The sequence below is a fragment of the Erpetoichthys calabaricus genome, chromosome 2, assembly GCF_900747795.2.
Source record: "Erpetoichthys calabaricus chromosome 2, fErpCal1.3, whole genome shotgun sequence".
In the NCBI taxonomy this organism is placed as follows: domain Eukaryota; kingdom Metazoa; phylum Chordata; class Cladistia; order Polypteriformes; family Polypteridae; genus Erpetoichthys; species Erpetoichthys calabaricus.
The window spans coordinates 164,010,359-164,140,612 of record NC_041395.2 but is presented as its reverse complement, the minus strand read 5'-3'; the positions used below and the strand labels follow the sequence as shown (position 1 = coordinate 164,140,612).

Genomic DNA, 130,254 nt, shown 5'->3' with positions numbered 1-130,254 from the left:
CAGTTCGCTCGCTCCTGTGTGGCTGTGCTGAAGCAGGGGCCATGTCATGCATGCCCATTATAGGGTCACCTTCCAAGTTCCTTGTAAGTAGGTAATATCAGCCTAAGTTGAGAGGGGTGCTGCCTCTGTTAACTACCTTGTCTTCTCTTTATTTTGCAGCATAGAATGTCCACCCAGTGAGGGCAACTAATTCTGCCCCTTCTGCTCCCTGGGCTATAAATTGAAAATTGTCCTGAGGAAAATGTCACTTATGGAGTAAGAGACCAAGGAGAGGAGCTACACCAGCTGACCGACAAGAGCCTTGAGGGAAGCCTTAATTAACTGATCATTGTGGGACAACCTTATTTTGTTTATACACTAGGGGGCTTTGCCCCCTGCTCGCTTTACTCGCCAAACCCCGGCCTGCAGTACACGCCAGCCACTTCGCATCTCTGCCACTCGCGTGTGTGGATTTCACTTTCACTAAACAACAAATCTTTTAATTCTCGCAGATACACCTCTTTATTGGGAAGAAACACTACTTTTCCCTGATGGCACAATGAATTAGATGATCTACAAGTCTCCAATTTAAAGTTTAAATCTGAACAATATATTTGATCTCTTTTTGCTGTTCCTTTATTTTACTGAGTAATAATTTCCATTTGTTTGCGCTAATGCTATTTTACTATCATTTTTTGAGACTTTCATATTTTATTACTTTCATTATCTCTAACCTGCTCTGCATGTGTATCGCGCTAACATTTTTGATTTCTTTACAACGTTCTACTTTGTCATCTACTCTATGTCATTTATTTCCAGCCCCGGGCATGGTTAAATCTCTTGGCACAAAGTCTCGTCTCGCGGGATGTGTATATCTATGATAAAGTCACGTCTCGTCCCAGGATTGTTTTATATAATAGAGAGATGTGTTAAATGCAATTGAGCATTGTTTTATTTTGTATAATTTTGACAAGTAAATGGGGACAGCCAGCTTGACACCCAAAAGAGCTGTGAATTGTAATTCCTTGGATCCCCACACTTTCTATCTGGTAAGTAGCTGAGGTCTATCAAGACTGGGCCTGCCAGGATTTGTAATAGTAAAAATCTACAGGCTGTGAACATCTTGACATTAAAGTTTCTTGCTCACTCTCTCACACTATTTAATTAATATGTTGTTTGCTTTGTTAAGTTTACTATTTGTGGGCGTTTGGAAAATGATGATTGCTATTCTTTTAAGTTCGTATTTCTTTAATCAGTTTATTCAAATGAGTGTCACCAGATAAAGTTAAAATTCAAATGTTGTTGCTATGGCAAAAAACTGTTATGTTTTCATTCTATTTTTCTATTTGAATTTACAATGAAATGCTGTAATTGATGTTTAGGAATAAGATTGTAAATCTCTCATTTTTAGTCAAAAATATATTAAAGTAAGCAGACCCCCGTGACCCTGTGTTCGGATTCAGCGGGTTGGAAAATGGATGGATGGATGGATATTAAAGTAATGATTCAGCAAAGTGTTCCTTGTTACTTTTGCTTTCAAATGGTGCTACGTTATATCAGGAAGAGAATCCATTTTCTAGAGGCTTTTAGATCATACTGTTTCGAGTCTTTCCTTAATATCAATATCATAGGTTTATGGCATTAATATTAGCATATGCACAGTACAGTGAAATGTTTAATTGCATGTGCTAATCAGAATGCAACATTTTGCCACAATTAATGAGTAAAATTACCTTTACTTGAAACATTTGTCTTCTTTACCTCATTTGATCAATTCTCCTCATAATATGGAAAAATATTAGTTTATGATTGCTTGGTGTTTAAATTTATTCTTTACAAGAAAATATTTTATTGCTGAATTAGTGCAGAACTTTCACTAGCATTTTGCGTCCATGTATTAATTGATCTTGTATTTCACAGTGGTAACAAAAAGTATGTGAACCCTTTGGAATTACTTGTGTTTTTGCATTAACTGGTTCTTTCAATGTAATCTGTGCCCATATTTGTCAATCAACTTAGAGTAGGAAAATGGCCCTAACTCATTCATAAATCTCAAACTGATGCAAATATGATGAAAAGTGATGAAAATGGTCAATATTCCTAATTTAGGAAACTATTCCTAACTTCACTAGTATTTGGAAGAGCTTGTGAGCTGTTCAAACTCGCTAGAAGCTGCTAGAAGATGGCGTTCAGGCAGAGATCATTGAAATGTTTTGGAAATGCTGAACAATGAACTCATAAAAATGTATTGATTTGATAAAGATGGAATACAATTCATAACTAATCTTGTACATTACATGATCGCTCCATCTAAACAAAGAAACCATGCACTGTCAGCAGAAATTAAAATGTCGGTAACTTTAAAATTTTTAGCCACCTGGAAATTGCATTAGCAATGATTTGGGTATGTCACAACCTACCATCTCTCGAATTTGACACCAAACTTTAAATGCCTCTTCATTACGTAGATTACCATGTGAGGTTATTTTAAAACAAGCTGCTTCGTGCAAATCAATGGATTTCCTGCAGCTGCTGGTGCCATTGATTTCATGTACATAAAGATCATTATTCCAAGCATGGATGAACATGTGCATATGTGAATTGTCAAGAGATATCAGAGTATCAACACACAGGTAGTCATGGATGCAAACTGTATTATAGCAGCCAGCATATTACCCTGAAGACAAGTAGGACAGGATGGGTGAATGACAGTGAAATGTCACACAGGTACACTAACCCTTTGCATTCCATTAACCTCTGGAGCATTAGATATACACTTTACAAGCCTGGAAGGGCTCAAGAAGGCAGGCAGAGACTTCTGGGTCATTAGATAAATACAACCTCACAGAAGATAAGGAAGGGGGGGATCATGGAGAGAAAGACACAACACCCCACTCTGGAAGATGATGGGGAACACAGTTAAGAGTGAACACGACACTCCTCTAATTCAGTGTGTGTCTCAATCTTTTCATCTCAGTGCTCATTACAATATTATTGGCATGTAATCACATCTCTCTATTATAATAAAAAAATCTTAGGAGACAAGACTTTTTATCCTGTGACAAGACGTGATCTTTTGAAGAGAGACACTTTCACATCCTGCGAGACGAGACTTTGTGCCAAGAGATTTCACCATGCCCGGGACCGGAAATAAAAGACAAAGAGTAGATGACAAACTTGAACATCGTAAAGAATTCAAAAATGTTGGTGCGATACACATGCAGAGCAAGTTAGAGATACGAAAATTCGAAAGTCTCCAAAAAACGATAGTAAAGATCGCATTAGCGCAAATAAATAGAAATTATTACTCGGTGAAATAATGGAACAGCAAAAAGAGATCGAATGTATTGTTCAGATTTAAACTTCAAGTCGGAGACTTGTAGATCATCTAATTTGTGTTGCCATCAGGGAAAAGTAGTGTTACTTCCCAATGAAGAATTAAAAGATTGATTGTTTGTTGAAAGTGAAATCCTGCAAGACAAGACTTTATGCAAAGAGATTTGGAAAAGTCCTGCCCACATCTAAAACATTTACAGCCATGCACACTGTTCAATCATTTCTCATTTGTGTGAATGCTATTGTCAGACACAGTTCATGTAGAGAGAAAGAAACGATATTCATTCACGGGCAGTTATACGTTGTCACGATGCAATTCCAAAACACGGAATCAAAATTCAATGTGATATTGACGAAAAGGTAAAAGCGAAAAGAGATCGAATATATGGACATAGGTGATATGACAGAAGTATGTAGATATTGTTTGGCTTTAAACTTTAAGATGGAGACTTGTAGATTGTCTAATTCGTGTTGCCATCAGGGAAAAGTAGTGTTTCTTCCCAATGAAGAGGCCTATCTGCGAGAATTAAAAGTTGTGTTGTTTGCTAGCGGCAGAGACGCGAAGTTGGTAGTGCGTAGTGCAGGCAGGGGAGCTGGCAAACGAAGTGGAAAGGGGTGAAGCCCCTTAGTCTTTTTGAATATTATTATTACTTTCATCTTTGTGGTGAAGCCTTAATGTTAGTATCAGGAAATTACAAGATGTCATCATGATTTCCAAGGAAACTATTCCATTTTGCAGCTCAGGTGTTAGAAAATCATGGGATCATTTACTCTCAAATGTGAACTCCTGTTCCTCACTGTGAATAGGGGTGGAACAAATTCTTATTCTAGTCAGACTTTTAATAGTAGGAGTTACATTTAGGAGTAATTCTGAGATGCCTGATGATTAGACCCTGACCTTTGTCTAAATCACATGAATAGACAAACACAACATGCTCACATTGATAATACACAATTATAATCTTGTATGTCTTTGTTGAACACACTTATCAAATATTCACAGTTTGCTGTAGAATAATCAAGTTTTAATAACTGCTTCAATCGTCTTTGGCAGCAATCACCTCAAACAAGCACTTCCAGTAGCTGTGGAGCAGACCTGCACATTGTTCATGAGGGGCTGCAGCTCAGCCATATTCTCTAGAATGACCAGCTCATTTGAGGTAATTCCACAGCTTCATTATTAGGTTAAGGTCTGGTCTTTGACTGGGCCACTCCAAAAGGTGGGAGTTTCTTTTTTTAAAACAATTTAGTAGTAGATTTACTTTGATGATTACAGTCATTGTCCTGTTGCTTCACCCAACTTCTATTGAGCTTCACTCGGCAGACAGGCACCCTGGCAAGTAATCCAGGTCCTGAATTATCAAAGCAGCCCCAAATCATGATGCTCCTTCCACTATACTTCATTGTTGAGATGATATTTTCATGTAGGTTTGTGGTGCCCTTTTTACTCCATATGTACTGCTGCATATTCTTCCTGAACAATTCAACCTTAGTCTCATCAGTCAAAAAGACATTTTTCAAATGGGATTGTGGAGTGTCCAGGTGGCCTTTCTCAAACTTTAGTTATGCGGCAATATTCCTCCTTGATGTCCTGTCATGAACACCATGATTGTTCAATGTTTTGTGTATGGTAGACTCATGAACAGAGACGTTAACCTGCTCCAGTGATTCCTTCAAGCCTTTAACTGTTTCTCTAGGGTTCTTTTTTTTATCTCACTAAGCATTCTGTGGTGTGCCTTTCAAGTCTTTTTGGCTGGGTGCTCACTTTTAGGGACATCTCCACTTATACACAGTTTATCAGACTGTGGACTAATGAATATCTAAACCCTTTGAAATTACTTTGTAATCCTTTTCAGCCTTATGCAATTCAACAATTCTTGATAGTAGATCTTTGGAAAACTGTTTTTTGAGAGGAATGCTTCACATCAATTGATGTTTCTTGTGAATAGAAAACTCAAAAAGTTTGGGTCTTTTTTTATTGGTCAAAGGAGCTCTAAACCACACCTCCAATCTTGTTTCATTGATTGGACTCCTGACTCCAATCAGCTTTTGTTGAAGTCATCAGCCAAGGGGATCACATACTTTTTCGAAATTAACACTGTGAATGTTTGAATGATGTATTCAGTATGTATAAGAATACTTTAAGAGTTACTAGTTAATTACAGATTGTATTTGTTCTTTATTGTAACTTTCATGAAGATCAGACACATTTTTATCTAAATGTAGTAATTTCCAAAGGGTTTACATGCTTCTTCTTGTCATTCTTAATTATATTCTTTGCAAAGTATCATGTGATGGTGTCCTATGTGAACACCATGGTGCAAAGACTTGGCACCAAAAGAACAACCCAAGTCATAAATCTGGGGCAACATATCAATGCAAACATTATTCAGTTCCTAATATCCTTGTACAACTTGCGCTACAGAAATGGTTCCCAAACTCGGTCCTGGTGCAGGGCCATAAGAACAGCATCATAGGCCCCTTAGCAAAGTAGCGTATTGGGGCCCCTATTTTGATAGCAAAATAGAAACATCATGGGCCCCTGTGCTTCTGGGGCCTCCGCCCAGTGCCCATTGTGTGAAATGTTAAGACGGCCCTGCGTTACACTGCCAGATAGTGAAACGGATTCATCACTTTTGAGAACACTTTTTCACTGCTCCAGAGTCCAATGGTGATGTGAGTTACACAACTCTAGCTGATGCTCGGCATTACATGTAGCGATCTTAGGCTTGTGTGCAGTGGCTCAGCCATGAAAATCCATTCCAGGAAGCTCCCACTACACAGTTCTTGTAATGATGTTACTTACAGAGGCAGTATGGAACCCCTGTTGTGAATGATGCAATAGAGGGGACCCCCTGTAGCTGCAGGTTTTTGTTCCAACCAACTTCTGTTTGTAATTGGACTCCTAACCTAATTAAGGGAGCTGTTATTTCCCAGTTTCTGTGTTTTGGCAATTAAGAAATTACAAAAGTAAGTGTGTTAATACATTTTAAGAAACATTAGGCAGTTTTATGTAGATTTTTTTACTTTCTATTTATGTTCATTCTAATTTCCATTCTGCCTTTCCATTATTGACTAATTTAGGGGGTCTAACGCTGAAGCAGTTGCAGCCTTTCGTGATTTAGTGTTGTTCTTCCCAGGTATCTCCTTTGCTTGTTTTTAATTATCACTATTAGGATACAGTGAAGGGAGCAGACTATACCAAATTAAGGGAAAAAGGAAAGCAACAAAAAAAAAAAAAGTTAAGCATTTAAAACTATTGCAAAAAATAGAAATAATTCTAAATGTCTTATAATGGAAAATTCATACTGCTGTGCTTTTCTGAATGCAAAAAACAGGTAACTACATGACATCAATTATCATCAATTATTATCACTTTTTTTTTAATTAGGTTGGAACAAAAACCTGCAGCCACAGGGGGTCCCCAGGGAAAGATTGGGAGCCACTGCACTACAGCAATCAAAAAAAAGACTCTCTTCAGACCAAATAACATTTTGGTAGAATAGCTGAAGCTGTTTCAGGGTAGCTGTGGACGATCTCTGTAGTGCATTTTAAATTTCTCTTTTTATATTCAGTTTTGCTCTTTCACTTGGCCTCGATGGAACATTCATGTTCTTTTTCACTGAGCTACACTGTTGTTCATTTGTTTTTGGGCCTAAGATCATTATCTTTCTTCCTCGTCCTGTACACTTGGCAGACAGCTGCAAGTTTGTACTTCACACCATTAATGTTTTATTTTGTCTTTTCAAGTATTCTTGCCCCTGCGGTGCTATTGCAGCTGTACTTTACCATCAGGATGGTTTTAGCAATTACACATATTTTTTTAATGTTACTAATATCGGTTTTCATGGCTATCCAAAATGATTATTTTACTTTTTCCTGACTGCAGTTTTCCCCAACATGTTTGTCCTACAAAAGCTATGCAGCATAATACATGGATTTTCCTTAGCAAAAAAACTTAATTCTCGCCACTGTCCCATACCAAACGTGATTATGGATTAATCCTCATATTTTTCACAATCTGCAGCAGTGACCTTAATAAATCTTTAAAGGAAGCAGCCTCCAGGGTAACCTCCTCTCAGCAATTTCTAAAAATGTATGCGGACAAACTTTCAGGGAAACCGCAGTTTCACTTTGGCAGTTACACTCCTCACAATGCCCCAAAGGAAAACTTAAAGATAATATCAACTTTTGCTTCAAATTCACTTCATTCCATGGATTATCTATCCAGATATGTTGACATTTGAGTAGCTAATGTGATTACACACCGGTGAGTTCCCGTTTAACCTGTCATGCGCCTTGTTAAAGAAATCTGCACTATCTGCACTTATTTGTATTTCCGTATCTATTGGTCTTAGTCTTAGTAACTTTAAGAAAGGAATGAATTTTCGTTTATTTCAGCAACTGGATGGCATGGTGGGTAATGTTCCTACCTCACATCTGCAGCAAAATGGGTTTCATAGCCTGGCCTGCCAGTGTGTGGAGTGTCTTTGTAAAATTTTCTCTGGTAACTAGGCCTTCCCTTCACATCTCAAAGATATGTGAGTTAGGTTAAATAGCCATGTATTAGGGAATTTGGGTATGCCCTGTAATAGAGTGGCATTCTATCCAATGTTGGTTATGGCGTCATGCATGTTGCAGCCAGCATAACAGACTCGGCAAATGGAGTGACAAGGTAGTAGAATGGTTAGTGCTACTCCCTCATAATTTGAGAGTCCTGGATTTAAATCCTGGTCCCCAAAGCCCCCTGCTAAAAAGAGGTGCATGTTGGGCAATCCTTAATTGGCCTGATATCAATGATTGCACCCTGTGGTATTCCGGCACCCCATCTGGAGATGATTCTTGCTTTTTGCCTCGTGGGATAGGCTACAGCTCTCTGCAAATCCGAACTGGATTAAGCAGGTATGATGTTGAATGTTTGGATATTTTAATAATTGCTCTTTTCCTTTAAAAAAACAGATCAGTGAAAGGAAACCATGAACTCTGGATTTTACTTTTAGGCAAGAGAATGTAAAAAATGTGCAAGGGTGTGAACACTTTGACAAGGTACTGCATGGTATGATAAATACTTGTGGGGTCGAATACAGCAGGCCCCATGAAGAAGGAATTCAGCAGGAACAACTGTGCAACATGTCAAGACTCCTTGAAGTCAGCATTGAGATCTGGATCTCACCAAGAAAGTTAAGCTGGTGCAATCTTAATTTAGCACTCTCAGCTACATGCGACTAGAAGCTGACTGCTCACAAAGTCTGCTAAATTTTAGTGAAGCACCTCAAACCCAAGGTGGGCTGCTTCGTGTAGGGAGTGTGAGGAGAAGTAGACGATGCAGTGGTTCTCAAACTAAGCCCTGGGACCTCCTGTGGCTGCAGGTTTTTGTTCCAACCAGATTTGAATTAAACTCCTGCTTTAACTAAGAAACAAGGTATTACCCAGTTTCTACGTTTTAGTGTCAATCCAAAAATAGACACTATTTAACAAGCATTAATACACTTATTTTACATTGGAATAATTTTTGGGTTTTTAACTTGGATTTACTGATTTTCATCATTACTATGATATTTCATTTCACTTTTTTAAGTGTTCTGGTTATTTAATTCTTCAGTTTCTAATGACCTTGTTAGTGGGACTGGCGCTAAAATAGTTGTAACCTTTCATATTCAGTGACTCTTACCCAGTGTCCTCCACTATTATCACTGGAATACAATTAAGGCAACAAATTCCACAGAAAAAAATGAATTAATAGCAAAAGCAACCAAATAGAGTTATGCATTTAAAGTGAGGGCACAAATGCAAACATTTCTAAGTTTCTTGAAAATGCAAAACTGAAAATACTGTGCTTCTCTGAATCTACTCTCTATATATAAAATCCTAAGCCTAAAAGTGAAATGGTGATGTTTTTATGTCACATTTTAAATCCGGCTTATTTTAAAACCTACACATATATGTTTGGAATCATTCTTTTCAGAATTTATTGAAATTTAATGCAATGTTGTTAGATTTTCAGATTCTTATTCCGTTTTTTAAATTATAAACTAAAAAATATCAAGAACTCACGTCTTGGGAGACAGGACTTTGTGTCAAAAGATGTAACCACGCCCAGGGCCGGAAATAAAACACAAAGAGCAGGACAGCTGCTGTACAGGCTTTTAAATGTTCGAAGGGCCGTGCAAGATGCAGATTATGCAGCACAGCAGCAGCAGCAAGCCAGCAGCTGATCGAGCAAAGAGGAGGTAAAAAAAGTCTATTTGTTTCCCATTGTATCACCATTTTAAGAGGGGGTTTTGGAGGAGCAACCGCATCTCCTTGGGGTGCGTTCAGCCCCCCTCTTCACAACGAGAGTGTCAGAGACGCAAAGTGGCTGGTGAGCGAAGCGAGTTGGGGGAACCCCCTAGTATAAATTAAATAAATAACAACTAATTAAATAATGAGATCAAATAACTCAATTATTGTGAAACTGACTGGAACAGAAACAAAAATCTGCAGCTACTGGGGCAAGAAAAATACATTTAGAGACAGTTATCTGGTATTTATTTGCTCATAAAAGCACCAGTAGAATAAACACAAAGACTGATAAAATGTTACAGAATTATATTCTGAGAATTAGCTAAAATAACACAAGTCTGGCTCCTAAACCTCCACCCAACACTTCCAGCCATTCCATATCTTTGCACCGGCAGCTCTCCAGTTCAGATGAACGAGTCAGTGATTAGCTGAACGGGCTGTGCTAGTGGTGCAATTTAACAGATAAATTGCTTTCTTGGAAGGTAACCACAAACACTTGAGGAGAGGTTTGGCAAAGCTGACTAACACTGACAGACATAAAATGAGTTTTGTCATCACCAAGGCTACAGTTGGAGAGCAGTAGTACACCAAAATGGATTTTCAAAATGTGGGTGTTCAAGCTGTCTTAGCTTTAGGCAAGTCAGACATTTTCTTCTTTTTTTTGCAATCCTTTGTGTGTATATGAGAGGGATTGGTGGGGTTTATTTGTTATATTATTTTTTGAGCTTGTGTGAAAAGGTAAATTTCCCAATATGACAAATAAACTGTAATTTTCACCTCCTTTAAGGACAGAAATTAATCCAGTTAAGTGCCTACTTGAAATCTGGCCAACATATATGCTTCAACCATATGAAGAAGCCTTGAAAGAAATGATCCCTTTTTAAGTGTTTTGAAACATACTTGCAGAAAGACAACCTGAAAAGATCACAGAACATGAAAGACCATAAAGCATGGAGAGAGAACCTGTCTTTTAAAACAATCAATCCAAATTTGCTTCTCAAAGATGCCAGTACGTCAGAAGAGGAGTTGGTGCGGAGTACGGCGATTCCTGTCTACAGCATTCTGAGAAGCATAGTGGTAACTCTGTCATGGCTTGGGTGTGTATCTCAGCCAACAGAGTATATAATCTAGTCACAATGAACGGAATGATAACTACCGAGAAACATGAAAAGATTTTGATTCATCATGCTGTGCCTTCAGGAAAATTACTTATTGGCCAAAAAGATAACACCATCAAACTGTGAACACAATTAAGACCAACTTGGAGTGTAAAGCTGAACTCGGAAGACTAGAAATTTTAGACTGGCTACATCAGAGACCTGACCTCAACATATCTAAAGCTGCGTATGTTCACTTGGACAGGGAAAATAAAAAGCAGAGTTATGAATGAAGAATTATAACAAATCCTACAAGTGTTATGTTTGTTATGAACGAGAGAGTCCAAAGGTAGAACAATGACTCAAATAACTCATTTGAGGAGAAAACAGTCAACCCCATTTAGTCACGCAGAAAAGGCAACTGTCATGGCTGGGTTTCAAGTTCATGTTTTATGTCTCTTTTTTTCATTTTGATTTTGATTTATGTGCATCATTCTTTATTTATGGTTTTGTCTATGTATATAAGCTGCCTTTGTTCTATTCCATGTGTTTTGTGAGTGGTCCTCCATGAGGTGGGGCCACCTGCTAATTGCCACTGGTAATTGCCCTCTGTCCTATCTATCCAAATGGTCTTCCACAGTTCCTGGTGGTACACTGTGAATTCACAAGAGGGTTGAGAAGTGTACATGTGATTACTGCAATTTTTGTGAATTATTGGATGTCTGATTCTTTAAATTTCTGTTCTGTTTTCTTGACCTTGCTTTTGGAATCTGTATTGGGACTTGTTTGGCTTGGATTGTTTTCATGTTACAGGCAATTCCAGTTTGCCTTTATGCTCCATGGTGCTTTATTGTGACTGGAAATCATTTTGTGAAGAATAAATCTTTTATTTTATAAAGATTCCCTTATTACTAGCTGGTGTTTGATGGTGTTATTGGCCTCTAGTGGGCATTACTGGAAGTGCTTTGGAACTCTAGTGCTTGGGACTCCTAGTTCAAAACCGCATCGAAGAATCTTCATAAATAAAACATTAATTTGAGAAAAAGGCTTTTTAAATGGTAAAGCTCAAAAAAGACACAGAGGCACAGCAGGAAATGCCTGAAAAGGCAAAGGCAATCCAGAACAAGCAAGTCCCAATTACAAATACAGAATACAAAGCATACAAAATTCTGTATTGACAAAATAACAAACATCCAAAAAGGGAGAGGAAGTAGAGTGAAGGCTTTAAGATTTGGTTAGTTTGAGCATACATCTCTACTGGCAAAAGAGGAAGTGTATGCAGGTTGAGCTAGGCTAAGTGAGATAAGGTATTTATACTTCATACCGCTCCCTGTGTTCATCCCTCCATCATGAAATTTTCTTCAGTATTTATTGGGTATATAGTTTTTCCTGACTAGAATGAACTGAATCCCACACCCAGTTTTTGTCTGTGTGGAGTTTGTATGGTCCCTGGGTATTCCAGTCTTCCTCTCACATCTTCAAAGTCATACAATATACACATGCTCTGTGGGCATCTTGGTCAGGTTTGGTTCCTGCCTTATGCCTAATATTGCTGGGAAAGTCTTTGGCAGCCATGAACCAGATTAAGTTGATATATTACTGTTCTCCAGAGACCTGCATATTGGCCTGATTGGCAGTTCCTGTGCTAGTGGGCCATGTAATGAACTGGTGTCATGACCAGAGTTGGTTCTGCTGGGATAGCATCAAGTCTCCCATGACTCTGAATTGGATTATGTGAGTTTGGGAATAGCAAATATTTATTGGATAACAAATACTGTCAGATAGGGCAGCTTAAAGAAATGCTCTCATACTCCAGTTAGTGCTTGTGGACAAAATTTGCTGGTACCCCTTCACAAAAAAAGAACGCACAATTGTCACCAAAATAACCTGAAACTGACAAAAGTAATTGGCTTTTATCATTGCTTATTTTCTGTTTAAGAAAAATCAGACTTTGATTTAGAGTTTTGATTCAACAGAATATTTCAAATAATAACACAAATGAAAGACAAAAATGATGGGCCCCTTAACCTAATATTTTGCTACACAATGTTGAGAGCAATCAGTGCAAACAAGCGATTCCTGGAGCTCTCACTGAGATTTCTGCAGCTGTCAGCAGGTAGTCTGGCCCACTCTTCCTCAGCAAACTGCTCCAGCTGTGTCAGGATTGAAGGGGACCTTCTCCAGACTGCATGTTTCAGTTCTTTCCATAGATGTTTCAGGAAAATTCAAATCAGGGCTCATAAAAGGCCACTTCAAAATATTTCAATGTTTTGTTCTTAGCCATTCTTGGGTGCTTTTAGCAATGTGTTCTGGGTTAATATCCTGTCGGAGCCTCCATGACCTGCAACTAAGGCAGAGCTTCCCGACACTGGGCAGTACATTTGCACTTCTGAATGTCTTGATCGTCAAGATTTCACTGTTCCCTAAGCAGACTCAAGGCAACTCGATGCCAGACACCACAAAACATAACCAAGCCTCCTCCATGTTTCACAGCAGGTATGGTGCGGTTTTCTTTCAAAGCTTCACTTTTTTTCGTCTGTGGACATAGAGATGATGTACCATGTCAAAAAGCTCCAGTTCTGTCTCATCTGTCCAAAGGACATTCTCTCAGCAGCACCATGGCTTGTCAATATACATATTGCAAAGTCCAGTCTGGCTTTTTTATATGGAGTCCTCCTGGATCTTCTTCATTTGAGCTCACTGTCACTCACAAAGTGATGGATAGTGCGATCTGACACTGATGGACCTTGACCTTGGAGTTCAGCTTGTATTTCTTTCGAATTTGTCCTTGGCATTTTGTCTACCATTCTCACTATCCTTCTGCTCATTCTGGGGTCGATGTTCCTCTTGCGGCTGCATCCAGGAAGGATGGCTACAGTCCCATGGACCTTAAATTTCTTCATAATATTTGGAACTGTTGTTACAGAAACATCAAGCTGCTTGTAGATGGTTTTATAGCCTTGGCCTTTAACATTCTTGTTATAAATTTCTTTCCTATCTTTTAAGACAACACTCTCCTTTGCTTTCTTTGGTCCATGTTCAGTGTGGGACACATAATGATACCAAAGAGCTGAGTAACTACTTTACTCCATTTTAATAGGCTGAATGATTGATTTTGGAGACATTTGTGATACTAATTAAAGAAAACAGCTAGTTTGAAAAGTCACTCTAATCCAGTTATTTGAGCATTTTTAGGGGTACCAACAATGTGTCCATTTTAAAATATCTCTGTAGAATAAGCAATACTTGATCTCTTTCCATACTTGCTTTGCTTTACTCGATGACATATCAAAGGCAGGCATGGGTCTTTTCATTAAATCACTTTTTCAATGAGCTGTAAGGGTATGAATAAATCAGTCCACTTCTGCATTTTACAAAAAGTGCGGATGTCTCCAGTATTACTGAAAGTTGTATACATTTGTTTTGGTTGGTCCAAGTTAAACAAAACAATACTAGATACAAAATATTAATATTAAATCAAGACATATATGAAAGGGCACTTTAATGCATAATATGCTGATACATCCAGCAGAGGACTTAGCCTTTCACTTTTGTTTTCAGCCTGGTAAGAAACACAGCAACGAAAAGTGCCAGACATCTCAAACTGTTTCCTATAAAAGTAATGAATGGGTAATATGCCAGTGCCCATGAACAAGAAGAACAAAGCTTACTCCCCCTTGTCAAAAACTTTGCAACTCCCTTAGAATTTTGTAATGCTGTACTTACTTAAAAATGTTTTTTTTTTTTTTTTTTTTACATGAAAGCGGAAAAAAGATTGATGCAGAAACAGCATTACACCACAGTTCGATGTAACTTTTCATTATTGCGCCATTGGGTGTGCAATGTGTGTGTACCTGAAAGTCTGAGGTTATGACACTACTCTGAAGAATTATAAGCTTGTTCTCTTTCAGGTGTGCTGAAAACAATTTAACTTGGCAGAGACTCAAGGACTAGGAGGTTCTGTTCTCAAGCAAGGATGACAAGCCAGATGACATAACATAGACGTGACTCTGCAGTGATTTGCAGGAGAAAAGGAGCCGTTACCTTTCTGGACAAAATTCTGTCTCATGTACTGTATGGCCCTTTTCTAACAAGACAGAAGATACAATCACATACACAAACAGACGGTATAAGTAGCACTGGTGCTCGCAAACTGCTGAAGTTGTGGCAAATCGTCAAGGCAATCTTGACATATAAAATGAAAAAGAGGATGACAATCCAATATTTGGAACAGGAAATGACAGAATTTAGGAAGTACACATGAGGGGTTTAAGTAGGGGGTCAGCATCATGATTAGCACTGCTGTCTCACAACTCACTACAAGAACATAGTGACATAGTTGGAAACTTGGAAAAATACAGAACGTCTTCTTTAACAAGTCTATTTTTTCTTCACTTACTTTTATACAGTGGTGTGAAAAACTATTTGCCCCCTTCCTGATTTCTTATTCTTTTGCATGTTTGTCACACAAAATGTTTCTGATCATCAAACACATTTAACCATTAGTCAAATATAACACAAGTAAACACAAAATGCAGTTTTTAAATGATGGTTTTTATTATTTAGGGAGAAAAAAAATCCAAACCTACATGGCCCTGTGTGAAAAAGTAATTGCCCCCTTGTTAAAAAATAACCTAACTGTGGTGTATCACACCTGAGTTCAATTTCCGTAGCCACCCCCAGGCCTGATTACTGCCACACCTGTTTCAATCAAGAAACCACTTAAATAGGAGCTGCCTGACACAGAGAAGTAGACCAAAAGCACCTCAAAAGCTAGACATCATGCCAAGATCCAAAGAAATTCAGGAACAAATGAGAACAGAAGTAATTGAGATCTATCAGTCTGGTAAAGGTTATAAAGCCATTGCTAAAGCTTTGGGACTCCAGCGAACCACAGTGAGAGCCATTATCCACAAATGGCAAAAACATGGAACAGTGGTGAACCTTCCCAGGAGTGGCCGGCCGACCAAAATTACCCCAAGAGCGCAGAGACGACTCATCCGAGAGGTCACAAAAGACCCCAGGACAACGTCTAAAGAACTGCAGGCCTCACTTGCCTCAATTAAGGTCAGTGTTCACGACTCCACCATAAGAAAGAGACTGGGCAAAAACGGCCTGCATGGCAGATTTCCAAAACGCAAACCACTGTTAAGCAAAAAGAACATTAGGGCTCGTCTCAATTTTGCTAAGAAACATCTCAATAATTGCCACGACTTTTGCGAAAATACCTTGTGGACTGATGAGTCAAAAGTTGAACTTTTTGGAAGGCAAATGTCCCGTTACATCTGGCGTAAAAGGAACACAGCATTTCAGAAAAAGAACATCATACCAACATCAAAATATGGTGGTGGTAGTGTGATGGTCTGGGGTTGTTTTGCTGCTTCAGGACCTGGAAGGCTTGCTGTGATAGATGGAACCATGAATTCTACTGTCTACCAAAAAATCCTGAAGGAGAATGTCCGGCCATCTGTTCGTCAACTCAAGCTGAAGCGATCTTGGGTGCTGCAACAGGACAATGACCCAAAACACACCAGCAAATCCACCTCTGAATGGCTGAAGAAAAACAAAATGAAGACTTTGGAGTGGCCTAGTCAAAGTCCTGACCTGAATCCAATTGAGATGCTATGGCATGACCTTAAAAAGGCGGTTCATGCTAGAAAACCCTCAAATAAAGCTGAATTACAACAATTTTGCAAAGATGAGTGGGTCAAAATTCCTCCAGAGCGCTGTAAAAGACTCATTGCAAGTTATCGCAAACGCTTGATTGCAGTTATTGCTGCTAAGGGTGGCCCAACCAGTTATTAGGTTCAGGGGGCAATTACTTTTTCACACAGGGCCATGTAGGTTTGGATTTTTTTTCTCCCTAAATAATAAAAACCACCATTTACAAACTGCATTTTGTGTTTACTTGTGTTATATTTGACTAATGGTTAAATGTGTTTGATGATCAGAAACATTTTGTGTGACAAACATGCAAAAGAATAAAAAATCAGGAAGGGGGCAAATAGTTTTTCACACCACTGTATATGTATTTGCCACACAACATTGTGTTAACAGCTTTCTATAAATTTAAAAATATGTGTGTCTTTCTTACATTAAAGTATGAGGGGCACAGAGAAAAAGCTTAAAAACTTACTAAACCGTCTATTTTTTTTTTTTGAACCAAGACAATTGATGAATATTGAGCCGCATGTTGCGATTACATACACATTGTAAAATAGTTTCATACATATCATTTTTGAAGAAAGAAAAAAAAACCCCACCAATATATTTGGCCATTTTAGAAGAAGACCTGTTGTGTGTGATAACTCAGCCCTTACCCTTAGTCTCAAAGCACGACAATCTTTTACATTCCCCGGTGGGTGGTTTTCTCCAGACACACCAAATCACAGTAAACCTTTCATGTCATGTGGTTGGTATTGCTTGGATTTACTTCCATACTTATGAGAGAATGTGCACAAGTAAATAGAAAAGGTATCCTTACCACAAGAAAAACAGTACCAGGAATATGAGATAAAATGATTATTTCCATGCGTCGGAAAAACAGGGGCATGGATCAATACTTGACAGTTGTCTTAGCTTGAAAAGGGGACACATTCAGCAAGTTTTAAGCTCTTCCTCCATTCCCCATAACCTTTACTGTAAACTTCCCAAAGATATCCATGTTAACAGGCAGCACCGACTGTCCCGCCATGAGTGAGTTTGCCCAGAAATGGCATGGAACATAATGCTGGCCGCGTGATCCTAAACTGGGTAAGCAGGTTTGAAATGAATGCACAAGTTGAAAAACTACATACACAAGTCATGTTAATAATCTTCTCAGCAGTCGTAGAACCAGTAAGAGCTACTGATTCTTACCAATCTGCTAACAAATGTGGGTTTTTTTTACCCCCAACGATGGCATTTTTCACTTAGGTTTTAGTCTATATTTTCATTTTTAATAACAAGAATGTTTGTGCTCAACAGTCTATGGCACAATGACCATAAACTTTAACCTTGCATACAATTACAGAAAAAGCAGATACCAAATGACTGTCTATGGCTCATGCCTCCTTAACCTGCCTGGTTGTGAATGTTTAGTTTTGACATTTGGAGAGAAAGCATACCTTCATTTCAAATAGTTGACCACAGCTGTTTTTTTTAGACTGCTAAATGAAGATAGAAACATCTGGCTGGATCAAATAAGGTTTGCTTCATGTGCTCAGTAGTTGCCATTTGCTTTCTTAGTCCGGGGAAGAAAGTTGACTAAATATGCTGTAGTGACTCAGAATGTGCATCAATCTGTGAATTTCTCTAGCTTGCTTTGTTTGTACTCTGCCACTGGAGACATGGTTGGCTTATAAGGTCATTCCTGTCATGTGTTCAACTACAGTGAAATTCTTACTTGAATGTGCTAATCAACATGGAACACGTCACTAATCTCCAGTGCCATAATTAATGAGTAGAATAGCCTTAGCTCAAAACTTCCGTCTTCCTTACCTGAAATATCTAAGGCCTCATAATTCCTTGTGGATCTTTTTTGAATTTTCATCAACAGTCAGGAGGATCCAGCATCTGGATTGTATCAGATAAAAACATCCAAGTTACTACTGAAGAACTGATGAATAACTTACATTATTAACACACTGAGTCATGGATAGCTCGGGGACATAGTTAGCATGCTAGCATCTACAACAGTTTCAGAGGCCAGGGTTTGAATCCAGACCTAATCATTGCCTGCCTATGGTCTGAATATTTGTCCAATGACTGTCTAGGTTAGGCTAATCAACAACTCACATTCAGCACTGTATACGTGACTGTGGGTGTTTGTGCAAGGCTTACTTAATCCAGGACAGATTCCTGTTTATTGGGGCCAAAACTACTAGTTGCAGCTACAGTCTAGCCACCCTGAAATGGATGAAGTGGCTTTAATTGATGTATTTTAAGAAGGTTGTATAGCAGAGTAGATAAGCAAGTTGTTGGCTGGGATTGGCTCCAGCAGAACGACCCCCCCCCCCAACCTGTGTTATGATATAGCGGGTTGGAAAATGACTGACTGACTGACAAACTTTTGTAAACGAGTCCATGCTGTACTCTTATTCTCTCCAATTCTCCATTACTTCTTTTTAAATATAGCTGACTTTAGTAAGGGCAATCCCTAGCAAGAATTTCACTGTCCCTCTAAAATAAAGCAAATAAATGAAACTAAGTAAATTCACCGCTCAAACCCTTACAGTGTGAGCAGTGGCAGTGTTCTCTTACTGATATACTGATAAAATGTTTTGAGCATTTTGGGACCAGGCTACTAGGAAGAGACATAATGTCATAAAACATAGTTTGATTACAACTCTTGGTTCTTACAAAAGAAAATCTTTTATCTGTAATCCCCCTGGGTGTAGTAACATGAAAACAAATCAACAAAATATTGACTGAGATTTCACCCCTTCTTCAAGTATGCACTTTCAAAACCAAACCAGTATATATTACTAGCTACATTAAAGACATTAACAGAATAAGATTAAAATATTTCATCTCTCTTACCATAGATGTACTGTCAGCAATTGTCCCACAACTACCACCAATGGTAGATGGGCCCCCATTACCTGCTGTGAAAACATCATGTGTATATTCTTGCAAATACTTTGAAGGCAACTCTCAGCATTCCTCCTAGTCTTTTCTTTGCTGTTCTTGGTGTCAACCTCTTTCCTGGCGCTTCCTGTCTCAATTACACTTAACTGAGCATCCAAAGTGAAGCTGACAAATCCCAGTACTTGGAGGGACTAAACACACATTGACACAAACATTGGTGTTTTATTATATAGTATATACTGTATAGAGACAGTACAAGATTAATTAGCATCTACTGCAAAGGAGTAGATAAATAGCTAACCTTAGGAGGCCAGAATATCACAGAAGCAGTTAAGAAACCCAATGATATCTCATGGAAAACCATTCATAGAATGCAAGAGAACAGAATGGACTCTTCAGCTTGTGTTTCATTGAAGAAAGTAAACTGCTGAAGACAGACAATTTCAAGGATTTTTAAGTGAACAGAAGAATCCTGCAGAAAACTTCAAAAACTTTCTGGAGTATGTCAATACTTTTTACAAGTATACAACCAAGAAGGCAACTAGTAATTCAGCAGTATAGATAATTTCTGCAGGTTTAGCTGCTGCTAAAATGAAACTATTATTTACAAACAATTCCAGGGAAAAGAAAAAACAAAAACATTAAATCACTTTATTAAATTTATTGACAAAGAAAGCTTATTTGTGCATCAAAGTGCAGTTGTTATGAAAATAATGTTTACAAAGGCGTCAACCACATGTCAAGGTTGCCTTATTGTTTTATTTTCGTTTCTACTGATTGACCCTCTGAACAAAATGCAATGCTGTGACATAAAATTAATGTTCATTCAGGATTCACTCCTTTCTCATTAATATTATGTATCACAATTGTCTTTGGGTGGAAACAATACACAATAAGCAGGATAAGATGTAGTGTATTCAGACATTTCCACTTTGACAGCAGTACAGTATATTAAAGTTTAAGTACCTGTTAAGTTGCAATCAACCTAAAATTAAAATATGCTAAGTAGTGTTACAGTATTTGACTCCACTTGTAAAAAAATAAGTCGTGTCTGAATGCAACAATAAAAAAGTGTAAAAAATAAAATACAGCAGTAAATAAACAAAGACTTATTTTTCTCTACTTTGTGCTCCATATTTAACGTTCATGTAAAATAAAATTATAGCTAAAATTAAGAATACATAAAATCAGTTCTCAGGAATGATTGAAAACACTTGCATATTTTGTGTGCACATATTTAGCCACAAATCTTTATATTATAAACACATATACAGTCACACATTGAGGACACATTTATTGAGAAACAAATCTTATATTACTTATTTGCATCTTATTCTAAAGCACAAACCTCAATATGAAGAGTAAATCTTATGGGCATTTTTATAGTGAACAGGAAGACATTGTGAGCAAAAGAAGTCAAAGAATGAAGCCCAGCATCCCAGCTGCCTTTTGCCTCATACAGTTCTGTTCTTTTGTATCTGCAGATAATGATGCCACTTAAGGCTTCCAGTAATAAATACAAAACAAATAAAAGCAACTAATATTATTGGGCAAATTTTATGTTAAAGTGGCAATGCTCTCCTACCGACACACCACCTGATGCCATCTGAGCTTCTTGTGCGCAATGACCTTATATGGGGCACAGACCATTAGGAGGGCATATCTAGTAAAACAGTAGGTGTGACTGAACCTTTTCATTCAGCATGTATACAGTATAGTCTTTTTTTGACAATAATCCACGCATGACGCCTAAATCGTTAATGCATCACACCTTCCTTTACTCTATAAGAACACTGTAAAATTAAGAATTTAATGTTTACATCTGATCTGCTGTCTGTGTGCATCTGCCCAAGTAATATAATATTTGAAAAGGAAAAAATTTACACCTGATACTTCCGATACTCTACTTATAGTTTTCCAAGTAGGCAACTGATTAAAAGCCAGGAAAATAAAAATATATCAGCAAAATTTAAAACATGTTGACTCTTAGGTTTGAGATATCAGAGAAATGTTTGATATATTATCAGTTAATATTTTAAAATTGTGATTCATTTTCTCAAAATTAATTTGGTGTGGTGTGCAAGAGACCATCCAATAAAAAAGTATTCTGAATATGTTAATGCGAATAAAATTATAGTGATTACTAGCGCAGGGAATTAGATGGCAATCCTGTTTTTTTTTTCCTCAAGAAGAACAGTACTTCTGACTGCACTGGTCAATTCCTTTGATGGTATATTTGGGTAGGTGTTACCTGTACATTTTCATAGTGTGTATACTTGTGAATGTGAATATTTTTAATGGATTAATTATTAATAAAAACAGTCTGCAATATACTGTATGTGTAGTCTGTTGCAAAAAGAAATTCACCTTCATATCATTTTATATAACAAACCTTAATGGTAAATCTCAAACCAATGTGCAACATTTAAAGCATCAATCACATCCATTGCCTTATCAAGTTTTTGCAAAAAGCCTCACAATTAATAACTTGTCCAACTTTAAAATAATTTTAATGAATCAAAAGGAGGAGTAGTGTACCTTGTGATCTAAGGTAGAGAATATATTTGAAATGATGGTACCTGCATCAAAGCATTGGTCTCATGGCACAAACTGCAGAAATGTTGTGTATGCTTCACTCATCACTGGTCTTGAAAGTCACAGCACACTTCTTCATGTACCTGCACTCTGATTTCCTTGCATATTTGCATCATTTCTCTAGAACTTAGTACAACCTCTCTATCCATAAAAACAATACAAGGATTTTAACTAAGAGTGACCTTAGTAAACAGCAGCTTAGTATTTGATTTCTACAGGCTACTGCATGGAATGGAATGCTGACCACAGCACATATGTAATGCAAAACTAGATCAAAGCTATTTTACCAGTAAAAAATGAGGGCGAAACAAACAACAGATACAAATTGCGTAAGGAAACCTTTGAGGAACTATGCTGCATTTTGCCAGAGTTCTTCCAAATGTTCAATTGTTGAAAGAAAATGTTTTTCAGACATGATATGAAGTAAGATGGTGTCACACACAGGATCTTTATCATGCAGACCTGCCGAGATAACAGCAGCAGAAATACATTTCTCTGCTAGACACATTCTTCTGCTGACATCAGGAGAGGATTGATGTATTCAAAACCTTCAAATTCTGACTGATCAATCTTTTTCACAGCGTCACTATAAAATTAAAGGCAGAATATGCATATTAGAGAAAATGTTGCAGAAACACATCACATGTTATTCTAATATACAAATTAAAAAGCACAAGACTATCCAATTGTGGCATCGTTCACACCAGTAATTATGCCAAAGTGGCAAAAAGTTCACAAAAACAGTGCATTTATTAAAAAAAAGATTAGATTATTAACACAAAAAATGCAATGAATCAAGGAAAAGGCAAAGCATTAGACCTTACTAGACATCAGCTTTCTGGTCTACAATAGGGGGTGAGGTGCTCTTTCACTTGACCCCCATAAATTACCACCCAGCATTTCTTTTCTCACCTCTCATGACCCTGGTCTCTTCACATCCCACCAGGGAGCCTTTTCATCCAGATTCAATTCTGCTTATGGCTTGAGGTGACTTTAAACTCCCTAAAAGGGTAATTACTAACCAGGCCCTATAATTATTTCCAGCATAAGGGACAGACCCTTCTTGGCATCAGAAAAACCAGGTCCAGAACTAACTTTAGCAGCTCCTTTACGTTTCTGCCACCCTAAGCCTTTATCACCTCTATCAGCAATCTAAATATAACAGCTTATTCTTAAATTTACCCTATTTTTATTTTGACAAACTATAACAATCACAGAAAAAAATAAAATTGTTAATTCTACCATATAAATAAAAAACAAAAATCAAGCTGTGTATATTCACACCCACCAAGAAATGTGTTCAATCCCAAAGCTACTTGCAAGTACAACATGGTGGCACAGAAACTCTCTAGTTTCAAATACCAGAAATGAAAGGAAAAAAAGGCACAGCAAAGACTTATTGGCCTGCACCTTTTAATTTCAACTAAAAGTCAAGAAATCAAGGGTGAAATATTTATTTAATAAAAATACAAAAATAAACAAAACTATGAACAAAATATGCATGCAAGAGTTTGCAAATTAATCACAAAAAATACTTAGTGGAAAAATATAACTGAACTATTCTCAAAAATATATTAAAAAGGCACACCCCAAAGAATGAGTGCCATGTTAACTGAAGACATGATGAGATTTCACATTATTGCAAGTTGCCCTGTATATTTGACCATAAACTTGTATTTAAAACACCTGACATGAGTGTACCCTGGTAAGGTTCTTGTCTTGACCCAGATGCTGTTGGGATAGGATTTATTGGGTCCTAAACTGGATGGATGAATTTTGACCCATTGGTTTACACACAAAATAACAGTGGGTGTAAATAATAGGGAGATGTATCAAAGATCATACATTCATTTTTTAATCCTAAGCATGAAGAAAGAAATATTCTTAAACTAAACACACTATCCTAATAAATGGTAGCAGCATTAAAAACAGCATCCAAAAGAATCACATTTTATTTTCCTGTGATTTATTTCACTGTACTTATTTATTTATTTTTTTAACTATTTCACACATTAAACAAAACAATTTTTTTAAACAGTCTCCTTCATTAAAACTAAATATATGTCAAGATGTGATAAAAGAGGAAACCACTGGATGGAAAACACTGCAGACATTTATGGGACTTTGAAAAAGGGCAGGAATACTGCTACAGCTAGAAATCCTGGCATATGAAAGGGAATGCCACTGGCAGCTGACAAGGAAATGCCACTGGCAGCTGACAAAAATTCTCTCCTTTAGTGGAAAACATTAGGTCACACGAATTAGACGCAATTTTGACAACTCACAAAGGACTAAATGAGCTTCCCAGGAAATCATGAATAATCTGGAAGTAAAACAAATGTCTATAAAGCCTAAAATACACCTACAGCTAAAATGGTGTATAGATACGAATAACAAGGACTTGAAAACAAATTTTAAAAATTGTGCCTGCACTTTCTATTCAGTGCTCTTTAATAACTGCAATACTATTTATTACTGTACTATTTCAATATACTGTGGAATGTGCTGTAAGAATTTCAGAGCCTCTACTGCAAAATTTTATATCTATCATGCCACACCGTAACAGGTAAGAAATCATTCTGCAGCTAAATAGTGTGACAAAAACATAAATAAGTACTCTGATAAAGCTGTCAATTTGGTTCTTTCAAGGCACCAATTAATTCTTGAAACTTATTTTGCACAAACTGAAAAAAATTTTCAGAAGTACATGGATGGTGATGGCTGACAACCCACCTCACCAATAGCACAAATTATGTACTGCAAGGCAAACTCCCTACATCACTCTTAGTGACATTATTGGATATTCCTAACGTCTAGTACCAATTACCAGTCATTTTGAGCATCACAGCAGCTACACACTAGAAATGAACCACTGGTTTGTTTCTGTAATTCCAACACTCTCTTGTAGCTCTTCTTCATTAGTGCATTCTGGCTCATATGGATAAGGTCTGAGAGACTCAAAGATTCATCTCCATTACTTTCACATTTGGATATAGTGGTAGAACAGCTTGTAGGCTATTAAAGTGCAACACCAGCTAACAGTAACTATGGTCCTGGGTTGATTTATTCATGAGCAGAAGGAAATAGGTGATAAGGAAATTTGGACTTCTTTCAATAACAACACAATGTCATAAAAATGAAAGTTATTATTGTAAAAATAAAAAACATATATTGAAAGTCATGCCATGATTTACTACATAGAGACATTCATTTCTCTGAGGTGTACATATTCTGCAATTGTTAGGCCTTCTGTCATAATTATAAAACATGAAAATAACTTCCAAAATCACAAAACATATTTATACAATAATGTAACTGAAGCCGGAATATTGGAATCTCAATTTTTACCTAGTAGCTTTGATGATATCAAAGGACCTGGAAATATGCAGCTCTTCTTTTGCTTTTAATGTCATTTTACCTTTCATCTTGGAAAATGCTTATCTATATATTGATTTATGCATTCTATTTCAAAAACTAACTCTTAAGATAAACAATATTTCAGGCATGATTAAAAAATAAAATCAAGTATGCATAACAAGTATAATATGGAACTTCCCGAACAACTACAGACACTCATTAGTGTTACTTAACTGTTACAGGAAACAACGTGTGAAAAGTAAGCTAAACTTAATTTCATCAAACTTTTTAATAGACCTTGGCTATCAAACCTGTAAACTAACTTACTGAATTAATGGAAATGAATAACTGTACTGCAATATTACTTTTTAATAAAGTAATATTTTCTTCCTTTTATTTTTTTTTTTCAAAAAATCAAAGAAAATCCCCAAAGCATTGTGCATTATTAAGTAAGATATTTTGCTGCAAAGTGAAATTATGGTCTTTTCTGCACTTCCCTGTACCTTCCTGTCACTTTTATGTAATTATTATAAGTATTTAATTACTTGCATAATGGAACTATTTTTATTTTATTTTTCCTTTCACTTGACTCACATTACTTCACACTTTGTAGCCATTATTATTTCACCAGTTTACTTTTCCTACCACAATAAGCTTTAACAAAAACAGAAAAAAATATACAAAACAACATATAAGTTAAATAAGTTGCTAACACTTACTCATCATCAGGGGTAAGTTGTATTGGTTCATTAGTAAACTGTGCATCAAAGTTATCCAATCCATACTCTCCAGAAATATTTGGCTTGAATGGAGGAACAACTTGCTTTTGCTCCAACTACAAAAAAAGAAAGATAATCAGATCTTAATTTAATTTTACACTCAGATATGATGTAGTGGGAAAAGTGAATGACAAATAAGGCACTCTGTTAAAAATCCAGCGGTACACTGAACCTCTTTAGTGTCGCTGAGACTACATCCACACTATTATATTACATTTAAAAACTGCGTTTTTACACACACAAAAAAAAAGATCTATATCCACACTAGTATTTTCAAATTGTGCACGAAAGTATTTTCATCCCTATTAAAACAACGGAAAATGTATGACTTAATCATCTGCCTACACAGGGAATGTGTGCAGCACAGACATCCTTAACTGGGCATATTTTTGCACAATTTTAAATTCAATTTGAAGTCACTACCTGATTTTCTGAAATGACTTGAATTACAACTTCAGTGGCCATCATTTCACATGCAGTATGTGGCTGACTATAATGATCGAATCCAACATACAATTAGGCTGTTGCAAGCTCAGAAGCAGCCGTCTGTAGTGTGAGCAGTCTCATAAGCCGATTTTCTGATGTCATCATCAAATTTCCTAAAATTCATTGCACAGCAACTGCAGTGAGCATGCATCGTACCTGTATAGTTGGGGCACCCCCGTCGCGGCATGTCAATTGAACCAAAAATGATTGTTCAGTTTGAACACATATATAACTGCCGAATATACAGTACAGTGGAACTAGTTGCTGGACCATGATTTCTTAAAATCTCACAAAACTCAATTTAGATATATTCAGGTAAACAACACAAAAAGTGGCATTAAAGCAACTCTCTTATGCCCACTATGTCGTAATACGTGTTTCATTGTACAATGTGAGGATGCAAATTTACATCCCAGGCAATCAGTGGGTATAGGTCATGGCACATACTGTATGTAACTAGACTCTCTCTACATGGCTGACACTCCTGTTGCAAGCTGTTCCCACTGGAAACCCCTACTGTAACCCACCACCAGAATGTGAATTTCAGTCCTCACCCTAGACAGTCAGTGGAAAGTAACCATTTTAGTCACCGCAGACAAAGAAGAAGTCTGACGACTGAGGTGACTAATCAGGCTTTTGACTGCAAGGATATCTTTTGTCTGCAGTAGGCTACACATTATAGTTATAATGGAATGAAAAGATCATAACAGGGGGAAAAAACATTTAATGGGGTTGTGTTAAAAACCTTTTAAAAATGATTTTTCTTTGTTCATTACTTACATATGTGCATTTTTTGATATAGGCAGTAAAGTACCCATTCATACATGGTGGTTTATTTCTGATGGACTCATCAATTCTTAATCCTAAACTGTTCAAAATTCATAACAAGAGATTTGGGAGCAAAGCCTTAATCCTCAACGGGATATTTGGTTTAAAGCAGAGGTAAAGGTGACATGAATATTATAAAGAGACAACAGAAAGCAAGCATCAATCATCTGCAAAATGCCCGAACTTACTCAAAAAAAAAAGCTTGTAACAGAATTTATCTTCCCATTTATTCAAAGAAATGAGATAATTGCCCAGTTGAGTACACCTGTCAGCACAAGTTGTTATATTTTATTTTTCCCCGTTTGGTCTTAAGCTGGCTATAATGAAAGGCTGCGTCTTCACTTTTTTCAGCCCTGTTGCAACTTTTATCAATATAAAATAGGTTTACTGAATCATGTTCTGCAGAAATACTTACAAGGTCCCAGTCTACATTTCGGAAGAATGCATGACCCATGATGTCAGCAAAACCAGTCTGAGGATGACAACCTAGACGTTCTTTAGGATCCTTCACATAAAAAAGAAGAAATTTCCATTAAGTTAACTTTTTATAGCTTTAACTATCAAATTTACATTTAGTTGCTTTTATTCAAAGTGACTTACAAAAGAGGTAAACATAATCAAGTAGCATTAGACTAGGGCCTGCTTGCTCAACAAGTGTAGTAGGACAGGTAACAAAAAGTTGGTTGAAGTGAAAAAGACAAATATACAATCATGGATTACAAATCAATAAAGCAATTAAACTTTGTTTAACAACAAATTAACCATTAATGATTAACTTATTAATGATAACTTCCTTGTAAACTTCTCAAGTAATCATGTCACACATTTAACTACTATTTAAAGCTCACACTACGACCTTATTGTACATCATTTAGTTTCACGGGAAGGGTAATTTGTATTTTATAATTTATATTGCAGTTTATTACACGGCTATGTCATATTCTGGGCTGCACTGTACACATCTGAAGAAGCATCTTTTATTTATGTATTTTTTTAACATAACTTTAATTAAAAGCAAATAACAAGCAAAGAAGAAGAATCTTTAAGTTGAATTATTTACAGGTATGCCATTCAAACGGTGTTCATATACACTATGGTACAAAGTAGAAACATGTATTTAGTGAAATATTTTTATATCTCTCTATTATAAAAGGAAATCCTGGGACGAGATAATTTCAGGTCCCACGAGACAAGACTTCTTGCCAAGAAATTTTGACAAGTTCTGCTCTCCTCTCAAAAATTTACAACCACGCCCACAGTCCAATCACTTATCATTCATATGAATGCTATTTATTGTCAGACACAGTTCCTGCGCTCTCAGCTCCAAGCGGGGTCGGAAATAAAAGACAGAGTAGAAGACAAAGTAGAACATCATAAAGAGGTTCAAAAACATTGGTGCAATACACATGCAGAGCAGGTTAGAGATTATGAAAGTACTAAAATTTGAAAGTCTCAAAAAACTGATAGTAAAGATCACATTAGCGCTAACAAATGGAAATTATTACTTGGTGAAATAACAGAACAGCAAAAAGAGATAGAATATATGGAAATAGGTGATATGACAGAAGTATGTGGACTTGTAGATACTGTAGTCTAATTTGTGTTGTCATCAGGGAAAAGTAGTGTTTCTTCCCAAAGAAAAGGACTATCTGCGAGAATTAAAAGATTTGTTGTTTGGTGAAAGTGAAATCCACATACGCGAGTGGCAGAGATGTAAAGTGGCTGGCTCGTAGTGCAAGCCGGGGGGTTGGCGAGCGAAGCCCCCTAGTATTATTTAATGTTTTAAAAACCTAATGGCAGACATTAAATTATTTTAAGAGTGACACTGGGGGACTAGTTTAGTAATAAATCTAAAGAATATTGTATAACAAACTTTAAAAAATGTTTATTGGTAAAACATACATAAAAATGTGATTTGATGGTGTTAACCTAGAAAATAAAAATCGATCTACTTAGCTCATAAAAGGTTAATTTTAAAGCAGGAAAAAGTTCTAGATTGTTTGATGTACACAACAGTTTGTTTAAACAAATAAAGAAATGCAAATCATGAAATGTTTTAATTAAAAAAATTCCTACATATGGAACTATCAATAATAAAATTATGCATATATTTGCAACTTTCTCGTCCAATAGTTGTTCTAAGTTCAAACAAGACAAAAAGAAAATGTTACCTTGTTTAGAAATCCTTTTAAAACACTAGCAGCTTTCACAGACAAAGATCGTGGGATTCGTATTTGTTTTTCCAAGATCACTGAAAAAACACAATATGTGAGAGAATGAATAACTGGTAAAACAATTATGAATATTTAAAATAAAAAAAACAATGCTATCTATTCAGTACATGATGAAAACTCAAATGAAGTATTTTAAAAACTGAAATCCTAAATGCCTTGACCAATTTACGAATTCTCATTCAGTGTTTCTTAAGTAAATATGCTCACAGGTAGATCCTAAGCCTGAACTGTTCAAAAGTTTCAATTTGATATCATAGTTACAACTGGAAAGCCATTTGGCTCTTTATAGTAGTTTTCTGTTTGTGCATTAGAGCTGTTTGCAAATCTAAACATTAAAACTTCTGTCATAAAGCTGCTTTAGTTCAGAAGATACTTGTGTATAAATAGTGTGCAGCAGGGCAGAGCAGGTCACTAACTCAACACACCTTGTAGTGCTGCTTATTAAAAAAAAAAAAAAAAAAATCTCCATAACCAATGTTAACACAAACCACAAGAATTTTTGAACATATTTTTAAATTAAGCTTTGTTTCCTCATTTACAAAGCACTCTTCATTAATGACACTTAAATAAAATACACAATTACGTTGTACAAGGAGCCAAAAGTAATTGCCTTCATCAGTCTTTTTACTTTAAAACATAGCAACTACTCCTCAGTTTGTGCTTAGAAATATAGTTGGGAACACTTTAATTATCCATTATAAAGAACCATTAACAGTATGCATATTGTACAGACACTCTCTTAACAGCACGTTTAGCCATAGGCTCATTCCACCACAGTGTGCTAAGAAATGCCAATGGGGGCCTTTTATGCCCGCTGCTACCAGGCAATTCAATGCTTCCACCTGGTATACTTAAGTTTATTTTATATTGGGTGTGGATTGAATTCTGTTTTGTTAAGTATGACTTGATTGTATATAATGTTAACCTTTCTTCATTGTGTAGACCTGATCGCATGGAATGTTATTTTTTTGAATAAAATTTATAAAAAGTTTTTCAAATTTTTATTTATTGATTGATTGGATGTATTATTTGTCCTGTGAGTCTGTATTCTTGTTTTTTATGTTTCTTCTGCTATATGAATTTCATTTTTCACATGGGATTAATAAAATGTATGAAATCTAATCTAATAAAACATATTACAAGCTTTTTTTAACATGGCAATGATATGTTATTTTTAATGTCATACTTAAAAAAATGTTAAAAGTCTGTTAAATGATTTACAATAGATATGTAAACTAAACTGTGACCATAGAACTTTTTTGGAAGAGTAAAGGATGTGCAGCATACAACTCTATTATAAACATTCTAAAATAAATACTGTACAGTAGGAAAATGACTGCATTTTATTAACAATGTAACAACTTCGATATCAGTACTCATGGACCTTTTAAGCAATTTCCAGGACACTTTTTCTCTTGTGTCTTTGTAAATGTGAAGGAGTGAATCCCCATAAGTTTGCAAGATATTTAATTCATTAATTTATCAAGCTCTATTTCAGTATCAGATTAAGAATTTGCTACAGGCTGCTGAAATGAAAACATATTGAAGAATGCTTTTTTAAAAAAACCAGAACAAAACAAAAATAAAATAACTGCTTTCTTTACATATAATTCCTACAAACTCACCAATAAGCTTTTGTTTGGAATGTTGTACCAACTATCTTCTTGACTGAACTTAGTTTTACTTATTGGAATTTGAACTACAGGATGGGCCAAAAGTAAGTATGCAGTATTTATTCATTATTTCTGTTTATTTTACAAGTATTAAATAGGTAAACAGCACTGATCGGGTCATGTTTAGTCTCTCAGGTGCTCAAAATGTCGTCCCATCAACATTGCAACATTCTTAGAACCTGTCCCTGACACCATGACACTTAGTAAAACACAAATTTCAGTTATCATCAATGCCCATAAATACTTTCTAGATGAACGCCTTCAATTTGTCTATTGTGTAGAGCTTCCTCTCAAAAGCCTTTTCCTTTACTACAGCCCAAAAAAAAAAACAAAAAAAAAAAAAACAACAAAAGTTTATAGTTAAGTATGACTAAACATAATATATAAGCTGAATACAACATATTGAAAAAAAAATCACTATTAAGTAATAACACTTTCAGGTTTTGTTTTCCTCATTACATAATAAAGCAAAAATCAATCAAAAATAACTAAGCAGGAAAAGGACTTAATAGTATTATTATTACTGGCAAGCTTTTTCAAATTACTTTTCAGTAAAAGCAGGAGCCTTAAATAGACACATACCCTGAAAGAGATAGTCCTCAGTGTTCTGATCAGGATTGTCTGAACTACCAACAATATCAAAAGGAGATCGTCCAGCCATCATCTCAAACATTAGTACTCCTAGTGCCCACCAGTCCACACTGAAACCTTTCCAAAAAAGCAAAATCACTCATGGATAACAATAATTTAAACAAATAAGTTTTTAAAACAGTGACAAAATTACATACTTGCATATTTCTTCATACACCCATACTTAATTTACAGAAAAAGGTCTCACTTGACAGACAATTATATTTATATATTGTGGATATGTGTGAATAAAGAAATGTTTACACATTTTTCACATTTATATATTTACCATAATCTTCCCCTCGTAAAATTTCTGGAGCTATATAGTTAGGAGTACCACAGAAGGTGCTAGTTGTATCGCCAGGTCGTAGGCCTTCCTACAAGATAAAAAAAACACTTGTATCTGTTGACTGTTTTCCCCTTATCGAGTATGTTACATATAAAAGAAAGAGGTTTTAGTCTTAAATAGAAATTCGCAATTAGTATACATACATAAAAAACTTCTATTACAAAGCTAATTTTGTGGTTGACTTTATTAAAATGATAATGTTTATTGCAAATATAAATAATACATAAATCTCAAGACATTAATTTGGAAAGGAAATCCTAATTAATAATCCTATAAAACTTACTAAAATGTAATCCCGAAGTTCATGTGCACGCTACATAAAAATTATATCAATCTTTATAAGTGTTTCTGGAAATTGTGGGGTGGTTGTTGGGAAGGAAAGTATTTACCTAAAGCCTTGGCACCTGAAAATAAACCAGGAGTGTCTAACCCAATTTTATTGAAGGACAAAAATAACACTTTATATACTTGACATAAGCAAGAATGTATAAACAAACAGCTCCCACCAGATTTTCTTATAAACAAGACATACAGGTACCTCTCTGTTCATCACAATCATATACTCTACCTCATATTTGTCTCTATCAGTTTTTCTTTTCTTGGTGATTGCAGCAGGTTAGGAAAGATGCAAGTGGCCATTGAAGCAAAATCAGTGCTGAGTGGAAAAAGTGACATAAGCTCCAGGGCCGACTTTAGTATTTTTGCTGCCATAGACGAAGCTGTAAATACAGTGCATCCGGAAAGTATTCACAGCGCATCACTTTTTCCACATTTTGTTATGTTAAAGCCTTATTCCAAAATGGATTAAATTAATTTTTTTCCTCAGAATTCTACACACAACACCCCATAATGACAACGTGAAAAAAACTTTACTTGAGATTTTTGCAAATTTATTAAAAATAATGTATATGTACATAAGTATTCACAGCCTTTGCCATGAAGCTCAAAATTGAGCTCAGGTGCATCCTGTTTCCCCTGATCATCCTTGAGATGTTTCTGCAGCTTAATTGGAGTCCACCTGTGGTAAATTCAGTTGATTGGACATGATTTGGAAAGGCACACACCTGTCTATATAAGGTCCCACAGTTGACAGTTCATGTCAGAGCACAAACCAAGCATGAAGTCAAAGGAATTGTCTGTAGACCTCCGAGTCAGGATTGTCTCGAGGCACAAATCTGCGGAAGGTTACAGAAACATTTCTGCTGCGTTGAAGGTCCCAATGAGCACAGTGGCCTCCATCATCCGTAAGTGGAAGAAGTTCGAAACCACCAGGACTCTTCCTAGAGCCGGCCGGCCATCTAAACTGAGCGATCGGGGGAGAAGGGCCTTAGTCAGGGAGGTGACCAAGAACCTGATGGTCACTCTGTCAGAGCTCCAGAGGTCGTCTGTGGAGAGAGGAGAACCTTCCAGAAGCACAACCATCTCTGCAGCAATCCACCAATCAGGCCTGTATGGTAGAGTGGCCAGAAGGAAGCCGCTCCTTAGTAAAAGGCACATGGCAGCCCGCCTGGAGTTTGCCAAAAGGCACCTGAAGGAATCTCAGACCATGAGAAAGAAAATTCTCTGGTCTGATGAGACAAAGATTGAACTCTTTGGTGTGAATGCCTGGCGTCACGTTTGGAGGAAACCGGGCACTGCTCATCATGGGATGTTTTTTAGCGTCAGGGACTGGGAGACTAGTCAGGATAAAGGGAAAGATGACTGCAGCAATGTACAGAGACATCCTGGATGAAAACCTGCTCCAGAGCACTCTTGACCTCAGACTGGGGCGACAGTTCATCTTTCAGCAGGACAGCGACCCTAAGCACACAGCCAAGATATCAAAGGAGTGGCTTCAGGACAACTCTGTGAAATGTCCTTGAGTGGCCCAGCCAGAGCCCAGACTTGAATCCGATTGAACATCATTGTTTGGAGAGATCTTAAAATGGCTGTGCACCAATGCTTCCCATCCAACCTGATGGAGCTTGAGAGGTGCTGCAAAGAGGAATGGGCACAACTGGCCAAGGATAGGTGTGCCAAACTTGTGGCATCATATTCAAAAAGACTTGAGGCTGTAATTGCTGCCAAAGGTGCATCAACAAAGTTTGGAGCAAAGGCTGTGAATACTTATGTACATATGATTTCTCAGTTTTTTTATTTTTAATAAATTTGCAAAAACCTCAAGAAAACGTTTTTCACGTTGTCATTATGGGGTGTTGTGTGTAGAATTCTGAGGGAAAAAAATGAATTTAATCCATTTTGGAATAAGGATGTAACATAACAAAATGTGGAAAAAGTGATGCACTGTGAATACTTTCCGGATGCACTGTACCTCTGTCCCATCTCTTCCCCCTTTCTAAATAAATGATGCCAAGGAAAACTAACAATTTACTGCAGATATTAAGCAAATGAACACAAATTTAACTTAGCATTTTATAAACTGAGTATATTTTATTTACAAAGTGAGTAAATACAAGTAATATGCAAATATATCAATACTGTATAACATAATATTTAGGTTAATTTATTGATGATAGTTCCATTTTAGAAACAGAACACCAGATTAAAATGTAAATAATATATTTAATTAAAAAGGCTGTGTTTAACAATCAGGGGTTTTATATAATTTTCACCTATTTCAAAAACTGTTCACATTACAACTAAGATATAATAATAATAAAAAAATAATAAGATATAATAACAACAATAACAATAATAATGACATAATATACATATATTAAATTCTCAATTCAAGAAATGCAAAGGATGTAAAGTGTATGCTGCCCAGTTCAGCGATCAGGCAGAACTCCGGCCTTGGAGCATTTTGATTCCTCATATTGTGAGGATTTATAATGAGTACATAAATGATCCAAAAACCACTCCAAACCACTTCTAAGGGCAATCTACTGTGTTTAAAAAATAAAGGAAGAAACAGAAAAATCTATGGAATCTATAGATACTGAATATATCCAAAATCTGCAACAGTCCAATAACAAAATAAGGGTGAATGAGAAGAACACAGTACTACAACAGAAATAAAACTACAAACTTGCACATGGTGAAAATAAAGAAAGAGGGACATTCAGCTAAAGAGTGTCACGGTGAAGCCTAATGCACTGCATCCTGGGATTTGGAAAACCATCTGTAAAGGGTGCCTTTGTCAGTACATAAATAAGAGCAGCAGCAGACCAGACACAGGTGAGAATTTGTTGCTAAAGCAAAGTACATTTGTTTAAACTGGCATTACTCCGTGCATCACAATTGATGGCACCTGACCACCTCATTAAATTAAGGGAACACTTAAATCACACATCGGATCTCAAGCGAAATATTCAAGTTGAATATCTTTACATTTACATTTATTTGCTTAGCAGACGCTTTTATCCGAAGTGACTTACAAAAGAGGTAAACTATCAAGTAACATTAGGCTAGGACCTGTTTGTCCAGCAAGTGTAATAGGACAAGAAGCAAAAGTTGATTGCGACAAGTGAAAATATGTAATAACTCATACATTTACAATCAATAAAGCAATTACACTTAAATAGCCAAGAATACAAATTATTGCAGTGCAAAGTTGCCAACACCATCCCCCCCCCCCAAAAATAAGACATATATTCAATAAACAGATGGGTCTTCAATTACTTCTTTAATACATTGAGGGAGTCAACAGTATGGATGGAGGTGGGCAGCCCACTTCACCAGCTCGGTGTCTGGATTGAGACTTTATGCCACGTAGATGTGGCTTCACCAGATTCTGTTCCCTGGCAGTCTTGAATGGGCAAGAAGGAGCATAGCACTTCACCAGTGCCTCCATATATTCAGGTGTTGACCCAATGACTACTCTGTAGGCAAGCATAGGGATTTCAACTTGATGAGTGCTGCTACAGGGAGCCAATCTACTGACGACCTGAAGTGAAGTGTGATATATGCCAGTCTCGGCTGGTTAAATACTAGATTGAGTGCTGCATTCTGGACCATCTGGCTTGATAGCACATGCAGATACTCCTACCAGAAGTGAGTTGCAGTAGTATAAACGTGATAAGACCAGTCATTACTCAGTAATACTGTGTAATTCATTGAGAATAAAATGATGTAACAACAGTCATTTGAAACCAAAATCACCAACCTATTGCGGGTTGGACTCAACATCACACCGAAAATCACAATTTGATATCACAGGCTGATCCAATTTGCATGAATTTCATTATGGCAACTCATAATGTGACTCAGTAGTGTCTCTGGGCATGATCCTAAAGAGACGGCGGATGGCGTCCCTCGCAGACCTGAATGAGAGCATCTGTAAGCTCCTGGACAGTCTGTAGCACTACTTGGTAGTGTTGGATGCACTGATACATAATGTCCCAAAGGTTCTCAGTTGGATGCAGGTCTGGGAAATGTGTACGCCAGTCAATGGCATCAACACCTTCGTCATCCAAGAACTGCTTACACACTCTGGCCACATGAGGTCAGGCATTCTCCTGCACCAAGAAGTACCCAGGGCCAACTGCACCAGTGTAAGGTGTGACAATGCTTCTGAGAATTTCATTGCGGCAGCCAACAGAAGTCAGCCTAGTGTTACTTAGTACATGGAGGTCTGTGCGACCCTCCAAGGACATGCCTCCTCAGACCATCACTGACCCACCACCAAACCAGTCATGCTTGATGTTGTTTTAGGCTACAAAACATTCAACACGGTATCTCAAAACTATATCAAGTCGGTTACATGTGCACAGTGTGAGCCTGCTCTCAGCTGTGAAAAGTACAGAGTGCCAGTGGCGGAACTGCCAATTGTGGTATTCCTCTGGCGAATGCCAATTGTACTACATGGTGATAGGCTGTGAGCACAGGTCCCACAGGAGGACGACGGTCCCTTAGAATCATGCACACCAGCAGCCAGCTGGATGTCATTTTGTAGGGCTCTGACAGTACTCCTTCAGTTCCTCCTCACACAAAGGAGCAGTTACCAGACCTGCTACTGGGCTGATGCCCTTCTACGGCCCTGCCCAGCTCTTCTCGTGTAAAGGCCTGTCTCCTGGTATCTCCTCCATGTTCTTGAGACTGTGCTAGGAGACATAGCAACCCTTCTAGCAGCAGCACATATGGATGTGCCATCCTGGAGAAGCTGGACTACCTGTGCAATCTCATGCTACCAGTAGTGACAAGTACAATAGCAAAACGCAAAACTAGAGTATCAGTCAAGAAGGATAAGGAGAGAGCAATTGCCTGTGGCCACCACCTGCAAAAACATTCCCTTTTTGGGTGTTGTCTTGCTGTTACCTCTCCAGTACACCAGTTGTCATTTTCATTTGCACCAAAGCAGGTGAATTTGATTCACAATTGCTAATGCTTCCTAACCAGACAGACTGATATACCTGAAAGTCTAAGGTCCAGAACATGGCCCTTGAGTTTGACACTCCCGAAACAGGCTATACAGTCATGCACTGACTTATGCCACCATTTGGGACTGGTCATTTGACCATATGTTGGGCACAAAGTGTAGAGGTCATGCAACTGAAGGTTTGGTGTGGGTCACTGGTACACATACTTGTGAAGCATGTAATCTAGAATTTGCAATATTTATTTCCAGGACAGATTTTTTTCCTTTCCCAAAAGAGCATCCCAATCTGACAAACATTGCTTGCCAATTCCTAATCTCCTATTAGAACCTAACATAGACCTGTAAACATCCTAATCCTCTTGTTCCAAAACAACATGTGCCACATCCTTTGTCAAAAATTAGCTAATGTTGACAATTTTTGGTAAATATTGCACTTTACTAGTCACAGTGTTGAAACGTGAAACATACCTTACACATGCCATAGTCAGTAAGTTTAATGTGCCCTTCTAATTAGCTAATGTTGACAATTTTTGGTAAATATTGCACTTTACTAGTCACAGTGTTGAAACGTGAAACATACCTTACACATGCCATAGTCAGTAAGTTTAATGTGTCCCTCTGAATCCAGAAGCACGTTGTCCAATTTAAGATCTCTATAAATGATTCCCCGTTCATGAAGATAATTTAATGCCAAGCTAATTTCAGCAGAATAAAATCTGAAAATGCAAAAACAATTTAAAAAAAAAAACTTCACTAGATCTAAAGGGCTATTAGTGGCTCAAAATATTGTATGCATTGAAGCTAGTAACCAAATGTTAAACTAAGACCAACAATAATTACAAAATGATATGGAATAAAACTAACCTATGTGAAGGAACATGTATATATTTAGTATTAAATTAGATTTATGTTACATCATTAGAAATGAAAAATAAGCTGCTCTTAGAAATGTTGAATAAAGAAAGATTTGTTAATTTTCCACATTCTTTTGCATCTTTATTTTTTACAAATCTTGATTGGCATTAGGAGGTTTGTAACACTGTACACAACATTATACATTCAATAGTGGAATTAATCAGAAATAGGGTTAAGGCAGCACATTTTGAATAAAGAGTACTCAATGTAATAATACTAAAACATTAAAGCATCACTATGGAAAGTAAAAACATAACTGGCATTCCATTGGGAGTTGCACCTTAAAATAAAATTATGCAATTAGAATTGCATCACTGCTTTTTGCAGATGACATGGTCCATTTAGCTTCATTGGACTGTGAGCTCCAACATGCACTGGGGAAGTTTGTGATGAAGTCTGAAGAGGCAGGGACGAGGATCAGACACCTCCAAATCAGAGGCAATGATCCTCTGTAAGAAAAAGAAGGGATGTGCTCTCCGAGTGGGAGGTGAGTTGCTGGTTTGGGGTTGTGAGTGCATTTATGCGGTTGCTATACCGAAGTAGTGTTGAACTAGGAGCTGAGCCAGAAGCCAACGCTCTCGATTTATCAGTCAATCTATGTTCCTGCTCTCAACTATGGTAATTAGCTTTGGGTAATGACCAAAAGGATGAGATTGTGGGTACAATGGCCAAAATGAACTTTCTTAATATGGTGGCTGGGCTCTCCCTAAGAGATGAAACAAGCGGACATCAGGAGAGTCTAGGAGTTGAGCCGCTGACCCTTGACATCAAGAGGTGCCAAATGAGATGGTTTTGGCATCAGAAACAGATGCCAACCAGATGCTTCCCTGTGGAGGTTTTACATTCACGACTAGTTGGAAGGAGACCCCATGGAAGACCTGTGCTCACTTTGAGGATTATATCACCCTTAAGTTAGTAAGTGTGGCTGGGGACAGGGACGAATGGGTATCACTGCTAAGACTGTTGAACTTGTGACACAGTCCTGGGATAAGATACGGAAAATGAATGAATGAATGAAACTAAGCAAACAACAAAAAAAGAACAAAAAAAATGCAGTGAGCCCATGTTCTTGAATATATGGAAAATGAATAAGTAAATATATGAAAAGTAGAGTTTTACAAATGCAAATAATAAACATAAGGCTGTATTTGACTTCTTTGTATCACAAAGATAGCCAATCTCTAAAGGAAACAAATTATTAATGTAAGCATCTAACAATATAAAAAGTGATCAGATTTTAAATGACGTCTCCTGCAATGTCAGAAACACAAATACTGGAACATTAAATTAAGCTCAATAAAAAAAAAACGTACAGAAACAAAAATGTACTACCTGGCATGTTCTTCAGGAAGTTTCCGCTGCCGTTGCATATGGAACATTAAGTCTCCCCCATTCACATATTCTATAACGAAAAAAAGCCTATAGGAAAGAAAAATAAATAACCTGATTCCATTAAGTAATGAGACCTATTGACAGTTATATATACTAAGATTCTTTTCTCAAAATTTGTCCAGCTTCAAGCTCAATATCAACAAGATATGTGTCAAGGATGACTTATTCAAATATGATAAATACTCTTTCCAGTATTTTCTGAATTGACCAGTTTTACTAGAAGAATCAGTGCCTTCATTTTGGCTCTATTAAGATTATTTACAATTCAATTTAAGTGATTGTTGTCAAATAATCAATCACATATTGATTACAGAACGTACAGTATGTAGTTTCAAAACCAGCAGCAAAGGAAATAAAAAAGAATAGCTTAGCATGCTTGTGAAAATACCTACTGCAGAGAGTATTACACCAATATTATTTTTTATTCTGTTAAAGTCCTTAATGGCAAATACTTGAAGTGGTGAGCTTCATCTGGGTATCACAACACCATAACATAAATTACACTTAATAAGAAAAAAGGCAACCTTTTGCTTTGCTGGGTCTCTCACTTTCTACTACAATGTCATCTATTTGCCTGTTATATCTGTAGAAAGTCCCACCTGCTCTCTGTTTGGAAACAGGAATGCAATCCCACGAGGAAGGGGTGATTTGATGCCTGCTCAAAGACGTGCTTTTCTGTCTGAACCCAGTCAATGTCCTGAGGAAATGACAAACAAGAAAGGTTAATTAAACTGGTTAAACAACAAAAGGCAAACACCTAATCATGAATTTCAGGAGAAATGTTTTACACACACACACGCACGCACGCACGCACGCACACACACACACACACACAAAAACAGGTAATGCAGACCAAAGTGAGCATGCCCTGCTGATTTCAGATGCTAGAGATGATATTAGTATTTAATTAATTTTAAAATAAATTATATGAGTAAAATAAAAGGAATGAGTGTTTTTTGTTTATTTTGCAGTGGCATAAAACATAGATATGCAAATATAAAGCAAATGGTTATGTATGCATCTTTTCTGTCTTAAAACAGAGAAATGATCATTTATATTAGTTATTGTAAACTAAGTTATTATAAACATGCATACCATAAACTTGTGAAGCATAAACTCACACAAATGAAAGGAAAACAGTATAGTGAGTTACCTCATCATCATTCACCAGTTCCTTTTTCACCACTTTCATTGCATAGATTCTTTCAGTTTTTTTCAGTCGTACCAATAAAACCTTAGCATAGCTGCCTCGACCAATAACTCGAATTAAGTCAAAATCAGCCAGCCCTAAACTGCTAGGAGCTTTGCCACTTTCTCTGCTGCTCATAGCCTAAAAAAGGAGAGGGAAAAAAATGATTATAATGCAGGCTGTTTTTATTTAATATTTACAGTATATGCGAATGTATGCAGTTATGCATGCAGTAATGCAATTGCTCTCAACATTTTTTGTCAAAAATCCCTTTACTGAATTTTTCCACAAATTGTATATTCCATTTTTTTCCTTCTGCAATACATACTGTAAATGAAATGAGGACCTGATTAATCCTTTACATAGTGTTAATAATAAATCAAACTGACACACAGAAAAAAAATAATATAACTGACACTGGTATTTACAATTTTGTTACTCTGGTAAGCTGTGATGTACTGCTTGTATTTGATTTTAATTTATCTCTAGTCCATTTCTCCACTTTGTCTTGTAGATCCATTACAGCAAATAATGTCTCACAAGGGGAAATGTGTCCAAAGGGTATTAAATGTTTTAATCTTTTTTTGCTATTTCAAAGTGCTCCATTTTCACATAGCACCAAACCTTTAATGCTACGTTTTGAAATTAGATTTTAAATTTCCTAACCAGAATCATTAGCGGATTAGCAGCATCACTTTATCAACACTGGTACTCCGCAGGTTAGTGTGATGAGTTCTTTCTGTAGTTATTGTTCAACTGTGACCGTGTGACCAGACACAGCCATAATAACTAATCTCCAATATGTTGGTGTGGCGCTTGCTCAGCTCAGGACACATTCATGCAGAAAAATCTAGAGAGCTTAAGACTCTTACATTTACTTCTTTAGCAGATGCTAAATCGACTTATGAAAGAGTTCTACAAAAGTAAACATCAGTTCGGGAGACAGTTTAAGGTCAAGAGTTACAGGACAAGGTTACACAATTGATCATTACAAGTGAAGAGCTCATTTTGTACATTACTATATTTATGTTACCATTGGCCTACCTATCTGTATCTGTTTTATTTAATGTAAAGTGATGGAAAACATACATACTACATGCCTACTCATACTACATACTCTTTCCAAACTGTAAGCATTTCTCTGTAAGATCTCACTAAAAACACGTTTAAAGTTAGACCCTCATGAAACGTGACAGTGTGCTGCATATTGTTCAAACAGGCAAGTAGGAATTTCACTTCACTATGTAAATGTGACAGTACACCCAATTTCAATTATGCACATATCTTACAAATATTATAAGCCATGACTGACCAATTTTTATTCTTGAATTTGCCAAGCTGAAATGGGGGGTGGGGGAATCAACAAATTCCATATCTATATTATTTGCTCCATGGGAAAAGGAAATGGTTTTGGGGGGAGACCAAAACAAAAAAACAAAAAAAAGGTTGGGCTGCAATTATGTCTATGTCATTATAACATCTTTAAAATGCATTTTAGGTTTACCTATAAACACAGACACAGATGGCTTTTCTCATTGCTTCTTGAGATGTTTCTATTAAAAGATTTAAAATAGTAATTCAATGTTTTGTATCAAAAAGCTCTTTGAGATGAGCATACTTTGATGATTACTACTAACTAATGTTTAAACTCCAAAACAGATGAATAAAAACTAAACACAAAAATCCAAGATAATGGATTTAAATGTGAAAAGAGCATAATTATCCAAAAACTGACAATATGTTGGTGTACTCTCTCTTTTTTTGCTCAAAGCTCCTTTAGGTTCAGTCCAGCACCTCATCCTCCTCAATTTTAGGCCTAATTTTAATAAGTATGCTTAGAAAGACACATGTTACAAAGTCACTGCTCTGGAAAATATTTAACAAGGTTTGGGGAAAGTTAATTAGCTATCTGGGGAAAGTTAATTAGTTATCAAACTTGGACAAATGGTGAACTTACATATTTTAATAACAATTGTATTTGTAATATATTACTAGCTCAAATGTTTGTAATTCTAAATTTTTAGACATCTTTATGTACACCCCGTGAAAACATGACACACACAGTACGCCCAAAACATTCCTGATAAAGACATTTTGACTAATGAATTGTGACTTTATCTATCTATTCCCATATTGACACTGCCACTAAATAAAACTCAGCAACAATAACTCCTGAAGTTCAGCAGCAATGTTTATATTTGTCCTTTGCCTGATTTGTTTACTCCATCCAATTGGGTGGCGTTTCATGATACAGATGGACAATGACCCAAAACATACAGCCAAAGCAACCCAGGAGTTTATTAAAGTAAAGAAGTCACCTGATCTTAACCCAATTGAGCATGCATTTCACTTGTTGAAGACTAAACTTCAGACAGAAAGGCCCACAAACAAACAGCAACTGAAAGCCGCTGCAGTAAAGGCCTGGCAGAGCATTAAAAAGGAGGAAACACACACACACACAGTATATACACTGCCTGGCCAAAAAAAAAGTCGCCACCAAAAAAAAAGGTCACACACTCTAATATTTCGTTCGACAGCCTTTAGCTTTGATTACGGCACGCATTCGCTGTGGCATTGTTTAGATAAGCTTCTGCAATGTCACAAGATTTAGTTCCATCCAGTGTTGCATTCATTTTTCACCAAGATCTTGCATGATGGGTGCATCACTTCATCTGCCTCTCTTCTTACCCTGATGCCCATCACTCTGGAACAGGGTAAATCTGGACTCATCAGACCACATGATGTTCTTCCATTGCTCCAGAGTCCAATGTTTATGCTCCCAAGCAAATTGAAGCCTATTTTTCCGGTTTGCCTCACTGATTAGTGGTTTTCATACGGCTACACAGCTGTTCAGTCCCAATCCCTCGAGTTCCCTTCGCATTGTGTGTGTGGAAATGCTCTTACTTTCACTATTAAACATAGACCCGGGTTCTACTGTTGTTTTTCTTCGATTTGATTTCACCAAACGTTTAAGTGATTGCCGATCACGATCATTTAGGATTTTTTTCTGGCCACATTTCTTCCTCGAAGACGATGGGTCCCCACTATCCTTCCAGTTTTTAATAATGCGTTGGACAGTTCCTAACCCAATTTCAGTAGTTTCTGCAATCTCCTTAGATGTATTCCCTGCTTGATGCATGCCAATGATTTGACCCTTTTCAAACAGACGAACATCTTTTCCATGACCACGAGATGTGTCTTTCGACATGGTTGTTTAAGAAATGAGAAGCAACTCATTGCACCAGTTGGGGTTAAATAACTTGTTGCCAGCTGAAAGATAATCGCCCATGCAGTAATTATCCAATAGGAGGCTCGTACCTATTTGCTTAGTTAAATCCAGGTGGCGACTTTTTTTTGGCCAGGCAGTGTATATACTGAAATGATATGTTTTAAACATCTAATCTCTTGGCTGACAGCCCTACCAGAAACAAAATAGGATACAGCAGACAATGCCGAGACTAATAAAATACACTTCCAGGGTATTTATTAAAAACGGATTTAGTATGTTGTATTGATGAGGTTAAGGTTTTTTAAGAGACCAACGTATATTTGTTCATACAGATTTGGAATAAACCTTAATTTGAGTCAAATTAAAAACAATAATTAGCATTATATTTCAAAAGTGAATCACAATAAATATACACGCTAACACACATAAAAATTATTTTTGATAATATCGAAAATTTTTATTCTGATAATTCCCAGGCAGATGATGATTTATTTATAACTATCCAAACAACCATCAGACCTGCTGTTTAGTGATGTTTGATTGCAGTATAATCATAAAATACAATTAAAGCTGACATGAAAGGAAATACATTCCTAAAACAATAGATGAAAGTTTCCTGCAAACTCTATTCTAAAAGCTTTATTTTATATTTCTCTAAATGTTCTTTTTAATGGAATTAAGATATTTGCATGAGGTCAAATGAATAAAAATAAACTCGAACATTATCAAAACTAAATGAGATTGGCATCTCCGGTGCCTGGCTCCTTAAAAAAAAATTACCATAGCAACTGTGTTAGTGCAATGAATGTGTAACTCATAATAACTACAGCAGCAATCACTAGTAGTTAAGCTTCCGTTAATAAAATAGGCAGGCAGGAACAATGGTTAAGACCTTGGACTTCAAACCATGAGGTTGTGGGTTCAAATCCCACCACTGACACTGTGTGACCCTGAGCAAGTCATTTCCCTAGCATATGTCTTAATTGGAAAAACAAAAAGAAATGTAACCAATTGTATCTCAAATGTTGTTAAGTCACTTTGGATAAAAGCGTAAGCTAAATAAATAAATGTAAATGTAAAATTGCCTAATACACTAATACCTGAGGTTTGGTATTGGCTACTTATTTAACCAAGGAGCTTAGTGACAGATAAATGATAAAGAGAAATTAATTTCTGACTGTACCAGTTTTTTTTTAAAATGCATCCATTAAGGCATTCCTTAACCTGCATTTTCTTAAGACAAGAAGATTCTCCTCATTCAGTATCCATTTTTATCTTTAGACTAAGTACTGGGGGGTAAGATACTATTACATCCTTTTTGTGATATAAACAGCACAACCTCACTCAGTACTTAAAAAAAGGGCTTTTAACAGTATACTGTATTACATAATCTAACAAATAACTCTTTGGGGATGTGAGAAAACCCAAAACAACAAAAAAGGACATGCTAACTCTATACAGACACAGTGACCACATAAAACTGCTTGAACATCTCTCATTTCTTCCATAAATCTGAAAAATGTAGTTCAACATAATCATTTATTACCTCTTTTTCTTCTCCAACATGATCTAGATGTTCATGACTTGATTTATAAGGAATAACTGCAAAATAAAAATGTTAAATCAAAAACTACACGGTAACAGATTATTATTAATAATTAGATACACATACATATTGCAGCACTTTTCATGAACGGTAAAAATGTTTAGAGAAAACATTTATTACCATAAATCTAACAAATCAATTCAATTTAACAATCCAAAAATAGCTATAACTTTAAAGGATCTTAAAAACAAATTTAGAAAAGTGTTGAAAAAGTTATACTTTAAAGCACAAATAATTAAATCAGTAATTGTTTTTAAATTTTTAACTGTAATGAAAATAATGAATTATGTAGGAGCAAAACAAAAATGAAGGAAAAGCCCATATGCCATATATATTATTTCTAAGTTTCTGATAATCAAAAAATATTCTCCTTTATCTAATATGCATACAGCTTTGAGCTGGGGCAGAGGGATATTTCTTCTAAATGGATCAAACGTCATGATTGCTTTAAGATTGGTGTAAAACAAACTATGTGACTTTATCCTATACAGTCATTGGCATTTTTATAGAACAATGTTTTTGCTTTACTGATTTTTTTTACATTTAAAAGAAAAAAAAATACATTGCAGTTTCAAATTTTCCAATTCAATTTTGCATAAAAATATACCTTACCAGGTTCAAGTGGATCATGATGAGCTGGAGGTACAGGCATTATAGGTTCCTGAAACAGAAAGTCAGGAGTTTAAAAACAAGTACATTAGTACATAGAAACTCATAATTAGATTTAAAGTATAATATAAATGAAATGGTTTTGTCTCTTCTAAGAAGATCTGACTTACTCTATATAGCTGAATGTCACTCTGTCAAAGAACAGATGATAAAAAAAAAAATGTAAACAAAGAATTTGACTGGCCAGGTATAATATGCATGTTCTTTCCCACATGGCTAGCATGAGCTTTTGGCATTACTTTTCCTGAGGGTTTGACATTCAAGCAACTGAATTTTATAAATATATATGAAATTATAATACAGCTAAACTAGAAATTTGAATGAAGAGCCTTGCACTTTAAGGTATTAATTACTCATTAAATATATAAAGTGCAATGAACCAATATTAAATTATTAAAATGGGGCAATTAATACAGAACCTTCTAAACCTCTCTTAACCTTCACGGACGGGGCAAGAGCCACAACTTGTGCCGGACTGTTTAAAAAAACCAGATAGATAGCCAATTTCACTAAAAGTAGGTCACTGGTTCTGGAACCAAGATTTTTACTGTGGTACAATCTTCCTACTACTCTGTAATGCATCATGGAGATACCCTGGGCAGGAAGTGGGATACTGGCAAGTCCCTGGCTAGGTACTGCATGAATGAATTCAGTTTACATGGACAAAAGTATATGTAAGATTACTTCAAGCAGCAGACAGTAAAATGTTGACTGCTGTTTCTGTTCATATTCCTAATAAATATTACAAGTATTCAGCATTCTAAAAGTTGATAGATATTGAATCCAAAATGATACCATTTGTTGCCTGTGTAGTCCATTTGTAAAATGCCAGTGCTTACAAGGGTAATAAAGAAAACATCCGTAGGAACATGAAAATGTAGTTAAGATATTGTGACTGTAGGACACTGAATAACAATCTGATCTTTCAGAACAGAAAAAAATCTTGTCGTTTGGTAACATTTTAAGTAAGAGGTACACTGGCTAATATATATATATATATATATATATATATATATATATATATATATATACACACACACATACACACACACAGTGGGGCAAAAAAGTATTTAGTCAGCCACCAATTGTGCAAGTTCTCCCACTTAAAAAGATGAGAGAGGCCTATAATTTTCATCATAGGTATACCTCAACTACGAGAGACAAAATGAGAAAAAAAAATCCAGAAAATCACATTGTCTAATTTTTAATTATGGTGGAAAATAAGTATTTGGTCACCTACAAACAAGCAAGATTTCTGGCTCTCACAGACCTGTAACTTCTTCTGTAAGAGGTTCCTCTGTCCTCCACTCGTTACCTGTATTAATAGCACCTGTTTGAACTCATTATCAATATAAAAGACACCTGTCCACAACCTCAAACAATCACACTCCAAACTCCACTATGGCCAAGACCAAAGAGCTGTCAAAAGACACCAGAAACAAAATTGTAGACCTGCACCAGGCTGGGAAGACTGAATCTGCAATAGGTAAGCAGCTTGGTGTGAAGAAATCAACTGAGGGAGCAATTATTAGAAAATGGAAGACATATAAGACCACTGATAATCTCCCTCGATCTGGGGCTCCACGCAAAATCTCACCCAGTGTGGTCAAAATGATCACAAGTACGGTGAGCAAAAATCCCAGAACCACACGGGGGGACCTAGTGAATGACCTGCAGAGAGCTGGGACCAAAGTAACAAAGGCTACCATCAGTAACACACTACGCCGCCAGGGACTCAAATCCTGCAGTGCCAGACGTGTCCCCCTGCTTAAGCCAGTACATGTGCAGGCCCGTCTGAAGTTTGCTAGAGAGCATTTGGATGATCCAGAAGAGGATTGGGAGAATGTCATATGGTCAGATGAAAAAACTCTACTCGTTGTGTTTGGAGGAGAAAGAATGCTGAGTTGCATCCAAAGAACACCATACCTACTATGAAGCATGGGTGTGGAAACATCATGCTTTGGGGCTGTTTTTCTACAAAGGGACCAGGACGACTGATCCGTGTAAAGGAAAGAATGAATGGGGCCATGTATCGTCAGATTTTGAGTGAAAACCTCCTTCTATCAGCAAGGGCATTGAAGATGAAATGTGGCTGTGTCTTTCAGCATGACAATGATCCCAAACACACCGCCCGGGTAACGAAGGAGTGGCTTTGTAAGAAGTATTTCAAGGTCCTGGAGTGGCCTAGCCAGTCTCCAGATCTCAACCCCATAGAAAATATTTGGAGGGAGTTGAAAATCCGTGTTGCCCAGCGACAGCCCCAAAACATCACTGCTCTAGAGGAGATCTGCATGGAGGAATGGGCCAAAATACCAGCAACAGTGTGTGAAATCCTTGTGAAGACTTACAGAAAATGTCTGACCTCTGTCATTGCCAACAAAGGGTATATAACAAAGTATTGAGATGAACTTTTGTTATTGACCAAATACTTTTTTCCACCATAATCTATATATATATTTCAGCATGTCTGTCTGTTGGTTGGTTGGTTGGTACGTTTACATCAGTGTTTTGATTGGCTGATTTGTTTTCTGTGCCCCTGTTAGGTTCCATGTGTTTTGTGGGTGGTCCCCCAGAGGCGGAGCCACCTGCCAATCACCAGGTGCCGGTTTAACCATTGCGCCAAAGCAGTCATATGTTTATGCAAAGAAAACAAGCAACTCTGCTTACAAAATAGTGTATGAGAAATGCTGCATTTCTACCTAATGGACAAATTGGGGAGTAGCTACATATGCCACGACCCCGTCAAAGAAGCAGCTTATCCTTACAAAAGGTACGATGCGTACTTTTGACATTTGGAAATAGCCCATATTATGCTTTAAGATTTTTCTCTTTTAAGTGTATTAACTTTATGTTGGCATGCTTTGGCTGCCGTCGCGAAGTCTTATGAGCACTGGTGGCGGCAAACTAAAAGCTGGATAGCCTAAACAGCTGTCCAAGAGACCTGCGTGTCACACGCTATTGTTTGGGCTTACACTATTTCCAAAAATAATGTTTTTGGTGGACAAATGTCTCATTCACTTTATGATTAGGTAATCATTGACAAAACCTCTGAACAACATATATTGCCAAATATAATATCTCAAAACCAAACCTCTGCGAATTCGATGCCATTGAATATCGATTTTGAAAACCAAACCTCTGTCGAACTGATATCCTGCCTGGCGAAGAGCAAGAATACTTATCGATTGATTCTGTTGAAGATTCTGAAGGATGCATCTCTATATCCTGTTGAATTTCTCAACACACTTGCTATTTCTGGGATGCCACCTCATAAATTGCGTTTCAAAGTTGGCTCTCCAATTATTCTGCTGCGTAATATCAATGGACATGAAAGACTTTGCAATGGCACACGACTTCAAGTCCGACAACTCAAGCGAAATTGCTTGCTGGCTTCGATCCTCACTGGAGCCCACAAAGGCAAACTTATTGCCATTCCACGCATTCCTTTGGTTACGAAAGATTGTGGACTGCCATTTCAACTTCGACGACGCCAATTTCCAGAACAATTGGCCTTTGCAATGACCATTAACAAGGCTCAAGGTCAAACAGTTCAAGAGCTTGGTGTTTACTTACCCCAACCAGTATTTGCTCATGGTCAATTGTATGTTGCCTTATCTCGAGCAACTTCAAGAAAGAAGATCAAGCTCTTAGTTGGAAAAGATTGCCACGAGGATCAAGATGGTCTTTGCATCAATAATGTAGTGTACCAAGGGATATCCACTTAAATACTTGAATAAACATAGTTTACGTATTCGTTAAGTATGCACTGATTGTGTTAATGATTCATAATTTTATTTTGATAAAGATAAGTCGTTCATTTTATGGCATGTAACACTTTCATACATGACTTAAACTAGAAACAACTTTCATTATGTTTATTATTGCCTTGGAACTAAGATCCATACAGCTCAGGTGGTAGAGTGCACACTACCCTTGGTCGGTGGTTCGATCCCGGATGCCGGAACAAAGTTAGGACCTAACACCACCTACTGTCCACCTGGGTTCGAATCCCGATTCGTCGTGTGGCACAAATAACAAAAAAACATTTTATTACTAAATTTAATCATGGTACAAATAATTTTGCACTTAATGACTTTTACCCTGCAACACTGATAAAAGTCGCCTGCAGCCCGTCCTTGACAGGCACGACTACCTCGTTTGCAAATAAATTCTTCAAAAATCAGACAATGTGATTTTCTGGATTTTTTTTTCTCATTTTGTCTCTCATAGTTGAGGTATACCTATGATGAAAATTACAGGCCTCTCTCATCTTTTTAAGTGGGAGAACTTGCACAATTGGTGGCTGACTAAATACTTTTTTGCCCCACTCATATACATACACATATATATATATATATATATATATATATATATATATATATATATATATATATATATATATATACACATACATATTGCCCACACCTGCCCTGCCTTTGAGTCAATTGTCCAATTACTTTTGAGCCCCTGAAATGAAGGGACTGTGTTAAAAAATGCTTTAGTTGCCTCACATTTTTATGCAATCATTTTGTTCACCCCACTGAATTAAAGCTGAAAGTCTACACTTCAACTGCATCTAAGTTTTTTCATTTAAAATTCATTGTGGTAATGTACAGAACCAAAATTAGAAAAAAGTTGTCTTTGTCCAAATATTTATGGACCTGTGTATATATATATATATATATATACATATACATATATATATACACACATATATACAGTACTGTGCAAAAGTTTTAGGCAGGTGTGAAAAAATGCTATAAACAAAGAATGCTTTCAGAAATATAAATAATGATTGTTTATTGTGATCAATTTACAAAATGCAAAGTGAGTGAACAAAAGAAAAATCTAAATCAAATCAATATTTGGTGTACTACCTTTTGCCTTCAAACCAGCATCAATTCTTATAGGTACACTTGCACAAAGTCAGGGATTTTGTAGGATTATAGTCAGGTGTATGGTCAACCAATTATACCAAACAGGTGCTAATGATCATCAATGTCACATGCAGGTTGAAACACAGTCATTAACTGAAACAGAAACAGCTGTGTAGGAGGCTTAAAACTGGGTGAGGAACAGCCAAACTCTGCTACCAAGGTGAGGTTGTGGAAAACAGTTTCATGTCACGGCAAGATTGAGCACAGCAACAAGACACAAGGTAGTTATACTGCATCAGCAAGGTCTCTCCCAGGCAAAGATTTCAAAGCAGACTGTGGTTTCAAGATATGCAGTTCAAGCTCTTTTGAAGAAGCACAAAGAAATGGGCAACATTGAGGATTGTAGACGCAGTGGTCGGCCAAGGAAACTTAGTGCAGCAGATGAAAGACACATCAAGCTTTTTACACATCGAAATCAGAAGATGTCCAGCAGTGCCATCAGCTCAGAACTGGCAGAAACCAGAGGGACCCAGGTACACCCATCTACTGTCCGGAGTAGTCTGGCCTGAAGTGGTCTTCATGGAAGAGTTGCAGCCAAAACGCCATACCTCCGACGTGGAAACAAGACCAAGCGACTCAAGTATGGTGCTCTGGACTGATGAGTCAAAATCTGAAATATTTGGCTGTAGCAGAAGGCAGTTTGTTCGTTGAAGGGCTGGAGAGCGGTACAATAATGAGTATCTGCAGGCAACAGTGAAGCATGGTGGAGGTTCCTTGAACGTTTGGGGCAAATGGAGTTGGAGATTTGGTCAGGATTAATGGTGTTCTCAATGTTGAGAAATACAGGCAGATACTTATCCATCATGCAATACCATCAGGGAGGCGTATGATTGGCCCGAAATTTATTCTGCAGTGGGTAAACAACCCCAAACATACAAAGTCATTAAGAACTATCTTCAGCGTAAAGCAGAACAAGAAGTCCTGGAAGTGATGGTATGGCCCCCACAGAGCCCTGATCTCATCATCATCGAGTGTGCCTGGTATAACATGAAGAGACAGAAGGATGTGAGGAAGCCTACATCCACAGATGATCTGTGGTTAGTTCTCCAAATGTTTGGAACAACCTACCAGCCGAGTTCCTTCAAAAACTGTGTGCAAGTGTACCTAGAAGAATTTATGCTGTTTTGAAGGCAAAGGGTGATCACACCAAATATTGATTTGATTTAAATTTCTCTTTTGTTCATTCACTGCATTTTGTTGATTGATGTAAATAAATGATTAACACTTCCATATTTGAAAGCATTCTTTGTTTACAGCATTTTTTCACACCTGCCTAAAACATTTGCACAGTACTGTATACATACACACACATATACACATACATATATATATATATACACACACATATACACATACATATATATATATATACACACACATATACACATACATACATATATACACACACATATACACATACATACATACATACACACACATATACACATACATACATACATACATATATATATATACACACACACACACACACACACACACACACACACACACACACATATATATACACAAATGCATACTCACACACACACACACACACACACACACACAATGTCTGTATACATACCGGTATAACATGCCTTCCGCATTCAATGCTGACCAACTTGTGACATTTTTTGTGAACCAGAAGCTTGCAGTTAATGCACTTGTAGCCCTGACGTCCCAGACCCCAGATACGATCAGTACAAATAGCACAGTGTGCTCGCTTTTATAAAAACACAAAAAAAAAAGTTGACAGAATTGACAGAAAATACTCTGAGAAAAGAAAAAAGAAATGAGCTGAACATATTCATATTTATCTAAAAAATCAGATTCCTAAATTCTAAATAAAATATGCAATGACTTAACATTTTATTTGCATTATTTACTTTGCAACCATGTTTAGGAACATGGGGTGTTCTAGTAGACTGTGCATATTATCAAGCACATTAAAGCATGTCTGTTCATTATGACTATCCACTTTTAAGATTTCTATTGCCATTACATTATAAAACTACTGAGCATTCTACATACACTCATTTTTACTTTTGCATTCAATTCAATTTTTTTGTATAGCACTCTTTACTAAGTGCAAGCACAGGGTGCTGTGACACGTTCTCAGATACTGTTATAACGCAAATACAAACTTACACTTTTATATTAAAAACTGCTTACTAATGTCCTGTGTAACTATAAATACTGTAGGTGACACACATAAAAAGCACATCTAAATCTTTTCATAAATAGAAAGGCAAATACATTTTTATGGTACTAAGTGAAAAAATTTGACTCCATAATATAATGAAATACATTCTAGTTAAAACAAGTATAAAAGAATTAAGGTACACTTAAAAGCAACAGAAACGTGTGCAACACAGAAATAAAGGCAATTCAGCACTGATGTTTATACTCCTGAAAAGCCCATGCATCCTTTAACTTTCTCTTCATTTACCAAACCAGGGTAATCCAGATCAGAGCTGCAGAAGAAACATATCACATCCTACCAAAAACTAACACAGGACAGGCAATTCTACATGAAGCAGCTCATGCAACAAAACATCCACAATCACTGACAAATACCTGGCCAATTTAGTGTGGCCATTCAGACTAAACTAATTTATTAATAGTGTTGGCTCTTCTCTCAGCTTCAGTTTTAGTTCTTATAGTTGTTCAAGAAAACATGAATACCAATATTAGAAGCTTTGGGAAGACTTTTCAAATTTGGGTAACAATCATAGATCTAATTAAATTACGATACCCGATTAAATCGTTTTGCTTGGAATGTGTGTCCATTTGCACAGTACAACTTTCTCCAGCGTCGGGCTCCCCTGCGGTAAATTGACTCTACAGAAAAACAAAAGACATTTTCACAATTATCAACAGCAATTATTGTTTAAACTCAAAGACTAAACAAGAACAACCATAAGCAGTCATAACAAAAAAGAAAATCATACCTGCTTGCTTGACTGAGAGGTAGGTACAAAATCAATACCCTTTAAAAAACAATGCAGCAGCCTGCATTATTTCAAGCTACAGCGTAAGGTGCTGGGGAATTTGCTTTGTTTGGCATGCATAATGGAAATTTCTTTCTATTCATACAGAATTAAAAGTAATCTTTTCAATACACACACACATTTATATAGCATGTGTAACCAGCAGGATCTATGGCTTGCTATTCTGTGGTACTCATGGAGACAAGCAAACGAATCAGTTAAACACTCACCCACTGATGCTATTACAAGTGAGTGAACCATTCCTGTCATTTATTTAGTAGACATACCAGAAATACCAGAGTGTGCTTATGTTTTAATTGGGGCAGAAGTTTCATATATACCTTCTGCCAATTGTTGCACCAATACAGAAGATGCATAGTGTGTTCTCACCAGATAAAATCTTTCTGTAATATATATCGATGAGTGCATCTTAGATTTTAACTGTTGTCGACATGATTCTCAATTGTCACAAACAGTATGTGGCAAGGATTTCCAAATGTGATGCAAAGTATAAAAAGGGTGGTGGTGATTTTTTTTTTTTTAAAAGTGTGAAGATAATAGAAGAAGTGCATGTACGGAGTAAAGAGCTACACGCTTTAGAATTCATGGTATATAGGCATGCGGGAATGTGCACACAAGAAAAATTCAAAAATAAAAAAATCAACATGCAGCAATATAAATACGAGAGAAACCAGGCAACACAAAAATAAGTTTAGAGACACAATTCAGATACAGAAATCCCTCGCTATATCGTGCTTCGACTTTCACGGCTTCACTCTATCGCGGATTTTATATGTAAGCATATCTAAATATATAATGCAGATTTATCGCTGCTTCGCGGGTTTCTGCGGACAACGGATCTTTTTACTTCTGGTACATGCTTCCTCAGTTGGTTTGCCTAGTTGATTTCATACAAGGGATGCTACTGGGGGATGGCTGAGAAGCTACCCAATCAGAGCACGCAGTTAAGTTCCTGTGTGCTGATTGGCTTAGCGACGGAACGCCAAATTCGATTCCGCTGCGTTAACCAGGAAGTCTCGTCTCGCTCATTCAGCATCAACACGTTTCGCTGTGTAAAGAGTTAACTTTTGTGCTCTTTTGTGTTTATCTTTGTGCATAGTCAAGCCCTTTGTTATGGCTCCAAAACGATACTGCTCCTGCTACTACTTCAGGGGCCGTGCCCAACTGCAAACGGAAGATGATAACGATTGCCGAAAAGGTAAAAGTTTTGGATATGTTGAAGGCAGGGAACAGCTACACCGCTGTAGGACGCCATTACGGCATCAATGAGTCCACAATTCTTTTTATTTAAAAAGGAGTAAAAGCATATAAGATCTACGGCCAGAGTGTCCTTTAACCAGGGCGCAAAACGAGTTGTAAGTGGATGTAATAAGGTGGAAGTCCGGATGGAATCTGCTTTAGGGATTTGGATTGAAGACTGCCGGAAGAACAACAATGGCGGTGCTACACAGTTGCCTGAAGAGGCTCCTTTAGAAAAGCTGTAACGCTCTCCTTTGTGGGGAAGTAAAATTAAACTCATCGTTATCAGACAAGTCGTCGTGTCATTGTTGGGTGAGTAACCATAATTAATTTTCTACATACAGTAGTTATTACATGTACATAGTTTAGTGTCACTGTACACACATTTTACTGTATACAATTTTTCTTGCATTGTACATATTTGTTGCTGGTGGCCTGTCTGTCGTAATGGCTGTAACACATGTGATATTGGAGACGCTCGATATCTTTAAAATAATATTTAGGTTTTACTGTATATAAACTGTATTTACATACGTACATAATTTCAACGAATCTTACCTAATATCTAAGAGAATACAAAGGGTTTATGCTGTATAATTGTGCGGGAAATGTTTATAATAGTGTGGGAGAGTTTATAAGGGCTTAAAATATATAAAAATAGCCATATGATCATATGGTTTTTACTTGGCGGATTTTCACCTTTCGCGGGGGGTTCTGAAACGCAACCCCCGCGATCGAGGAGGAATTACTGTATATAAATATTCAGATGGTGGTAGAAAGTTACTTAAAGAGAGAGGAAAGAGATTCACAAGGACAGCATGCAAATGAGACAAATAAGCAAAGAGCAACATGTGCATATATACAGTGTTCAAATGAGATGAAATGCTTTGAAATTACAGAAGTTGTGTTCATATAATAACCTGATCCACTACTACAATTTATTTCAATACTTTACTTTTTAGAACTGTAAAAGAGAATACCAACTGCATAAAAACACACAAAAACAAACAAGATTCAGCCTGACCAAAAAAAAAAAAAACCTTACTTAAACCAGATCACATACTGTACGTAAGTCCTAGTGTGTAAAACTGATTCAACAAAAAAATCAAGAAATATAATTCACAGGAGCTTAAGATTTTTTTTAACAACTGAAGAGTATTTAGGATTTTAAATCCAGGTGATTGATTTAAAAAAGTGTAAGGTGAAACAAACTAAAAAAAAATAGAGTCCAAAAGATGGAAGAAATACATAATTGTAAAATAATACTGTATGTCTTTGCAAAATCATAAGCTTGCATGTATACTAAGTAACATAATCAGTAATGCTATCAATCCATGAAGATACATACACTGCCTGGCCAAAAAAAAAAAAGGTCACACACTCTAATATTTCGTTGGACCGCCTTTAGCTTTGATTACGGCATGCATTCGCTGTGGCATTGTTTTGATAAGCTTCTGCAATGTCACAAGATTTAGTTCCATCCAGTGTTGCATTCATTTTTCACCAAGATCTTGCATGATGGGTGCATCACTTCATCTGCCTCTCTTCTTACCCTGATGCGCCCATCACTCTGGAACAGGGTAAATCTGGACTCATCAGACCACATGACCTTCTTCCATTGCTCCAGAGTCCAATCTTTATGCTCCCTAGCAAATTGAAGCCTTTTTTTTCTGGTTTGCCTCACTGATTAGTGGTTTTCTTACGGCTACACAGCTGTTCACTCCCAATCCCTTGAGTTCCCTTTGCATTGTGCGTGTGGAAATGCTCTTACTTTCACTATTAAACATAGACCTGAGTTCTACTGTTGTTTTTCTTCGATTTGATTTCACCAAATGTTTAAGTGATTGCCGATCACGATCATTCAGGATTTTTTTCTGGCCACATTTCTTCCTCGAAGACGATGGGTCCCCACTATCCTTCCAGTTTTTAATAATGCGTTGGACAGTTCTTAACCCAATTTTAGTAGTTTCTGCAATCTTCTAAGATGTTTTCTCTGCTTGATGCATGCCAATGATTTGACCCTTCTCAAACAGACGAACATCTTTTCCACGACCACGAGATGTGTCTTTCAACATGTGTGTTTAAGAAATGAGAAGCAACTCATTGCACCAGTTGGGGTTAAATAACTTGTTGCCAGCTGAAAGATAATCGCCCATGCAGTAATTATCCAATAGGAGGCTCGTACCTATTTGCTCAGTTAAATCCAGGTGGCGACTTTTTTTTTTGGGCCAGGCAGTGTATTTAGAGTTGGACTGACATAATTGTGAACTCAGTAAATACGTTTTTCTGTGAAAAAACCTTATGTTACCTAGGAAGATATGTTTAAGCCATCATTTAAAATCTTTCTGTGCACTACTAAAGGAATACTCCTTCCAAAAATAATTTGTTTTTACAAGTTACTACGTGTTGTTTGTAGTGATGACAGAAAACGCTTTAAATATCATATTTTTACAGAGAAGGGAGAATGGATTCAAATGGAAACTCTCCTTGAACAACTGCAAACAATATCAAAACTTTCATTAAAAAAATTAATTACTTGGGTCACATAATCCAAATGTCAGGAAACCTGTCATATGCTCAAAACAATCCAAACACATGTATCTTGGCTAAAATACTATTAAATACATCACTTTCAGAAAATCACTTCATGAATGACTGGGAAGCTGGCTCAAAAGGGAGCAAGCTTTTAAATTGAAGACCCTCTTCTCCCCTTATTCAGGAATTTTGTGATCTCCATTCTCTGCGAAAATATGAGATTAAAAGCTTTTCTTGACCATCAAAACTTAAAAAAAGGATAAGTAATATTTAAAAAAATTAAATGTATATATATATATATATTCATATGAAAAAGTTTGGGAACCCCTCTCAGTCTGCATAACAATTTACTCTACTTTCAACAAAAAATGTAACAGTGGAATGTATTTTCATTTCCTAAGAACATCTGAGTACTGTGGTGATTTCCGAACAAAGATTTTTAGTGAAGCAGTATTTAGTTGTATGAAATTAAATCAAATGTGAAAATCTGGCTGTGCAAAAATTTGGGTCCCCTTGTAATTTGGCTGATTTGAATGCATGTAACTACTTGATACTGATTACTTGCAACACCAAATTGGTTGGATTAGCTCGTTAAGTCTTGAACTTCATAGACAGGTGTGCCCAATCACAAGAAAACGTATTTAAGGTGGTCAATTGCAATCTGTGCTTCCCTTTGACTCTCCTCTGAAGAGGGACAGCATGGGATCCTCAAACCAACTCTCAAAAGAATCTGAAAACAAAGATTGTTCAGTATCAAGGTTTAGAGGAAGGCTAGAAAAAGCTATCTCAGAGCTTTAAACTGTCAGTTTCAACTGTAAGGAATGTAAACAGGAAACGGAAGGCCACAGGCACAGTTGCTGTTAAACCCAGGTCTGGCAGGCCAAGAAAAATACAGGAGTGGCATATGCGCAGGATTGTGAGAATGGTTACAGACAACCCACAGATCACCTCCAAAGACCTGCAAGAACATCTTACTGCAGATGATGTATCTGTACATTGTTCTACAATTTAGTGCAATTTGCACAAAGAACATCTGTATGGCAGGGTGATGAGAAAGAAGCCCTTTCTGTACTCACGCCACAAGGGGAGTCGCTTGTTGTATGCAAATGCTCATTTAGACAAGCCAGATTCATTTTGGAACAAAGTGCTTTGGACTGATGGGACAAAAATGGAGTTATCTGGTCATAACAAAAAGTGCTTGCATGGCGGAAGAAGAACACTGCATTCCAAGAAAAACACCTGCTACCTACTATTAAATTTGGTGGAGGTTCCATCATGCTGTGGGGCTGTGTGGCTAGTTCAGGGACTGGGGGGGTTAAAGTCGAGGGTCGGATGAATTCAACCCAATATCAACAAGTTCTTCAGGATAATGTTCAAGCATCAGTCACAAAGTTGAAGTTACGAAGGGGTTAGATATTCCAACAAGACGATGACCCAAAACACAGTTCGAAATCTACAAAGGCATTCATGTAGAGTAATGTTCTGGAATGGCCGTCACAGTCCCCTGACTTAAATATCTCGAAAATCTATGGGATGATTTGAAGCACGCTGTCCATGCTTGGCAGCCATCAAATTTAACTGAACTGGAGAGATTTTGCATGGAAGAATGGTCAAAAATACCTCCATCCAGAATCCAGACACTCATCAAAGGCTATAGAAGATGTCTAGAGGCTGTTATATTTGCAAAAGGAGGTTCAACTAAGTATTGATGTAATATCTCTGTGGCGGTGCCCAATTTTGCACCTGTCTAATTTTGTTATGATGCATATTGCATATTTTCTGTTAATCCAATAAACGTAATGTCACTACTGAAATACTACTGTTTCCATAAGTCATGTCATATATTAAAAGGAAGTTGCTACTTTGAAAGCTCAGCCAATGATAAGCAAAAATCCAAAGATGTTAAAGATGCTATATTAAATATAGTGACTGTTGACAGGAGAAGATTTAAAGCTCTGTATGTAGGGTGAAGCACAGAATTGAAAGATAAAACCTTCTCCATACTGAATTCAGTTTGGCAAACAAATTGAAAATGGCAGTGGATTTCACAATAAATTTGCAGTTAACTGCAGTGATATCTTTTTTTTGTTAGTTTCAAGGCTTTTCTAATAGTTGAAACGCAAATACTTAACAAACATTCCAACCTGTGTTGTTGCTGCACTTTTGCTTCCACACTCTGTTAGGTATGTGGTGCAATAAAAGACCAAACTCCTTTAAAGGGATCCACAACCTCTAAACTGTTCTTCCATTTACATGGCCACCTGACCAGCATTCAACTAGTCATGTTAAAATTCTCCCCACATATTTTTTTGTAGCCACTGCATCTACAACAGCAAACAGAGCTGCATTTTATCCAAAAAAGATGTTCAGGAAAAAAAAAAATCAGCACATAAACAAAAGTGTAATACATTACTAATTAAATTACATAAAGTGGTATTCAAAATGCTGCTGAAGGAGGAAAACAGGTATCCCATCCAGAATGGACACATTAACCGGATGGGATGCCAGTGCGATTACACAAGCAAACTGGCTAGAGAGACAAGGAAATAAATTTGTACCCAGCTGGTATACTATAGAAGACAAACTGAGAAAAACTGAGGATTTGGAGTGGTGCCATCCTCCTTACACCAGGTGGCAGTGGTCCTCATTATGGGAACTCAGTTGGGACACCCACAGGGGTGCTTGGGAGATGAAGTTTGGAAGTGCAGCCCTGTCGTGGTCCCTGGGGATCAAGAAGGGGTGCTGGCGGGGGAAGACCTCCCTACTTTCTTCTTGGCCCGGAAGTGCTCCCAAGAAGCTACAGCATGAAACCAGGAGCACACCTGGGTTGGACTTAAAAAGTAGCTGCTGCCACATAAGGATTGGGTCAGTGTCAAGAGGTAGTGGGAAACACTCAACAGAGGATGGAAGAAGGAAGAATTGTTTATTTGTTATGTAATTGTGGCTATATTTGGAGAGGTGATCATTGGAAAGATAACAGGTATTTATTAACACTAATTATTTTATTCATATAATGTCTGGTGTTATCCTGTGTCTTGGGTTTGGTGCTCTCTGGCACCCCTTGTGGTCACAGCTACACAGGCTTCTTTGTATTGCAAAGTACAGTGATCCCTCGCTATATCGCGCTTCGTCTTTCGCGGCTTCACTCCATCGCGGATTTTAAATGTAAGCATATGTGAATATATATCGCGGATTTTTCACTGCTTCGCGGATGTCTGCGGTCTACAGTACGTGTGCTTCCTCAGTTGATTTGCCCATTTGAATTCAAACAAGGGACGCATTTGAATTCAAACAAGGGACGCTATTGGCGGATGGCTGAGAAGCTACCCAATCAGAGCACGCGGTTAAGTTCCTGTGTGCTGCTGATTGGCTCAGCAACGGAGTGCTGCATTAACCAGGAAGTCTAATCTCACTCATTCAGCATTAATGCACGTTACTGCTAATGCTTCAGGATTGCAGAAAAGGTAAAAGTTTTGGATATGTTGAAGGAATGAAACAGCTACACCGCTGCAGGACACAATTACAGCATCAATGAGTCCACGATTCTTTTTATTTAAAAAGGAGGAAAAGCATATAAGATCTACGGCCGCAGTGTCCTTTAATCAGGGCGCAAAACGAGTTGCAAGTGGACGTGATAAGGCAGTAGTCTGGATGGAATCTGCTTTAGGGATTTGGATTGAAGAGTGATGGAAGAAGAACAATGACGGTGCTGAACAGTCGCCTGAAGAGGCTCCTTTAGAAGAGCTGTAACGCTATCCTTTGTTGTGCAGTAAAATTAAACTCATCGTTATCAGACAAGTCGTCGTGTCATTGTTGGTGAGTAACCATAATTAATTATTTACGTACAGTACTTATTACATGTACATAGTTTAGTGTCGCTGTACACACATTTTACTGTATACAATTTTTCTTGCATTGCACGTATTTATTGCTGGTGGCCTGTCTGTTGTAATGGCTGTAACGTATTGATATCGGAGACGCTCGATATCTTTAAAATAATATTTAGGTTTTACTGTATGTAAACTGTGTTTACATAATCGCGCATAATTTCAACGAATCTTACCTAATATGTAAGAGAATACAAAGGGTTTATGCTATATAACTGTGCGTGAAATGTTTATAATAGTGTGGGAGAGTTTATAAGGGCTTAAAATATATAAAAATAACCATATAAACATATGGTTTCTACTTCATGGATTTTCTTATTTCGCGGGTGGCTCTGGAACGCAACCCCTGTGATGGAGGAGGGATTACTGTATTGCAAGGGCTATAAAAAATGCGTATGTAACCCCCTCTGATAAAATAGAGACGAAATATGAACATATGTGTAGTTTATGTAGTAGTTTCCCTGAACTATAAATGCATATCTATTGATGCCACGTGCTATGTACTACCATCAGAAAGAGATCAAAAATGGAAAAGAATGGTTAAAGTGGAAAAGGCTTACAAGTATTTGTGATAAATAAAATCAGTTCTACATACTATAGGAAATCTTTGCTTTATTTAAAGCTGTCCAATTCTAATAATATGCCTTTTTTACATGGAAACAAAAAAACCAAAAAAAAAAACAAACAAAATGGAGTTTACCATACAAGATGAGGTATGATTTGGTAGACAGATTATACTCCTTTCTGAGAAGGAGAGAATGCAACTACAACAGACCGTCATGGGTTTATTCCACTGCTCAAAACAGTATATTCTAATTCAGATGAAAAGTATTTAGAATATAATAATTTCTTGATTTGTTGTAAAATGCTTAGCACTAAGGTGGTATCAACAAATTATACAGGAGGCATTAGAGACATGAACTGAACTATTTATAATAGTGACCTTTAAATTACTCATCATAAAAAATATATCTGAAATGATTTTCTTACTGTCTTCTCCCGGACATGGCATGCCTGGTTTTTCTGGTACACATGGAAATACTGTAAAGAGGGAGAAAATGCTATTAGTAGTTTATACAGTTTTCAGAAGGTAATGTGTAGGAATAATGCAAAATAAAGAATAATTTACATTGTTAGCTTATTAGAGTGACTCAGGTATCCTAAATGTTTTTTCTAAGATTTCGTCTGCTTTATTTTCTTCTATTAGGATGGACAATTCGGTATTCCTCAACACATATGAGCAATTGTGAAATTTCACTGTGTCCATATTCATAGAATTGTCCAGCCACTCATATCTTACTGAAGTACCATGTAGTTCAAACCTTTGTACAGTAACATGAGTTCATCATACTAAATTCATCTTTATTGGTTAAAATCAGTATACACCACTAATTTAAGGCAATGGGTTTCAAATATATTGGCATGTATACATCTACAAATGACACTATGCCTGATGAACACTGGAATGATTGGCACCATGTGTCATGTTGCAACAGCTCAGACAGTGAATCAAATCAATGGCAACACAAGTCGATATGGTAAAAAAAAAATGAAACTGCTTTTGCCTTAATATTAATGTACAAACATTTTAAGATTCAGAACCCTTCATTTTTTTCTTTTCCTTTTACCAGCAATCAAACAATAATGAGATGCAAACAAAGCCATCAGGCCAGTTAACTCACAGGTTTCACACTTTTCCATTTTGTTCCAAATATTTTCTTAAACATAACCAATTCTTAATGTTAATGAAGCACGTTATCTAATTGTATGGCATGTTACTTTTGCTATACTAGACATTTCTAAAACTGCTGATTTTATTTTTTTCAGAATGCAACTTCAGAATGTTTTGACGACCAGAATAAATCAAAATTCCATTAGCAACAGTAGCTGGCTACTAATTAGAAATTGCCTGGAATTAAAACCAGGAGCCACTCTAGTACTCCAAAATCTGAGTTTGTTCTGAGGTACACACTGTTAAATCGTTAGTGGGCTTGGTCGAGCTCCAGGCATTTCCTTTATTTCTGCAAAGGAACATGTTTATTTTATTTTCAATTTGACATTCATCTATTAATTATAAAAACTAATTAGCCAATATTTCAGCCATCAAAAATAAGTTGGTCTCCTTTCTAATTAAAATTAGTCCTTTCTTAAAATAATTAAGTGCTTCTAGAGTTCTATTCTTAGCTATTAGCTGAGAACTGTAATATGTCTCTTTCTGATTTTAAGTCTGTTCTAGTTGACTTGGCACTACCTTAAGCTCTCAGATGAAGCAAGCTTCCAGCTAGATGTCTCTATCTCTGTCACAGAACTTAAATAAGCTTTTGAATTCTTGCTTAATTTTTCTTTTATTACTTGCTGAGATCTTTCCTTAGGGTAAGGAGAGTCGAATTATCTTCCTAAACACTGAACTTCAATCTTCAAGCAAGATGCCATTTGCTGTACTTTATACCATTTCACACAGTTTCCCTATGTACTGTGTTCTATTTTATCTTTTTAAACACTCTCTCTTTTGGCCCTCCTGTTTTGGAATAATATCTAAGAATCTCTCTCTAACCCAAAAAATCCAAACCACTAACATTCTATTAAAATTTGTACATACTTTATATCTCACCTATCACTAATATGTTGTCTTAGGACTGGTTTCTGATCCCCTTTGCCACCTATATTCCCAATACCTTTCTCCATGATTATGAACTGCCCTCCCCTCTCTTGTAACTACTTCTCTTTCCCCGATTCATTTCATTTCATTTCATTTTTACCTCGTATCTCTCTTCTCCTGGGTATTTCTGCTCACTACCTCTGTCACTGATATATACAACTATACCGCACAGGCATTTCTCCTTAGGTATCATTGCTGTAAAGTTCACACTGGTCTCTCTCTCTCCCTTTCTCCTACAACTTGTGGAGGTCCTTCTTTCACAATTTAGATCTTCCTGAACTTAATGCACCAAAGGTCAACAGGTCATGCAACACTATTGTTGATAGATGAACATCTGCCTTCCATTTGTTTCATTCCTTTTCTTTTTTGATCAGCTGTGAGGTCAGGGTGTGGCTACTGCCTCTTAGCCTATCCCAAGACCTCTCTCCCATTTTCTTCTGTCCTTTCCACACGGCTTGGTTGGGTTGGAAAGCTGTTTTGTTTTATATGTATTTTTTTTATAAAAATAATCTGTGGGTTTTGTCTTTTTATTTTCCTTTCCAAAATCTTTGAAATTTCAACCACTGGTCTATATGTAAACATAGATAACAGCAACTATACAACCTAATAAATGCATATGGAAAAAAAAGAACAGGGCGTTCTAGCCTATTATAATACTAAATCTAATACAGCCGTTTTTTTTATGTATTTTACTCTGTTTGCCTCACAATGTCCATGGAAAATGCTTCCACATGATGATAGTATAAAAAGAAATAGGCTATATTATAGACTATATTATATAATCTTAAAAATATTTCTTTACTTAGTATCAGAAAACTAACATGTTACATTGATTATTGGGCTCAAACTTATTTTCACTGTTTAAAAATATATATATTTAAAAAAATCAATGATTGCTTACTTTACAGTTTGGTGTACATGTTTGAACCATGTTTCAACAATGTTGAACACTATTACCCAGATAAGGACTGCCAAAATTGGTTTAAAGACAGCTAGTTTTCTTATATGCAATAATACAGAATTCATGTTTTGCAGCTGAGTTGTGACTTATAAAGTGTTGGGTATAAAACAGTCAGAGGCAGGTTGGAATGTAGCATTAAATATGTGATTTAACACTTAATTACTTTTAGTAAGTTTTATTTTAATCAAAGTTGGAAGACTTTATAAAATTAAAAAATGTATTACAAACACAGAATTAATATCTGCACTCAGTAGTTAACAAAAACATATTCCATACTTTACCATGGATAATTAGCTCCGAGTCTTTGTTCAGTTCATACAGTCGTAAAGCTTCCTCTAATTCCAGTTGAGAAGATACAGTACATGGATCACCTGAAATTAATTCCCCAAGATAATTAGCAATCAATTTGAGGGGAAAAAATAATTTTATATTGTGTACTGCATGTCTGAGAACTCTTCCTTCGGGTGATTCAAAAATTAAGTAATGTTAACAATGTCAAGAAATCAATTACTAAAATTGACATTTAAAACGGGAAAAAAGTAGTTAATTGAACTGAAAGAAAGATCAACATGAGAAGAGTTGCTCCAGTGTTTCCACAGCATAAGGTGGAATCCATGTTGCTCCTATTTTGGCAAGAGCAGGAATATATTATGTATAAGTTACAAGCACAGATATAAAATAAAATTTTAGACAAAACACACCATTCCTTTTAATCATCTTACTTCTGTCCTTACATGGGGAATGAAGGTTGTAAGTCAAGTTTCAAACAAAAATCACATTATCTACAAGAAAGTTAAACATTTAGAAAAGTTTAGATTTCAGAATACAATATTTTGAAGGCATACTACAGCCTTTATACCATTAGTAAACTGTAAACTCCAAAATATACTGGGAAGTAGCTGGAGACTTGACAGTACTCCAAAACCCACCATGGTGCTTTTCTGGTAAGGCAGAGCAGCAGCGTTGTTTAGTTCCATCACCAATGCCAATTCTGACTAGATTTAGCTATTACTTTTGAACCTCCTGCATGTGTGTCAGTGATATTCTGCATGCTCAGAGCAAATTTTCATTGAAGAGGTCTATTATTTTATTTCTGACATTGCTCCTGGCCCCTGCCCTTTGCCTTGTGGATGGTTAGCCAACATGCCTTATAGAAAGTCATTAGTTCAGATTAAATCTGCAAACTGATACCCAAGGGCTGTAAAACACTTTTGAAATTTGGCTAATTAAACTGTTTTTTCTTATGTTTAATTACAAAACAAACAAAATTTTTTATAGTCAACTTTTTAGAATAAGAAGCCTGGTTATTAGATAAAAACCTCTAATGTATATAATAGTTCATGTCTTCTGTGATGAAAACGTGTGGTACTATCCCAATTTAATGAAGATTACTTGTAAATGTACCTAGTGTAGGCATGAGTAAGTTTTCCATTCACAAACCTGACAAACTATGCAACCTAAATGACATTAAATGACTAACAAAGTATAGTAAATGTAGGATCAAAAAGACTCTATATGCATATTCATTTTGCATGCTTTTCATGCACAGTAATCAAGCCATGAAGAACCCTCCAACCAAAAATCAGTGCTTGACAAATGAGGCAAATGGAATTTGACAAGAATCCTGTTGAGCAACATTTGCTAAAGCAAAGGCAGAACAACAATGCTATACACCAACATATCATAAGATACAATAAAGTGGAGCACATCGCAGGTAGTCCCTAGCACAGAATAACATTTTAATAAAAATAGGTTACACAGAACAACATAGACTGTCAATTCCTGTTCAAATAATGTACCCAGAAGTGTGTTAAGTTGAGGTCTGTACTTCAGATGCTCTTTCCTACTGCTGTGTTATAGTTGTAGGAAAAAGGTTGCAAATCCTTTGGAATTTTCTGGATTCCTACATGGATGGCCTCTAATGTGTGATATGATATTCATGCAAGATAAAACAATGCATAAAAGCAGTCTCCTTAAACAAATACTACACACAACTGAATATTTTGTTTATCTTTATTGAACATAATGATTAATTACTAAAGGTCAAGAATGACCAACTGTAGTCAGAAACTTTAATTCATGAGATAACTTCCAGATGTGGTTCTCATGTGCTCTACTGTTTTTTAAAAAAATCCACAGATCATTGTTTCCTACTTTTCACAACTGAAATCTGTTGAAACACCAAAATGTCTTATCAAAAAAGATGCCAGAGGACCTCAAAAGAGAGGTGTTAAACCTCATAAGACAGCTACTAAAGAATTTCTAAAGATTCAGGCCTCCATCAGTCAGCAGACATTACGTGTGCTTGTTAAAGTATGTGTCTAAGGTGTACAATAATAAAAAAAAATACTAAACAAGATTGGAACTCATGGAAGGTTACTATACAGAAAGCCACTGCTCTCAAACAAAGACAGCTACCCTGAAGGTAGGCCTTGTAAGCTTAAACCAAAGAAAACCTTTATTTTAGAATGGTCAGCTCAGACTATTTACCTGTATCCTACAGCAATGCTACAACAAACTCTAAGCAAGCTGTTGATGCGAGACATCCCTGAAATACAAAAGAGCTGAAACAGTTCAGTAAAGAGGAATGTGCCGGTCCTATACACACACCAGTCTGATCATCATCCGCATGAAGTACTTAATTAAGGTTACTGTTGGTAAAAAAAGTCTCCACAGGCTACAGTTTCAGAGTTTTACACATTTTCATTCCTGACCTTTGATATTTGTTTAACCAGGGTGTATGTTACAAAACTATGATATCAGATCACATTTTTTAAGATTGATTTATGAAGGAATCCAGAAAATTACAAAGGACTTTTTTTTTCTTACAGTTGTACTTGCTCTATGTATTTACATTTCTTCAAATTGTTAAGTATTTTCTAAACTTACTCATGACCAGATTGTAAGTATAACTCATTTTGAAGATTTTAATGTAACAGAAGACATTAACCTCCTTTACCTAAATAAAACATAAAACATTATCTAATATCCCCACCTAGTTACTTTTTGTAAAGGCAAAAAAATTCTTAAATTCTTTAGTCATTGCTCATGTTTCACAATCAAGGAATAAATATTTCACTGGAATTTCTCTGCATATTCATTTCCTCCTCCTAATAATGAGACTAAGGTTTCACACAGTAATCCAGATGTGTTTTTTTTTAAAAAACACACAGTTTCTCTTGATTTGTAATCTAAACAGTTAATTTACAGCATATGACCCATTAATCAGTTTTAACATATTTTAACTGATTCTGTACACTGACTTGGTACACAGTAATGAGGCCACAAGTAGTTCAAAGTATTTTGCACAAGTTATACAAACTGTAGGCTTCACAGTGTGCAGGGTTAATCTGACATAATTTCTTGCTAAACATTATTTGCTACATATTTGCAAAATATGAATTTTCTTCAGTTCACTGGTACAAAGCTACCCACTCCCTGTATTTTACAAGTCCACCTAAGTGCCATTTGTTAAACCATCTATCCTATACAGATGAAAAGGAAAAGTCACCCCAAAACCGATTACCACATGCCTGATTTGTCAAGATTTTTATGCTCCTTTCTTACCTAACACATATAAATAGATATTTTCTTTAAATCCTGAATTTATAATCACTTCCATTACATTTACCTATAATACAAGTTAACCCAAATGGTAAATTCCTGGGATTGTCAAATCTTTTTTAAATAATGCAACTGTGTTGGCTATTTTCCAGTGTTTAGGAATTTTATTTGTTTATCTGCAGTAGTACTGAAAAGCAAGTTGTGCAAATACAGCTTTAATGGCAAGCTTACGTATGACACTATTTAGTTGTGGTGAACAATCAAAATATGGGGAAAAATGCAAGGGTTAACTGATGTATTATCAGCAGTATTCTTTTCTGGCTCCCTTTGGAATTTCTAATTTCCTCTTTTAAAGATGTCTCTTTTCTTCTGTCTTCATTTAGTGAGTGTATCTTTGATATCATCAAATCTAGACTTAGTGCAAAATGATTTTGCAATATGAAATATTTGCTATGTTACAAGCTTTGTCCAGGAAATTTCATAAGACAATGGGCCTCCGTTATTGTGCCATCAGTTAATCCAGTGTATATGAAGTACGCTGTAACTAAGTGCTTCTCTGTACACGATATTTGTATTATTTTTTTTTTAAACCAAGGGCTAATGTTATTGTCAGTCAGTGTGGTGTAGTGGTTAAGGCTTTGGACATAGCACTTCAAATGCTGAGGATGAGGGTTGTAAGCCTGATACTGACACTGTGTGACCATGATCAAATCACTTCACCTGCCAGTGCTCCAATTGGAAAAACAAAAGAAATGTAACTAATTTTATCTCAAATGTTGCAAGTCACCCTGGAAAAAGGCATCAGTGAAATAATAAGTAATAATAATATTATTAGGTCACTGAAGCTTGTGTATAACATTTTTTCTCTTTAGCATCCTATATACAATTTTACATTAGTATAACATTTCTGCCATAGATCAATTCCTGCCTATTCTAGTGATTTGGTTTTTGTTGATGGTCATTGGAAAACACAATTTTACAGGAAATTGTGTTCACTCTAAACTGCATTATGTTCCTTTTTGAATTGTGCTGCAGCCATAATTGCGCTGTTCATTCAGCATTCAGTGCAGCAGTCTGGAAAAGCCACACAGCTCTTATCGCTTCTTTCACCCTTTGATAATGTACCTGCGGCTCCCAAAACTTCCACCTTTGAATGGCTTGCTGTATGCTTACTGTTGCTTAGCAGTGCTCAATACTTCACAGGGGTCCACAGCATGCCTGATGTTAATGTAAGAGTGCTTCATGGGGCTATACACTTCACACCAGGAGGTCAATGGAGCAGAAAGGATAACCAAGATGAGAACTGGTCTATATCTAAGAGTGCTGGTTGTCAACTGCAGCACTTGCTAACAAACCACTGAACTTTGCAGAAATCTTTCTATTTTAAGCTGTGATAACATCTCATATTTTCTGTCCAGGACACCACATGTCTTCAGTTATCTGTCTACCCTGTTGGTCAGGTGGGCAACCCACGTGTTACGTCAATTCATTCTGCTGAATCCTTCATTTACATAAAGCATGCTCTCAGCACAGCACATGTATGTTAGCAAAATATTAATAAAGATCTACAAATAAAAAAATGCAGTGTCTAATTTTCCTTTTATCTGTTAATGAGCAAGTTCCTGTCAATCATGGAGAATCCACTGCATCCACTAAACAGTATCATCTCCAGACAGAAGAGCAGCTTCAGCGACAGACTGCTGTCACTTTCCTGCTCCACGGACAGACTGAGGAGATCGTTACTCCCCGACACTATGCGACTCTTCAATTCCACCCGGGGGGGTAAACGTTAACATTATACAAAGTTATTGTCTGCTATACCTGCATTTTTATCACTCTTTAATTTAATATTGTTTTTATCAGTATGCTGCTGCTGGAGTATTGTGTGTGAATTTCCCCTTGGGATTAATAAAGTATGTATGTATGTATGTATGTATGTATGTATGTATGTATGTATGTATGTATGTATCTATCTATCTATCTAATGTAACCAAATTTCAACAAAATCCATCATGGCATTTTCGAGTATTTATTTTTCTACTGTGTGTAACCCCTAAATATTAATATATTGAAATATCCTATCTTGGCGGATACCTAGTGCCCTAGATGTACCATTCTGCCAAATTTCAGCTTTTAAACTAAGTAGGAAACATTGTTTTTGTTGATGTGTGAGTCAGTTAGTCAACTTTACATTAAATATATATCTTTAAAAATATATTTTGTTTTAACACAGAACAGACATAAATACAACCCATGCTGGTACCATACATACATTCACTCACTGAAATTAGGAACAGCTGAAACCTGCTTGTCCATGTAATTATCTAATCAGCCAGTCATGTACAAAATCATGCAGATACAGGTCAGCCACTTCAGTTAGTATCTACATTAAATACCAGAATGGGAAAAAAATTTCATCTCAGTGATTTTGACCGTGGTATGATTGTTAGTGCCAGTTAGGCTGATTTGAGTATTTCTGTAACTGCTGATCTCTTGGGATTTTCATGAACCACGGTTTACTCAGAATGGTGTGGGAAAAGAAAAAAAACAAAAAACAAAAACAAACAAACATTCAGTGGTAGTGGTAGTACTTACTGCAGATGTAAAGATCTTGTTGAGGCAAGAGTTCAGAGAAGAAAGGCCAGACCGGTTGGGTTTGTGACAGAAAGACAGTAAGTCAGATAATCACCCAGTACACCCGTGTTGAGCATAAAAGTATCACAGAATGCAAAACACATTGAACCTTGAGGAAGACAGGGCATAACTGCATAAAACCTCATCAGGTTCTACTTCTGCTGGCCAAGAACAGAAAACCGAGGCTACAGTTTGCACAGGCTTACTAAATCTGGACAGATGAAAACTGGAATAGAAGAATGGTCCGATAAATCTCAATTTCTGCTGATACACACAAATGGTAAGGTCAGAATCTGTTGCCAACAGCATGAATTCATTACTTAGCCTGCCATGTGTCAACAACCCTAGGTAGTGGTGGTGGTATAATGGGTGATGAATGTTTTTTGAATTAATATCAATGAATCACTACTTGAATGCCACGGCCTATCTGAATAATGATGCTGACCATATCTCTTAATGGCCACAGTTTACTAATGTTCTAATGTCTACTGCCAGCATGATAATGTACCAAGGTCCTCAGTGGTAAATCTAGAACGATCGTCAGAGCGAAAGATTGGGAGGTCGTCCAGGATCATCTGTGATTCCCCAGCAGCTGCTGTCAGAGCTGTGGTGTTGGAACACGGAATTTTTGTCTGGGTCAACCACAGCCCATCTGCAAAACTGCACGGCCTACAAGTTTGGAAATGCTCTTTTAGATCTCAGTGTTACAGTAGATCCTCTCTGACTAATATCACATGTATTTTTTAAAAAAATCATCTGTTATTAAGATAGATATTATTCATGGACATCATGAATATAGGTTCTAGGCATATTTAACATCAAGCAGTTTAATAATGTTTGAAAAGTATAAATGACACATATTAGAAGATCCTGGAGCCGGGAAACTCCAATCTCTTGAACAGAAGACTGAGGTAAAAACTAAAATTATTATTATTAAATGCTATGTGGATGCAAAAATATGTAAGTTAAACTTTTAAGTAACATTTGTGCAGTGTCATTTTTGGTATAGCTTCGCATTTTGTTCTGAAAGAGCAATGACTGCACAGCAAACTTTTTTTGTTGCTTGTTATTGCCACCATCACATTTAAAAATGTATTACCGTATTTTTTGCAACTTAAGATGCAGCTGACCATTAGACGCACCTAGGTTTAGAGGAGGAAAACAAGAAAAAAAATATTCTGAACCAAATGATGCACTAATATGTTTAATAAAATATAGCAGTATAATATTTCAACCATGTAAATTCAACAGCGGTATTAAGAAACATCATCACTGTCATTAACAAAAAAGGAGAGACTTTAAGGTTCAAGCACTCTTCTAATTTTATGGAAACCCCAAGAAGTCCTCATCGCTAGTGTCAGAATTTATTAAGCTCAATTGCTCACAATCACTTTGCAGAAGCACGTACCGATCATCACGCGGAATAACCTGTCCAAAGCCACCAGGGGACAAAGCACGTTTGGACCAATGCTCCCTGAAGTTATATCGCCAGTCTAGTCCCATCTATATTTGTAATGCCACAAAGCCCTTCATCACGTGTTTTGTTGTGGGTTTCCAGTTTGAAAAACGAGAATGCGGTGCAAGCACAGCCCTCGATTCAAAAAATTGCTCTGCATACCTGTTTGTCTCGTCTGACAGTAGCTGAAAGGCAGCTTCAGGAAAGAACAGCCTGAAGTAGTCCAGTGGCTGGTAATCTGTCAAGTCCAACAGCAAGCCATACTGTCTTGTGAAATCCGGTAGCCAGTTTGGCTCCCACGGATCAATGTCTAGGTATTCCTCCCACACGAACCATGCCATAGGTGCATCAGCTGCACGAATATGCTCAGCTGGGGCGGCATCGGCTGGTGTCCCGATCAGCTGATGCCAGTTCCTCACTCTCTTGTTCGATCTCCTGATCACTCTCAACAAAATCAGATTCTGAAAAATCACAGTCCGACTCAGTGATAATGCGCAAAACATCGTCTGCTGAGTATTTTGTATTCTGCACTCGCTTCGCTCCCTCATGAGATGTAGATGCCATCTTGCCTTTGCTTATATTTGTTTACATTTCGCAACTCATGCACATGCAAGGATTAGATGCCTAGTCAATGAGTCTAACATTCCTCCAAGCACAGAGGGAATGCCTGTAACGTAACAATGAGTTTTGTCGCCCTCTACCCCTGGATGTCGACTTTTGTCAGGTAATACACATCATGGTCTGTGACGCAATATTCGCTCCATAAGACCCACAGACATTTCCAACCTTCTTTTGGGGGAAAAAAAAAGTGCGTCTTATGGTGCGAAAAATATGGTATTTATAAAAATGGTGATGAGCAGGGCTGAAAATGTGCATGAAAATGTGCATCCATTAGTTCACTTTATATTCTTGATGTTAAGTGCTTTGAGCATGGAAAAGGTGCTCTATAAATAAAATGTATTATTATTGTGTTAGCATATTTTTAATTTTATCAACAGCTACCTACTAGATGGCTTAATCAGTAGGTTATAATGTAAGTGGCACATTAATAATCTGTCAAAAATTCTGTGGAAAAGGTCTTGTGCAGCACACACATTAATTTACTTAGAATATCTTCTAAAAATACCATTTCAGACATAGGAAGCAAAGGGAAGAAATGGGAAAAAGGCTTTACACTGCAGAACACATTCATAAGCTGCATGTAGGATAAGCGTCTTTTTGCACTTCCAAGGCCCTCCTTTCTGGCAACACAAGGCCATTTTAATTAAGACTCTGACCTTTTAACATTAAAACTAGGAATTAACTGATGTCTGCACATTGTCATTTAATCTGCAACATAAACTGTTTCTTTTTTTAAAAAAAAAAATTCAAAAATTGGGAGTGGTTTCCCCTAGACTTTCTTGTATACTCAGATATGGGGATATTGAGGAGTAAACCTCAAGAAAATGATTACATGTTTTATATTATGTACATTAAAGAACCGTCAACAACAAATCAAATCAAATTAATAATATATTGAACAATTATTCTAAAAGTAAAGTTGAATAAATCGGACTCTGCAGCTGCATGAATAAATCATTTCTGGTTAGTGTAAATAGCTCAAAAGTTGACAATTACAATACTTTCCCTACAAGAAAGTATATCGGAGTCAGGGAGGTCTGAAACATAGATATATCAAAATCTCAAAGTTGAATTTTTGGACGATTACAATACTTTCATACACAGGTGAGGGGACGCTGGCGCACGCATGTTGTTGCCGCTCCTCCCTGTTAACAACACTTTTCGCAAAATTCGCCCTAATTCTACACTTTCTTATGCTTGTTTCATTTCTTTTATTGTACGTATAGTTCATGGATATAGCAGACTTGAATTGCATGGATTTGGCTTAATATTTACAGATTTTATGGACTCTACTTTGACTGGGAACAGCTGAGTCTGTGGATCACGGGATGAGACCTACGAACATTTCTTTGTACCTGGCGATCTAGGACCTCGGGATTTTCTATCTCCGTGATTATATTCGCTATGCTGATCTGCTCCCGCTTCATCTTACAGTACTCTATGACCGGGAATTGATCTGATGTTCATACTAACCTGGCTTATGACTCCAGGGCGATCACGCCTGAAATTACCAAGCATTACTGTTTGTGGCTGTGTATTTGAACCTCCAAATACAGCTATGTTTTCTGCTGCTTGCTATCGCCGCTCACCTATGCTACCACTCCCGCCTGTCCTACTGGTTCCGCTGTGCTGTGCTGCTTCTCCACTGCTATTCAAATAAGTATTGCCCAGTATCATGCTAAAATACTCTCATGACAAACTCCTTCTTATTAAACAGTTTGTCCAAAGCAAATGGTCTGACTGGAACATCCTAAAGGTCGCTGGTATTTTGCAGCGCCCGAAATATGTACATCGCGGGTCAGCTTGCCGCCACCGCCAGGCTGTGAATGAAAAGACCGCCGGCAGCATTTGCTCAGGAATAAGCTGTCCTTCTCATGACCCTGGAAATAGAAGGGCCAGTGTGCCAAATTTACATTATGTGGAAATAAACCCTGATCACGGCTCTGTGCAAAAAGAAGCCTCATTAACTAATATTGCACTTTTTAACTCAAGATCTCTTAATGGCAAAGCACTGGTGCTGTCAGAACTCATCACTGACACCAAACTTGATATTCTGTGTTTAACAGAGACTTGGCAAAAACCGAACGAATTTAAGTCTCTCACGGAGGCGACTCTATATGGTTTCACTTTTCACACAGAGCCTCGTAGCTCAAGGCAAGGCGGTGGGCTTGCAGTAATTGTCAGAGCAGACTTAAACATCAAACAAATCCCAATTGACTGTCCATTGTCTTTTGGGTGCCTGGCTCTTAAACTAATAACGGAATCAGGTCCTGTCTCACTCATTGTTCTTTATCGTCCTCCAAAATACAATGCATCCTTCTTATCCAATCTGAACTTTTGATCCACCTAAGGTCTCACTCTCAGAGAATTATCCTTCTCGGTGATTTCAACATCCATAATGACATCCCCACATCTAAACTGAGAAATGAATTCCTATCCTTACTGGACTGTTTTGACTTGACACAACATGTTGATTTTCCCACCCACTCTGGTGGTCATATATTGGATCTGATCTGCATTTCTGGACTATCTGTTGCCAATATTTATAGCACTGATTTGGGACTCTCTGACCATAAAGCAGTATTTTTAACTGTCTCAATGCCTTTCCCTCCTCTTATCTGTAAATGACAAATTTCTTACAGAAACCTTAAAAATATCTGTCCCTCTATCCTTTCTGGATCCATTTCTGATCTTTTACTGTCTGCACCTATTCCGTCAACACTAGATAGTCTTGTTGACCACTATAACTCAGCCCTTCATTCAGCATTTGATAAAACAGCTTGTTTAAAACATAAGGAGGTTTCCTTTAAACATTCAGCTGCTTGGTATGATTCAGAATTGCAATCCATGAAAGCAGCTGGCTGACGCCTTGAGAGAATGTCATGTAAGACTGGCCTCACTGTTCGTATCCAGGCTTTCTCTGACCACCAAAGAGCTTACAGAGAAGCACTAACTTCTGCCAAGAACACCCATTACGGCAGAATAATAGAAAGTGGCCATGATAACCCAAGGGTTTTGTTCTCTGTAGTTAATAAACTACTCGAACCCGCATCTGGCCCAACTACCCCTTCTACTGCAGTCTGTGAGGAATTCCTCCACTTATTCCGTAACAAAAGTAAAGATTTAAATAATTCAATTAACATAAATACATCATGTTTATATCTCTCCCTGTTTTCCCGCTCCATCCAGCTCTTTCTCTAAGTTCTCACCAGTCACATCTGCGTTTGTTAATAACCTGCTTTGTAAGATGAGGCCGACTACTTGTATACTGGACCCCATCCCCAGCACACTACTTAAATCATGCCTTCATGCCATAATCCCGACTGTTACAACAATAATAAACTCATCCCTTGACACTGGCTCTGTGCCGCTCACTTTTAAAATTGCTTCTGTAACCCCAATGTTAAAAAAGTCTGGTCTTGATGCCGACAATCTTAATTTCTGGGCAATTTCCAACTTACCTTTCCTGTCAAAAGTTCTCGAGCGTGTTGTAGCTTCCCAACTCACCAATTACTTAACCTCTAATAACTTGATGGAACCCTTTCAGTCTGGTTTCAGGGCGCGGCACAGCTGTGAAACTGCTCTGTTATTGGTAACCAATGATTTGCTTATGGCAGCAGACTCTGGACAAACCAGCATATTAACTCTATTAGACCTCAGTGCAGCATTTGACACTGTCAGACATGACATTCTACTGTCCAGAATGGAGAACATGCTGGGTATCTCTGGCACTGCCCTCCAGTGGTTCAAATCCTATCTGACTGATAGGCAAGAGTTTGTTAGTCTTGACAACAGCAGATCCAGCTCAGCGCCAGTCACACAAGGAGTTCCTCAGGGCTCTGTCCTTGGCCCTCTACTCTTCTGTATTTACATGCTTCCCCTTGGCCATATTATCCATAGCTATGGACTGGGTTATCATTTTTATGCAGATGATACTCAACTCTACTTCAATGTTAAAAGTGGAACTTCATCAGAGCTTTCTCAACTCACAACCTGCCTTAGTGAAATTAAAACCTGGATGGAGCAGAACTCTTTAAAATTAAATTGCAACAAAACTGAACTCCTGCAAATTGGGACTAAAATGCAACTTAATAATATGAGCACCATCCTTGTCCATCTTGGCAGTGATCTCATCAGACCTGCCTCTACTGTAAAGAATCTTGGTGTTATTTTTGATTCCTCCCTCTCTTATTCTGCCCACATAAATCACATTAAGAAACTTTCTTACTTTCACCTCCGTAACATATCCCGTGTTCGCTCCTTCTCTAATGCCGAGAACCTTGTTCATGCTTTATCACATCCCGCATCGATTATTGTAATTCCTTACTGGCAGGTGCCCCTTCTAATCTTATATCACAGCTCCAGCTTATTCAAAAAACACAGCTGCATGAGTCCTTACTCGAACCAGCAGCAGCGAGCACATCACACCCATCCTGCTCCGTCTTCACTGGCTCTGTGTCTTACAGAATTGAATATAAAATCCTACTAATAACCTACAAAGCCTTAAATAACCTCGCGCCAAACTACATCAGTGACCTTCTCCATCATTATGTGCCTGCCCACCCACTAAGGTCCTCGGATTCTGGCAATCTTGTTGTGCCCCACACTAATCTACACTCCATGGGCGACAAGGCCTTCAGCTGTATAGCACCCAGACTCTGGAATGACCTACCAAAATTAATTAGATCAGCTGACTCCATAAATTCTTTAAAAAAACAACTAAAAACTCATCTGTTCAGGAAGGCTTTTAGCTCTACTTGACTTTATAACCCTTCTCTCCGTTTACTTCTATGTCAAGATGCTCATGTAACCTGTGTGTGTGTGTTAGACCATCAATTATGTTGTCTGTTAGGCTTTTTTTTTCTCTAAATAAAGAAGATTACAACAGTGAATTCATTTATCTGGTTTGTACAATGCTATATACACCGTACTGTTTACCCTGTCGTTCTTTCTTATATTCTGTAAGTGCCTTGAGCATGGGAAAGGCGGTACATAAATAAATGTATTACGAGAAAGTAAAAAGCTCACTTTCCAGCAGCAGCTCCCCTGCTGGTGGACAGCTACGTGTTTCCGTGCCACAAACTCTCCTCGAGTTTGGATTTCTCTTCAAAATAAAGCTGGCAAGTACATTTCACAAAGTGGTCTACTGTATTTAGCTAGTCTATGTCTAGTGTTGGATCAGAGCAAAAACTTTTGACTTTGGTACCAACACCAATTAATTGTTGGACTTCAATATTGGTTCCAAAATGGTTCAGAAGCAAACAATGGATAACTCAACCCAAACCCCTCCTAACCCCCCACCTCCATCTCAGAGCTGCTTCGTTCCCCCAGCCTGCATGCATGCATGCATGCTGCACTCAATACATCAATAAGAGGAGCTTCTTCTTTGAACTATCAAGTAAATTTACATTAAAGTACAGGGTGCCACAAAAAAACTCCTTAATTTTAAATGGTTACAAAATCAAAACTTTTTTTTTTTTTGTTCTTTATTTCGCCTTATGCAATTTCTTGTATTAGGAATTTCTTAGTTTTCGCATATCCCTTGGGGTCAGAGCGCAGGGTCTGCCATTGTACAGTGCTCCTGGAGCTATTACAAGTTAAGGGTCTTGCTCAAGGGTCCAGCAGAGTAGGATCTCTTCTGGCAGTGACGGAGATTCGAACCGACAACCTTCTGGATACCAGCACAGATCCTTAGCCTCACAGCCACCACTCCACCACAAACATATGGAATATGTTTATAAATAAGATGACAGTAAATACATTAACTCAAAACATTTGTTCTTTTCCCCACAGATTCTTCTGTGCATTCCTTATACCACTAGCAGACCGTGAAATTCAAGATGGCGTTCACCCGACAGAAACAGAGCTGGTGTATGTTGGAATTTCATACAAAAAAAGTGTTGTGACTGTGCAGTGTGCTTTCAAATTTCATGTGAATACGCGTACTAACAAGTTCATTTTGAAGCGGTATAACAATTTTGTTGTGGAAGGTTGCACCTGTGATCAGAGAAAAGGACATTCAGGCCGACCACAAGTCTCACAGGAAGTGGTTAATTGCGTCAGAGAAACCTTTTTTGCAGAGCTTGAAAAAGTCAATGCGCAGAGCTAGTCAAGAGTTACAAGTCCCAAAAAGCACTGTTAGCAAGATCTTACACAATCGCTTGCACTTTCACCCTTATAAGCTGCAATTGGTGCAGAAGTTACAACCTTCAAACAATGCAACATGACTTCAATTTTGCACAGATCTCCAGGCGTTAATTGAAAATAATGAAAACCTTCTGTCAAAGATAATTGTTAGTGCTGAGGTGACCTTCCATTTACAGTAAATGGAAATTATATGAAACTTTATGAGTTGATGAAACTGTAGCCTCAAAGGTGAAAGACTATTCCAATAAATTTTGATTTTGTAATCATTTAAAAATCAAGGAGTGTTTTTGTGGGCACCCTGTATATTAGAGTAGTCTGGTGTTACGATTGGGCCTATAAACAACAGAGAAAGAGGTGCTTGAACACTACTATTTTCTATTCTTCCTTGTGCAGGAGATTCACATAAATAAATGTGCAGTAGATATATCTGCAGAAATTTAGTGATGTAATCACGTCAACACAGATCAGAAGAATGTTTCCAACATCCTGTGGAAGCCCTCCCATGAAGAATTGAGGTTGTTTTAAGAAAAAAAGGAGGCCCTATCCAATATTAGTATAGTGTTCCTAATAATTTGCTCAGCAAGTATATACGTTTCATATCAAAAAACATTAATATCAAAACCCCTTCCCTCCTAAATACTGAAACAACAACATGCTTAACAGAGGCCTGTTTACCTTAGTGCAAAATTAATAAATTCTTGCCAAATTCTAAAAAAAAGCTTTGGACTGTTCCATTTTTGAGAAAACGTAATCTTTTCTAATTTTAAAATTAGAATGATTAGAAAATAACATTTTCCCACTGTGTTATGGAATTAATAAGGTTAGTGTAAAGATATATCATCTCACAATAATAGGTTGGATATAAAACAGCCTGTGATTTAAGATCACAAGGCTGCAGTGTGAATGGTTCTCTGATTGCACAAAGTGACGAGGTATGCATTTGACCTGTGATGCAAGTGCAAAATGTAATGTTGCAGACTGTTAATTCAGTAACAGTTATTCAAAAAATGAAAAGGGAACATGGAGAAGAAGAGATGAAGAGTAGTTTTCAAACACATTTTACTAAGCATTTATTAACACAGAGAATTGCAGATACAAGTAACATTTTAACCAAGAAGCAGAGATGAAAGTACACCAATCAAGATTAAAATGACCAATTTCTTTTACAGCAAAATTGGTTTTAATTTGATGTTTTCTGATATTAAGGCAATTTAACATCCTTAAACTTCATGTTGATGACAAAAGCCAAGACGGTAAACAATGATTGAACCAGATGCCGAAAATGTTGATTGCTCCTTAATTAACAATCCAACTGAAAACTACAATTTTGTGTCATGGGAAGAGCTGTTCATATCCTTGATGTTTAATGCCTAGGATTCTACACATCTAGCCACTCACTTTCTGAACCAGCTATCATCTATTATAAGGTAAATATATTTCAAATCCTGAGTTTACCACCAGCACATATGCTATCTTGCGTTGTGTATGACAAGGTGATGAACACCTACAGCAGACCATCTCTCTCATGATAATAATCAGACTTCCTTCCACAGAAAGAATTAAATGGAACTTGAAGCCAAAGTGAAAAAAAGCACGTGGCATTTATACACCATTTTCTGCGCCACACACTCAAAATGATAATTTGCTGTTAAATCTTTGTTTTTTTTAATAGCCACCTGAATCTAATTTAAGATACAATGTACATCAAAAAATATCAAATTACAAAAATATCAAAATCCTCGTGCACAGACTTTGAAAAATAAATGACAAAAGGGAGATTACATTTCAGTTTATCATTTTAATTTTAAAATTTTCTTATTTGCAGAAGTACCTCCCACACTATGCATGTCAAGGCAGTATTAAAATTTTGAAACTCTTCACTTGTAAAATTTGTTTTAGAATTGAAAGAAGGAGCATCTAAATTTTTTCACTGTAGTAGACTAGCCAAAATGTGCAGAGATAGCCACTCAGTTTGTAACTTATCTCTCATTTAAGTGATTAAAATTATAGCTGCGATAATCTCTATGAAATGTCCTCATGCTCCCCATGTCTGTCTAGTTTTTATTCCCACATGTTACACATATGCAAGTTAGATTATCTGGCAACTCTAAATTGTTTCTGTGAGGAGATCTAGGTTCGAGTTTGCATGTTCTCCCCATGTCTGCGTGGGTTTCCTCCGGGTGCTCTGGTTTCCTCCCACTGTCCAAAGACATGCAGGTTAGGTGCAATGGCGATCATAGTGTGTGCTTGGTGTGTGGGTGTGCACTGCGGTGGGCTAGCGCCCTGCCCGGGATTTGTTCCTGCCTTGTGCCCTGTGTTGGCTGGGATTGGCTCCAGCAGACCCCCGTGACCCTGTGTTAGGATATAGCGGGTTGGATAATGAAGCATGCATGCGACTCATGACTGGCATTAGCTGCCCTTAACAATGAAAGCATGTTTAAAAATTGATGACTGGACAGACAGACAACAGTAGCCATATCTATTCAAAGAATGAATGTGAAGATTCTGTTTTCTTGTGCTTTTTATTAGCCAGTTGTCCCCTGAATATTATATATCTACTGTATATGTGAAGTTCTAAACCAGGAATCCTCAATCTTTGTCCTGGAGGGGGGCAGTAGTTATGTATTTTTGTTCTAGCCAGCTTCATAATTGAATGAAAATAACTGCTGCTAATTCAGCATAGTCTTTTAGACTTCATTTTTGTTACTTGCTTCTTTAACTCTTAAAAAAACTACATTCATAGTTTTATGTGCTTTGTGTCTTTACACATATCTTTTTATTTGAATGCAATGAAGAAAAAAACCTTAAAAGATTGACAACTTTTTATCTGTTCTAGCCCATGAAACATTTGGACAATATTCTCAGAAAGCCAAAAAGTATAACATTTGAAATGTCTGATGGATGCACCAAAAGTACTTGCAAGCTTCAGAATTAATTGCTAAAAATGTATTCTACAATAAACTTTTGGTTCCCTTCTTATTTGAATCTCATTATTGGTTACATAACTAAGAACTAATTAAAAGCCAAGTTCAAAAACAATGTAAAATTGAGGAGAAAAAAAGGTATCTTTAGCAAGGACACCATTCTTGACATAAATGAACTAAGATGCAGTCACAACAAAATTTTTGTGATATTTAGCATCTCTTCCAAAAATCTCTGACTGGAAGTTAGAACTTCTTACATTTTCAAGGATTGAAATTATTTTTCATAAGGAAAAGTAACAGATTAACAAACTTTGAAAACAAATTAATAATATCTCTTAGATTAAAGCATATTACACAACATGCAAATTTGACGCAACAGCATACCTTCTTCATCAATCCATTTCATCGTGAAAACCTGGTCATTGTCAAAACAGCACATATCACGAACTTCACTGTACAGACCTTCAAATGTGATTGATGGGTCAAAGTGGGTAATCATAATATCCCTGGAGGAAAACAAACACCATGTAAACAGTTTAGCAGGAGACCACTACACCAAACTTTCTCCTTTCTAAAATACATATATTAGTTTTGAGAAAAAAAAAACAATTATACAAACTTTTTTACAAAATTACATTTTTAAAATTGTTACTTTATTATTTATTTACTGGCCACATACTGCAAATGACAGTATTTTGTGGACACCAAAACTTTAATAAGAAGAGTGTACACATTTTTGAAGCCATTTATTTTAGATAGATAGATAGATAGATAGATAGATAGATAGATAGATAGATAGATAGATAGATAGATAGATAGATAGATAGATAGATAGATAGATAGATAGATAGATAGATAGATAGAGCATACATGCTAGATCTATCTAAATGCAATAACAAACTTTAAAAAGATGACATTTTCAATATCTACAACCTACCTAGGCATTGAATCTAAAACCTATGTGGATGTCTTTCTTTTACATTACATGTAACCATCAAGTAATACCATGAAATTTATAAAATGCTACAATGGCTCTCATATTTGTAAATATAGAAACAACAGAAATACCTTATTTAAAGTCAGACAAAAATGTGTTGTTAAAAATAGGATGGCTCCAGATGGATACTGCTTTGTATTTATTTACCTTTAACTTTTTCTCCAAAGACAATTAGCTTCGACAAGGGCATAGTACAAATGTGCACAATATCCAAATTAAGTGACTTGGTCAGAAGTCAAGCAGTAAGTCTCAGGTGTGGACAGATACAGTAGTTTTAATGATTTACTTAGTGACAAAAGTTGCTGTGTCCTACTGCAGATTATCTTTAGGTATAACAAATTTGTATGCAATTAATAAATGTTTAAATACACTCAGCTGCCACTTTATTAGGTACAACTGTTCAACTGTTTGTTAAAGCAAACATTTAATCAGCCAATCACATGGCAGCAACTCAATGTATTTAGGCATGTAGACATTGTTAAGACTGCCTGCTGAGGTTCAAACCAAGCAGCAGAATGGGGTAGGAAGGTGATTTTGAATGTGGCATGGTTGTTGGTACTAGACAGGCTAGTCTGAATATTTCAGAAACTGCTGACCTACTGGGATTTTCACAAACAACCATCTCTAGGATTTACAGAGAATGGTCCAAAAAAAAGGGAAAATATCCATGAGCGGCAATTCTCTGGGAGAAAATGCCTTCTTCATGCCAGAGGCCAGAGGAAAATGGCCAGACTGGTTTGAGTTGATAGTAAGGCAACAGTAATTCAAATAACCACTTGTTCTTCTGCATACCTTGGTTGTAACATCTCTGAACGCACAACACTTCAAATCTTGAAGCAGATGGGCTACAGCAGCAAAAGAACACAGCAGCAAAAGAACACACCAGGTGCCACTACTGTCAGCTAAGAACATGCAATTGAGCCTGCACTTCACACAAGCTCATCAAAATTTGACCACAGAAGATTGGAAAAATGTTGCATGGTCTGATGAGTCTAGATTTCTGCGGAGAAATTCAGATGGTACGGTCAGAATTTGGTGTCAACAATATGAAAGCATGGATCCATCCTGCCTTGTATCAACGGTTCAGGCCAATGGTGGTGGTGTAATGGTGAGTGGGATATTTTCTTGGCATACTTTGAGTGCCTTATTGCCAACTTAACTTTATTTAAATGCCACAGTCTACTTGAATATTGTTGCTGACCATGTCCATGCCTTTATGACCACAGTGTACAAAGCTCAAACCATCTCAAACTGGTTTCTTGAACATGACAATGTTCGGAAATGGCCTCCACAGTCACCAGATCTCAATTCATTAGAGCACCTTTGGGATGTGGTGAAACGGGAGATTAGCATCATGGATGTGTAGCCAACAAATCTGTAGCAACTGCGTGATGCTATAATGTCAGTATGGATCAAAATCTCCAAGGAATGCTTCCAGCACCTTGCTGAATCTATACCACAAAGAATTATGAACTTTGAACCAGTTCTGAAGGCAGAAGGGGGTGCAACCTGGCACTAGCAAGGTGTAACTAATAAAGTGGCCGGTGAGTGTATATAGCATATAAACCCACTATTTCCTCAAAACATTTAGCTGGGTTAGCAGGTTGTAAAACCAGGCATTTATGCTTTCACAGTTTTAACGGTAAAATGTTTTAGAATGGTGAAATATTCTGAAAAATCTGTGACATAAGAAAATGCAGAAAAACTAACAGAATACAGCTTAAAAACGTATCTATCAATGTTTGTTTTTGGGATATTTCCGCAAAAAGTATTTTTTTCTTTGCTGGATTTAGAGCACAGGGACAAGCAACCAGTTTAGACATCGGACAAAGATAATGGAATATACAGTACACCCCTGAAATTCGCGGGGGTTACATTCCTCGAGCACCCGTGAATTGTGAAAAACCGCAAATTATGGATGTGGTTAGAAAAATGCCTATTTTTATACTTTAAACCCTAAATATGCCCCCAAAACACTTTAATTTAATTTCAACCTCAGCTTAATACATTACCTAAAAAACAAAGACTGTAAAGGTAAACCCGTATACTGTACAGTACTGTATTGATATGTCACCCACAGTGCTAGAATGTAAAATACAGATCTTACCGCTATATGTACTGTTAATTCATGCAAGCGCGTTTTCATTGCCAGAAGCCTTAGATGGTGCAGGGAGTTTTGAAGGCATCTTGGGGCTTTAACCTTTAAACTGCCACATACTTGGGGGTTAATGCATCCCTGGACGGCAATTACTTTATTGCTGCACTTTTTAAGTAAACGTTACAATTCACAAAGAAAAATTTAAATTTTAATGGAACACATTTTTTTTCATGCAAAGAGCATCACAATTACTGCAACACTGATCATTTTACACACTGCCAATGAACTGTAAAAACTATTCAAAAAACTACTGGAACAATATGTACAAGGTGCAACTGAAGCCATTGATGAAATTCAGTAAATCACCGAGCCAACTGCGCTTGAACTGGCTGCACGCAGGCACACAGAGGTAAACGCTGACGATGGCAGGCTAGTCTAGTGCAGCAGCTGAATCCCAGAGACAGTGAGGCTGCAGTGCTGCAGGGGCCGGCAGTGGTCATGAGTTGGCTGCGCAACGAATGTAAGGCACTGACTGATCAGCTCCAGCGTGCTGGTAAATTGCACTGGGAACAAACTATAGCCAGCTGAGCCGTTCAATGAATGTACATCACCGAATATACTCGGCTCCTACGTGCTGGCAAATGGCACTGGGAAACGACTATAGCCGGTTGCGGCGGTTTAAGGGTTAAGAACAACAAAACAGAAAACACGAGAACACTCAGCTGGAGATGCGTCACAGTCACAGTCAATCAGCAGCAAGAAGAAATGAATAACACTGTAGCGGTCCGGTGCCACTAAGATTCACACCATCGAGAAGACGGTGATTTATTTATTTTTATGGTGGAGATTCCAGGGACGCACCCAGCCTTGACCCGACCCGCACGCAGTCACAAACAGAGACAAAAACAAAGCAAACCGGTAATCAAACAGCAAATAAATAATGTAATGAAAACAAATGAAAACAATACCACCCCTGTTCCCCTTACGCCGATTATACATTAAATACAACAAAGCACAAACAAAACACATACAGTAAAGTCCATGAAAAACAGCAACGGATGAAATGTAATGATGAAAATTGATAGTCCAAAGATCCGCACGTTGAATGGGAATGTAAAGATAGTCCTCGGGTGGTTCCTGAAATGGTGAAGAATGTGTGGATGGGTTCAGAAGCGCTCCTTTATTCGCAGGATGGCAATGAATCCACTTAGAGTCCTCATGTACACAGGCAGACGGCAGACAATCTGGACCCCAAACACGAAACATTCCAAGACAAAACTAATAAGTACAGGTAACCCAACAGAAAGCAGGCAGAGAGAGACAGGAACTTGAAACACAAATTACAAAATGTTTTTATTTTTTTTGGTCACCGGCCCCCTTTTTAAAAGCCGCGCTGACATCCTTTGACCCCAACAGCCCCTGCACCCTCAGCAGAAGACCAATCAGAGCCACTGCAGGGACTGCTGGGAGTTGTAGTTTCAAATTCTAGTAGAGTACAACGCTCTCGGATTGGCTACTTTCACCATCCCAAGCCGCGTTTCCTCTACGGTTGCTTCCTGTTCTCTCTACAGTGCAGTATTGCCAAGAAAAAAGGCATAGAAAATTGTGGAGGATATTTGCGGTTTCCGCTAACAATTATTAGTTAAGTTCTAAGGAAAAATCAGCGAACGACTGAGGCTGTGAACCCTGAACCGCGTCTTCGCGGTGGTCTACTTTAATGGAATATAACAACTTCATAGACCTGTACCTTTGATGCCATCCTAATCCCTCCCCCTAAGACAGGAACAAATAAATTTCAGGCTGTTTCTTTCCCCTGACCTGTTGCCCTGTGCTTACACATAGAACACAGTAGAATGTCTTCTCAAAATTAATTAAATTAGGCTCGTGAAGTCGCCCTCAAAAAACACAGTCTCCCACATTCTACAAACAAAACACATACTCCACTTACACAAGCATCCATGGAATGTGTATGCCGTAAAAAATGTATTTTTTAAAAGGAAGAGGGAAATTTTCCGCTATTTTTCCCTATTCTAGCTTATTACAGGGTCAAGAGGAATCCGACTCATTTCTTACAGCATTAGGCATAAGGTGGAAATCAGTTCCATATGGGACACAATAAATATGGCAGTTAAAACATTAATTTTCAGAGTCACTCACCAGTTAGTGTTATGTGCATTTCTTGGTATGTGGGAAGAAACCCAAGTACTCAGAGAAATCCCACAAAGACATGGGGTCAATACGTAAAAAATATTAAGTGACCAGGGGCCTCATGTATAAATGGTGCGTACGCACAGAACTGTTGCGTACGAATGTTTCCACACTCAAATCGCGATGTATAAAACCTAAACTTGGCATAAAGCCACACACATTTCCACGGTACCTCATACCCTGGCGTACGCAATTTCTCCACTCGGTTTTGCAGACTGGCGGCACCCAGTGTCAAAGCAGTAATACTGTTCCTGTGTGGTCACCCTTTCTTTCTTAGACCCACATTCCTGACGCAGCTTTATAAATACACTGAAATTAACTGCATATTGTTTATTAGTGTAATGCATCTGATTGTAATTAACCTCTAGCAATATAATGGTCCAGGGAATAGCCATAGTATTCCAAATACCATAACTGCTTTAGCGTTGTTACTCTCAATGCACCTTCTTCTTCTTTCAGCTGCTCCCGTTAAGGGTTGCCACAGCAGATCATCTTTTTTCATATTACTCTCACTGCACCACTCGGAGTATTTATATCACTGTATCTGAGTGGGTAATCACAGCAGCAGCTGATCGGAAAGAGAATTATTGGTATATAGTTTCAAGCACACACTACCTCAACCACGGCAAAAAGCATCAAAGCGTTTCCTGTACGGACCTCGCGTTTCAGAAACAGTTTCATCCCAAGAACTATAAACGCACTCAATCAGTCCATCAAGTGCTCCTTGTAGAACTGTTTGTACTTATAAGTACAATTACCGGTACCCCACTGTAAACTTGCACTACAGTTATAATATTGCACAACCTGCGCCACTTTATAAAGCGCGTATGATGACGATATCATTTTTAAGATGAAATGCAGCAAAATATGTTGCTTATAGTATACAGATAAAACTTTAACTTTATTTAAATAACCTGTATTGTTAACAATTAAACATGTGAGGACACGGTGCAGCAGTGCTAGCTAGTTCACGGATAGCTCCTGCCTTGCGCTGTATTATTGCTGGTGCTGACGTGACACTGGAAGGATAGATGGATAGAATAATTAAACATGTACATATGAAGATATTTCAATGTTCCTTAAAAGTTTTGAAGAATCGGCGTTCTAAGCTTACAGATGGCTTAATGTCTATTACAGAGCTGATTGTGTGGCGATTGGGTATTTGGAGAAAGAAAAGTAAGGACAGGAATTGGAGGTTAGTACGTTTGAAAGAGACAGTACTTCTGTAATAAATTATTTCATCGAAGGTCGTACATGGAGCAGCAAGCCTCTTGCGTGAGATATGAACAATCACTGCGCCACCGTGTTCCCATGTTTAATAACATGCTTTCATTCCTATCATCATGAAAAAGATATCACGTATACATCTCAGTATTTTAATTATTCAGACAGCTGTAATATCACGAATGCAATGGATTCTGTGTCCTGTCGGAGAAAGAGAAAGAACGGAAGCACGTAGTGATTCACACACATAGAGCACATAGAAGATCAAATACAGAACAAAGCATTTAACGTGCTACTTGAGAAACTAGTAAAATAAATGATTTTAAGATGAAATTTATGATGTTCTACTTTAATGACAAAATAAACTACGTGATTAAAGTGGAAATTTCGAGATTAAAGTTGACATTTCGTGCTTTTTTCCCTACTGTGTGCCTATTTTTTCTCTCTGTACCCTAATAAGCTTTCATATGACACTTAGGCGGTCCGCTACGAGTTGCCTTTTCACACCGACTTTGATATGTGACAACTTCTTTTTTATTTCGGGCACTGTGCGACTTTGTGAACTTGAGCTTTCGAGTTTCTCCGACACTATGTCACTCGATCAACTTTCTTTTGTTGATTATACCACTGTTTAAACCAACAAATAGTACATTTTTCCTTTGCCTCCACTTGGTATTCGCTGATATTCTTATATTTTCCCCTGTGCTTTTCCCATTGTCTTTTCACAGAAGACTATTTATATAGATTTGCATATTCAAAGAGGCATAATTCTGGGAGGAGTTGGGGCAGGACAGAAGGCGCGTGCATGTGCGTTACTTTTCACGCTGATCGGGATTTATGTAGTGGAAGAATGTGAAACTTTGCGTGCGCACAGATTCCTGCATCTGGATTTTTCTGTGCGTACGCACATTCCCGCTTTTGTGCTTACACCATGTTATAGTGTGAGTTCTACGCACGGCGTTATACATGAGGCCCCAGATCTGGATTCAAGTCCAGATGCCTAGTGCTTGCCATGGAAATTCAACAAGAACAATGCCCAAGGTTAGTGTTATTTCAAAGGATGCATACATACATTTAGTTCACAAATCGTTTAGCATTTTACAGCACCACACATTAGGATAGTTTTCTGCCATTCCAAAAACGTTATACCAGGATTCTCTATGTTATCTTTAATTAAAGCAATCAAAACTTAAAGAACTTTGCCAATGTAGCAATGGCATAGAACATCACTACAGAATACTGGTAAGAGAAAACAGAATAAAACAATTAGAAATAATAATTATGAACAGCTGTCTAATGGTAGGGCAGCACGGTGGTGCAGTGGTAGTGCTGCTGCCTCGCAGTGAGGAGACCTGGGTTTGAGTTTGCATGTTCTCCCCGTGTCTGCATGGGTTTACTCCAACTGCTCTGGTTTCCTCCCACAGTCCTAATACATGCAGGTTAGGCGCATTGGCGGTCCTAAATTGTCCCGAGTGTGCGCTTGGTGTGTGGATGTGTATGTGTCCTGCGGTGGGCTGGCTAACCTGCCTGGGATTTGTTCCTGCCTTGCACCCGGTGTTGGCTGAGATAGGCTCCAGCAGACCCTCGTGACCCTGTGTTAGGATATAGCGGGTGGGATAATGGATGGATGGATGTCTATTGGTTTTATTGTATGAAAAAGGGCACACTCATAGCAGGGAAAAAATGAAAAGCTTAAAATATACCATTATACAGTTTTAACTACAGATGTACTACAGATAAATTATGAAAAGAACTAGTTAAAATAAAGACTGCTCAGATTGAAACCATATTAGGATAGTAATAGTAGATTATAGATCTCCAGTCCCTGATTTTAGGCTATGTCCACACTACTCTAGCTGCACTATAAAAAGTCCAGAGAAGAGCAACTAGGCTGAATCCAGCACTACGGGGGATGAGTTATGAGGACAGATAAAAAGAGCTGACCCTTTTTAGTTTAAGAGGAGACATGATTGAAGTATTTAAAACTATAAAGGGAATTAGCACAGTGGATCGAGTCTGTTCCTTTAGAATACGTTCAGCAAGTTGGAAACTCAAGGGTAAATTTTGCAACAATACAGAGAACCATAGACACAAGGAATAAGTTACCAAGAAGTGTAGTAGACAGAAGAACCTTAGGGACCTTCAAAATTAGACTTGATATTATTTTGGAAGAATTAAGTGGATAAGACTGGTGAGTTATGTTGGGCTGAATGTCCTTTTTTCATCCATATTATTCTAGCTTTTTTTTTTTTTTTTTTAATGAAAACAATCTCGGTCCACACTAGCATTTTCACATTGTTTACGAAAGTAAATCTGTCTACACTAGCACATCCGAAAACACATAAGATGTTGACATTCTTCTAAAATGGACATGCATACATTGGTGGAAAAACCCTTGACAAGATGGTAATGCTGCCGGCAACACAATTACTGTAATCTGAAAAATGTAGCAACCAGTAAAGCATTTGCCATCTCATATGTTTGCAGCATTTGAACTGTACAAAGCACAATTTAGATGCATATACGTAAGCAAAGCATTGGGCACCATGGAAAACAATCCCCTTATGTCCACTATATTGGAATATGGTTTTCTTCTGAGAAGGCTGACCAGTCAGGGAATGGAACGTTGTAACAAGCAGGTCCCAATCAGGAAAGAGCTACATAATAAGCAGGAGCTAATTAGTGTGCAATTAAGAGTCTGCATATTCACCCGTCCACTTTGAAATGCTGAGCTAGTGCCTTTAAAAGTATAAAAGGCAAAAACTGAGACTAATGTCTGTGATTTTAAATTAAAAAATAGTAGTGTCTACATAGCCTCAGCTAAGTTTAGTAGACTTGTATGAGAATTAGGATAAACCTCCGATAAAGCAACACTAATTGGTGTAATTGGTGTCTTAAGCATTCACGTGTTCTGAGATTTTTCAGGTACGGAAAACAGAAGTTTTGGTGTAGCATTGTTATATTTAGTAATTATAGCACTGTCCAGTGGTGATGTGTTGTGCATTGATTAGCACAGATAAGTTAAGAATTTCACTCTGCAATTTTGACCACCTTTCAATAAATTAACTTTTACAAGTGTTCTGACCTCATACTTATTATAAAAGCTCACAGAATATGATTTAATTAAAAATGTGTATGCATTTCTTTGGGCATGAATACTGTGAATGTGATTTAAATACAACTTTGCATGTATGCCTTTTTTGCTAAAAAAGAGCTCCTCCATTATTTCACTAATTTACTGCAACTATTATTTCCTTATTTAAATATTTTCAGTCATTAAAATTAGCATTTATAAGGAGGCTTAAATATATTTATTGAACTTAATTTGTTTTCTGAATATGTAATGAAGAAATTACTACAATGGGGAGCCCACCAGTTGTGCACATTTGTCTCTGTGTGGTTTAGTTTTGCCATTATACCTTACCAGCTGTGCACTTCTTACACTGAAGTACGGGTGTGGAGTATGGTGGTGACAGAACTCTAAAAGCTAAAAATAGGGGATGCTGAAAAAAATATAATTTTAAAACATATGCGTCGTCAAGGCTGGGTTTGAACTTCAAGAAAACCAAAAAGATATTTAGCAAAAGGAGCATCCCGGAAAGTAAAAGCCAGACATTTGACTGAGCATGTTGCAACAGTTTTCTCAAACAGTATACCAGCTAGATTCAAGAGATCACACTTATCTAATGTTTATACAGTAGATAGAAATGCATTCATACAACCCAGGATACCTAAGTCAGAAACCATACTGGCAAGACAATTTGATACCAGCCAGGATGCCTTGATAGATGAGCCCACTGAGGGGTAAATGCACTCATAGCATTCTAAACCTGTTGTTAGCCTAATCTCACCAGTTCCAAATAAAGCAGAGGGAAAGACAATTGGATGCAAGACATTCAAGTCAGAACCACTATTGGGGTGCACAGTGATTTGGCCTATCCATTAATTAGCCTGATGATGGTTTATAAATAAAGTATCTGTCTTCACTGGCAATTTGTTTTTGAAATGGTCTCAAGCATGTAACCTGGTCTGCTTTTTTATTAGCCATTTGACCACACAGAACACCTGACAAAGCTGGAAGACGGGTTTAATTTCCCAAGTAAAACAAACAAGCATATGTATACTGCTACTAGACTTTGTGAGATATGCACTGTAACCCATTAAAACAGCAGAAATAATATATGCAGTCATTATTATCAAAAGGCACAGAGATGGACCACTTTTCAGTCTTAGTGAATGACAGGGAAGCAACTATAAAAATCACTGTGTGATCCTGTAAAAGTATGATGATTTGGCATGTCTACCATGGTATACCACAGTCACCTTAAACAGCAATATATTCAGTGACTTGGACACACTACACTTATGTTTAATTTCTTCTATAAGCCTGTCCTTTTGCTTAAAGCAGTCCTCCAATACTAACCCGCAGTACTTTATTAACCTCTTCTTCTTGGTTAACTGTGTTGACTGTATTTCCATCTCCTTCATTTGCTCAGGTAGGTAGCAGTTCTTTATCTCTGTTATACAATTTGATTAATTGTTTATACCTAGACTATTAACTATTCTCTTCCAGTTTTACACCGATAAATATTTGAAATATCTACCAGTATAAACAAACATAATAAAATGCAAATCATTACGTGATAGTTTAAAATACAGTAGACCCCCGCAAAGTCACTGTTCACTCAGTCGTTTGCAGATTTTTCCTTAGAACTTAACCAATAATTGTTAGCGAAAACTGCAAATATCCTCCACAATTTTTTATGGCTGTTTTCATGGCAAAACTGTACTGTAGAAGCAACCGTAGAGGAAAACGCGGCTTGGGTTGGTGAAAATACTCAATCCGGGAGCATTATTCATTTTCCCTTGCTGCTGATTGACTGCTGCCCTGTAACACATCTCCGGCTGATTGTCCTTGTGTTTTCCGTTTTGTTCTTCTTAAAGCCCCAAGATACCGCCGAAACGCCATGCACCTTCTAAGGCTTCTGGCAATGAGCCTAAGCACCAGAAGATGTTTAAGACACTCCAGGAGAAGGTTGAACTACTGGATTTGCTCCGGGAACTAAAAAGTTATGTTGCAGTAGTGCACCATTATGGCATCAACAAAAGCACTGTACGCTACATAAACAAGAATGAGGCAGCGATCAGGAGTACTGTAACAGTAAGTTTATGTGATAGTGCCAAAAATGTAACAACTGTAAGAAATAAGAATATTGTCAGGATGGAATCTGCCTTCGCATTGTGGATCACAGACTGCAGGATCCTGTAAATCCTCTGCATCGTACTGCACAGCAAATTCATCATCATCAATCTCATTCATTATTGGTGAGTACCCGTACATTTTACTGTATTTTTATTAAATTATTACATATTTACCCTACTTATAACAAAGAAAATGACAGCACATACCAAAGAAAACACACTTGCATTAATTACATATAGTGATAACATCGGTATTTTACATTCTAGCACTGTGGGAGACATAGCAGTACAGTACTGTATAGTGTACGGGTTTACCTCTACATTCATTTTTTTAGGTAATGTATTAAGCTGAGGTTGAAATTAAATTAAAGTGTTTTGGGGGCATATTTAGGGTCTAAACTATAAAAATAGACATTTTTTTAACCACATCCATAATTTGCGGTTTTTCACAATTTGCAGGTGTTCTAGGAACGTAACCCCCGCAAATTTCAGGGTTATACTGTACTCCAAAAAGTATGATAATCTTTTGGCAGGTAAATAACAATTGAAAGATTTTAAAGGTGAAACTTTCTGATACCCCTCATGCATGAATATATAAATATTTATATTACCACTTTGCATTTTTGAACTGACTTGTATTAGAAAAGATCATTTAAGAGAAGTAAAATGACAAGAGTTAACTGCTGGAATGAAAAGATGACAAAGAACTGCCTAAAATATTTAGGCTTGCACTATGTATTAACTACAGATGTGAACTACAAAAAAAGTTAGTTGGGAAAAGTAAATACCCACTTTCGTTCTCATTATTTAGTTTGAGCTAATGCGTGACGAGAAACCATAGCTAGCAATACTATAAAATTTTAAATAACATGGTTTAACAGTAATGATTTTCAATTGGTAAAATGAAAATCATAATGAATACAAAGTGACATGAGGGAAATGTATTAACTATGTCAACCTGATTAACAGGTTTCTCAAGTTGCATTGAAATAGTCAGACTAAGGCTATCTTCTGAACAAATCTGTGCAATAGAGACCTAGTCTACGATTGTAGTAGTATAAAACCCTGGGCATATTGTCATTTGCTTATATCAGTAGCAAAGATGAAATAGGAGAAAAGATCCGTCTCTATGCGCTTCTCAGATCAATTCAGTTCTAGTCATTTCCTTTACACTATTGGGTCGGGGGAGGGGGGAACAACACAAAAATGTTACATGAATAATTCTTTTCCAGGATCCATTCGAGTTATCAGAAATGTCAAGCCGACTGCTTTATCATACATACAAAATAGATATGAAGGAAACCAAAAGTGAAGTGTTAGAGAGACTTTTCCTGAAAAACTTCTCCAAGGGCAGGTCTGCTTTCTCTATAATGCGATGACAGTTATCTTAATTAAAAAAAAATAAAATAAAATATATAAATCAAAATAATACATCAGTCTTTGTAAATTCAAACCTAATTTTATCAAGATCCAAACAACGTAGACAATGACACTGTGTTTAACAACACAAATCACAATGAAGAAGATGATGCATAAAAATTACACCAATATGTGATGCAAAGTGTTTCAATTTCCTTTCCAATTTTTCAGCAGCTGATAACAACAATAATTAACTTAAGCAAAAAAAAAAACAAGACTTCATGTGGGATACAGAGATGGATGGGTGGATGGAAGACGCCTGCTTAATGCATACATCTGAGACGTGTTGCTGCAACGGTCATAAAAGGACGAAGAGCTGTCACTTGTAAAATACTTTCTTAGCAAATCTGAAAGTGTACATTTGGCAAGAAAAAAAATGCGTTTTCGCTACCTAAACAAAATCTTTGGACAACGACCTCCATAAGAATGCTGCAATGAAAATTGGGTAAGTATGGATGCAGGTCAAGGGACGGCCCGTCCGATTTGGTATTGCTAGGTTGCAGTTCGCAAAAAGAAACGCAAACATAAACAATCGCGCTAGATAATATAAGAGTCAAGTATGGCAAAGGTCGTAAGAGTAACTAACAAACCGCTAGCGTGCACCTATAGTTTTGCTGGGCTAACTGAAGCGGCCTGAACGTAACAAGGCTAGCGAAGCATTCCTGCGTGAAGGTGTTTCAAGACCCGCCTCTCGTTCGAAGGGGGCTTAAAAGTACATCAGTTACACCTATACGTTTATCTAAAGGCGTTTGCTTAAATCACATAAGAGCCACCGTAATACATATGACCACTGTCCACGACTTTCCTCTCGTCCACTTACCCTTTATAGTAGGCTTTTACCCGGACCTGGTGGGGATTGTCTCCGGGATGGGACATAGAACTGTCCCGCTGCGTCGGCATCATAGGCACAAGAAGGCTGACACAACCCTAGGTGACGGTGTCACTTTTTTCGCTTTCAAATCTGTAATTTTTATTCTCCTAATTACGTAAATGTACCACTTTTAGCTAATGGTAGCAAAATAACATTACCAAAAGTTACCCAATACCAGAGCTAAACCTTCCCCACACTTTCAGTATCGGCCACCACAGAAACACACCCTTCCACAAAGGCCCGGCCGCCGGACGTACCAAACGGCACACCAGACGGAGGGGGGAGAGCTAAAGTTATTTTCATTTTAGGTTTATTCAAAATTGTATATACGTTTATAGTACACTTTCTACATTAACATTTCAGAAATATAAAAGTGTCTAATGTAAAACCACTTTATTTATAAACGAAAGTTACTGTAATATTGTAATATTCATGAAATGCTTCCCAAAGTTGTTTTGCCCGAGAGGCATGTGCCCGTACCAATACAATTCAGCGAAGGGGGACAATGTTTACACGAAAATCACCGGAACACAAATTACTGACCGAATGACTCATTTAGAGTAATACGTCTCAATCTGTTCATACATAATTATATCTGCAAGAAAGGGACAATTTTGGTATGATTTTAATTCCACTACCCCCGTAAAATAACATGACGAAGACCAACACATTCTTGATTTATATCGTAAGCAAATGTGAACGGGGTGATGGGAAATGGAGTTTGGAATCACTGATAAGCCACTTTTTTTTCTTAATGGAAACTGGTTGACATTTTTCTTAAATTTAATGCTAAATATGTACAGCCCATATTTCTAATTATTTGGGTTCTATGCAGGTCTTGAAACTGCGTCAGTCATTTCAACTACATAAATGGCTTCATCTTTAGATTAAACTTACACTTTGAAGGTATGCGACAGGTTTAGATCTAAACGTATACACTTTGAAGGTATGCGACAGGTTTAGATCAATTCAAATAGGTAACTGTAAACGGATACATTATTATGTAAATTCGTATTCAGGCATGTTCAGTTTTTTGTTGCTTTATACCAGTCAACATGATTTTGAATCTAATCTTTGTTTTTGACTCTAGACAATGTTGCTAACTTTGTTGACTAACTCAGAGGCTAATCAATAACTGTCCAGAATATGCTCCTGTGGATGGGATAGGGTCCATCTGCACCCCAATTTGTGACCCTAGTCTGGATTAAGTGGGTTAGAAAATGACATTTTTTTCCCAGTTAATAAAAAAATAGAAAGCATTCAAATGTCATTATTCAAGAATAACGCAATTTGCCTTTTACATAATCAAAAGAAAATGGACAGGATATTATTCCAAAAACTCTATGGATTAATATATTTTTTCTCTATATACACACAAATAGGAAATCAGTCAAGCATATACTGTAATTCTTTATTCAAAATAAAACATATTAAAACAAATGTAACATTAAATAAATAAGTACATAAAATAACCTGTACAAAACTGGCTTCTAAGGGTACTGCAGAAACCAAGTAGGAAACACATACACACTATTGCAGCACATTCTAAAATATTTTTACTGAACATTTGTTAATCTTTCAAGAAGTCAAGGGAATAGGTTTTATTAGTTTTTTGTGCATTAATTTAAGTTCAGTTTAATAATTATAAAATGCTCATGATGATAAATTCATGAACCATTGCAGCTTTCGTAAGGTAACACATTTCAGTTGAACTGTGCCTATATTATGAATGCATTTAATAAATAAATTTTCCTTTTGTCCTCTCCATACATCCATTTTTTTAACACACATATCCAGATCAGAGTTGTGGAGAGCTGGGGTCTATCCCAGCTGAACTGGGCAGTAGTAGTAACTAACTATGGATGGAAATCCAGCCCATTGTGGGGTTTACTCACACACTGTCAACTAACAATATGTGTTAAGTTTATCAAAAACTAAGTCTCTGGAACATAGCAGGAAAATATTTAAAACATTGCCAAACCAATATATGATAAAATATGCAAAATCTAAAATTAATAGTTTAAATATCACGGCATTAAATAAGCATGAATACTCATTTATAAACACAAACACATCCATTTATTATATTATGTGGCTCTTAATCACTTTGGCTAGCATTTTTATTCTCGCTTCAAACACACACTAAAAACTTATGCTAGAACCGTGACACCGTAAATTCATCAACAGGGTTATATGTAACCAATTAAAATAATTAAGTGGATATAAAACAAACATACAGAGAATATTTAGAAGGAAGTAAAATTGTACCAAGATATGTTGAACATCTGAATTTAAGAATTTACTATCATAATTTGTGAAAGGAAAGAACAGAAACACAAACAACACATTGGAAAAAAAAATCTTCTCCCTTTGGTCATTTAGAATAGTAACACTAGTGTTACGAGTCGTGGTTCACATACAAATTATGACTGTTTTGTTATATAAAATAATTTCAATATGGTAACATCAATTTTTATTATTTATTGCCATCTATGCAAAGTTTGCAGTTTGTCCCAATGTTCGCATAGGTTTCTCTAGGACACCAGTTTCTTCCTGCATCCCAAAGATGTGCATGTTAAGTCAACCAGTAACTTTGCATTAGCCCATTACAAATCAATGTGAGTACTTTTCTGATGATGTAAGGATAGGGTCAACCTTGCTGCAACCCTGTAATGACAGAAAATAAAAAAACACATTTGGAAAAATAATGATGTCAATAAATGCCTTTTCATAACCACCAGAAACATCATGCATATTCTTCATCAATTCAGAAAGATTAAATGCTCAGGCCTATAGTCACTTACTTAAAAAGAAATGTAGGACTGCTTTCATAAAGATTCAGAACACGAATGATCTTACTGTTTGTTTTCTGGTGCAAGAGTCTAAGGCAGCTCAGTCCATCAAGTTTGTTTTGTAGACTAGTAACTAAACCATTCCAGTCCCTCCTCTAGATATACTTGCTATCAAGATTTCTGCTTCAAATTCAAGACTACGTACAGTGGAAATAAAAAGTCTCAGCTCAATCAGAGCCACTTTAATTGATGTCAGATGTTATATACTACAGTAACTGCTATTTGAGATGAGAATTATTGTGATTGGTTGATGAACACAGCCACATCCTTGATTATCAAAGGGTGTAACATTAATGTAACCAGATTTTTATATCATTTTTTTGCCTTTTTATTTTAAACAGTTTCTGATTTCTTTTCACCTTCTTTGTATAGATGGCAATTTTGCAATAAAGGTGGAATAGGTTCTGACAGGATATATCTTGGGTTCATTTTTTTATTACACAAAATTTGTGATTTTGGCAGGTAGTGTGCAGACTTTTTATATCCACTGTAATTTGTTCCAGATCTTCTGTGAAAAAGTGCTTTCTGGTTTGCATTTTGAATGCATTTCTTTTTAATAGTTATTGTTGTTATCAAGTGCACTATTTCCTGTTTAACTGAGAATTCTACTAGATCATCTCTGACATCCATAAAACAATTTTAAGCCTTGGTTTATTTCCCTTCTTTGTTCTACTGTATATCAAAGACACATTGCCTGAAGGACAAGAATGTTGTGTTAATACACAGTATACTCTGAAATCATTTACAGATTTGACTTCCCATAAGGCAGTGGTACTCTCGTCCTGCATTTACAATTAATGTTAGTTTTGCCTGCATGTGATCACTTTGAAGATGATACATTCATCTTCAAGAGTTTGCCCAATTCTGAAGATGGTCCAGATTAAAACTGATTGCAATAAAGTGCTACAGTGAATAAGATTCTAACTGGAAACCAGTGCTGTTGGGCTATATGGACTTGGGAGAGAGATGCTGTCAAAAAAGGTGGAGCCATCCTGAGAAGCCATGCAGAAGGTATGTGAGTAAGTGGGAGCAAAGCAGAATGAAAGATGATCAAGCATTTAAAGTGTAGAATTTACAAGACCCATCCATTCTGTTTAAATTCACTGGCCTATGTACATTGTTGCTGGTGATCTCAGGAAGAATCAGCTCACAAAACTAGGTGCAGCTGATGTTGCTTCTGACACCAATTTTTCTGACTGAGTGGGCCAAGGCGGGACTGAGGGCATGAATGTGCCATCAGGGAAAGCATCAGAAACAAAACATCATTGAAGCCAGATGAACAGAGCCTTGGAAGATCAGAGTGCCCAAAACAGTGTTGGAGGGCAGCTAATGAAGGAGACAGCTTCCATTAAACCTTGTGCAAGGGAGCGACATTGCATTTCACAATGCATTAGGCTAGAAGCACCAGTGAAGATAATATTTATGGCATTATTTGTCTGATATTTTGTCACATAGTATAACCACCAACAGATAGTATTAAATGACATCTCAAGATCAAATACTCAACATCAAAAGCAGAGATGTAAATGAATACTTATGAATTTCCAATTTCTGTTTAATGCACAAAGTGCTAAATCATATTGTATACAAGTAATTGACATGATTCATGATAATGTTGATGATTACACCAAAACAATGTGCTATATAAGTTTGTGCACCCTTTAAATTGTTTCACAAAAAAAAAAAAAATCAACCTGTGGTGTTTTCAAGGGTCACTTAAAAGGGCATTATCCTTCAAGCTCAGACTTAACATGTGCCTACAAGAGTAAATATATGCCTAGAATACTGCAGGGTTAAAGGGCTTGTCAAAGTAAAGGAAAAAGGCTAGGTGAGCCAGGTACAAAGAAAATTTTACATACTCCAAAAAAGAAATATTTTTCTAGATAAGAAATTGCATTGAATATATCATTGGAAAAAATAAGTATAAGGACTAAGTTCAGTTTCCTATTAACATTTTAACATTTTACTAAGTTATTAAGGCATGTTTACTATTTAATATTTGAAAATAGCATCATCTACTGGGAGGTGGGGGCAATGTCCTATTGCCCTAAATACAGAGATGCCTCTGCTACATACCAAAAATGATACAAACTGGAATGAACAGTAATGAATACCTGCTGTACCCAGAGAAGATCAAATTATGGAAATAAATGAGTTCATCCCCGACCATGGATTAAGCAAAGTAGTATATTGTGAATAGGACGTAAAAAAGTCCACGAATGTACTGAACTCTGGAACTATTTCCCGGATAAGTAATGCTTTGTGGATGGTAATGCTGCAGTGGCACCAAGTGCAACAATAGGATACCAAGAAAAGAAACATAACAGAAGTGGCTAAGTGCAACATCGAAAAGGTTAGTGTATAAATGAATTTCACAAGTCTGCTTCTTACATTAGCTGGGAGAATTTGCTTACTAAATACAAATATACTAATAAAATAGGTAGGCCCAGACAGGTAACAGGAGTTTCGTAAAAACTTTGTTTATGTATACTTTGCGATTTCTTTGCATTCATCCCAGACTTGCATTAATTTTGTTAATGAAGATTGTTTTTTTTCACTATTTAACTTCTGCATATTATTAAGGATGTGAAGGGATGCCATGTGGTTCATATTATGTCAAACTATGATTATGAAGTTGACCTGTTTTCTTTCCAAGTAGTATGAACTGACCATGGTTAATATCTGCAATACATGTTACAAACAGAGGGAGAGTGTTACTGTAGAAAAGGTTTAGTGATCTAATTTTAAGAATAAAAAAGTTTAAACCTTTAGCACTGCCCAATAATATATTCAAATGAAATATTCATACATACCTGAGCTAAGTTCATACTATCCTGCTGTTTTTTTCTAACTTCCTGTATTGTTAAATTACCACCTGCAAAATATAAAGAAAATATGGTTCTACACATTAATGAATATACAGTAATGTCAAAGGGCATTGTAAAGAGCACTGTTGAGCATTAGGCTTTCATATTATCTCATAGGGACTAAAATCACAATGTCAAATCATGGAATAACTACAAATACACTCCTATTATCAGTTACTATTTTCTGTATGAACTTTCTGCTACAAAGACATTATTTTATCTTTGGTTCACAGTTAAAGCCCTCACGTCTGCCATCTGTAAAATGTATTCTTGACTGTGTAAAATTTGGAGCACTTTAATTTCACGTGCATCCAAAGTACAAAACAATGCATCCATCACAAATGATTTTTCCTTCAAGCTTCCAGGTTTTCTTTTCAAGGTTATGTTTTTGTCCATTAATTTTTTATGTTTTGCATGGATTTAAACACCTAGTTCATAAAATGGAAGGCAGCAGTGTATGTAAGTTTTTTTCTCCAACCAGTTTCATCTCAGTTACACATGCTGTTTAATCCCCAGCTACTGCCTTCAGTGTGATAATCCAGAAATTTACGTTCAAGTGTTTAAGTTTATTTTTTTATTAACTGCTGTAATTGTTACATTAGAATTCTTATTTGTATATAGTTCTAAGAGACACATTAAAATAAAAAAGAAAATACGTAAAAAGTGTCTGCGTGGGTTTCCTCCGGGCGCTCCGGTTTCCTCCCACAGTCCAAAGACATGCAGGTTAGGTGAACTGGCGATTCTAAATTGGCTCTAGTGTGTGCTTGGTGTGTGGGTGTGTTTGTGTGTGTCCTGCGGTGGGTTGGCACCCTGCCTGGGATTGGTTCCTGCCTTGTGTCCTGTGTTGGCTGGGACTGGCTCCAGCAGTCCCCCGTGACCCTGTGTTCGGATTCAGCGGGTTGGAAAATGGATGGATGGATAGTAAATAAAGCGCAGACTTAAATTCACTGCATCATCCACAGGCAGACTGGCTCTGTTTGCAAACTGAAATGGGTCTAGGAAGTCATTTGTAGCATTCTTGAGGCAATTCGGAATAAGGTGTTCAAATGTCTTCTTTACCACAGAGGTTAAAGTTTCTGGTCTGTAGTCATTTAAGCCTGTGACCTTTGATTTTGTTGCTACTAGAATGATGGTGGAGGTCTTGAAGCAGGCAGGAACAGTACACAGGCCCAGAGATTGGTTGAAAATGTCTGAAAATACTGTAGACAACTGGTCCGCACAATGCCTGAGTGTAAAAGGGGAAATAAGGTCCAGGCTTGCAGCTTTTATATATTTTTATTAGGCTGCACATATCTTTTACAGTGATGAGAGGAGGGGGAAGCTGAGAAGAAGAGGAGTGTAGAGTAGTAACAGCGAGACCATCCAGTAAATTTATGTTCCATTGTCTTTCAACTGATTTAACTGATTAGCCATACTGGGATCAGCAGAACTGTTTGATGTGTGTTTCTTGTAGTTAGTGACCTGTTTAAGGCCTCTCCAGACTGATGTGCTGTCATTTGCAGATAATTGTTACTGCAGCTTATCAGAGTACTTTCTTTTTGCATGTTTGATCCCTTTTGCCAAGATATACTTTGCTTTCCTGAATTCCTCACAATTGTCAGATCTGAAAGCACACTATTTTATCCTGGCACTGTAAGTCGTCTGAGCTCTGGAGTGAGCCAAGGCTTTTCATTGCTAAATTTCACAATTGTTTTTGTTGGAATGAAGATACAGTCTAAGTGTATTTGTGTGTGTTGTAATTGGCAGTTTTGAAGCCACTCTGTACAGTCAGGAAAATCTCCGTCAAGCTTCACTCAGTCATGGTCACTGTGCTGGAAACCACTGACTGACGAAACACTACATCCAGTTTTCTTATAATAAGGGTGTATCTCCATAAAATAAACACGTTTTGCCAATATAAAAGGCAGTTTGCAGGAGTGTCCAGTTCTTCTATTGTAATCACACTCATTTCAATTGGGGCATCTAGCAAAAATGAAACTGCTTTTGTTAACATTCAGCTGTTACATTCCATTATTGCAAATGTCACCCCAGATGTCTCGATGGCCTGGGTCAATTCATGATTCATTTATTTTGAGGTCAAGTAACTTTGACAGATGTGATGGTGCTGTACGTGGTGGCTGGCTTTTTGGCAAAGAAACAAGGCTATTTCACATAGCCTATACTATTCATCATACCAGCATTCACGTCATTATATGTGCCAGGTGATAATGGCTACCCACTTAGACACCGATGCCTTACACCTTTCCTGGACCCCTAGAGTGCAGAAGAGAGATGCTAAAATGCTGTGCATGATTTTGCACTCTCAGTTGCAGAACACAGCCAGATACTCTTGAATACAGGTGATGAGGTTTTGATGTGTCAAGATGGAAAGGCTGCTCTACCAGCCAATGAAGGTCTGCAGCGATGTGATTGCATATGTATGAGGTTGATTAGCATGCTCCATATATGGATCTTTCAGGGCACATTCATGTACGCATATTTACAAGGTGATTGTTATTTATAAATGGTAAATTGCGTAGAAATGTGTATACAGCAGGTTTTATAAATTGATATTTTTTGGCGTATGCATTGTCCTGTTTTTTTTTGTTGTGCACACTCAAATCCACATAGTTTTATAAATGAGACCCCAGGACCGGTGCTGGAGACCCATGGTATAATGACTGTCCATAGTTACAACAGTGTTGGCCTCAAGCAGCATAAAGACAATCAGTAAGAATGATGAAAATGTCCTAAGCAGGCAAAACTAAAAGTTCAACATTTAACTATAAAGTATTCCATGTTTAGGATCTTAAGAAAGAATTTCAACACTTTGCACCAACAATTATTCAAAAACACAAACGTCTGTCCTGCTTTAACAGGCAATAACAGTTTCTTTGTGTTTTGAAAGGATCTCGTAAGCAAATCATCTCTTCCTTCCTAGAGTAATTTCACTTAATTGTTTTGTGAGGAATTTCTTGTAAGTTTCTGTTGTCAATAATAAAATATTTAGCTTTGGATGTTCAGTTCAGTGGTGTCTGGATACTGCTATGTGAAGGAAGTATTTTTCAAAACCATACAAATAAATATATTGTGTGTATGAATATACAGGTCAAATCCTGTTATAGCAAATACCAAAGTACCAAAATTTTCAGAATAATGAATACTTCTTATATTAACATTTCTGTCAACACAACATAATTTTTAATGGATTTTGTTTTAACGCAACATAAATTTCAGTATAACAAATGTTATTTTCAACCAAGAATGGCCACCGAAGATGATAATGTGATGCAAAAAACACTTAATGCTGCACCTACACTTACACCAAAAGCAAGTGACAATATATAGTCTTGGGCACTCTCTAAGTGGGGCTCGGCGAGTTTATAAGTGTGACATCATACACATGGCTGAATTCTGACTTAGTGCTCCACTGAGCGTCCATGTGGGTAGTTGTGCCATGTGCGGATATTGTACTGTTCGAGTTTCATAGTGCTTCTCAAAAGTTTTTTTTTTTTTTTGTTCATCGGAAAGAAAAGTAAGAAATGGCGGCAGTTTATGATGAGAAAAAAAAAAGTTACATCTGATGTCTCATTTTTCTGTATTCATACCTGTATTTCTATTAAAAATTAGTTATATCTAACGTCTCATTTTCAAATAAAACAATTTTTGCCATTTAAGAAGCACTTTTTTTTTTTTAATTCAACCATGAGTCACAGAGATACACAAGAGACAGATAGGCGAATCCAGGATTCCTAGGAAAATACAGGTACTTACTTTACTGTATAAAGAAGGCAGGTACAGTCTCAAGACTTTATTTAAAACAGGAGCTGTTACTTTAGTACCCAAATTCTTGAATGGGCTGTACTTCACAATCCTCTCAAGGCAGCTGTTATCCCTGTTGCTTGTGCACCTTTCTGCCACATTTTTTCCTTCCACTCAACTTTCCATTAGTATGCTTGGATACAGCACCCTGTGAACAGCCAGCTTCTTTAGTAATGACCTTTTGTGGTTTAACCCTCCTTGTGTGGCCTACTGAACCAGACTGAAAGACCATTTAAAGGTTCAGGACACCTTTGTGTTTTGGGTTAATTAGCTGAGTGGAGTGTGAAGCCATGAGTCTACAATATTGAATTTTTTCACAATATTGTAAGAGATACTGAATTTTGGGTTTTCATTTGCTATAAGCCATAATCAGAAAAATGAAAAGATATATTTCAAGCGTTTACTTCACTGTGTGTCATGAATCTATATAATATATGAGTTTCACTTTTTGAATTGAATTACTGAAATAAATTAACTTTTCGATGATATTCTAATTTATTGAGATGCACCTGTATACACACACACACACACACACACACACACACTTTTAATGGTTTAAAATTTAAACATTTCCATATACCAGAGTTGAAGCAACAAGCAATTTCTGGAAAATATTCCTTATTTTGAGAACTCACCAACTCTGCTTGGCATAATGGAGACATAATGTGTAGATTCACTTCTGGGGTTAGCCTGAGCTTTAGTTTCCAATGTGGTATCTCCAAGAATGAAAAAGAAAAAAAAAAAAAAAAAAAAAAAAAGATTTAAAAAATAACAATAACAAGAACGTAAGTAATACAGTGTAACTACTACTGAAGAATTCCCAAAACATGACTTTTGATTCCTAGACACTCTTAGTACTGTACATGTCTGCTCATTCTCTCCATGTTTGTGAGCTGCCTACACATCTGTATATTGGATGTTTTACTACTTGGTTCTTCACATTTTCATCATAATATGCTCTTTTTCAAATTTAACTACTATACTCAACTACTACTTACTTTAGCAGATTTCTTCAACTACTACTGTAGTCCAACATTGATTTAGAAAGATTTTGACAAAATCATTTTAGATTCTAAAGTCAGACTTGTCCATTTCAAATCAATGGACAGTTCTTATAAAGGATTTAAACTACATTGTAAAATTGCTTCAGTATGTTGTCTAGATATGGCGATGTTAATTTCTATTGCAAGTAAACTATCTGGACATTACAAAATACAGTAAACAGAGTCTCAATCGGATATAGATGTTCTTATTTGGTACACTATAGTAATCCCTGAAGGGAGATGAGAAAAGTGTGCTTATATATAATACTGGTCAAACCTTTTAGAACATCTAAGATTTTCTTCAAATTTAATCAGTTGAAATGCAATGAATGACATAAAACGGTAAAAAGGTAAGCAGCAAACTGCCAGAGGTGTAAAGTTAAAGTTTAGGTTAACAAAAAAAGTAAATATCAGAATATTACAAATGGGCCTTCTTCAGGGACAACTAATAGGTTACAAACTACAAATGTTCTGCAGCATTACACTTTCATAAAGTAAATTAAGCCTTGCAAGTTGAAACAATTTACACAGGTGTCCCAACTTCTGTTGATTACATAAAAACCCTCTGTCTGTCTTAAAGCAGAATTGGAACAGACTGTTACCACATCATTTGAAGTACTACTTGGACAATATTACACTGTAGAAAGTTGTAAATTCCAATGATAATGGCAAGAGAATGGTAGTTACCAAATTAAATGAGACAAAGCATTATTACCCTTAGAAGTGTAGGCCTTTCATTTAGATAAAGTGCAATAAAAAATGAAAGTGTCAGCAAGTATGGTGTCCTACACGATCCCAAAGCAACTGGAGACTAGAAAAAACTGTTAGGATGAGACCTAGCAGACCCAAAGTCTCAACTCAAATCAGAAGACAGGATTCTGAGGGTCACCAGCTTGTGTGACAGGTGCCTCATAGCACAACAGCTTCAAATACAGCTTAACTGTGGTCGAACAAAGCAAATCTCAGTTTCTACTGTACAAAAGAGACTTTGTGCTGCAGGTTTGACAGGGTGAGTTGGCAGTAAATAAAGACATTCCTTATAGGACAACATAGGGCCTTTAAATACTGCAGTCTGGAAGAATATCTTATGAACCAATGAAACAAAATTTTGAGTTGGTGAAAGGGTGGTTCCTCAGTGTGTGATACCAGTTGTCAAACATGAAAGAAGTGTAATGGTCTGGGGTTCTTTTGCTGGAAGCAGAGTTGGTGACTTGCATAGAGTGACTGGTATTCTAACTTAAAAGGATTACCACAGTTTAGCTGTTATATCAGCAAAAGGTGGCTATTTTGATGAATCAAAAATTTGAATAGAATTTTGTACACTTAATGATTCCTTGACTTATTTTTTTATTTGCCATTATTTGTTCAATGTCTTGATTTTATGTAACATTAAGACATTAAACTGTGTATATTTCTATAAAAACAGATGTTCTAAAAATTTTGATAGAAAGTGTACATGGTTTATCATATATCATTAAAATTTGTATTATTTTATAAGGAAATAACAAAAACTTTTAATAACAGTGTAATTTTATCTTCTTGTTTACCTTTAAAACAGTAATATAATTTGTAAGTGACATCTCCATTGTATTTGTGAGGAGTACGAATTTATTATACAGTGTGCAGATGAAAATTAATGTAAGAATCCTTTTTGTATATAGAGAGGTAGGTTAGGAGCACGTGCTGATACAGTGCATTGCCGCACACACCACATGACAAACCAACTCAGGATCTCAGATTAGAACCTGAGTGCAGCCATGCAATAGATGATACCTCAGCACCACACTACTTCAGATGGAATGGAACCAGTGTGAGTTTTTTTTTTATGGTGGCCGGAGTGCCAAGTCTGCCACCAACCCCCAGCTATTTCCCTGCAGTTTGGAGGGCCTACATGCAGATTAACGTCATACCCAGGACAGAGCAATTGCAGTGTAAGGGCCTTGCTCAAGGGCCCAATGAAGTTGAGTCACTTTTGGCATTTACGGGATTCGAACCGACAACCTTCTGATTTGCACTAGCCTCAGAGCCACCACTCTTTGTATATAGATACCTGTTGTATCAAAAGTGTGGATGTCAAAAATCAATGCTAAGTCTCTTATTTTCACCTTAAATAAATTATTTAGATAATCATTTATCAAAGCAATTAATCTGTGTATAGTGTTAAAATTGACAAATTAGTAAATTACTAGGTAAAAGCAGTAAAATAAACATGGAATATTAAGTTTAATGTAGATAAATGTCTAACATGGATGTAGGAAATCAAATATGATCAATACTGTAAATACTCAACTCTGGAAAGATGAAGCTGAACATTTTCAATTTACTTTAAAAGTCATAATGGACTCACATACAGTCAGTTTAGATTTGCCAAGCAATTTACCACTATTCTTTGGAATGTGGAAGGAAAAAACGTTAACACCAAAAAGAGGGCAAGCAAACTCTGAACAGGCAATCCTTGAGCTGGGACTGAACCCGAGACTCTGAAGCTGTGAGGCAGCAGTGTTAACAGCTACATCAGTACTTTCTTCTGTACCAGATTACAGTGGACTATAGTTTATTACAGCAGAAGCAAGCACAACATATGAATCATGGAACACTAGGCCATCACAGGACGCACTAACACGGACACCCACACCAACACAACCCCAATTTATGGTTAACCTTTGGCATATGGGAAGAAACTGCAATACTCAGAGGAAAAAAAGACCCATATGGATTGGGGAGAACGTAAAAACTACAGAGATTACAGTTTCATCCTCCTTTTTCATTATGAGCTTACGGGTAGCAGTACAGTTTTTATGTCGCCAATTGACACAATGTAGTGATACCAGACCATTGCAGAGTAAAAAAAAAAAGTCACAGTGAACAAATCATTAATTTTGCAAAATTTTATATTGACATAAGAATATTCTTACTTTTTTTAATTGGGTTTCTTTTTAGTTGATTTGACTGGGTAACTGTAAATGCATCCTTCCTGTAAACATAAAAAGTTACCATAAGCATATAACAAATACAATTTAAGTGAAAATTTAAAAAACACTATAATTCATATGCGCCACATTAACAATTTCAAATTTTGTAAAGTACATTTTACAAACATGATTGCAGAATTCTCATATTTAATGTTTGCTACTAAAATACAGATTTTATAGCCTACAGGTAACCCTGCAGAGTTTATTACATCTTATTTTTATCTGTAAATGACAAAAGCTTGAGACGAATCAGTGGTGCCTGTCCACCAGGTTTTCAACATGATACAGAGTAGGAGTGTCTTTTAATAGTTTGTGTAAGCATAATCCAAGGTTGAAAGAGTCACTCCACAAATGGGGACCTGGCTAGTGTAAAAGTCAACACAGTGAATCAAAACTTGATTGGTGGAAAAAAGCACATAATGAGTCACACCTGGGAAAAGTGGAGTTTTAGGCTTACACAAATAGGTGCTACCCTTGTGAAACTAGATGTATGTGAAAGTTTACTTAGTAAACTAAAAAAAAAAGCTCAAAGTAAAATAAGAACATTGGGGTTTTTATTAACAATTTAAACAAAAAGATCTTAAAAGGAACTCAGGAACTCCCTTTTTCCAGTATTTAATAAAATAGACATTTTCAATGTCAAACTTGTGGTGTGGAAATAATTGAGTAGAAAGTACATATATTGTATTTAATGATTAATCCTCTTTTGCTTTCCTGCAAACCACCCAAATCCTAACTTCAAAAAAGGCTGTCTTGCACAGCTAGATTCACTTTAAACTCCAAAAGCCAATAGGCATCCCATCCATCCTTCAGCTTCTACTGTAGGGTGCATTTAATTGTATTTGTCTTCACAAGGTATACTAAAGAAAGCCAATTGAAAAATAAGTGTACTAGCATTGGCAAATATATTGTATACAAAAAAGTGTCCCAGTAATAGTGAAAAACATTACACTGCATGATTAATGACATGATTGGGACAACTGGGTGGGCTGAAACTACTTGATGTGTAAGACATCTACTGTGAGAATGATTTTGCCAGTTTCCAAGCAAATAAAACATCCCACATGACAGGATATCACTTAAAATTTATTTGAATTCCTTAGCCATAAGTGCAGCTCTGTAGTGCTCAGTGGTGGGTTGTTGCTTTTATTTCTTGGTTATACATAGGATGTACATGTAAGAAAGAATTTGACTGTACTATGAAAACATAACAATACTACTACAAGCAGTCAGGGCACTTGTTAAAAAGTTATTTTGTTATAGCCTGTTTGTTTACACAGAGAGCTATAGATACACATAAATATAACCCATTACTGCAGCTGATGTGATAACACAATTCAGTTTAGTATAGCTTAAGTTTTCAGATAATCATTTACTATTTTTAAGCTCTTCACTGATAAGCACTAATTATATCATTGATTTCACTTCCTCAGTGAATATTTATAGTTATTTGATGCCTGACACAAAGGTTAACTGTGAATGAATGTTACTATTACAGTAGACTGGTTTTCTGGTTCAGTCCTTGGGGAACCCCATTGGTGCAGGTTTTTGTTCCAACCATTTTCACAACAAGTGCCTCATTTGCATTTTTATTATTTAGTTTTGTAATTTCTAGGAAATTCATAAATATCTGTATTCTTTGTTGTAACTGTAAATGTTTGTTTCTTTTGTCTTTTTCTTTTTAATTTACCCTGCAGTGTTTGCTCACTTACAGTAACTTTATCCAAATGTTAATGATTAGCAATAGGCAGTTCTTCGCTAGTTACTTCGCTGCCGTTTTAACTTATCGGCTCATTAAGAAACGCTTCTTACAAATAAGCAGACAAATAAACATGGCACTCGAGTAATTGCTACTCTTTGGTATTTAGTCCTGTCAGACAACAATTTACAATTTATAAATCAAACTGTATAGAAAAGGAGGAGTTAAAAAGAAATTGGCAAAGGAAACTTAAGCATTTCAAGTTTTGGCAAAAATACAAATATCTCAGAATAATATTCGTAGAATAAGAGAATAAAAAGATCATCTCACTAAAGAATGAGATTAGTAAGAAAAATGCACTGGTTGCGAAATTTGTTGGAATAAAAAAAAAATACAACAGGAGTCCCCCCGATGTGAGGAGTGAACTGAGCCAGTGTTAACAGTAGACTGGTTCGAGACTATACCCACATACCCACATTTACTCATTGTATTTTTCAGTTCAGCACTCGTCTGTAAAGACTTACATGGCAACCAACAAAATGCCCAAATGCAGGTCATGCTTTACGTAACTCACAATAAAAACAACACCCTCTATCTAAATGCGAGTAGTTACGAGGAACACTGGCTCAACTGCTGTGCAGTTCAGTCGAAGTGGTACAGCTGACCTTGATATTCAATTCATGCTACCTGCGATTGTCTTTCGCTTCCGACATCCGTGGAGCCATCTCTTCAAGACGGGCATGTCGCCGGTCAGTTCGGTCCTGTTTTTGGTCGCGGTTCTGCCTCCCATACTCCTCAGCAGTCCCCACGGCCTTATCACTGCTTCGACGCTGCGTATTCTTTGTACCGATCTGTCTTTTAACTTGAGTTGAACTCCGCTGATAAACTGCACGCGACATTTGATACTGCCACTAAATTACACGGCTTCTGAAACCCTGAAAACTTTGGACTACGTTTGTAATTTACTGAAGTTGACTGGAACGCTCTGAGAGACCAAACGCATTCGAGGATTTTTCACTCAGAAACTAAAGTGAAGTATAACATTAATATTCACAAATATTCTCAGGTTTAAACAAAATCGGTATATTAGTTATACTGTATGTATATATTTAGTAATATATACAACGCAATCAAGCCAGAAGCCGACAGGGAAGCTGCTTGATTTGCGTTACGTATTATGCAGCTGACTTCCGCGGCTGTTGGCCTGCTTGTTTCCACGGCAACCAATTGTTTATTCACCATTAAGCAGTAGTTTTATATAGCTTCAATACACATAATGCAAAACAAGCTTATTAATGAATATAACTGTTTATCGCAATACACTGAATCCGAATTATTTACTTAGAATACTTGTTGAATGATTTTGAGAACTGATCTTCGATTAATAAATATTTATATTAATATATTTGGTGAGATTTGATAAAACACGATCTACGATATATACAGAATTTTGTTCAACATGATTCTCAACAATTCTTATGGATTTTCGTAATCCATTGTCAGAGCTGAAACGTCAGCGCGTGAACTTCATGTGTCGTATTCAACAGAATCCAGACGGCGGCGAGATAATCTGAAGCCTCGGACAGATTAAGAATCCTGAGACATTCCGTGGTCCGTAAAATAACACCCACGTCAGCTGCACCTCTTTTCACTCCGCCCACTTTCCAGGAACCACTCCCCTTGTTTCACCGGGTGTACTGACGCCTACATTACTGTACACGCCCCTCATGTGGGTTTCAATTCCATTTAATTCCTGCACTCAAACCATTGGACTCAATAGTTTTGAGGCCTCTGTATTCAGCATTTATTAAGCTTCTAAACTATCGAGGTCTTTCAGTTCTGCATTCGAAGCAAAAGCACAAAATTGATTCGTCTTTTGTTATTGGTTTTATATATATATAGTAATATATATATATACAGTACTGTATATGAAAATATATATATATTATTACATTATATTATTATATTATATAAATCATATATAAATGAAAACATACATGTTTTCAGAACTCAAAAGACTTTTTCGTGTGAAAAAATTAAATCAGTTTTCAAGGTAAAGCAACACCTCACATTAAAAGTGTCTGGTGAATCCAATTAGTAAATTATTTAATTGTACAGTTATACTTCTTCTGCTTCTTTCGGCTGCTCCCGTTGTGGTCGCCACAGCAGATCATCTTCTTCCATATCTTTCTGTCCTGTATATCTTGTTCTGTTACGCCCATCACCTGCATGTCCTCTCTCACCACATCCATAAACCTTCTCTTAGGCCTTCCTCTTTTTCTCATGCCTGGCAGCTCTATCCTTAGCATCTTTCTCCCAAAATACTCAGCATCCCTCCTCTGCACATGCCCTAACCAGCGCAATCTTGCCTCTGACTCAGAGGCGTAGCTGGGGTGGGGGGACTGTGGCAAGGGGGGACATCTGTCCCCGGGCGCAGCATCCAGGGTGCGCCAAATTTCCCTTCCCCATTGCATTTTGGCAAACAGGAGGGCGTGTGAAAACTTCAGTTGGCCCCAGGCGCTGAAAACCCTAGTTACGCCTCTGCTCTGACTTTGTCTTCCCAATTATCCAACTTGAGCTGATCCTCTAATGTACTAATTTCTAATCCTATCCATCCTTGTCATACCCAATGCAAATCTTAGCATCTTTAACTCTGCTACCTCCAGCTCTGACTCCTGCTTTCTGGTCAGTGCCACCGTCTCCAACCCATATAACATAGCTGGTCTCACTACTGTCCTGTAGACCTTCCCTTTCACTCTTGGTGATACCCATCTGTCACAAATCATTGCTGACACTCTTCTCCACCCATTCCACCCTGCCTGCACTCTCTTTTTCACCTCTCTTCCATAATCCCCATTACTCTGTACTGTTGATCCCAAGTATTTAAACTCATCCACCTTCACCAACTGTACTCCTTGCATCCTCACCATTCCACTGACCTCCCTCTCATTTACACACATGTATTCTGTCTTGTTCCTACTGACCTTCATTCCTCTCCTCTTTAGAGCATATCTCCACCTCTCCAGGGTCTCCTCAACCTGCTCCCTACTATCGCTACAGATCACAATGTCATCAGCAAACATCATAGTCCACGGGGACTCCTGTCTAATCTCGTCTGTCAACCTGTTCATCACCATTACAAATAAGAAAGGGCTCAGAGCCAATCCCACCTCCACCTTGAATGCATCTGTCACTCCTACCACAGACCTCACCACAGTCACACTTCCCTTGTACATATCCTGTACAACTCTTACATACTTCTCTGCCACTCTTGACTTCCTCATACAATACCACAACTCCTCTTGAGCCGCCCTGTCATATGCTTTCTCCAGGTCCACAAAGACGCAGTGCAACTAATTCTGGCCTTCTCTATACTTCTCTATCAACACCCTCAGAGCAAACATCTCATTTGTGGTGCTCTTTCTTGGCATGAAACCATACTGCTGCTCACTAATCATCACCTCACTTCTTAACCTAGCTTCCACTACTCTTTCCCATAACTTAATGCTCTGGCTCATCAATTTTATCCCCCTGTAGTTACTACAGCCCTGCACATCCCCCTTATTCTTAAATATCGGCACCAGTACACTTCTCCACTCCTCGGGCATCCTCTCACTTTCCAAGATTCCATTAAACAATCTGGTTAAAAACTCCACTGCCATCTCTCCTAAACACCTCCATGCTTCCACAGGTATGTCATCTGGACCAACAGCTTTTCCATTCTTCATCTTCTTCATAGCTGTCCTTACTTCCTCCTTGCTAATCTGTTGCACTTCCTGATTCACTATCTCCACATAATCCAACCTCTTCTCTATCTCGTTCTCTTCATTCATTAGCCTCTCAAAGTACTCTTTCCATTTGCTCAACACACTCTCCTCACTTGTGAGTACATTTCCATCACCCGTGGGGGTGGTAAACATTAACATTATACAAAGTTATTGTCTGTTTTACCTGCATTTTTATCACTCTTTAATTTATATTGTTTTTTATCAGTATGCTGCTGCTGGAGTATGTGAATTTCCCCTTGAGATTAATAAAGTATCTATCTATCTATCTATCTATCTATCTATCTATCTATCTATCTATCTATCTATCTATCTATCTATCTATCTATCTATCTATCTATCTATCTATCTATCTATCTATCTATCTATCTATCTATCTATCTATCTATCTATCTATCTATCTATCTATCTATCTTCATCCTTTATTACCCTAACCTGCAGCACATCTTTCCCATCTCTGTCCCTCTGATTAGCCAATCGGTACAGGTCCTGTTCTCCCTCCTTAGTGTCCAACCTCTCATATAACTCATCATATGCATTTTCTTTAGCCTTTGCCACCTCTCTCTTCACCTTGTGCCTTTTCTCCTTGTACTCTTGTCTACTTTCTGCATCTCTCTGACTATCCCACTTCTTCTTTGCCATCCTCTTCCTCTGTATATTCTCCTGTATTTCCTCATTCCACCTCCAGGTTTCCTTTTCCTCCTTCCTCTGTCCAAATGTCACGCCAAGCACCCTTCTTGCTGTCACCCTTACTACATCTGTTATAGTTTCCCAAGTGTCTGGTAATTCTTCACTGCCACCCAGTGGCTGTCTCACCTTCTCCCTAAACTCAACCTTGCAGTCTTCCTTTTTCAACTTCCACCTTTTGATCCTTGACTCTGCCCTCACTCTCTTCCTCTTCTTGATCACCAACGTTATCCTACAGACCACCATCCTATGCTGCTTAACTACACTTTCCCCTGCCACCACTTTGCAGTCTTCAATCTCCTTCAGATTGACTCTTCTGCATAGCAAGTAATTTACCTGTATGCATCTTCCTCCACTCTTGTACGTAACCCTATGTTCCTCCCTCTTCTTAAAATACGTAGTCACCACAGCTGTGTCCATCCTTTTGGCAAAATCCACTATCCTCTGACCTTCTTCATTTCTCTCCTTGACACCATACCTACCCATCACCTCCTCGTCTCCTCTGTTCCCTTCACCAACATGTTCATTGAAATCTGCTCCAATCACCACTTTTTGTCCCTTGGGTACACTGTTCATCACTTCATCCAACTCACTCCAAAAATCTTCTTTCTCATCCATTGCACACCCAACTTGCGGGGAATATGCACTAACAACATTCATCATCACACCTCCAATTTCCAGCTTCGTAATCATCACTCTGTCTGACACTCTTTTCACCTCCAGAACACTCTTGACATACTGTTCCTTCAGAATAACCCTTACTCCATTTCTATTCCTATCCACACCATGATAGAACAATTTGAATATACCTCCAATCCACCTGGCCTTACTCCCCTTCCATTTAGTCTCTTGCATGCACAATATATCAACCTTCCTTCTCTCCATCATATCTGCTAACTCTCTCCCCTTACCAGTCATACTGCCAACATTCAAAATTCCTACCCTCAGTTCCACTCTCTTTAACTTCCTCCTTCCCTCCTGCCTCCGGACACATCTCCCCCCTCTTCTTCTCCTTCGGCCAACAGTATCCCAATTTCCGCCAGCACCCTGTTGGTTAACAGTACTGGTGGCGGTCGCTGTTAACCTGGGGCTCGACCGATCCGGTATGGAAATTTATATTGTTGTCCACATATTGATTTGGCAAAATTTTATCCGGGCTTGGGACCGGCACGAAGAAACACACTGGTTTGTGCATCCCCTGTGGCTGTTATACAAGAGGCAAAAATGAATGTATTTCTGACATGAATACAAAGAGTTTCCTGGCCTCATAATGTCTGAAGTGCTCGGATCTGCCAGAGGCCTAAAACTGTCTTGACTGAAGTTAGATGATTTTCGTCTTATTAGCAACAAGCTACGCCCCGAAAACGACTCTTTAAGTAGTGGTACTGATCACTGAAGTACCCAAGAATTTTGACTTTAATTACGAAATAGACCTTTTTTTTCTTCACTGTGTTCCTAATTTTTCTTTTCTGTGGTCCTAATACTCTTCTGAAGTAAACGGAAGGATAGAATGGATTAATGCTCAAGCCTGGAGGAAAAATTGAGGGTGTTGTACTATAAATGTACAAACATAAAGAAAAAGTAATCCCTCATAAAAAAAATAATGTGTAGTATTATCTAAAGGTAATTGGCAGCCCCACGATTAAAAAATATTTTCTGATGCATATTTGAGTTTATGTTATGATAAAACAAATAACAGAAAACAATTATAACTGATAAGTAAAGAGCACAACAACAAAAAAATGTAGCTTTTACTTAGCATCTGTTTATAAACATGCCACATAAAGAAGACAAAACATTTTAATCCATTAATGGTTACAGAAAAAATTCAGGCTTCACATACTACCTTGTTTCAGAGCCCAGTCCACATTCCTCATTATTTGGTGACAATAGAGAGTCTGTTATAGAATGATTAAGTGCTGTAGTGGTGCCAGACAAGTCATAATTTAATAGCGTTTTCCTTTGTTAGATGAAAATATTATATACATGGAAAGAAAACCCATAACTACTTACAATTGGCATTCTTTTGTCTTACATTGATATAAAACTGAAATATAAAGTAAAATTGACACAGTATACCCTGTGGTGTATTGGGGTCTCACCTACAATATGCTCCTGCTTTACATGAAGGACAGGTTCCTGTTTCATACAAACCTTATAAAGAAATAGGTATATTGAAAAAATAATGGCAAATTAAATCGATTTTTATTCGTAGCTGAATAAAAATGTGTATATATTGTTAAAAATTATTATTTTTAGTACAGGTACTTGTATTATTTCTTCTTATGTGAATAATATTTTCACATCAAATGTACAGTATGTTGGATATGTCAGATATATGCCGAAACAGTATTTTAATTTTTATTCACAATTATTCTGCAAACTGGGGGTCTATTAAAATATATGTAGCCACGCTCTGAAAATCTACATCTCTCCCTGGTGTAGAGGAAAAAAAGAACATCCACCATCCGGAGGAGGATGTGGCAATGAAGTGAAGCCCCTGGGATAAACCTGAGGAACAAGCCATTTCAGAGGACTCTTGCAATCCTAGCAATCGTTAATCAAAAATTTGTTGTTCCACTGACACAATTATGAGATCAGTGGTGACATTCATTGTAAAAATTAGTGACCACTGGTTGTGTACCTGAGGTTTTAAGGCTACATGGTTTCCTTAAGCAGCCAGGTTTTGAGTGGTTCAAATACTTAAAATCACAATGTTTGCAGTCTTTTCTACTGGGGTCTTTGCTATGAGGATATTTTAAACCATGTGGCTATGTAATAATAATAGTAATACATTTTATTTATATAGCGCCTTTATAGCATGTTATAAGGAAGAAAAGCCCTAAACATAACCCCAAGGCACATATTTCAACTGGTAAAATTGAGGGATCCATGTAGAGTGTAGAATTTGATTTAACAATGTACTTTATATGTAGTAAATCACTGACAAATATTTAGTGGTAGTGGTTTACTTTGCAACATAAGCCAGGGCCAGTACAGTGGAAGCTTTGGTAGATAGCTTTCTTTTAAGCCTATGAAAACCAAACAACAGTACAGTGAACAGAACAGAAACTCTGAACCCCAGGCATTCACAGATGCATGCCATCTGATGAAATTGTAGAAGCTCAGACCATGCTTTTGTATCCATTAAGGGACAGGTAGCTTTTATCACAACCATTAACCAGTTGGTGACCTTGGTGTTTCAGCATCAATATAATTTGATAATGCACATTTCTCAAATCCTTTAGACCTAATGGCTTTGTAAATCAAAATTACACAATGATTGAAAGACCAAAATGGAAAGAGTTAAAGAACATATTATTAGAGTGTTTAGTCTTGATTCTACATTAGTTGGGAGAATTAATATTGTTTAAAATGAATATCTTTCCAGTTTTTATCAGGGCATCCTTATATAAGTTAACAAATCCTTCTTTAAAAAGTACACACATTTTACATTGTGATTTCATTCAGTTGGAACATGACAAGGCCACAGATAAAAAATGTGACTGTGGAAGGAATCCGAAAGAACTGAAATCCTGTTGAGTTGGTTAGTTATGAAAAGAAAATCCTTCTGTAACTCTTCTCTTTATACTTTACTCTTCACCCTAGCCATCACTAATTATCATCACCTAAGCAGAAATGCAGTAGTTCAAATCATATTCAGAATTTGGTACCAATGCAGGAAAAGTTTAAGGGCTGAGTTGTTATTGTTAATTTGCCCCTTTCAAGACAATCATGTCCGTAAACTACCCATTACATATTGATATTTAGATTTCTAGATATTCTTTGTTTGACAACATACTGTATTTGAATCCTATAAACAACAGTAATAGAAATGTAGCCTTTCATTAACACATTTATTTTACTACAACTACATACAAGTTAGAGACTTTTCTAAAAAAATATTAGCTTGATCTTCCTAATCTTCCTTCAAATTTTGTTGTGGAGATTGTATTGTTTTTTGATAATGAATATATAGGCATCACCTGCAAACTATAATAGTTGAATGCACCCCTAGAAGCAGTGTTGGGAACAGAACTTTACAATTAGAATTTCAGATAAGTAGAAATCAGTTATTGATAAAAACCCACAGTTCAACAGTTTGAGCGAATCATTCACTGCTGTAACCTGGGGTTAAAACGATGTCACTGTCCTTCAAAAGGAGACTGCCATCAGGAAGAGCATTCAACTATAAAAAATCTGCCACAATAACCCCTTGATTATGAAATACAACAACCAAAGTTACAAAGCATTGGCGGTAGGGAAAAGTCCACATTACACTTTGTGTGTCCCCAGCTACGTCAAACCACTGATGTGGGCATCTATGCAATGTGGGGAGACCAGCATGATGGCAGGGAAAATGAAGGTGAAATAGTGAATAAGAGGTGTAAAAGAGACAGTATAAAGATTCAGGCAGTCAGTCAGTCATCATCCAACCCACTATATCCTAACACAGGGTCACAGGGGTCTGCTGGAGCCAATCCCAGACAACACAGGGCGCAAGGCAAGGACAAACCCCAGGTAGGGCGCCAGCCCACCGCAGGGCACATACACACCAAGCACACACTAGGGACAACTTAGGATCACCAATGCACCTAACCTGCATGTCTTTGGGAGGAAACCCACGCAGACATGGGGAGAACATGCAAACTCCACACAGGGAGGACCTGGGAAGTGAACTTAGGTCTCCTAACTGCAAGGCAGCAGTACTACCACTGCACCACCCCAGAATAAGGATTTCAACTTGAAATTTTGGAAGTATGATAGGAAAATTTGGTGAAGTGTTGTAGGTGCTGAACAAAAGAAGAGTATATGCATGCTGCATTCAGAAAACAGAAGATGAGGTGGAAAGGTAATGAGTAATGAGCAGTGACTTGAATGGGCATGTTGGAACCAGTGCAGATGATTATAAAGGTGTCCACGGAGCTTTAGGTTTGGTGCTAGACATTTTGAGAATGTGAGGTTTCAAGAGTTTGGTAATCTGGTGGAAATGGTGGCGTGCAACAACATGTTGTAAGAAGGAGGAATGCAGGTTTTTGACATATGAATCCAGCGATGCAAAAATTACAACAGACTATTTATTGAAGAGGAACGTTTATTGTGACATTGTGAAAATGTGAAAGTGAACCCTGGAGAGGGTATTGGATATAGGAAAATGATTAGTCAGAGGCATGAAGAAAAATAAGAGGAAGTATACACGGATGCTAAAGGTCTAGACGTTGAAGGAAGTGTGAGAAGAAATTTACCTGAAACATTGGTAGAAAATGCAAATGATGTTTAAAAATAACCTGATTTGAATGGCATGTGAAACACATTGAAGAATATCTGGTTGATATCAATACAAGAAGTCTGCAGTTGGATAAAGGCACCAGTGAGAGATAACGAAACATGGTGCTGAAATGCTGAGGGAGAGATGGCAATTAATGAAAATAAGTGAAGCTATAAGAAGTGGCAGAAAACAAGAGGAAAAGTTGACAGTGAGTTATAGGATAAAGCAGTTTTAAGCGCACATGAAGTAAAAATTGAAATGTGTTGAGGATCTTAAAACAGATGGCAAAAAGGCAGGATGTAGTAATTGTGAATTGCTTGAAATATGCTGAAGAGAACATCATGATCGATAGTATTAGGATTAAGGATACCTGGAAGTAGCATATGGAGAAGTTGCTGAATGACGAGGACGCATGCGATAACGATGTTCATCATGAGAAACATGATGGCCTGAGCTGAAAGTTTTCAAAATAGGTGGTTACAAAAGCATTGTAAAAGGTGGAGATAGGTAAAACAGGTGGCCCAAATGTGGCATGTGTGATAAAACTGTCAGGAGAAACTCCCTCTTAGGGTTTTTTTTGGAAGTGAGAGCACAAACAATTTAAAGGTGTGAAGGTAGTCTGCAAATAAGTGTGACTTTTGTTTGTAGAAAGTTTGTGAATACTGAAAGTATGTGTAAATTTAAATATAAGCAGTTGAGTGTTTTAGAGAAAGAAAGAAAATTCAGCTACTGAGGTGACATATTTAAGCAGGAGCAGGTACCGTAATAATAGCAAGGGTAACAGGTGCATGGAAGAAATTCTGGATGCTGTCCCCTATTCTGACTTCTAAAGGAGTCTATAGCATTGAAGGGTAAAGTTTATTAGATGTGTTTGAGTACTATGCTCTTAAGGGAGTGGGCCATGAGTGATAAAAGCAGATAATGAATCAAAGCTGAAAAGAACATAGTTAAAAATAATCAGGTGGGTGGACATACTTTGATTATCCATTTTACCTGGTTCCCCTAGTGTTTACTACTTTTGGGTGTGCAGATTGGAGTGTCCTCTGCATGGTCATGTGGATTGGCATCTTGGATTGAGGCTGCTACATGGTGGTGGGGGTGTCACAAGAGCCAACATGCGCGATGGTACTGTAGTCAATTTATAGGTGTGCACATGTGGTGGGATCCTGGTGTCATATGATGTGATGAGCAGTATAAAGGTGAGTTGGAGAGATCAGATTGGGGAGCACCAGGGAAGAACAACCAGATGTGAGAGAGAGTTAGTTTAGTGAGTGGCTGATAAACATCTATGACAGTGAAAGAAAGTCAGTTTCTTTACTAGATGACTGGAAATGGGAAAGATCTATTAAAATGAATGAAAAAAACATTTACACAGAATATGGATGGAAGTGCTTCTAAAGAATACTCTCTTTTTTAAAACTGATTTTCTTGCACACCCGGGGAAATTAGCCCCTAAAAAGACATTAATGAATTTTATATTTGTTTTATTTATGTATTATTAATGCATCAAAGTTTCTGCGTGATTACACTGTACTTGTAGATTAGTATTTTTAAAATGCTTTTTCTAAGATCCTCAAAATAAAACTGTGAAGTTAGCCCTCTTGTGTCAGCCTACTCACTGATTTACTGGTCCTTACTCTCAATACAAGGTCAGGTTTTTTTTTTTTTTTTTTTGAGAAAGCCAGACATCACATTCAATAGCAGAGGTGGGGTGCAGTTTTAGAGTATAACAAAGGTGGCTTTATAAAGAGAAGTGAAGATTGTTCCATCCAAGAGGACTGAAGGATTCACAGACTTCAGGAAGAGCAGATGGTTATAGCTGCAGAGAAAGCAACTGCAGGTTAGAATGTGGTGGTTTTGGAGCAACTAATGGAACAATTCACCTAATCCAATTATTAAAAAGGGAGGCTAGACTGGCATTTTATATCATGATTTGCTGAAGCAGGCTATATTAGAAAAAAATAAAATAAGTCTAAGGATGGAAAAATACCAAAAAAATCTGTTGGCTTATTTGACAGACCAGTGTAATAAGTGGCCGAGACCAAAGAATAATTGTAAATAAAAATAACTGATGTATTTGTATTGAAGCTGTTCTTTCAGGTCTTTGATTTTGTGGTTCAGATTTGAATAAAGGAGAATTGGCACAAAACATCAAGGGAGGAAAATTTGGCAGAGGAGTTATTAGCACATCATGGGCAGCAGATCTGGCAACTAGAAAAGAGAAGAGCTGGAAGAGTGAGATGTGTTTGTGCAAGCTTAGGTATGTCTGGGTTTGGTAGTGGCCATGGTCCTGCCCTTGTAGTAAAGGCCCCTGCAAATGAACCATCTGGTATGGGATATTACTGTATAGTTGTGGGAGAAGGGACATATTAGGAGGGAAGGTCCTAATAAGAGAAAATAAAACAGTAATTTGTGTAATGTGCCATGTCCATTACCAGCATCATTGCCTGTAGAGGATAAAGAAAAGGTGGTGACTGTGTAGGGGGAAACAAAATACAAAGCTTCATTGATACAAGTAGCATGCACTCCTTGATGAGCAGGGATTGCCATGATTTCCAAGTAGATGATTCAAACAGGAAAGCGGTTCTAAGGTATGTGTATGGAGATGTGGTCACTTGTCCTATGGTATGAGTTGATCAGGAGACCTGGGAGGAGAAATATGTCTTATACATGGATTTATTAGAGAATATGCCATTTCCTAGGGCTGTATCTGCCAGGCAACAATCTGTTGCAAAATGAGTTGGTGGAAGAGATGTTGGATATCCCTAGGGAACAGGCCTGTGATGGTGTAGGTTGGTTTTTTGCTCCCATTTCTGCTTTGGGGGCCTCTTGAACTAGACACTGTCGATAATGTAGCTGGATGAGCTTGGCAAGTGAGGACAAAACATACAAAGTAATGGGAAGGAATAAAGATGCTCAGTACTTTTTTTAAAAACCATTAAAAAATAAAAGTGCTCAATAAGTGCAGTGCTCCAAAAATCTTCATCAAATAAATAATCCATAAAAACAGTGTCAGTCCATGAGTTTAAAATCCTGATTAAAATGAGTTAAAAGCAAACAGCCATTGGGTCCTTCAAGTCTTGCCCAACAAGCTCAGTACCTCTCCAATTCCATCTCCCCACCTCACCCTCTGCTCGCTCAGCTGGTAGAGATACTAGCATCCATAGTCCTCACTTTCTGACCCCCATCTTAGCTGCCTCAAGTGGTGTCAGCCAGACTGCTTGGGGTCGATTGTCCTCCCATCTTCCTTCACGCTCTTGCAGTCGACACTCGGATCCCTGGGGAGGACACCACCTCAATCTCACCCACTCCTCGAAAATTAATCAGTGGGGATTATCTGACCTACGAGCGCCGATCCTTTGCTCCTTCATGGGCCAACGACCATGCTGCCTCTCACCCTTACTGGCTGGCTAACTCGTTCTGCCACTCTCCCCAGTGCTATTGTCACATCTCTGTCTCTGTCTCATTTTTCCTCTTTCCGATCTGCTTTTCTTCTTTATTTTCTTCTCTAGCACTTGGGCTTCCTTTATAAAACCAGGGAACTGGCACAGCTGTGGCAATCAGTAGCTCCAATTAGGGTCATGGGTGAACCTGCACCTGTGCACTAAGTACAGGGCCATCCACTCCCACATTGGGGTTGGGAACCACTCTCGCCACGCTACCACGCCCCCACCCAGAGAAGCGGATGCAGTAATTATTCATTTCAATACGCCAACCAGCAGCTGACCTCAATTTATCACAAGGCCAATGAAAAAGAAAACAAGTAAACAAAAGGGACTGGCCTTGCTTCCTTTCAAAGAAGAGGACAGAGGTGGCATGGTCCATAAAATCTATGCTAAGAGGAAGCAGGAGAAAGCCTGGGGAAAACACTAACAAGGGAGGGTAAGGATACCTGTCTCTGGTCTTCTAGGACAAAGCCTTGATTTACCTGAGGATATAGGCCCCTCAACATCATGACGCAAGCTTACAATCTTGTTGTGATCGAGCTCCTAGTCAAAGGCAAACAAAGACAGGAGAAAAACTTGTGATTAATAAAGCATTCTTTAATATCAAGACAGGTGTGGTGAATGTATAGTATTACTGATGGGTTTGAGAGAACAAACATTAGGATAAAAGCAAATTATACCTTGGGCTGGCCATTTAGGAACAGCAAAACCAGCAAACTGTATTACAAAATATGTTTTGGTGAGGATGGTCCACAGATATGGCTAGGATTTGTAAAACCTGTGCAGAGTGTCAGAAGGTAAGTCCAATCAAAAGTGGTGATCAAGCACCATTGATACCCTTACCAGTAATTGAGGAACCATTCTCAAGGCTTGTGATGATTATACTAGGTCCATTAGCAAGGAGTAAATTAGGGTATAAATATATTTTAGTAGTGTGTGACTATTCTGCAAGATACCTGGATGACTTTCCCCTTAGAAAGATTCATGCTATCTAAGTAGTACAAATTCTCATTCAATTATTTTCAAAAATATAGGATTTCCCTGTGTGATGGAGTGACAGGAAGTCAAATGCTGATTTTACAGAAAGACGTAGTGTGGAGGCAATGAGTGTTGTGCTCTGGAGAAACAGATTTGATGGATTAGGCATGTGGAGTGAAAAATAGAAGATAATTGGGTGAAGAGGTAGATGAACTAAGCCCAAGAGGGGGGCCAAAGAAAATTTTATTGGAGCTGGTGTTAGATAATGTGAAAAGAATGTGTCTCACCTCAAAGCATATCCACAACCTTGGAGAGTGAAGGAAAAATATTCAAGAGGGAAAACAGTTAAACTGGGTAAAACCAGATAATGGTGATGATGATGGTATATTCAACTTGAATTTGTCTATCATACTCTCAGACTATCCAAAACATACCTGGGACAAAACTTCAATGGTTGGGGTAATAATTGGGTCACATGTTTTGGTACTGTTGCATGTTTAGATCTTAATAGAATATATTCCAATAACTATACAGTAAATTATAATTGTCGACAGAAGGGCCAGATTACTAGATAATGTTTTAATGATAGGAAAGAAAACAGTCATTTGTATAGTGTGCCATGTCTGTTATCAGCATCATTGCCTGTAGTGAATAATGCTTTTCAAGAACTCCTATAACTCTCTAATAGCTCATTTCTGAGAAATAACAAACAGGATTACACTGCTTAATGATTTTTTTTAATTTATATTGCTAGTGTATATCTTTCACAACTGGGAGACTCCTAACCCACCTAAAACTATGGAACAAAATTATCTTACTTTTCTTACAGTTAGATAAAAATCAAATTTACATTACAAGTAATTGTTTTAAACTTCTATAAAATTTGACCTTATTTGATTAAGCATGTTGAACCTCTTTTAACCATTGATTTGTTGTAATTCTTTTAATGTAATGCTTTTTACAAAATCAATAAAAGTTATTAAAAAAGAAAAGCAAAAACACAGTGTAGGAATTCATGGTCTGGACTCTTGCCACAATTCCTTTCTTTCAGAATATTAGTACACTGGTACTCTTTGCCTTTGAAGCATTGCCAGGTCCAAGATAAAATGATATCCCCTATGAATGGCTGGATTTCCAAGTTGAAAGAGATAGACAAGTTATTTTGGCAAATTTCTTACCAGACTATCTTATGTTTTTGTATAATTCTAGTGAGAAAAATGCTGATGAAGTAAAATCCCCTTGAGGAAACCTTCACTTTACAGGCTATGACTAGCCAAATAAGTGAAAATCAAAAATCAAAATATAAAGGATGGTAGTACAAAGGTGAAAATCATTGGTCACAAAGTTACATTTATATCAAATTCAATATATAAATAAAAAATTGAATATAATCAGAAACTTTAAGTAACAAACAATACAGCAGAGAAGCAGATTTGTAAATTATATTGAAGAAAACTGGAACTTGCAGCAAATTTTAAATGAAAGAATATGTGACACATTTGTGTAATAAAAAACATCTCGCAAAGATTGTTCATGCAACAACAAGTGAAAAATGCAAACACATTAAAATTACACTATGGCTGTATTTCTGGATATAAAAAACATAAGCAGCCATTGCTCAGTTAATGTAGGATAGTACATTAAAAAAATGAATTATTTTGTTGAAGTAATTAAATGAACAAAACTTTAGAAAACAGCAGTGTTTGTGTATGGGTAAAACAGGCAATAAGAAAAGAAGATAGTTGGAGAACAGTCAAGTGAAATATCTCTTCATACTGAGCAATTGTGCTGATCACCATGTGCCAGTGATGTATTTCTAGAAAATGAAGAGAAGCATGAACACAAAACAAAGGGAAAAAAGTTCTATAGGTTATAGGATCATTATTTTCCTGTGTACATGTGACAATAAATGTACAATACATTTTACAAATGTGATCTCTTTTTATCTACTGTAGATTACTGAAGAGAAGAAATTGACATGCATTTTTTAAGTTATGCAATTACCAAGAAATATTTATTATTTATTTTGTTATATTTAAGTGCTTCTGTTTCAATACATCTGAATATTCATCATATTTTTAAGTTGTATCTGCCATTATGTCTTCAGAATGATTCAGTCCTAATAGATACAGCAATACCAAGACTGTTATAATGAATTTCACACATCTGCACACAAGTAGATTACAGTTACACTGATGAAATGCTTGTAATGAAATGTAATAAAGCCCTTTCTGACTTGTCTTACATTGCATGGTGTGGAACGCTTTGCTGCTGTGCCACCTACATGCCTGTTTTAATCAATCTATGTTCATTCTCATAATGTCTGTCATAACATTCTGAAAAAAAACACACTATAGGAATAAGAGGATGACTAGTACTTTTTAAAGAGGCAGTCTGAAATGAAAAGTATTAAATTTAAATTACAGATTTTCAAACTTTTACCACATTTAATAAATGCATTTTTGCATTTTTAATGCAATATCATTTTCTATTAAAAATAACCTGCTAATAAAGGTTACCTTTTCTTTCTCTAGTTGTATGCTGTGGACATTATCTGTGTTTAGATCCCATGACAATATGTGATCAGTCATTACAGGTATTAACATTTTGTAAAGTGTTACAGTGTTATTTAGAATCAGTATGAAAATGCTGAAAGCTGAATAAAATTGTCTATTTTCATCTGAAGAAGTTTTACTTAAGACCCTAACATAGCATTGGTAGTGACAATTAAAACACTGTAGCTCTATTTATGTTTATTAAACCATGTATTTCAATGCACTCTACTTTATGCTGCTGTGAAATATGAGGAGTTATACTAGGAACAGTGGGTGCAAAGGATGGACCAACCTGTCACAGGTCACATTATAAATGAAAAACAATAAATTATAACCAATGCAGTATTTACAAATGCCCCTTAAAGGTCTTACTTCAGAAATAAGTAATATGTACCCTTTTCATTAAAATTTGCATTACGGATATACAGGAAATTAACCAGATGGATATATTAGGTGCTATAGGCTGTATATTACAAATTATTTTACAATTGTATCAACAATATATATATATATATATATATATATATATATATATATATATATATATATATATATATATATATATTACATTGTTCATTTGCTCAATATCTATCTGGAATTAACACGTCTTGACTTTTCCCTAAGCGATATGTATTAAAGGGAACAGGGCTGTGCCAATCAATATTTTACTAATGGAATAATAATAATAATAATAATACTGTTAAATATTGTATTAAGTTGAATAAGCGCTGTCAAAGGAGCTAAAACACTGTCAGATATGTTTAGCGTAAACAAAAACGACATCTCTTTAGCTGGCATAGAATCCGGGTCCAGCTATTAAATACTGAACTCATATTTTGAAACTATTATGATAAATGGCTAATGATATTTAAGTCTAAAGGTAAATTAATCCGAACTAAGATTTCAATCCTTAATATTTTAATGTAGGACGTACATCTTTTTAAAGGAAAAGGATTAAAAATGGAAAATAAAGTACTGTATTGTAATTAGTGCGAAGGCTAACTGCAGTTACTCAAGTTTATTCTTTAAGTGTTAAAATATTTCACTTTACTATATTAGGTGTTCCCATGTGTTCGTTGACTTTTTACCCTTCATTTCTTCTTTATTTTGTTTATTTATTTATTTTTATTGTTTTATTTGTGTGTTTGTTTATTTCTCTCAATTACAGATGATAAATATATAATAACTAGGTATTT

The 130,254-nt window shown here is 37.0% G+C and overlaps 2 protein-coding genes across 2 annotated transcripts; both read right to left on the bottom strand.

Moving 5' to 3' along the window:
• Positions 1 to 19,897: 19,897 nt before the first annotated feature.
• prkci (protein kinase C, iota) lies at positions 19,898 to 97,350 on the bottom strand. Its single transcript, XM_028794727.2, has 18 exons — positions 97,054 to 97,350; positions 83,470 to 83,591; positions 66,021 to 66,110; positions 63,110 to 63,160; positions 54,203 to 54,288; positions 53,033 to 53,170; positions 46,454 to 46,502; positions 45,782 to 45,837; positions 40,971 to 41,147; positions 40,417 to 40,514; positions 39,758 to 39,844; positions 38,091 to 38,226; positions 32,134 to 32,221; positions 31,797 to 31,922; positions 29,479 to 29,558; positions 27,723 to 27,812; positions 25,934 to 26,049; positions 19,898 to 22,443 (listed from the first exon to the last, which is right to left on the bottom strand). The coding sequence occupies exons 1-18, from the start codon at positions 97,134 to 97,136 to the stop codon at positions 22,356 to 22,358; spliced, it is 1,761 nt and encodes a 586-aa protein (XP_028650560.1). The 5' UTR covers positions 97,137 to 97,350; the 3' UTR covers positions 19,898 to 22,355.
• Positions 97,351 to 98,514: 1,164 nt separating this feature from the next.
• zgc:194621 (uncharacterized protein LOC795037 homolog) lies at positions 98,515 to 113,591 on the bottom strand. Its single transcript, XM_051922903.1, has 5 exons — positions 113,026 to 113,591; positions 110,583 to 110,641; positions 107,260 to 107,340; positions 102,770 to 102,831; positions 98,515 to 99,771 (listed from the first exon to the last, which is right to left on the bottom strand). The coding sequence occupies exons 1-5, from the start codon at positions 113,235 to 113,237 to the stop codon at positions 99,718 to 99,720; spliced, it is 468 nt and encodes a 155-aa protein (XP_051778863.1). The 5' UTR covers positions 113,238 to 113,591; the 3' UTR covers positions 98,515 to 99,717.
• Positions 113,592 to 130,254: the final 16,663 nt, after the last annotated feature.

Coding starts and splice junctions, on each gene's coding strand:
- prkci (XM_028794727.2), bottom strand. CDS start 97,136: ATGATGCCGACGCAGCGGGACAGTTCTATGTCCCATCCCGGAGACAAT. Junction 66,111..83,469: donor GAAATGGATTGATGAAGAAG/GTATGCTGTTGC, acceptor AATTAATTTCAG/GTGATCCATGTACTGTATCT. Junction 54,289..63,109: donor GCCATGTCCGGGAGAAGACA/GTAAGAAAATCA, acceptor GTTTTTCTGTAG/AGTCAATTTACCGCAGGGGA.
- zgc:194621 (XM_051922903.1), bottom strand. CDS start 113,237: ATGTCGCGTGCAGTTTATCAGCGGAGTTCAACTCAAGTTAAAAGACAG. Junction 110,642..113,025: donor GAAGCGAAAGACAATCGCAG/GTAGCATGAATT, acceptor TTATGTTTACAG/GAAGGATGCATTTACAGTTA. Junction 99,772..102,769: donor ATAGTATGAACTTAGCTCAG/GTATGTATGAAT, acceptor CTGTCATTACAG/GGTTGCAGCAAGGTTGACCC.